We start from the raw sequence: 130,120 nt of genomic DNA on the forward strand, positions 1-130,120 counted from the left end.
AGGGATAGTATACCTCGTCTTCACTCTAGGGTAACTCCACAAGTTGGCTCCCACGCATAACAAGTTCAACAAGATTTACTGGATTAAAATTTGATGGCAAATATTTTAAAGGGTATAAATCCCACTGAAAATATCTTAGCTCATCGGAAACATATTCAATACTTTTAGAAGGAAGATACATTTTATTGTAAGGAGTTCATCCTAATTTCTCCCTTAATTTGACTTCAAATGCTAATTGATCATTAAAACATCTAAGAAACCATAGATGGTCCATGTTTGAGAATGCTTTAGGCCTCACTTTAACATCCTTTTGAAGTTCAGACAGGTCCAATGACATGCCTTCCATTTTACTGCTTCTTGAAAATCAAACCAACATGATAGATTAATTATCAGGATACAATATATATATATATATATATAAATGAAATGTAGTAACTAGCTAGTATACATACACAAATAAATGTATTAATTAATTTTCACTTACCGTTTTTCTCTCTAATACATGGCAAACATCCTTAGCCTTTCATAGCCTACTACATTTTCCAAGTTCTTTGTTTTCATCGTAAACAATTACCTTGCCCATCTGCCATATTAAAGCATGCATGAACAATCTATTTCTATCTTCAATTATCAAGCACTTATCAATGAGATCACTTATTTTTTTCGTTGCACCACTGTGATGTATTTTACTTTCTACAGATTTTCTATTTACTCCATCAGATGAAAGCATGCAATGTTAAGAAATACATCCTGGATGGGTGTGTAGCCTTTTTTTTTTTTTTTTTTTTTGCCTAATTAGTTAAAGCTTATTCTTAGCACTTTTTCAATTTTTGGGTTTGGCTCTATTTGCAACTCATCCAATGCACTTTTCCATTCTTTTACACTTTTGGAGCGAAATGAAGAACCCAAAACTTCAAGACCTAATGGATTGCCATGTGCATAATTGGCCACACTTTTTGATATAGCTGTGTATCCTTTAAGATCACAATTATTTTCAAAAGCATGTAAGCAGAAGAGCTTAAGAGCTTCAACATCATTTAACCTCTTAACCTCATAAACTTTATCTGTACTTGATTTAACCAACTGTGCATCCCTAGTTGTGACAATGATTTTGCTTCCAGCACCAAACCTGTACCCTTTAGGTAACAATTCATTTAATTGGGATATTGCACCATCCAAATCATCTAAAACTACAAGGACCTTTGTGCAGCAGAGTCTCTCCTGAAGTTGAGTTGATTCCAAGCTTGGAATAGTTCTATCATGATAGAACAGTTGGAATAGAAGTTGCTTTCTCAATTCCATTATGCCATGCTTTTCATATTCTTCTCTAACATTGCGAAGAAAGCAATGACTTTCGAAATGACGAGATAACTTTTGAAATACAGCAAGAGCAAGGGTGGTTTCCAATACCGCCCATGCCATAAAGACCAATGGTGAGAACATCCATTAAGTCAATGCATAATAATCATTCAATTTCCTCGTTACGATTTTCAATTCCAATTAGGCCCTGCTTGAAATGATCACAGGTTTACGGGTATATAGTCAACTTCAACAAAATATCTTCAACAATTTTATCTATAAACTTGTATTCGGGCCTAGATAATTAAGAAATCGTCAAATACAAATTGTTAGAAATAGAAGAATATTAGGTGTATAATATTTAAAAGAAATAACTATAAATATAAATGGTTTTAATTTTAATGTTATTTATTACTTATATATCCAGATTGTAACAGCCAAGACCACCCGCATGAGATATTGTCCTCTTTGGGCCTAGGGAATCCTCTTACAACCCAGCTGTCAAGGTTTTAAAAGGCCTCTCAAGGGAAAGGTATCCACACCCACTTATAAGGAGTGTTGCGTTTTCCTTTTCAACCAATGTGGGACTTCACAATCCTACCCCCTTGCAAAAATTTCATCCTCGAAATTTCCTACGTCGCTAAAACGTATAAGAATATTGGTTACGGATCTACGCCTCGGGCTCCCACGTCACTTCCTTGAGTAGGTGGATCTGTCACAAGACTTTGGCTTGAGAAATAATCTTATCGACCAGTACACATTCCTCGTGATTTAAGATTTGTATTGGTTGCTCCACGTATGATGGATATTCTCTTAATCCAATGTCGGGAGTCTCGAACATGTGCAATACATCTCCAATGTCTTTTCGTAGCAGCGATGTGTGAAATACGTTACATACCCATGTTAACTCTACCGAAAATGCTAACTTGTACGCCATAAAATCAATTTTCTCAGTAACCTCGTAGTGACCAATACAACGAGAACTTATCTTCTCTCATCAGCCAAAGCATACTACTCTCGTCCATGAAGACAAGTTTAAGAAAATCTAATCTCCATTATATAATATTATAAAAATTTATCGATTTTCGATGCACCATACAGTACTAGTGTACTGTGGTTGTGGATGTGAGTAGCGCACTGGTGGAGTGTGATTAGCTCACAGGTTTATACTCTCCCGTGGTTGCCATCGGACCGAGGGCAGGCAAGTTTGATATTGCCTACAGTCGCCCCCCTCCGTGGCCGGGATTGAGTTTTTAGCATTGGCGCTGCTTGGACGCCAGAGCGGCCTGGATGCCGATTTTCTCTCTATAACCTCCCCGTCAGATGGTGCTTTGGGATGCTGGGCATCGTAGGACACTAATGGTATATATTATGTGCATCAAGTATCCTTTGTATATATATATATATAAATTATTTATATTTGTATGTATCATACCGTACGGGGACAGCGATCCGATATGGTCCATGAAGAGCTAGCCTCGTAACTATGTTGCCTACGAGACCAGGGGATTGGAAGGCCAATCTAGGCAACCACCCAAGACTGTATTGGTAGCAGTGTGCCCATGACAGCTGGAATCATGGATTGCACAGCATGTTGGAGGGTATCGTTTGTACCCCTGATACGAGCGTATATTCAATAATATATTTTGAATTTTAAAATATTATTTGACCTCATACTATTCTATCTATTCATAACCTGAGTTTCTAACATTATGTTATCAATTTTGATTTCACTTTTTCGTAAGCAGAGAAAAAAAAAACTGAAATGAGAAAATATCTTCAAATATGGTTAAATAAAATTGATGGATTTCCAATATTTGCGCTTGATTTGATAAGTATTAAACTCCGCTCCTTCGTCTTTTACAGCTAGCAGATATGTGATAGTTTATAATATACATATAAAATCAATATTAAGATACAAAAAGCTACCTTGTATTCTTTGAATCATAACCGCTAAGAGCAGCCACTTCACTAAGAGCATCCCTCCAATGCTGCATCTTGTCCATGTTGTCCTTAAAATGTTGTTCATGTTTACCTAATGATTCTGCATAACTTTGCTCCTGTTTCCATACAATGGATGGTTCTATGCCATAAAAAATGGGTATCATATCACTTCCACCTCTCTAGCATTCCAGTATGCAAATCACTTGTCAGGAAATTAAGATATAAAACTCACAATTGCAGCTGAAGTAGAAATGATAAAAATGAGAATTTGTGTGCAAAATATTCAAATAAATACACACAAATAATTGGCAATTGTAGAAGGATTGTATTAAAGCAAAAGAATAAAATAATTTCTCTCTAAAATAAAGAGAGCACAAATAACAATACCTTCTCTCTTATAATAGGAGAAAACCTACACACTCTCTTATAAAGGAAAGATACGAATATTTAGGAAAAATCTTTTCTTAATTTTCTCTCTAATACTCTCCTTCTCTCTCTTTGTTTCTATGTGTATTTCTCACACCAAAATGAAATCACACTTTGAAAGGAAGGGAAATACATATATATAGATGAATATGGTGGTAGAAAGAGGCGGTAGAGCTTGCAAAATTCAAATTGAATTCCTTTTGCTAGCTGCAGAGAGCTTGCTACTGTGTTAGGACCCGTCCAAGACCCTTTACCAAAATCCTAGACAAGCCCTGATCCCATGGAAACACCATCGAACCTTCCAAGAAAAATCCGGCAGCATCTTCCCTAAGGGTTGGACTTATCATAAAATTTTCTGTACAGAAAATACATTTCTATATAGTATCACCTTATCCCTCCCACCTTATTACGAATAAATTCCACAAATGGTAGCACTTCGATAACAAATTAGATATAAAATATATATAAGCAATCAAAATATATCATCATAGGTTCATAACCGCCCACATCACCCACTTAGTGCTGCAAATCTAAAATACATTTCGCACATCGTTTTAAAAATATACCACTGCGTAATATAGAAAGAAAGATAAATCAACCGCTATATCAACAATAATAATAATAACAACCATTTGATGCTAATAATGATATTAATATAACTCGTCCAAGGCTATCAACAGTCATCCCACATGCCCAAAGGCTATTGTATAACCATACCTGTCCAAGGATTGTCACATAATAATTATAATATCAGTACCAATAACACAATAACAGGCCTGTAGGCCTCCACACCCGCTCGAAAGTTTACACATTAAATCGAAGGCTTTTACACTAATATGAAGGCCCCTGTATGATAATAATAATAATAATAATAATACTTGGTGGAAATGACAATAAAATAATATACATCACGATGGTAATGATAGTATTAATATAACTTGCCTGAAGACTACCACACAATCATATCTGTCCAAGGGCTCTCATACTCGCCTGATGGCTGTCACTTGCCCAAGGACTATCATACTTGCCCGATGGCCATATTTCTCACCCATTGGTTGTGATACTTGTTCAACGTTACAGTATGATAATCACAATAATAATAATAATATAAAAATAAATAATGACGATAATAAAAATAATAATAATAATGATGATGATAATATTAGTAATAATGAAAATAATTGTAAACATAATTCTGATAAATAATAATTGTACTATTAATAACGAGAATAATATTAATAATAAATAATGACAATAAAAGCAATTAAGTATAATGTTAGAAAATTAGGTTATGAATAGATAGAGTAGTACGAGGTCAAATAATATTTTAAATTCAAAATATATTATGAAATATACAGTCATATCAGGGATACAAACGATACCCTCCAACATGCTTTGCAATCCATGCTTCCAGCTGCAGTCGGCACCCTGCTACCAATACAGTCCAGGATAGTTGCCTAGATTGGCCGTCCAATCCCCTGGACTTGTAGGCAACACAGTTACGAGGCTAGCTCTTCATGGACCACATCGGATTGCTGTTCTCGTACGGTGTGATACATACAAATATAATATATATATATATATATATATATATATATATATATTTTATATATACAAAATATACTTGATGCACATACTATATACCAATGGTGTCCTACGATACCCAGCGTCCCAAAGCACCATCTGACGGGGAGGTTATAAAGAGAAAACCGGCATCCAAGCCGCTCTGGCGTCCCAGTAGCGCCGATGCTAAGAGCTCAATCTTGACCACGGAGGGGGGCGGCTATGGCCAATATCAAACTTGCCTGCCCTTGGTCTGATGGCAACCACGGGAGAGTATAAACCTGCGTGCTTATCACACTCCACCAGCGCACTAATCATATCCACAACTACAGAACACCGGTACTGTATGGTGCATCGAAAATCAATAAAATTTATAATATTATATTTTTATAATAATATTAGATAATATTATAAAATTTGAATTTTTTATAAAATACATTTAAATTTATACACTTTTATCAAATTCATAAAATTTCATATTTCCTTTTAAACAATCATATTGCCAAGCCATATAATGAATATTATATAACATTATGTTTAAATCAATTAAATAGCATAACAAATTAGACAATAATTTCTTTAATTTTCTAATTAATCATAGTACTTTTCAGAATACATATATATAATTACATATATCCACACGCACACAACCACACGTAACATGATATAATTATATACATTTTCATATAGAATCACACATCTCCATAAATATATATATATATACCCAAAGCTTTAACTGTGTATATATATATACATATACATATGTGCATCATATGTTCACAATATATGTGTGTATGTATTTATATATATATAAATATATATCAATCAATCCATACACATATTAACTCTAATTTTTCATACCATAATTCAAATCAAACATAATAGATAAATTTACAGATTCTGTAAAGGTTTTATTTCACCTTCTAGCTTAGTATTAGATAATTAAAATATTACGAAACTATTGGTTAGGCCTCAATAAAGAAAATGAAAATACTATTAGGATTCTAAACTCCCAATTTCACTCCACGACTCAATAATTATCAATATTGTCCACCCAATTGGATAAAATACAAGGTGAGCCGATTGGCCTAAACTCAAATTTTGGAGTTTTTCAACATCTTGACAAATAATTTAAATTAACCATTCCTTTAGCCTCTAACAATCATTAAGAACCCAAATGTAATGGCAATTGGCTAAAGACTTGTCCAACCTCTATCCAATTTCAACATAAACACAACCTAGCTCCATCAATGGCAACTTCCTAATTACTTAATTATAATTCACATTCTAGCTACCAATTTGAAGCATACAATGAGAGCACCAAGAATATACCTTCAATTGGTCTAATAGCTATTGGAGATCGTCGGAATCTTACTGGGAAGTTGCTGCAGAAATGATTCTGTAATTCCTCATGAATGAGCAATATTTGAGCCAATCCGAGCTTGGAAACAGACTCAGGGGGCCCAAATTCATGGGAAAGGACTAGTCATGCCACCAATAGCGGTTGAAAAACCAGACAACAGGAAGGACGCTTGTTGCCAATGTTGGGCGTCGATCCCAGCACGTCCGTCGGCCAACCGGCTGGAGATTCGATGATCGGACTCACCTAGCCGTGGCCCATCCAATCGCCTAGCGTGTGTGGTCGTCCGATGGCCGGAAAAGATGTAGACAGAGAGAGAGGGGGACCAACGGGAGGAAGAAGAAGAAGAAGAAGCAAGGAAGGAGAAAGTCCCATGCGTCTCTTTCCACGTGGGGGAGAAGAAAAGAAAAAGAAAAAGAAAATAAATAATTAAATATATAAAATAATAATATAATAAAATAAAATAAAATAATGTAATATTTAATTGTCTGAAATATGGCATTTCCTTGTCGTGACACATGGCACCCTTTATAATGTTACACGTGGTGTCACTGTTCATTCACATTCACAGATCGATGAATAGTAATAGCTGTCTCGGAAAAACTTCACAAGTCTCTAACTTTCCAACCATATGTCCAAATCGGGCGTGCCGCTAGTCTACGAGCTCGTATCGATGAGTACTTCACAACCATACATAAGTTAAAGCTAAATTTTACGAGAATAAAAAGTCAACTTTGGCACCCTCGGACAATTCGGACCTCAACTTGTTTTACTTATAACTTTCAAACCGTAGCTCCTTTTTCAACGTACTACTAGTCTATGGACTCAAGTCGATGTGTACTTCATAATGGTGTCTTGGTCAACCTAAAATTCTTGCTGAGTCAAAAAGTCAAAGTTTGACCCTTCTCTATCAACGACGGCCAAACCCGATCAACCTTTGTCAACATGAGAAAATTCCGGCGTTCTTCGGGACGGGGTGTTACATGCCATGCCACCTATATTCCTTGCATTAATTGCTCTTTTTGGTCAAACAAAATGGCTTAAGGATAAGAAGAGTTGCTACCACCTTAGTAAAAGTATGAAGAAGTTTGAAGAAGTAAGAAGAAGCTTGCAATAATTACACCACCTCCTTTGACCGGTCAAGTTTCTGAATTGATAAGCAAATGTGGCTTTACTTGCCACCACAACACTTCATCTAAACACCATGCGGAAGATGCAAAATCTTTGGAGAAAACTATTATGCAAATCTTAGATTCCTTAATCGCATCCATAATTTCTAATATCTTATGCCCACTTTCAAGGTTTTCATCATCCTTGTATGTGTTGATATGCTTTTGACACAGAGCATTATAAAGATATCTAGTAAAACCTTCGCGGGTGTCCTCACCCCTGAAACTAAGAAACACCTCATACTTCTCTTGAAAAGAAGATGATGACGCAACCATGTTTATAACCTGCAGCAAATCTTAATCCACAAGCAAAAGTAATTATAAATTAGTAACAAATTGAATGGAGGCTTGGTAACTACATGTACCTTTGCCCGTCACACGCTTGCCCTCCGACGACGTTGCTGCAGCTAGGTTCTCTGAGGCCGTTTTGCTCTCTCTACTGTTTCTTCGACAGTCACCTACCCACAACAGTACAAAAACGCCTTCGTTGCTTGCCCAAAACAGTGTTTCTCTCACTCTGTTTTGGAGGAAAGCAGGGGAAAAAGGAGTTGGAAACCGCGTTAATTTTATCAGTCAACATGAATAACAATAAAAAAAAGACTTTTTTTTTTTAAATAGAAAAATAAATAATAAAAAAGACCTTATTAGTCAATATCCATCGTCACACTACGTTCGTATTAGAATTTCATTAGAAAAATGTTAATTTTTAATTATTTGAAAGATTCTGTATCATTGCATTGCACCTTCCAACAAATAAAAATAACTTTTTTTTTCTTTTTTTTTTTCCACCGAAATGAAAAGAGCACCAAGTTGCATTGTTATTTTTATCTTTTTCTACTTTATTAATTGTGTGTCATTTGTTTGCTTTAAATGTTAATAGTGTTAAAGTTTATTAATCATCTCAATTAACTTCAATTTTAAATGAAAGCAAAAAAATCTACACTAAAATTATTTTGAAATAGTTTTCAATTTAATGTTTTATGTTTTTCATTTTCTATTAAATTTATAATTTTTTAAAGTGAAAAATTTATAGTTATTTAAAATATATATTAAAAAAAATTACAAACAACTAGCTAAAAAAAACTAAAAACCAGAAATAAACAACATACGCGTTATTAAAAGATACATAAAAATTATAAAAATTATAACATGCAACCTGTTATAATGCTACGTATGCGTTATTATTGAAATTGAAATTGCTTGTAAGCTAACGAGGCTTCTAGATTATTGAAAAAGTAAAACACGTAGTGCAAGCATAGATGGGCCACGATACCTTCTACAATCTTCAAAATCTGCGTGGTCACTTCCAAACCTCAAAGTCTCCTTGCAACTTTTTTTCACTAGGTTTGCCGTTTACATTTAATATAAATTCCTTCTGATTTGATTGTTTAAAACATAAGTGTTAGATTAAATTGCATATAGAAATATTTTTCTTTTAATGCTTTGCTGAGTATAAAAACCAAAGAAAAAACAAAAAGTTGTAGTTAAAGTTTCTAAGTCGTCAGCCTTAAATTAGAAGGCAAAGAGGCCCAGACGGTATTAAGTTTGTAGTAATGGTTAAAATGCTCGTATGATCCAAGAGAGGATTTTAGAGAATCCATGGTGGAAATGACACTGGCAAATTGAATTTAAGAGCCCTCTTAAAGTTTTATGTTTCAATGAATTTGGTGGAGTATTACGGTATTATATTGGAGGTCTTCCATAAAGTCTGTGCTGATTTATTTTTATGTTGTAAATGCAATTTGATTTATTATGAGAATACCTTTTGTCGGATCTCTTGTTATATATATGGTGTTCATACATTATTTCTCAATTCTTCACGGATTAATTAGCAACTAAACATATACATATTGCTAAACAATACTGGACATTTTTTTTTGGTTTTTCAAAATTCAATACTATTTTATGAGAAAAAAATAAATAAACAAATCAGAGGTGAAGCACCTCTCATGATTTAATGATAGTTTTAAAACATCCAAATATATATATATATATATATATATATTACATAGTTTGTGATGGTTCACAAACAGCCCTGCTTTAACTCTTAAGCCTGCATTTGGTTGATGGGATCGGCCAGGATAGGATGGGATCGTGTCCCAAGTGTGGTGTTTGGTTTGCAATTTTGAGTTTGGGACAAATTAACCCAAACAGTGATTTAATACCAAATAACTGGGACTCAATTGACCCGTCCCCCCCCCCCCCCCCCCGGGTCATATTTGTCCCAAGCTCATCGAAGGTCTCTCTCCCTGGTGTCTCCCGCTGGTGTCTCTGGCTAGATCAATTTTGTCGGACTGTTCACGTCTATCGTAGGAGTGGAAACTCCCGGTGAGTACAGTTCTTCTTCTGCATTCCGTTCTTTTTACTTCTTCTTCTTCTTCTTCTTCTCAGTCTTCAATCTAATAGTCTTCGATCTATTCTTCTTTGATCTTCCATCCCCTTCTTCTGCGTTTTTCTTTGATCTTCCATCTTCTGCTTTCTTCTTCTTCTTCTGTATTTTTCTTCTTCTTCTTCTTCTGCTTCTTCAATCTTCCATCATCATCTTCTTCTTCGTTTTTTCAAATAATTTTTTTACCTGCAAAATTAGGGCTTATATTTTGTTTTCATGTCATTTGTTGATCTGCAAAATTAGGGCTTGATATTCATGAGGAAGAAGGCTTAATTTTGGAGGCTTAAACTAGAGCTAAAGCATCAAATTTGGAAGGTAAGTGTTCTGTTTTTGCCTATTGTTGATGTGTTGCTTATGATGTGTTGGCTAGATTAATATAAACCATTTTTTACTTGCTTGTGTCTATTTCAGATGATACTTTGTGAATTAGCATATCTAATTCTGTTTGTGATGGTGGTTTGAGAATTATATCTAATTTGGTTAATGTCTTTGTGCAAAGTATTAGATCTTCAATCTGTTTGTGATAATACTTTGAAAATATGTATTGCTAGTAGCAGTGGCAATATATCTGTATGAAAATATGCATAAACTGGTGTTGGTGTTCTAGCTACTAAGTATATGGCTATTTGGAGGCAACCAAATTTTGGATTTCAAGGCCAGCAGTGCTAACATATTTGTTTTGTTCTTCGTTTAGAGAAAGAAGAAGAAAATGATGAACCAATTGATGCACATGATTGGAATATGAAAATATGTTTTGTTAGTAGCAGTTTAATAACAACACAGATTTCCATTCTTCGTTGTGTCTATGTTTTAGGCTTCTAATAGATAGATCAGCATATGGTGTTAAAGACACTGGTACTAAGCTTTCACAAATTTATATCCAGTATCATGGAATAGTCATGCTGTTATTATTATTAAATGTAAATGTACTCCAACAATGTCTAACATGTCAAAAAGCCGTGTGGAAAACAATTTTGTGCCATTAGATATATATATATATATATATAGTTGCGGATTGAGGAAATTTTTGCAGGGGCACCATCATGTAGTATCACTTGGAGTGTAAAAATGATTCCATTTGTTGTATATTTGGGTCACATGAGGTTGAGTATGTGAATTTTGAAAAAGCATAATTGCAATATCTGTCTGTTGTAGCTATTCAGAACTCAATTACATTTTTTGTGAATTTTAATTCATTTGCATTGCAGTTTCATTTATAGATAATAAAATAATGTATCTGATACTGAATCTTTTTTTTTTTTTTTGTATGTGTTGTACTCGATAGATTTCACACAGATGCTATATCAATATCTATTCATATAAATTACCGTATTCATGACACATTGTAGCACAATATCATGTCTTTCATTTATGCGCCTTCAAATCATATTAATATTATAGTGTTAACATTTAAAATATATTCCCAAAAAAAAAGTAGTGATAACGCTTGCCAAAAAAAAAGGGGAGAAAGAAACATTTTTATTAATCATGGCCCCCAAAAATATAATTATTAGCTAATGGTTGTATAATCAGCTATTTGTTTGGATTATTATCAATGGGTGTTTTTATTTATTTCGCATATAATTAGTTATCGGTGTAAACTCAAATATATACATTTGTATGCAAACAAGTATGTGAAATTGTAGTTATTAACAAGTTCTTAATTAAATATGATAGTTATTAACAAGTTCTTAATTAAATATGATATTATGTTTTTTTATTTTTACATATGATTTAATATATTATAATATCAATTTAATTGGTTTTTAAAACCATATATTAAAAGTAATTTGTGGGTATAAAAAAAAATTACAATTTAATTCTAATGTAAATAAAAAATTACAATTACAAAATTTCATTAATTATCTTTATTTTTTATTAATTATTATTTATAAAATATTATGTTATAATTTAATTATAATTTATTTTTAAAATTATAAATTAATATAGTTTGTGGATGTAATAAAAATTGAAAATTTATATGTAAATACAAATATATCAATTTACAATATTAATTAAATATATTATTTTTTATTATAATTATAAATCGAATTTTATAAATTTTCATTAAAAAAAATTATAAAATAGTCAAATCCAGTCTAATCCTGCACCAAACATGGAACAACCAGTCCACCGTCCGGAACTATACCAAACATAGGACTGCACTATTCTATCCTGTCCGATCCGAACCTGTCCTGCCTACCAAACGCATCCGCCGTAGGTAAAATTTTTGTAAGGCTTTTATCAAATAATGTTAATAATTTTTTAAATTAAATTAAATTTTTTATTTTAAATATACATTTTTTCTTAACTTTTTGAGATAAATTTTAATAGTAAATATTGTTTTGATTGATAATAAATTATGCAAGTGGCAGGTTCTAATATTTTTTAAAAAAATAAATTAAAAAATGCACATTAAAACACATATGTAATTTATTTTTATTTATATGATAAACAATAATATAATTGAAAAATTGATAACTACGAATACAAATTCGTAAAAAACAAATATATATATATATATATATACATGTATATATATAATGAGAATAAAGAATATAAAATCATTAAATAAATTACAAGTGATAGATAATATGAGGGGAAAAAAACTAATAACTAATAAGATTTACTTGTTCTAAGAGCCATTTGAATAAAAATTTTATAGATTATAGAAAAATTAAATAACTTATATAAAAGTTCAATTGATGAAAAGAAAAATATAAGAGTAAGTTGAGACTCATGACATGAGAGATTTTTAACCTATCTTTTACTTTTTAACTATTAAGACTTTATACAAATATAAAAAAATAAAGAATTTAATTTTTGATAAAATGGAATGAATAGTTGATTGATGCCACTTTTCAAAATAAAATATATGTATATATATATAAAAATAATAAATTGAAGTGGGTGTAGAATTAAAAAAAAAGTCCATTTATAAATTTTCTAAAAAATATATTCTATCCTACTTATTAAATAAAGACTAAAAGTATACAAAACAATATATAATATTTTTAACATAATTTTTTTTTTGGACCACTTCATAATGGGCCCTAGATATAGGCCTTACTCACTAATACTTAAGCCGGGCCTGCCCTGCTTTGTGAAGTTCCATTATTTGACCAAATTTAGAGTTGAAAAAGCTCTAAATCAAACCACCTGCACAATAGCATACCACAAACACACCCTAGTCAAGGTTGTAGTTGGGCTTTTACGTGCGTAAAAATAAATAAATAATGATGAATAATAAAAAAAAAAGAATTGTATATATTCGGGTAATTATATCATTAATAATCACCCTGTGTCAGTACAGCTTTAGTATATTTTGTTGAAAATAAATCTAAATCGAATCCTTTGTGCACCTTTTGCCGCATGCCAAGTGTTTGTTTCAGTTAATTAATACTACTAGTGTCACAGCCTTGTGATTCAAGTTTCTTAACCAATCAAATAAAAAGAAAAGAATAAATGAACAGAAATTATGTAATTAACACATGACTAATACTAATCGAATAATTCAAATTTAACTTAAGTTGAAACCAAACAATTTGTTAACAAAGGCAGTTCACATTCAGTGCTATAGCCATATCTATACACATATCATTAAACAGACTTCACTACTGATTCATGTTTACCCACCCAAAAGAAGGAAAAAAAAAGAAAAAAAAAAAAACAAGAAAAAAACTTCAGTATTGAATCTTGCAAAACAACGGCCTTAGAAAATTCCAAGGAAGAGCCTTCTTCATGATGCCCAAGGAGTACTTCACGGTGCCCATAAACGCTACGTAGAGAGGGAATTGCAAGAGTGCGAAAACCGTCACGGGAACAAAAGCCACGCCATAGACAATAGTGGTGGTCCACCGCTTCTTCATATGAACGATCAGAATTACAGTGGCCGAGAAAGCCAGCATGGTCACCGCCACAGCAAAAAAAAGGAAGGTAAAGGCCAGCGTAAGCTTTCAAGGGAGAGACTGCCGGAAATCTTGAAGCCTGAAGGGAGAGGTGAGGATGGAGATGAACATTACCACCGATGTGAGAGAGCTGACGAGGGACAGAACGTCCATGACGGTGAAAACCACAAAGAAGGGGTCGTGAAGTAATATCGGAACGCCCGTGGACTGATTGGAACCTCCTGGAACGGTATACGCCGCTGTGAAGGCTACGGTAGCGATAAGCACTGCGATTACTGAGCAGGATTCTGATGTTCGCTTTAGCCAGTTTTGTGCCTCTTTGAGAAGATCTGCATGAGACTTTTCGAAAAACTCTTGGGCAGTTTGACCACCTTTGCTGTGGTTCATCGCGTAATGGGATGGAATTAATTTCCGAACGCACTACACAAACGTTTCACAGTATATTTATATCAAGAATGGACCATTCATGCTATAGGTACCAAATAATTTTGCAATATATTAATAGTTTACAAATTGATGACCTTCTATAATCATGAAGGGTAAATCTATAAATTTGTACCAAAAATTTAGTTAATAAATTTAGTGTGTCTAGAGTTATTGTTTTATGATTTAAGTTCTACATACATTAATAGAACCAAAAAGAAAAAAAAATATCTTTCTATATTATAAATCTAAACAACATTCACCAACATAAAAAAAAAAAAATTGGAGTTTATTTGAATATACACAAAAAGTTTCTAAAGGAGAAAATAATAATAAAAAAAAATGTTTAGTTGTAAAGTAAATTCTCTTGTATTAGTTCATGAACAGCATATATACATTTAAAAACAAATTTGATATATTTAGCAAACCATGACGAATTCCGTGATACATAATTAATGATAAAAAAACATAAAACAGAATAAAGCAAGTTAACTAAATTTTATAAAATTTATCTATAAAAATGCATAATTGGACTTAATTAACATTAAGGTAATATATATGACAATGTGAGGATAACTATTATTATTCTTGTTAATTTAAAGTATAAGCGTCAAATATACTATAGTGTTGGGAGTAAAATGTAATTGGCCATAAATTAATATAAATATACCTCAAACCATTTCAATTCATCTTGCAACTGAAGAGCAGGATTAGGCAAAATTCCAGCAGAACAATGGGTCATATCAGAAACATGGTGCAATAAGGTATAGCCATTGTTATCAATTCTCCTAACCAATCTTGTCATCGGAATCTTCATCTTCCTTACATGTTCAAAAATATCCCTTTGGCGGTACCTATTCGCGACATGCATAATGCTAAGTCCCTGGTCACTAACATGCTCCACTGCCTGAGGATACTCTTCAAGTATCCCATTAACGATTTCAACTATACCAGTGCTAGTTGCTATAAGCAATGGTGTTGTACTTGTAGAAATTAATGGTGGAGGATTATTATCATCTTTTTCCTCTTTATCTTCTTTCTTTCCTAATATAGCTGTTTTCTCCGATCCACTTCCTTCCGCTTCTCCAAATGAAATGATTCCTATATCTGGTTTTATATCAGTTTTTTCCCATGATTTGTCAATCTTTATGAGTAGCTTTGCAAGTTTCCAAGATGATTCGTGCTTCTTCTTCTCGTTTTGAATGTTGCCAATAATTGGCCATCCTATTCAAGATGATAGCAATTTGTTAAAAAAGATTTAATTAATAGTTAGATAAAAATGCACTTCAACTTTCAATTTAAAGGCTGTTTAAGGCCTTTCACGAAGTAATTTATAAGTCATTAACACATAATATATTCAAAATTAATTAAAATGATAATTAACTTCCAAGTTTCAAATAAAATGACTATAATAAATGGATAAATTTTCCTATCTTTTTTATTAGTTTTTAAATCATATTAAAAATTAGAATTTAAAATTAATTAGTGGTTAAATATGAGTTTAATAACATAAAAATCTTATCTAGGTTAGGACTTGATAAATAATAAATACATTTTTAAAAAATCTGTTTTTGACATGATTCGAATGTTGAAAAAGGAAGCTATAATAGTTTTACCATCAACACTAACTAATGTAAGCATATACATGTAGGTGAAATTAAAGAGAAGTTAGCACAAATACCAGCAGGTAAGAACGTCCACAAGCCAGAGTACATCCTTGTGATTGCTGCAGTTATGGGCAACACGATCAGTTAGGTAGGTGCAATTTGTCTGTTTATATGTAAAATAATTTTGATGTATAGGAGCGTACACTTCACCTTAAAAATAAAACAAAAAATTTAAAAAAAGATTTGTCTGAGGAAGAGGTAAGAAAATAAATAAATAAAAGAAAAAAAAAAGTTAAAGAGAGAGGAATAAAAATAATAACCAATCGTGTATGGCTATACATGCTTTCCATGTATTACCTCTACTGAACCTTAAAAAGCAAGATTGACGGTGGTGATGTCTACTCCATCCACTCTCCAAACCGTCATGTTGCCTAAAATTCATTTGATCACCTTTGTCATCATCATGTTCATTATTTGGAAGACCTGTTATATATAAATGTTAAACATGGAAAATTTTACATTGTTTATTATTATTATTATTTTAAAAAATTTCAATGTGTAACTAAAATATTAAGAAAAAAGAGGAATTATTATAAGCTTTAGACTTACAGAAATAGATAAATGATGCAAATTTGCCCATGGGGTATCCACTCTTGAAAGCCGATGGCATGTATGCTAGTAGCTGAAGACACGTCATGCCTTTATTATCCATAAGATCTCCCAGTATTTCATCATTTCTAAATAACCACAATGCTGTCTCTGTTTTTGAAACACATAAATTATCTATTATTAGTTCAACATATATTACAATATATACATATTACTTTCCAAACATTATTATTAGTTCAACATATATTACAATATATACATACTACTTTCTAAACATTAAACCAGCGTGGTAGCTCCATTGGTTTGAATATCAGCACCCATACCAAGCAAGCATGGGTTCAAGTCTACCGGATGGGGGCTTAGGGTTTAGCCCCCAAAAAAAAAAAAAAAAAAATTACTATAATAGTTATTGTTTTGGGTAAGATCAGTTTTTTAAAAATTCCTAAATAAAAAAGAAAGTACAACTTTGTTATCAGTATAGAAATTAAAAAAGCTTTTTGTTTATCTGGACTTTGACAAGAAAGCAAAGAAGGGGCCGAAGAGACCTAATTAAAAATTTGATTATAGAAAGGCTTTACAGTAATATTTAGTTATGCAAATATAGCTAGAGAGGTTGGTTCAATGGTCGGTCCTTCACACCCGTAGGAGATGCTGGCTTCGAGTCAAGGAAATTCTGGGACTATGTCTAACACACACCATGGAGTTAAAGAGATTGCTCTAAAAATCAAACAAGAAAACTCAAAGAAAGAAACACAAATTAGGAAGATCATGTAGTTAATTAGCATATCATATATATATATATATATATATATATTTTAGAAGGTTGAAATTAAAGGAAGCATTTCGCTCTTAACAGAAGACTAGAATCGTTGTGACAGGGTATTAAAAAAATTTATGATTATTCCTATTACTTTTGGACCAACACACAGGGGAAAAAAACACTTATTTCAGTTTGGGTTCAAAAGCTACTTTGAAAGAAAGATAGAGAGAGACCGAAGTGTTGGCCATTGATGGCACTATGAAGAATGGAGGTATTATCATCTCTGATGCGCTGAATCTGCATATCGCAGTGACGGCTTCGGACTTCGGAAGCCAAATACTTGACCATTTCTCTCATACCAAATGCAGCAGCTCTAAACATTGGAGTTTCTCCTAAAGCATTTCTAGCCTCAAGCTGCTCTGGAGACCAATGCATCAACACTTGAGCTGCTTCAATATTTCCAATAGCGCCAGCCTCATGAAGAGGTGTGTTTTTCTTATCATCGGCTTTCGCAATTGGCGGGTTTGGCACAATCTGAATCAATTCTTCAAGCGGGCTTTTAGTTTTACTGTAAACAGCTATATGAAATGGGGTATCATTAGTGACTGTGAGAGGATAAAACACTGCTTCTCTGTTTTCTTCATAGAACCTCTTCATTCTTTCCCAATCTCCTTCTAAGGCTGCTCGGTATGGCTCTGTAACTAGTCCTGGAACACTTCCCATCTCTAATCTCTCCACCTCTAGATCTTTGGCTTAGCTTGCTTTGATCACGGAAAATTGACGATTTTGTTATATAAGGGAAGGACTCCACTTTAAATTATATTCTTATTTCTAAAGCGTATATAAACATCAATGCACAGTTAAAGAGAACAAAGGGTTTAGAAAAACCGGGCAAGAATTTGATGCTTTTATCTTGTGCACTGCTTTATAATATCAGTTTAATTGTTATATTTCGTTGCTCATTTAGAGAGACTTGGTTATGATTCTTAAAGTCTGATGCTTTGAATGTATGTTAATTCTGATTTAGATTAATTAATTGAAAAAACCATTATTTCTATTCGCATATATTCCTACAGATTGATGATTATATTAGATATAAATACAGAGAGATTAGTGATGGGAATATGAGGCAAATCACATCTACTTTATAATTTTCCGAATGCATAAAGTAGCTAGAAAGACCAACACTATACTCTTTTATTCCTATAATATCGAAACAAATCAGAGGGGATCAAAATATTTTCCATCAATAGTTGCTATACTGCTTCCATGGTGCTGAAAAATGTGGATATATGCGGGAAAAAAGTTAGATGCTATATTCTGTTACATGAAAAACGAAATACCTTTGCTAAACCTCAACCGGTACTCAACATGTGGAAAATACCGACAAAAATCTTTTGCTTCCTGAACAAGTAACATGAATAGAACTTATGACCTGTTGCTTTGGTACTAGTTAAACCACAATTAGTTACCATTCTCAAAATCTCATATTTATGAGAGATAAACAGGAATTGGAAGATTCTAAAGCATCTATATTTTTAGTTTTCTTTTAGAAATTTTATTTTGTTTTCCCAGAAGGTGCTCACCATCCTAGACTACTTTTGCATAAGTTCACTTAATTTTGAAGGTTTTCAAATCCTGTTTTGAAAATGTTCCAGCTTTATGAGAGTATCATTACATTTTAACCATTTCCATACTACACCGGATGATGTGGAATCAAACACCAGATGTCCCTTCAATCTCTCTTCTATCTACCCATACTGGTTATTATACTACCTTTGCAGGGATTAATTATGATGTTAAATTTGTTCATTTCGAGCCTAGTTAAGTATAGTACATAATATAAGTTGACGATTATATACGAAACATAGGAACCCAACAAGGGAGCAGAATAAAGTTCGTAGAAAGAAACAAAGAAAGAAGTGTGTTGACACTAATTTGTGGCACCATCTCTCTGCCTTCTCGAAATCCAACTTCAATACAGAGCACCTGCAAAAAGGCCCTTACTCAAGATACAGGAGGTGTGACGGATAAGGCCCCTTTGATGCCTAAGTTAGATTTGGGAAAATGATTATGCATTTAGCAGAAATTTAGTGAATAGAACTGTGTCTTACCCGCATTGCTAGCTGCTTGACCTCTTACGTATACCAAGGGAGAACCTTTTTCTCTAAATTACATTTAGGAAGATGATTTACCAGAGAGATTAAGTGAATAGAATTGTGTCTCAACCCCTTTGGTACCTACTTGACCTCTTCTTATACATCATGGGACCAGCTTTCTCTCCAAGCCATTAACTACTCTCCGGTACCGTTTTACCATTCTTCTATCTGGTATTTCCTTCCTACAACCACCGCTTCAATTGCTTCTTATTTCACATGGAGGTTTTCTACAACTACTCCATTAAACGCAAGGGTCTTGTTACTTGGTCCATAAGCAATCCGTTCACCAACCTCTTCCTTTTTTTTTTTTTTTTTTTAAAGCGAAATTAAAGAGTTATTGGGCTTTGATTGGGGCCTGTGAGCTTTGGGACTATAATTATTCTTAGGACTGTTCTTTTCACACGTCTACTTTTGCTTCTCTCACTGCATGTTATGGTTGTTCTATTTTTAGGATTGTTCTTTTTACATATCTATTTTGCAGAGTGTTAAATAGTCCAAAACATATCAATCAAACAATATTAACTTTTCTTAGTATATATCGACAGCATAATATTAAATTGTTCAACTAACTATAACTAAACATATATATATTTTTTTTAATCAAAAACTGAATTATGTTCTTTGAAGTAGAAGAAATTTATTTAATTTATTCAAGTCGAGTATAATTTATTCATAATTTAGTTAAATTCTTTTAAATATAATTATATCTGAAGGAAAATGTTTAATCTACGAAATATTCAAACCTTAAAAACATTTATTAAACAAGATTATATAAAAATAAAATTATATTTAAAACAATTAAATCATTTATATGTATAAATTATATTACATATGAATGAATCAAAATTACAGTTTTATATATACATATATATATATATATATGTATTTATCTGAACATATATCTATATTGTAACATTAATATATGTACTGAACAATTTAATATTATTTAGTTAATATATATCGAATAACATTATTTAACCTGAGTCTATTGAATATTTAATAAAGATGCATATTTTAAGAAATTTACATAAAATATAATTGGGGAAGCAACAATGATTGGGTGAAAAGAACTATCCATAATTTTAACATTCGCCCCCGGCTTCTTTAGGTACGCAAAGTATGTATAGTTGGCCTTTACAGCAGGGCCGGCTCAAGCTTATATGGGGCCTTGGCTGGAAAGGAAGATAGGGCCTCATAGGCATTTGCTTTTTTGTTTTTTTTTTTCAAATTATTATATATATATATATATATATAGGAATTTGCTTTTTTTTTAATTATTATATATATATATATATATATAGAAAGTTTATTTTTATACTCGATGTTGTTTTAGTGTTTAACACTAAAATACTTATTAAAAAAAAACAATTATATACTACATATATGATAAACTATATAAAATATAATAATAAATCTATTTCGAAAATTGAAAGGAAAAATAAAAAAGACTACCATGCAATATATTAAATTCTCAATTTATTTTGAATATAATATTTTTTGTTGATTTTTTTTATTGATTTTTTAGTGTTTAAAAATATATTAATTTTTATTGTTTAGTAATTAAATTGTTTAATGAATGCTCAAGCTTACACGGGCCCTTGGCAAGAAAGGAAGATAGGGCCTCATAGGAATTTGCCTTTTTTTTTTAAATTATTATATATATATATATATATAATTTATTTTTATACTCAATGTTGTTTAGTGTTTAACACTAAAATATTTATTAGAAAAATAATTATACATTAAATATATTATAAAATATATAAAATAAAATTATAATTCCATTTCAGAAGAAGTTGAGACAAAAAAAACTATAATACATTAAATTCTCAATTTATTTTGAATATAATGTTTTTTTTTTAAAAAAAAAACCTTTGAATATAATGAAGGTTTTTTTTTTTTTTAGAATTATTTGTCATGTTAAATAAAAATAAAAAAAATAAAAAAAGAGATACCAATTTGTTTTTTTTTTTAATGAAAATATATACTCTTAACTATTAAAGGAAAAACTGAAAAATGCATTAAACTAATAAACAATTATTTGCTCACAAATTAGGTTGGTCAAATCATTAATGTATTTATTACAATTTTATTTTTTCAAGACTTGTTGAAATTAACCCACCAATTTATCATCTATAAATCTATTTCATCAACTCATATAAATACTAATCTTATTAAAAAAAGATCAAAAAATAAATTAATATTAAAAAAACTAGCATAAATATTATTACTTTCATTTCTTTATTATAAAATACTTGTAATAATCATTTGTGAACCTTTTAAATGGGAGCCTTGGTTTTATATATATATATATATATATAGATATATTATAAAATTAAGGGCCCTAATAATTTGGCAGCCTAAGGCAATGGCCTTGGTGGCCTTATCCTAAAGATGGGCCTATTAATGAAAATGTAGAAAGTGGATAAAAGTACAGAAATTGTTTATTGTTTCCATCTAATGTTTATGGATTTTTAAAGTATTAATTGAATAGTATATCGAAAGAAAAAAAAAAATTGAATGAAATTAGAATAAAAAAGTAATAGTAAATATTATCAAATATTGAGAATCTTATATTTGAGTATTTTTTGTATCTTAGTATTATCTGTTAAATTATTCTATATTTTGGTATTAAATAACATTATAATTTATTCACTTATAATAATTTATAATATTTATGGACTATTTTATTATTATTGTATTATAATTATTGTCTTTTTATATTATTTTACTATATTAATTATTTTATATGTCAAAATTTGTATTCTAAATTAAAAATTTACAGTTTCAGTAATCTTATCAATATTTATATCGATATCAACATTTCTATCGATACTTTCGTAAATTTATACCTTCAATTTTTTCATCGACATCGATATTTTCTTTACTGTTTACAACTACGAAGTTTATAAGCGTGTATTCTAGCAAAAAAATAAAATAAAATAAAAATAAAATTAAGATTAAAAAAATAAAATAAAATAAAATAACCTTATAAATGTGTAAGCCAACTTTGTTTTCAAACATTGTTGGAAGGAAAGTTGAATAGATCATTTAAATTATGATTTTTTTTAAATAAATATTTAAATTATGATTTAAATAATAAGAAGAAGAGCCACGTAGATGAGTATATTAATTATGAAAATCATCCTCTTTTGGAATTGTACCGATCAATCTATATCCAGCTCGTCCTTTATTTGCAACAAGACCTTTTGAAATACATTTTTGACTTTGCCCCAGTGAACCAACAATGAAGTTGTTTTCGTATTCCACATCCACGATGTGCATGGAAAATTATTATTGCTGATCAACTGTAAAATGACAATTTTGTCCGTTAGGCCCCGTGATGCCCCGGTGCTAACGGGGCGGGGATTCCCCATTAAATCACATGTCCCGGAGTGGACCGGGGCAGAGCAGGGAATAGGATCCCCGTCCCGAACCCGCTTTGATATATAAGCTTTATTATTATTTTTATTTATATTATTTTATTTATAAACTAGTTTAAAATATATCATTTAATTAATTTATTATATTTAAACGGATAAAGCTTGCAACAAAAATAACTAGAGGGAAGAAATGGATATCATTGATCCATCCATGGATCTCTTCCATTGTTCACCTCCACTACACCAGATATTGATCAAACGGGTGATTTTACCTCTCTTCTTCGCATCAATGTAAGCATTTTTTTTTTTTTTAACTGTTGTATCAATTTTTTATTTTTTATTTTTTCAAACTTTAACCTCAACAATTCATTGAGCGTTGCTTTGTAACTTAGTATAAAACTATAAATGTTTGTAGGTGCAAAATAGTATAATAAGAAGATTAAATTTCGTGCTTCCCCCTTCTATGATTTTATATGTTAGTTCTTTCATAGGCATGCTCGGGTGGCCAGCAACACATCTCAGCATGTAGAGTTAATGCTGCAAGAGAGTTGCACTGATCAATCAGGCAGCCTAGTAGTTTACACCACCACCAACGTCGATAGGGTACTCATGCATTTAGTTGGGAAAAAAAGGGGACTTCTCTATCTTTCTCATTTCTTTTTGGTTAGTGGTTTTTCCTTTTTTTTTTTTTTTTTTTTGGGGAAGGAGCGGAGAAAAACAAAAAGAAATAATTATGATGGTTAGGTTACTAGGGTATGGAATGTTTAGATGATATTGGGAGATTTAGTGTTTGTTGTATTGGTAAATAAGAGAAAATAAGGTGTTGTAACCATTGGGAGGGGTTGGTTTTAGTTGATAGGGTGGTTGTTAGGTGGATGGTAAGTTTGTGTGGTATCGTGTGATAAAGACATAAAGCATAATTGGTGTTATTATTTTGATAGAAACCAGGAGGGAGTGGAAGTGGGATCCTGGTTTTGTGTGGAAAATTAAGAGGGAGTCAAGAACGCACCAGATAAGACCCTCTGGTTTATGTGGTTTTAGGCTCCAAAACAAAGTGTTTGGAAAAAGTTGGAAAAAGATGGATTCTGGGGCCTCACCAATGTGAACTAGTGTGGTGGGTCGCGAGCATTGACTCCTGCTTGTCCTTTTGCGTTTATAATGAAGTTCAATGCTTCTGATATTTCTTTAATAACAATTGGTCTTGCTTTCTTATATATATGCACCTCTCTCCCCTGTTTCTATATGTACTCTCGGTCCATGAAATATGTGTACGATGAATTTACTCATATGTTTTTTTTTTCTTTTCTTTTCTTTTCTTTTTTTTTTTTAAAGAAAAAACTTTAATATATAAATTATATTTAAATATAATATAAATATCATTAATATTTGGATTACATATTTAATTTTTAAATAGAAAGATTTTAAAAACCTGAAACAAACTCTTTTCTCAGCCATCTAACAATGTAATGGCCAAAAAAATAAATAAATAAAATAAAAAATGAAAGACTTTTGAAGCAACAATTCGCAAGTTTTACTTCCATTTGAAGTAATCTATTGCATGAGCATAACCATCAGCTAAAACTAGAACAAAAGTATATTAGGCCATCGTCATTACTTAATTTGACAATATAAAAAAATATAAAATAAAATAAAAAGCATTAAAAAGGAAATATTTGTTCTCCCAACTCCATTACTGAAATAGCCGAACAAAAATATTAATGACACCAAAAGCAGCACAATTTTCTACATTATGGTATTGGTACAGTTGCATATTTACTGAAATTTTGCATTTTTAAATCCTTGAGAATCCTGAAGTAGAGCCATCAATGTGCCTAGTGAACATTTGCTCTGCTTTTCACACAATCTGTTGGATCACAGCAAGCAAAACAACATCATACCAATGTACGGATCAAGCTCTAACACCAGAAACAGAGAAAGAGACTAGCTTGACAAGTGCATGACTAACCGGCTTGCTTTTTGTAACAGCCCAGTCCATCCGCATGCGATACTATCCGCTTTGGGCCCATCCGCAAGCGATATTATCTGCTTTGGGCCCAGCTTGCGACGCGTTTTGAGGCTTGCTTTTTGTAACAGCCCAATCCATCCGCATGCGATATTATCCGCTTTGGGCCCAGTCCGCACGGTTTTGTCAAAACGTGTTGCAAGGGAAATGTATCCACACCCTCTTTTAAGGCATACTTCGTTTCCTTTTTCCAACCGATGTGGGATCTCATAATCCTTCTCCCTTGGAGCCCAACATTCTCGCTGGCACAGCAATCCGGATATTAGCTCTGATACCATCTGTAATAGCCCAGTCCATCCGCATGCGATATTGTCGGCTTTGGGTCCAGTCCACACGGTTTTGTCAAAACGCATCGCAAGAGAAAGGTATCCACACCCTTTTTTAACACATGCTTCATTCTCCTTTCCAATCGATATGGGATCTCACATATCACTAACTTTTTCTCCAGTTGTATAATGCTTTTAAGCTGAAGAATAATATGCTGAGACCCAATAGAGAGTAGAAGCAAGCCAGTTAGTCATGCACTTGTCAAGATAGTCTCTTTCTTTGTTTCTGGTGGTAAAGCTTTATCATTACATTGGTATGATCGTGTTTTTCTTGCTATGATCCAACAAATTATGTGAAATGCAGAGCAAATGTTCACTAGGCACATTGATGGCTCTACTTCAGGATTCTCAAGGATATAGAAATGCAAAATTTCAATAAATTTGCAACTGTACCAATACAATAATGTAGAAAATTGTGCTGCTTTTGGTGTCATTAATATTTTTGTTTGGCTATTTTAATGATGGATTTGGGAGAACAAATATTGCTTCTTAATGCCTTTTTTATATCATCAAATTAAGTAATGACAATGGCCTTACATACTTTTGTTCTAGTTTTAGCTGGGGGTTGTACTCATGCTGTTGCATTTTTCATTATAGATTACTTCAAAGGGAAGTAAAACGTGCGAGTTGTTGCTTCAAAAGTCTTTCAGTTTGTCTTTTTTTATGGCTGAGAAAAGAGTTTGTTTGTTTTTAAAAACTTTTTACTTAAAAATTATATATGTAATCCAATAATTGATGATTTCTAGGTAGTTTATTTATATCAAATTTAAATATCATTTATATGTTAAAGTTTTTTTCTTGGAAAAAAAAAAGAAAAGAAATAAAAACATATGACTAAATTTATTGTACACGTATTTGAAGGACCAATAGTACATATAGAAATAGGGAGAGAGCGGTGCATATATATAAGAAAGGAAGACAAGTTGTTATTAAAGAAATATCAGAAGCATTGAATTCTATCACAAACACAAAAGGACAAGCAGGAGTCAATGCCCGAACCACCACCTTGGTCAAATTGGTGAGGCCACAAAATCCATGTTTTCCCAACGTTTTTTCAAACACCTTTTTTGGAGCCTTAAACCACATAAAACAAACGGTCTTATATGGTACGTTCTAGACTCCCTCTTACTTTTCCACACAAAACCAGGACCCAACTTTCACTTTTCCTCCTGTTTTCTATCAAAAATATTAACACCAATTATACTTTATGTCTTTCTGACATGATACAACACAAACTTTCCAACCACCTAACAGCCAACCAATCAACCAAATCAACCCTTCCCCAATAGGTACAACACCTTACTTTCTCTTATTTGCCAATATGAAAAACACTAAATATCCCTATTTCATCTAAACATTCCAACCCCTAGTGCCCTAACCAACATAATTAGCTCTTTTGATTTTCTCTGCTCCTTTAAAAAAAAAAAAATTGGAAAAACCCATAACCAAAAAGAATGGAAAAAGATAAGAGTCCCCTTTTTAACCCAACTAAATGCATGAGTACCGTAATTTAGAATGAATGCATACTAAAATGGTATTTGGGTCTAATGATTTATACTCGGCTTTAATGGGGAATCTCCGCCCTCTTGGCATCGGGCCATCATGTGGCTTGACGGACAAAATTGTCATTTTACATTTAATCAGCAATAATTATTTTCCATGTGCAATATGGATGTGGAATACAAAAACAACTTTATCGTTGTTCACTGGGGCCGAGTCATTAAAGTATTTCAGAAGGTCTTGTTGTTGCAAATAAGGACGACTTGGATATATAGATTGATGGGTACAATTCCAAGAGAGGATGATTTTCATAATTAATATACCCATCTACGTGGTTTTTTTTTTTTTAATTATTATTATTCAAATCATAATTTAAATATTTATAAGAAGAAAATCATAATTTAAATGATCTATTCACTTTTCTTCCACCAATGTTTGAAAAAAAAGGTTCGCTTACACATTTTTAAGTTTTTCTATTTTGCTTTTTTTTTTTTTTTTTGGGTAGATTACGCATTTATAAGCTTCTTAGCTCTAAAGGCCCACTATATATACTGTGCGTTCCTAAAGAAGCTGGAGGTGAATGTTAAAAAATAAAGGTAGTTCTTTTCACTATCATTGTCACTTCCCCCATTATATATTGTAAGTAAATTTCTTCAAATATGCTTCTTTATTAACTGTTCAATTAAATAATATTAAATTATATATATATATATATCAATTGAATAATATTAAATTTTCACTACATATCAACATGACAATATAAATATATGTTCAGATATATATATATATATATACACATAACATGCAGTGAGAGAAGCAAAAGTAGGTGTGTAAAAAGAACAATCCTAAAAATAATTATAGTCCCAAAGCTCACAGGTCCAAATCAAAGCCCCATAACCCTTTAATTACGCATTAAAAAAAGAAAAGAACAAGGGAGAGGTTGGTGAACGGATTGCTTATGGACCAAGTAATGAGACCCTCGCATTTAATGGAGTAGTTGTAGAAAACTTCTATGTGAAGTAAGAAGCAATTGAAGCGGTAGTTGTAGGAAGGAAATACCGGATAGAAGAATAGTAAAACGGTACGGGAGAGTAGTTAATGGCTTGGAGAGAAAGCTCATCTCATGGTGTATAAGAAGAGGTCAAGCAGCTACCAAAGGGGGTAAGACACAACTCTATTCACTTAATCTCTCTGCTAAATCCTCTTCCTAAATCTAATTTAGAGAAAAAGGTTCTCCCACGTTATATATAAGAGGTCAAGCAGCTAGCAAGGCTGGTAAGACACAGTTCTATTCACTAAATTTGTGCTAAATACTTAATCCTTTTCCCAACTCTAACTTAGGCATTGGAGGGGCCATATCCGTCACACCTCCAGTGTCTTGAGTAAGGGCTTTTTTGCAGGTGCTCTGGATTGAAGTTGGATTTCGAGAAGGCAGAAAGATAGTGCCCCAAATTAGTGTCAACACGCTTCTTTATTTGTTTCTTTCTACGTACTTTACTCTGATCCCTTGTTGGGTTCCGATGTTTCATACATATTTAACTAGGCTCAAAATGAACAAATTAAATATCATAATTCATCCCCTACAAAGGTAATTGACAAACTAAACCTGGTGTCCAATCTCATCTCGTCTAGATGTGGTATAGGAACGGTTAAAATGTAATGAAAATCATTTTCATAATATTGAGGCTTTTTAAAATTGGTTGGCTTCAGATTTGAAAGACTTTGAAGTTAAGCTTATTTATATGGGAGTAGTCCAGGATGGTTGACCACCTCCTGGGAAAGCAAAATAAAATTTCTCAAAGAAAACAAAAAATATAGATGCTTTACGATTGTTAAATTATATAACCCAATTCTTGTTCATCTCTCATAAATATGAGTTTTTGAGAATGGTAACTAATTGTAGTTTAACATAGTACCAAAGCAACGGGTCATAAGTTCAATTCCTGATACTTGTTCAGGAGGCAAAAGATTTTTGTCAGTGTTTTCCACATGTTGAGTACTGATTGAGGTTTAACAAAGAGATTTCTTTTTTCATGTAATAGAATATAGCATCTAAGTTTTTTTTCCCATAATAAAAAGATTCCAAACGCATATATCCACCTTTTTCAGCGCCATGAAAGCAGTATAGCAACTATTGGTGGACAATATTTTGGTCGCTTCTGATTTGTTTCGACATTATAGGATAAAAAAGTATATAGTTGGCCTCTCTAGCTACTTTATGCATTTGGCAAATTATAAAGCAGATGTGATTTGCCTCATATTCTCATCACCAATCTCTCTGTACTTGTATTTAATAATAATCATCAATCTGTAGGAATATATGCGAGTTGAAATAAAGGTTCTTGCAATTAACTAATCTAAACCAGAATTGATGAGAAGAAGCATATTTAACCAAGTCTCACTAAATTACCAACAAAATATAACAATTAAACTGATATTATAAAGCAGTGCACAAGATAAAGCATCAAATTCTTGCCTCGTTTTTCTATAACACTTTATTCTCTTTATCTGTGCATTGATGTTTATATATGCTTTGGAAATGAGAATACAATTTAAAGTAGAATCCTTCCTTTATATAACAAAGTCATCAATTTTCCGTGATAGCCAGAGACCTAGGGGTGGAGAGATTGGAGATGGGAAGCTCTCCAGGACTATTCACAGAGCCATACCAAGCAGCCTTAGAAGGAGATTGGGAAAGAATGAAGAGGTTCTATGAAGAAAACAGAGAAGCAGTGTCTCACCCTCTCACAGTCACTAATGATACCGCATTTCATATAGCTGTTTACAGTGGAACTAAGAGCCCGCTTGAAGAATTGATTCAGATTGTGCCAAACCCGCCAATTGCTAAAGCCGATGATAAGAAAAACACACCTCTTCATGAGGCTGGCGCTATTGGAAATATTGAAACAGCTCAAGTGTTGATGCGCTGCTCTCCAGAGCAGCTTGAGGCTAGAAATGCTTTAGGAGAAACTCCAATGTTTAGAGCTGCTGCATTTGGTATGACAGAAATGGTCAAGTATTTGGCTTTCGAAGTCCGAAGCCGCCAATGCGATATGGAGATCCAGCGCATCAGAGATGACGAGACCTCCATTCTTCATAGTGCCATCCACGGCCAACACTTCGGTCTCTCTCTCTCTCTCTCTCTCTCAAACTAGCTTTTAAATTCAAACTGAAAAAAAGTGTTTCTTTCTTTTTCTTTTTTTTTTTTTTTTTTTTTTTTCTTTTTCTTGTGTGTTGGTCCAAAAGTAAATAGGAATAATCATAAAACTTTTTAATCCTCTGCCACAACGATACTACTCCGTTCTGAGCGATATGCTTCTTTTAATTTCAATCTTCTAAAAAAAAATATATATATATATATCTATATATATATATATAGATGAATGATATGCTAATTAACTACGTGATCTTCCTAACTTGTGTTCCTTTCTTTGCCTTTTCTTGTTTGTTTTCTAGAGCAATCTCTTGAACTCCATGATGTGTGCTAGACATAGTCCCAGAATTTCCTTGACTCAGAAGCCAGCATCTCCTATGAGTGTGAAGGACAAACCGTTGAACCAACCTCTCTAGCTATGTTTGCATAACTAAATATTACAGTAAAACCTTTTTCATAATCACATTATTAGAATCAAACTAATTTTATAGTTATAAAAAGGTTAGAATCAAACTAATTTTATAATTATAAAAATGTTATAACTTAGTGAAGTTATAGTTAAAAATATTTTGGCTTCAACAAAAAGATGTCTATATCGGTGAGTTCTTAGATATCCCAAAATTTATAGATGTTGTAATAATTTTAAAGAATAAATCATCGTCCTAAACAATTTTAATATTTTATACTATTTTAAACCTTTAATATAATGTATCATATATTTTTTACAAAATATAAACCGGATATTAAAAAAAAAAAAAAAAAAAAAAACCATGACTTATTATAATATAGAATTTATTCTTATTTGTAATTGGTTGAATTTTGAACACTGGATGGAAGTTATTCTAATACAGGATATTATTATAAAGAAGTTTTACAGTACTTGGTAAGGCTTTAACATACACAATTGTGTTGCACGAATTAAAAGCATCCAACTTCCTACCAAAGCCGGAGGTCAAGATTCCACTCATTTCCACTAATATCACTTTTCCTGCTTACACATAGTGAAAGATATGCATACGCAATGCCATTCAGAATCAGCTAGGCCTTCAAAACTCCAACTTTTAACTAGGTCTTGTGTCTATTTCCCTGCTTTCTCTATCAAAGTCCAGATAAGCGAAAAGCTTTTTAATTTCTATACTGATAACAAAGTTTTTTTGGAATTTTTATAAAACTGATCTTACCCAAAATGATAACTATTATGGTAGGGATCTTCTCTTCCAATTATATATATATGTATGTGTGTGTGTGTGTGTGTTAATGTTTGGAAAGCAATATGTATGTACTGTAATATATGTTGAATTAATAATGAATAATTCATTGGTTTTGAAAACAGAGACAGCATTGTGGTTATTTAGAAATGATGAAGGACTAGGAGATCTTATGGATAATAAAGGCATGACATGTCTTCAGCTATTGGCATACATGCCATCGGTTTTCAAGAGTGGATACCCCATGGGCAAATTTGCATCATTTATCTATTTTTGTGAGTTCAAAAATTATAATAATACCCCTTTTTCTAAATTTTTTAGTTACTCATTGGATATTTTAAAATAATAATAATTAATGTACAATTTTTCATATTTTGATATTTATATATAACAGGTCTTCAAAGCAATGAACACGATGATGACAAATGTGAATGTGATGATTTGGAGAGTGGATGGGGTAGAAATCACCTCCGTCAATCTTGCTCTTGCTTTTTAAGGATCAATAGAGGTAATTCATGGAAAGCATGTATAGCCACACGCGATTGGTTATTACTTTTATTCCTCTCTCTTTAAGTCTTTTCCCTTTTTTAATTTAATTTTTTTTTTCCTATCCTCTTCCTCGGACAATTCTTTTTTTTTCAAATCATTTTTTTAATTTTTTTGTTTTATTTTTAAGGTGAAACTGTAGGCTTCTATACATCAAAATTATTTTACATATCAACAGACATATTGTAACTAGCTAACTGATCGTGTTGCCCATAACTACAGCAATCATAAGGATGTACTTGATAAATATCAATGCCGACTTAGCTCCCTAGAAGAATCTAGAGTTATCTTGTTTTCTCTTCCGACTTAGCTCCCTAGAAGAATCTATAGTTATCTTGTTTTCTCTTTAAAAATGGAGAACAACTAGTGCCTTGGAAGTGGTGAGAAAAATATCTATAATTAAATATTTCTAGAAGTATCTACAACCTACTTTCTCTTCTATAAATAGGTGATGATGTATGAGTTAGATGTCATGTCCAAAAGCAATAGAAAAAAGAGAGAGTGCTTATGTGTGAGTGTGAGTGTGAGTGTGAGTCCTTTGAGTGAGAAGAGTGTGAAAAGGTGTTTTGTGTCCTAGTGTAAGTCAAAAATCAAGTGAGTGTGAGTGTGTTAGTGTGTGTTGCTCATTTGTGTGAGTGAGTGTGTTGCTCTCTTTATACGTGAGAGTGTACCAATTGTTTTATATTAATAAAAATCAATTTTCTTGGTTTCTCCTTTAGTCCTCTGTCTCCAACATTTTTGGTATCAGAGCTTGGTTGGTCCAAGTTCAACTTTGTGGGAGCTTCTTGTTCGTGATCACGCAGTCAAGACTAAGTTTACGTAGTGCTGCGGGAATTTCCAGCAACCATAATGGGAGACCTTCAAGTTGGTGGAGGTATTAAGAAGCTCAACAGTCAGAATTACGGCACGTGGTCAACGTGCATGAAGTCATATTTGAAGGGCCAAGATCTCTGGGAGATCATAGCTGGCAGTGAAGTCGAGCAACCACAGGATGCTGAGGCTTTGAAGAAGTGGAATATTAAAGCTGGTAAGGCAATGTTTGCCCTTAAATCTACAGTTGAAGAAGAGATGTTGGAGTACATACGGGACATTGAAGTTCCAAAAGAGGCCTGGGACACGTTTGCAAGACTCTTCTCAAGGAAGAACGACACAAGGTTGCAGCTTCTCGAGAGTGAATTGCTGTCAACAACACAGCACGACATGACAATCCAGAAATATTTCAACAAGGTAAAATCTCTTAGTCGCGAAATTACTGAGTTAGATCCTAGTTCTCCTATTACAGAATCTAGAATGAGGAGAATAATTTTACATGGGTTGAGACCCGAATTTAAAGGATTTATTTCAGCCATTCAAGGTTGGCCAGTCCAACCTTCATTGATTGAATTAGAAAATTTACTTATTGATCAAGAAAATATGATCAAACAAATGGCTGGGGTCTCACTAAAGAGCGATGAAGAAGCGCTCTTTAGCGGCAGAAGAAAAGGTCGACCCAAACAACAAAAATTTAATAAGGTAAATCAACATGGAGAAGATTTTAGAGGAGAACAAAGGAATAATAAAAATAGACAACAATTTTTAGAAAATAAAAGAAATAATGGACGATTTTTTGAAAATAAAAGAGATGATGGAAGATGCTTCAACTGTGGAAGAAAAGGACATTATATTAAAAACTGTAGACTAAGGAAGAAATTTACAGAAAGTAATATAGTTATCCCAGAGCCTCAAAATAATATAAGTGAAGATGAATGGGATGTTGAAGCATCTTTAGCTACTGCTGAGCTCATGGATGGCTCAAGTTCAATGCAAGAAAGGGAAACGGCACTCGCAGTGGTTATCCCTAGACGCATTGATTATAAAAATGATTGGATTATAGACTCTGGAAGTTCAAATCATATGACGGGAGATAAAGAGAAGCTGCAAAGCATGACAGAGTATAAAGGAGGGCGTATGGTGGTGACGGCAAATGACTCAAGATTGCCGATAGCTCACGTTGGTAAGGCAGCAATCATGCCTCGTTTTAGTTGCCATCAAGTTCAACTGCAAGATGTCTATCATGTGCCAGGAATGAAGAAGAATTTGCTGTCAGTAGCTCAACTAACATCTTCAGGAAATTATGTATTGTTTGGACCTGAGGATGTTAAGGTGTATCGAGACCTTAAAATCTCTGGTACACCAACAATGAAGGGGCGGCGATTGGAATCTATCTATGTGATGTCAGCAGAGTCTGCCTACGTAAACAAGACAAGAAGGAACGAGACATCAGACCTTTGGCACGCACGGTTAGGACATGTCAGCTACAAAAAGTTGAAAGTGATGATGAAAAAGTCAATGCTCAAGGGTCTTCCCCAACTCGATGTCGGTGTCGACACAATCTGTGCAGGGTGTCAATACGGCAAAGCACATCAACTACCATTTGAAGATTCAAAGTTCCAAGCAAAAGAGCCTCTGCAACTCATTCACTCTGATATCTTCGGGCGTATCAAGCAGTCATCAGTTGGAGGCATGCATTATATGGTGACATTCATTGACGATTTTTCAAGGTACGTCTGGGTTTTCTTTATGAAAGAAAAATCTGAGACCTTTTCAAAATTTAAGCAATTTAAGGAAAAGGTAGAAAAAGAATTAGGCAAAAGGATACAATGCCTACGCACAGATAATGGGGGAGAATATACCTCAAGAGAATTTATACAATATTTAAGAGAATACAAAATACGACATCAATTGACGTGTCCAAATACTCCGCAACAAAATGGTATTGCGGAAAGAAAGAACCGACATCTTGCAGAAACATGTCGGAGCATGCTACATGCAAAAAATGTTCCAGGAAGATTTTGGGCTGAGTGCATGAATACAGCAGCTCATGTGATTAATAGGCTCCCTCAAGCAAAGTTAGAATTCCTCTCACCCTTTGAAAAACTGTGGAACATAAAACCCACAGTAAGCCACTTTCGAATCTTTGGCTGTGTTTGCTATGTGTTTGTGCCTTCTCACTTACGCATGAAGTTTGATAAGAAGGCAATAAGATGCATTTTTGTCGGATATGATAGCCAAAGAAAAGGGTGGAGATGTTGTGACCCTAATACTGGGCGATGTTATACTTCACGAAATGTGGTGTTCGATGAAGCATCTTCTTGGTGGGCACCTCAAAATACAGAGTTGCCAAATTCAAAGGAGATTGAGGTCAAGCTGCAACAAAATATGGGGGAGCAAAAATATGAAGCATGCCAGCCAACAAATGAAGGAGAAGACGAGCCGACTGTAGCAGACGAGCCTACGATATCATCTCAAAGTCCCTGGCGGTCTGGTGTACATCAAGGAATACCAGAGAACATCGGGTCGAATCTTCAACAAAATGACGAAGAGAGAACTCCACAACCAAGAAGATCTAGCAGACAACGAAGACCAAATCCCAGGTACGCTAATGTAGTAATAACAGAAATGGAGGATATAAAAGAACCTACATCATATGAAGAAGCATCTAAATATCATGAATGGAGAAAGGCTATGGAAGAAGAAATTTCTGCATTAAATCAAAATCAAACTTGGGATTTGGTGCCTAAACCTAAAACTGTAAAACCCATATCCTGTAAATGGGTTTACAAGATAAAAACTCATCATGATGGATCAATTGAAAGATATAAAGCTCGTTTAGTCGCACGAGGATTCTCACAGCAATATGGACTAGACTACGATGAGACGTTCAGTCCAGTAGCAAAGATCACTACTGTACGTGTTCTACTAGCACTTGCAGCAAGTAAAGACTGGAAGCTGTGGCAGATGGACGTGAAGAATGCCTTCTTGAATGGAGATCTAGACAGAGAAATTTATATGATACAGCCAAAGGGTTTTGAAAGCAAAACTAATCCAGAGTACGTGTGCAAGCTAAGGAAGGCACTTTATGGTCTAAAACAAGCTCCGCGGGCATGGTACGGTAAGATTGCAGAGTTCCTTCTTCAAAGTGGATATATAGTATCTTCTGCAGATTCTAGTTTATTTGTGAAGACTGAAGGAACAAAACTAGCAGTAGTGCTAGTATATGTAGATGATTTAATTATCACAGGAGATCATGAAGATGAAATCTCTCAAACAAAGAGAAATTTATCAGTTCGCTTCCAGATGAAGGAACTTGGGGAGCTCAAGCACTTCCTTGGACTCGAAGTTGACCGAACAGAGAAAGGTTTATTTCTTGGTCAACAAAAGTATGCAAAGAATCTATTACAAAAATTTGGAATGTTGGACTGCAAGCCAATATCAACTCCAATGGAGGTGAATGCTAAGCTATCTGCATATGAAGGAAAAGACTTGGAGGATGCTACTATGTACCAACAATTGGTAGGAAGTCTTATCTATTTAACACTGACGCGGCCAGATATTTCATTTGCAGTTGGAGTTGTAAGTCGGTATATGCAAAGTCCAAAGAAACCTCACTTGGAAGCAGTCCGACGAATATTAACGTACGTTAAAGGCACTATAAACTTGGGGCTTCTATATAAAAGAGGAGAGGAATGCAAGTTGGTTGGTTACTGTGATGCCGACTATGCTGGAGATCATGATACACGACGATCGACTACTGGATATATATTCAGCCTTGGTTCAGGAGCAGTATCTTGGTGCAGTAAAAGACAACCAACTGTGTCTCTGTCAACTACAGAAGCAGAATATAGAGCAGCTGCTATGGCAGGCCAAGAAGGTATGTGGTTAAGACAACTACTTAAAGATTTACATCAACAAGTTGACTATGCAGTTTCTCTCCATTGTGATAACCAATCAGCAATACAATTGGCGGAGAATCCGGTGTTTCATGCAAGGACAAAACATGTGGAGATACATTATCATTTTATCAGAGAAAAAGTACTGCTAGAAGAAATTAAAATGCAACACGTTAAAACAGAAGATCAAGCGGCAGACTTATTCACTAAAGCACTCAATATTACCAAGCTTACAAAGTTAAGAGAAATGCTCAACATGGTGAATAGAGAATCAATCAAGAGAGTCGACATTGAGGGGGAGTATTGATAAATATCAATGCCGACTTAGCTCCCTAGAAGAATCTAGAGTTATCTTGTTTTCTCTTCCGACTTAGCTCCCTAGAAGAATCTATAGTTATCTTGTTTTCTCTTTAAAAATGGAGAACAACTAGTGCCTTGGAAGTGGTGAGAAAAATATCTATAATTAAATATTTCTAGAAGTATCTACAACCTACTTTCTCTTCTATAAATAGGTGATGATGTATGAGTTAGATGTCATGTCCAAAAGCAATAGAAAAAAGAGAGAGTGCTTATGTGTGAGTGTGAGTGTGAGTCCTTTGAGTGAGAAGAGTGTGAAAAGGTGTTTTGTGTCCTAGTGTAAGTCAAAAATCAAGTGAGTGTGAGTGTGTTAGTGTGTGTTGCTCATTTGTGTGAGTGAGTGTGTTGCTCTCTTTATACGTGAGAGTGTACCAATTGTTTTATATTAATAAAAATCAATTTTCTTGGTTTCTCCTTTAGTCCTCTGTCTCCAACAGTACTCTGGCTTGTGGACGTTCCTACCTGCTGGTATATGTGCTGACTTCTCTTTATTTTCATCTACATGTATATGCTTACATTATTAGGTAGTTATTAGGTAGTGTTGATGATAAAACTATTATAACTTTCCTTTTTAACATTCAAATTATATCAAAAACTGATATTTAAAAATTTATTTATTATTTGCTGAGTCCTAATAGGATTAATTTTTTTTTTTCTATAAAGATAAAGTTTTGTATGTTATTAATTCATATTTAACTTATTAATTTTCTTTAATGTGGTTAAAAGCTAATAAAGAAATAGCAAAATTTATCCATTTGGTATAATCATTTTATTTGGAATTTAGAAGTTGATATTAGTTTTAATTAATTTTGAATACATTATGTGTTAACTAATTATAAACTACTTCTTAAAAGGCCTTAATAAACAGCCCTTAATTGGAAAGGTAAAGTGCATTTTTATTTAACTATTAATTAAATCTTTGTTAACAAATTGCTATCACCTTGAATAGGATGGCCAATGATAGGCAACATTCAAAATGAGAAAAAGAAGCACGAATCATCTTGGAAACTTGCAAAGCTGCTCATAAAGAAAGACGAATCATGGAAGAAAACCGATATAAAACCAGATAAAAGAACCATTTCTTTGGGAGTAACAAAAGAAAATGGATCGAAGAAAGCAGTTGTATCGGGAAAGAAAGAAGATAAAGAGGAAAAAGATGATAATAATAATCCTCCACCATTAATTCCTACAAGTTCAACACCATTGCTTATAGCAACTAGCACAGGTATAGTTGAGATCGTCAATAGGATACTAGAAGAGTATCCTCAGGCAGTAGAGCATGTTAGTGACCAAGGACTCAGCATTATGCATGTCGCGATTAGGTACCGTCAAAGAGATATTTTTAAATGTGTTAAGAAGATGAAGATTCCGATGACAAGGCTGGTTCGTAGAATTGACAACAATGGCTATACCTTATTGCACCATGTTTCTGATATGACCCATCGTTCTGCTGGAACTTTGCCTAACCCTGCTCTTCAATTGCAAGATGAATTGAAATGGTTTGAGGTATATTTATATTAATTTATGGCTAATTACATTTCACTCGCAATACTATAGTATATTTGACGTTTATAGTTTAAACTAAAAAGAGCAATAATAGTTATCCTTACATTGTTCTATATATTACTTTAATGTTAATTAAGTCTAATTATGCATTTTTATAGATAACTTTGATAAAATTTAATTAATTATATACATACAATTTATGTAACTTTTTCAGAAATTGTTTTATTCTATTTTATTTACCTTTTTTTTTTTATCATAAATTGTGTACCACGAATTTTGTCATGATTTCTCAAATACATCACATTTGTTTGTAAATGTATATATGCTGGTCATGAACTAATAAAAGAGAATTTTATTTTACGGCTAACATTATTATTTTTTATTATTTTCTACTTTAAAAACTTTTGTGTATAATCAAATATACTCTACTTCTTTTCTATGTTGGTGAATATTGTTTAGATTTATTATATAGAAAGAATTTTTTTTTCTCTAAATTAATGTGTATAGAACTTAAATCATAAAACAATAATTCTAGACACATCAAATTTATTAACTAAATTTTTAATATAAAATAATAGATTTTCCTTTCATAATTGCCATCAATTTGCAAACTATTAATATATTGTTACATTATTTGGTACCCATAGCACGCATGGTCCAATCTTAATATAATTATACTGTGAAATGTTCGTGCAGCGCGTACAGAAATTAATTCCATCCCATTACGCGATGAACCACAGCAGAGGTGGTCAAACTGCCCAAGAGTTTTTTGAAAAGTCTCATGCAGAGCTTCTCAAAGAGGCACAAAACTGGCTAAAGCGGACATCAGAATCCTGCTCAGTAATCGCAGTGCTCATCGCCACCGTAGCCTTCACGGCGGCGTATACCGTTCCGGGAGGTTCCGATCAGTCCACGGGCCTTCCGATATTGCGTCACGACCCTTTCTTTGTGGTTTTCACGGTCATGGACGTTCTGTCCCTCGTCAGCTCTCTCACATCGGTGGTGATGTTCATCTCCATCCTCACCTCTTCCTTCAGGCTTCAAGATTTCCGCAAGTCTCTCCCCCGAAAGCTTACGGTGGCCTTCACCTTCCTGTTCCTTGCAGTGGCGGTGACCATGCTGGCTTTCTCGGCCACTGTAATTCTGATAGTTCATATGAAGAAGCGGTGGACCACCACTATTGTCTATGGCGTGGCTTTTGTTCCGGTGACCGTGTTTGCACTCTTGCAATTCCCTCTCTACGTAGCGTTTATGGGCACCGTGAAGTACTCTCTAAGCATCATCAAGAAGGCTCTTCCTTGGAATTTTCTGAGGCCGTTGTTTTGCAAGAGTCAGTACTGAAGGTTTTTTTTTTTTTTTTTTTTTTTTTTTGGGTAAACATGAATCAGTAGTGAAGTCTGTTTAACAATATGTGTACAGATATAGCTATAGCACTGAAGCTGAACTGCCTTTATTAACAAACTGGTTGGTTTGAATTTAGGTTAAATTTTAATTATTCGAGTAGTATTAATTATGTGTTAATCACATAGTTTCAATTCATTTATTTTCTTTTTATTTGATTAGTCGCGAAACTTTAATCACAAGGCTGTAACACTAGTACGAATTAAATTAAACAAACACTTGGCATGCGGCAAAAATTGGACAAAGCATTCGGTGACACGGGGTGATTATTTATTTATTTTTACGTTCGTGAAAGCCCAACTACAACCTAGACCAGGGTGGGTTTGTGGTATGCTTTTGTGCTGGTGGTTGGATTTAGAGCCAGCTACAACCTACAACCTACAACCACTATTTTTTCACTTCTAAATTTGGTCAAATATTTAATAAATAAGAGAGAATAATTCTTTTAGAAAATTTATAAATGGATTTTTTTTTTAATTCTACATCAACTACAATTTATTATTTATATATATATATACATATATTTTATTTTTGAAAAGTAGCAAATCAACTATTCATTTCATTTTATCAAAAAATTAAATTCTTTATTTTTTTATATTTGTATCAAGTCTTTAATAGTCAAAAAGTAAAGATAAGTTAAAAACCTTTCAATTCATGAGTTTTCTCAACTTAGTCTTATATTTTTCTTTTCATCCATCGAAATTTTATATAAGTAGTTTAATTTTTCTATAATCTATAAATTTTTTTCTCAACTTAAAAGATAAGTTAAAAACCTTCCCCTTTTTCTCTCTCTTTCTCTATCCTCTTTCTCTCTCCTCCCTCCCCTTCTCAACCAGTCAAAACGCCCATGGGTGCCACTGTGCACTCACGGGTGGGTCCACTTTTTGTAACACTTGGCATCACTGTTCACACACATATAGATCCATGAATAGTAAACGCTGTCTCCAAAAAATCTCACAGATTCGTAAGTTTCAAACCACATGTCAAATCGGACGTGCCGTTAGTCTATGAACTCGTATCGATGAGTACTTCACAATTATGTATGAGTCAAAACTCAAATTTACACGAACAAAAAGTCAACTCCGGCACTCCTTAGACAGTTTGGACCTCAACTTGTTTTGCTCATAACCTTCAAATTGTAGCTCCGACTTCGACGTGCTACTAGTCTATGAACTCGGGATGACACGTACTTGCAATGGTGCCTCGCTTAATGCGAAATTCCACCCGAAACAAAAAATAAAAATTTTTGACCCACTCGGTCAACGGTCAACGGTCAACCTCGATCAACGTGCAAAAATTCCGGTATAATTTGAGACGGGGTGTTACAATGTCCCAATCAAATGAATTGTTACCTAGATGGTACACATTTGGTGCTAGAAGTAGAACATTGTCATAACTAAGGATGCACAGTTGGTTAAATCAAGGACAGATAAAGTTTACGAGGTTAAGAGGTTAAATGATGTTGAAGCTCTTAAGCTCCTCTGCTTACATGCTTTTAAAAATAATCGTGATCTTAAAGGATACGTAGCTTTATCAAAAAGTTTGGCCAATTATGCACATGGCAATCCATTAGGTTTTGAAGTCTTGGCTTCTTTATTTCACTCCAAAAGTGTAGAAGAATGGAAAAGTGCATTGGATGAGTTACAAATAGAACCAAACCCAAAAAACGAAAAAGTGTGAGAATAAGTTTTCACCAACCAGGGAAAAAAGACAAAAAAAGCTGCATACCCATCCAGGATGTATTTTTTGACATTGCATGCTTTCATGATGATAGAGTAAATAGAAAATCTATAGAAAGCAAAATAAATCACAGTGGTGCAACCAAAAATATATGTGATCTCATTGATAAGTGCTTAATAATTGAAGATAGAAATAGACAGATGGGCAAGGCAATTGTTTATGATAAAAACAAAGAACCCTGTAAAATGTAGTTGGCTATGGAAGGCTAAGGATGTTTGCCATGAATTGGATAGAGATACGGTAAGTGAAAATTAATTAATACATTTATTTGTGTATATATACTAGTTAATACATTTCCTTTTATATATTTATATCCTTATAGTTAATCTATCATGTTGGTTTGGTTTTTAAGAAAGCTGTACAATGGAAGGCATGTTACAGGACCTATCTGACTTCGAAAGGATTTTAAAGAGAGTTCTACAACATTCTTAAGCATGTACCATCTACGATTTCTTAGATATTCTCATGATGGATTTGAATTTGAATTGAGGAAGAAGTTAGGATGCGTAACTTACAATAAAATGCATCTTCCTTCTGAAAGTATGGAATATATTTCGGATGAGCTAAGATATTTTCAGTGAGATTTATACACTTTAAAATATTTGCCATCAAAGTTTAATCCAACAAATCTTGTTGAACTCGTTATGCGTGGGAGCCAACTAGCGGAATTACCTTGGAGTAAAGATGAGATATACTATCCCTAGCCCAAACCTGGCATTTGGAAGCTCATCATTTGGGGTGTATTTTGAATCTTGAATATTTAAGTTTGGGCCATTGTAAGAATCTGAAAGATGGCATAGAAAATCTTCCATTGAGTCTTCAAACTTTATATTTCAATGAGTGCAGAAATCTGGAAAATATATAAAATATTTCAACTTCACTGGATATAACTGAATTAAAGTTGGACGGGACAGAAATTAAAACTCTACCGGAAAGCATTTGGAAGATGAGATGTCTAAAATATCTGCATCTCACTGATTGCCTAAACCTGGAAAAGCTTCAAGAAATCTTGGATGATTGTATGAGTTCATCTCTTGAAAAGTTGGGCATAAATGGTTGTACGAGATTGAAATCAATAACGGAAAGCATTTGGAAGATGAGTAGTCTGAAATGGTTGACTCTTAATGATTGCCTAAACCTGAAAAAGCTTCAAGAAATCTTGGATGATTTTATGAGATCTCTTAAAGAGTTGGTTGTTGGGACTTGGGAGAAAAATAAATAACTTTATTATATTAATGACATTTATGACGTAGATACAACATAAAAGATTTCTAACACCTAAGGGGATGGATCAGTGGTAGGAAACCGGCTCACCCATCACACCTGTTGGTAGGAGTTACGAGTTCGAATGTTAACAGGAAAAAGCGATAAAGACAATCGACCGATGATGGACTAGACAATTTGTAAATTCCTACATGATTACAAAAGCTATAAGTACTGATGGCCTACAATTCTCTCAAACCTAGACCAATGATACTCACCAAAAGACCTATTTCTTTATTCATTAAAAAATAAAAAAATAAAACATTTCTATATTCAGTGGGACCCACACATCCAATAGCATATGAGACTCACAACACCTAAACACCTAGCCTTACATACTGTCTCTAACATGAGAGCTCTCTCTCTCTCTCTCCCTAGGAGCCTACTTTTGTCAGGACCCATCCAGAATTTCTCCCCGGAACCCTAGACAAGCCCTGATCCCAGGGAAACCCTACCGGACCCTCCAATGGAAAATCCGGCAGAACCTCCCCTAAGGGATGGACTTACCACAAATTACCTGCACTGAAAACACACTTCTATACTCATCCCCTTATTCCTCCCGCAAACTACAAATTGTTTCACAAATTTCAGCACTTCTAAAAAATAACAACAGTCCAGTGCATACATAAAACATAAGTGTCCCAATAGTATACAGAGCTTTAAGAAGTGCTAATCAACAGAAATACAACAAGGATGAAAGAAATAATACACTGAAATGAAAGAGTACAGAAGTACTTCTCGAAACACAACAGCAGCGGAAAAATTGGTTCGCTCCGTAAGAACGTCTACCACCACTTGCACCTAAGGGAACGGAACTTAAAAACGTGAGATGCTAATCATCTCAATGAGTGACCCTAACTACTGAACACTTTTAATGATAATAAAATAATAATAATAACAACTAAGGGCTCACAATCCATTTGTCATATAGTTGCCAAGTATCGATGAAAATGATAATGAGGATGAATGTGAAAGTAGCTATGTTTGTAATGACTGTAAGAGGATATGAATAAACAAAATCTTCTAAATAAATTGGTGTGTATATTTATTAACTTATATTTTAAGTAATATTTATGACATTTATTATTATTCATTTAATTTTTTTTTGATCTGCTTCATTCTATATTTTCCACTTTTAATTAGAAGAAATGTGCCTCGCAAAATCTTAAGAACAATGGTAATATTCTTTAAATTTTCATTTACTAAATTACAAATTTAACAATAATCAATATTTTATTTATTTTGCATAAGTGATAATAATTGTTTTAATTTTTCCATATGCAGTATGAGGATGTAATATCGTCAACAAGAGAATGTTAACTTCCATCTCAATGAATATGCATTCATTGAAGTTTAATTAATATTAAATTTGTTATGAAAAAATTCAATAGTTTACAAATTATGTAAAAATATGTCAATGAGATAATATTTAATTTATTTGATAATTAATTTGTTATGAAAAAATATTTATTTTAAATTTTTATATTCTAATTATTTTGGATGAAGCTAGTTTTAGTTTTTTTGTATTTTAATTATTTTTATATTTTTACTATTTTAATCACTTTTCACAAAATTAAAAAAAAATTAAAATTAAAAAAAAAGAGGCGACGCATTAACACATTCGTTGCTAAATAGGAGATTCATTAGCGACGAATATATTTAGTGATGCTATACGAAACAGTTACTAATATATTTTTAGCAACATTGTGGTGAAACATCGCTAAATAATGCATCGCTATAAGTGGATTGATAGAATGCGTCACTAAAAGTCAATAGGCATCTCTAAAAACTCAAAGATAGGCAACTCTCATACTGCGTCGCTTATTGTCTTATGGCTTTAGTGGCAGAACGTTAGGTGATGCTGTGCGATATGTCGTTGTTTATTTTGTGCGACGCATTTATAGCGTCATTTATCAATGCGATTTTAATAGTGGAGATTGAAATCAATAACGGAAAGCATTTGGAGTAGCTTGAAAAGTCTGACTCTTCATGATAGCCCAAATTAGTGAGAATGAAAGGATAAAGAAAGAAAGAAAAGGGAATGAGAGGATTAAAATATATGTATTTTAATGAGTCTAGCTTTGCATTCAAATTTGACAGAAAAGGAAAACAAATTAAGGAAGTGTCAGGACCCGTCCAAAGTTCCCCACCGGAACCCTAGACAAGCCCTGATCCCAGGGAAACCCTACCGGACCCTTCTGTGGAAGATCCGGCAGAACCTCCCCTAAGGGATGGACTTACCACAAAATTTCCTGCACTGAAAACACACTTCTATAATTGTTCCCTTATTCCTCCCACAGTACGACGAACTGGTTCCACAAATTTCAGCACTCCAAAATAAAAATACAGTAATCCAGTGCAATACAAATACATAAGTGTCCCATACAGTATACAGAGCTTTATGAAGTACTACAAAATATAGAATACAGCAAAAGTGAAAGAAATATTACAACTGCAGTAAAAGAAGAACAAGGTACTGCGCGAACAAATACAGCGAGGAAGATCAAGTCCGCTCCGAGTGAACACCGACAACCTGGTACCTAGAGGAACGGAATTTAAGAGTGTGAGATGCTAATCATCTCAGTGAGCGACCCTACTACTCTACACTATCATACCACGGTAATAGGTATATAAATAAGAATTATTTGGAAATAATAATGTCTCTCAAAACCCTTACAATTCTCTCAGTTGGAAAGGTTCCCCTTTTAAAACATTTTCACAAAACCCTTTATTCATATTTCCCGAAAACCAAGACATCAATTAAATACCAGAAGCGGTAACAATTATATTTTTAATTCTAATTCAGTTTCCAAACATTTTATTTTTAAAACACAGTTCTGAAAATCATTTGATGCACCCACTATATACCAGTGGCGCCAACAGTACCCAGCGTCCCAAGGTACCGCCAGACAGGAGGTTATAGAAAGAAACCGGCATACGGTCGCGTGGCGTCCCACTGCGCCGCTGCTAACCTGGTGTCCCGGCCAATGGGGGGTGGCCGCCCTCTCCGATGGCATGCACAGGACACCCTCATAATATCAACCGCGCGCTACTCACACCCACCTGCGCGCTAATCACAACCGTGTGCACACTAACCATATCACATATACCATATCACATAATCAGAACACCAGTACGTGCACGGTGCATCTAAAAATTATAAAATCCACAATTTAAATTATAAAACAAATTTCACATTTTTCATAAACATAGCGGGCATAATCCATCTGCTTGAACCGGGAAATTCTCCACAATTTCCTTATAATTAATACCATAAATTCCATGATTTTCAAATCCACCAACTCCCAAATCCATCAATTCAAATATCCACATTTTTTCCAAGCATAAATAATTTCTCGAAATATCATAATCAAATCCCATAATATTTTATGGGCATATTTCATAAAAATTGAAATCACCAACATAACCAAATATTTTCCTTGAAATATTTGAAAATCGAATCGTGCCCAATTTACCATTAAAACCACACCAATTTCAAAATCCTCAAAACCATAAAATAATTCCACATGGCATAAATTGTAGAATTCATATTTTCTTAAATCCAATAAATTCATAAATAATTCTACAATAAATCCAATAAATATTTGGCACATAGAAATTAAATTCCAAATATTTAATTCACACATAATATATTCATCAATTAAATTCCCCAAAATTAATTTGAAGGTGGGTCACTCACCTTGTGCACGTATCTCAATCAAGATCCTCCGCAGGATCGACTCCGCTACTTGCACGTGCACCTAAAACATCCACAGTACCAAAACCACAAATATTAATATTTTATTCGGGTAATCCCCAAATGGGTACCCGAGGAGCGAACACCAAACGATAACTAAAATTTACGAATGATATACCGAATCGAAGCTCGAGTGATGCTAATCACAGATCCGGTCTTAATTTCTGATGATCGTACCCGACGGGGTCGGAATTTTATCGGGAAGCTTTTCGGGTTTCGGCTCCGCAATTCTCCCAAACCGTCGCGAATTGGTGGAAACGGAAGTCGGATTTGGGTTCAGGAGGTCGAACACTGCGGACTGGAGCTGGCCGGAATTTTCGGGGTACTCGCCGGAACAGTACTTTCCGGCGGCCGCCACGTCACCGGCAACCGTCGCCGGAACAGTAATTTCCGACGGTGGCCGTTTGCTGTGAAATTTTGCAGATTTGTAGATCGTGAGGAGAGCAATCCAACGGGACCGACGGTGAGCAAAATGGAGGTCGGACGGCGGAGAAATCACCGTTTGAAGATTTTCGACCCCTCGCCGGAAAACGCTCCGATCCCGGCGCGTCGGTGGTCCGATGGTCGTGATTTTTGGTGGGTAGGCCGGACTTGAGGAGAGGATCAAGGCTGTCAGGCGCGTGTACTGTTTATAGGCCGGAATAGTGCCGATTCGCGGTGGCCGGCGGTGGAGGGGAAAAATCGCCGCCAAACTTCGGACGTCCGATCCGGGCGCGTCCGGCGGCCGTTCGCCGTGAAATTTGGAGGTTTTGCCGGAAATGAGGTGGGCAAGCTTTCTGTCCGGCGCGTGTACAGTAACTCGGCCGGAACAGTGACAAAATCCGGTGGCCGGCGGTGGCTCTTTCTCTCTCCTCTCTCTCTTTCTCTCTCTTCTCTCTCTTTCTCTCTCTTCCCCGAGTGTTTTAACAAATAAAACCCCTGCATGACACTGTTCATGCCACGTGGACCAATCAGAAACTGACACGTGGCATTTCACTGTTCACCGACCCAAAAAAAATATTAAAATAATACGGTATCCGGTAAACTTCAAACGTCCATAACTTTTTAACCGGATGTCCGTTTTGAGCGTGCCGCTAGTCTGTGAACTCGTATCGACGAGCACTTCACAACCATGCATGAGTCAAAGCTCAATTCCCCATAAACAAAAAGTCAACTCCGGCACCCCTTGGACAGTTTGGACCGCAACTTGTTTCGTCCATAACTTTCAAACCGTAGCTCCGTTTTCGACGTGCTACTAGTCTACGAACTCAGGGCGTCATGCACTTCGCCACGGTGCCCTAGTCATCTCGAAATTCCCACCGAGTCAAAAAGTCAACTTTGACCCCTTCGGTCAACGGTCAACGGTCAACCTCGGTCAACGTGCACGGATTCCGGTGCGAATCGGGACGGGGTGTTACAGCCTTCCCCCCTTACAAAAATTTCGTCCTCGAAATTTCCGCACGTCACTGGAACAGATACGGGTACTGCTCACGCATCTGTGCTTCGGGTTCCCACGTTGCTTCCTCGACCAAGTGGTTCCGCCATAAGACCTTAACTAGAGGAATAGTCTTGTTGCGTAGCGTGCGTTCCTCGCGATCCAAAATCTGTACTGGCTGCTCCACATACGAAAGATCTTCCCTTATCTCTATATCCGGACTCTCGAGTACGTGCGAAGGGTCTGCAATATACTTCCGTAGCATCGACACATGAAACACGTTGTGTACTCGAGCTAGCTCTTCCGGTAACACCAACCTATACGCCACCGGGCCAATCCTCTCCGTAACCTCGTAAGGCCCAATATAACGAGGACCCAACTTACCTCGTCGTCCAAAACGTACTACTCCTTTCCATGGAGATAGTTTTAGGAATACCCAATCTCCTACCTCGAATTCCAAATCCTTTCTACGCACATCGGCGTAACTCTTCTGTCTATCTTGGGCAACCTTCAATCGATCCCTAATGATCTTCACCTTGTCCAAGGTCATCCTTAAATACTCAGATCCGACCGCATTAGTTGTTGCAAGGAGCCTCTCTTCTCCTACCTCACTCCAACACAAAGGTGTCCGACACTGCCTCCCATATAAAGCTTCATACGGGGACATTCCAGTACTCGCTTGATAACTGTTATTGTAGACAAACTCTATCAGTGGCAGTTGTTCATCCCAGCTACCGCTAAATTGCATAATGCAAGACCTTAGCATGTCTTCTAATGTCTGGATTGTGCGCTCTGCTTGTCCATCAGATTGTGGGTGAAAAGCGGTGCTGTAGTTAAGTCTTGCTCCTAGTGCATCAGCCAACTTCCGCCATAGTCGTGAAGTAAAGCGCGGATCTCGATCGGAGACGATGGCTAACGGTACTCCATGAAGACTTACAATGCGTTGCACGAACAACTGGGCTAACTTCTCGGGCGAAAAACGTTCTCGTACCGGTAGGAAGTGTGCCGACTTGGTGAGACGATCAATGATTACCCAAATGCCGTCATACCTTCTAGGTGTGGAAGGAAGCTTGAATACGAAGTCCATGTTGAGTTCTTCCCACTTCCACACGGGAATCGGTAAAGGTTGGAGTAGTCCCGAAGGCTTCTGTCTTTCTGCTTTCACTTGTTGACAAATCAAACATTTTGATACAAAGTCTGCCACTTCTCTCTTCATACCAATCCACCAATAATACTTAACAAGCGTCCGATACATCTTGGTACTCCCAGGATGCATCGCATACATCGAGCTATGCGCCTCCTCCAAAATCTCCTTTTTGAGTCCTGGGATATCCGGAACGCAAAGTCGTCCTTTATACACGAGGGCTCCATCCCTCCTTATGGAAAATTCCGGATCAAGACCTTCTTGTACCTTGCCCTTAATTGTCCTCAACTTAGGATCTTCCATTTGGGTCTCTACTATACGATCCACCAACACCGGTCGTACCTGGAAGCTAGCCATGAGAACTCCTGAAGGATGCATATGCATTAACACCCCCATCTTCTTCAACTCCACCATGAGAGGTAGTTGGATGACTTGGATGTGAGCAAGGGATCCAGTAGCCTTCCTACTCAAAGCATCTGCCACTACATTCGCCTTACCCGGGTGATAGTCAATCACACAGTCATAATCCTTTAACAACTCCATCCATCGCCTTTGCCTCATATTTAACTCCTTATGAGTGAAAATATACTTGAGGCTCTTGTGGTCGGTATAGATTTGGCACGTGGCCCCATACAAGTAGTGCCTCCACTTCTTTAGAGCAAAGACTACCGCCGCCAATTCTAAGTCGTGCGTAGGGTAATTCTGTTCGTGCTGCTTCAATTTCCGAGATGCATACGCTACCACCCTTTGATTCTGCATTAGCACGCAACCCAACCCTTGATGGGATGCATCACAATAAACTTCAAAACCTTCATTCCCATCAGGTAAAGTTAAAACAGGTGCGGATGTCAACTTTTGCTTCAACTCCTGAAAACTCTGTTCACACCTGTCCGTCCAACTAAATTCAACATTCTTTCGGGTCAATCTATGAAGCGGCCCGGCAATCCTTGAAAACCCTTCAATAAAACGACGGTAGTAACCCGCTAATCCAAGAAAACTTCGTACCTCCCTCACAGTGGTAGGGCGCTCCCAACTCAACACTGCCTTTACCTTATCAGGGTCCACATAGATACCTTCTGCCGACACGATATGTCCGAGAAAACCCACTTGATTCAACCAGAATTCACACTTGTCGAATTTAGCATATAGCTGATGCTGCCTTAGAGTTTGGAGCACTCTCTTCAAATGCCTCACGTGCTCTTCTTGGCTCCTTGAATAGATCAGAATGTCATCGATAAATACAATGACAAAATGATCCAAGTACGGACGAAACACCCTATTCATCAAGTCCATGAAAGCTGCTGGGGCATTGGTGAGTCCGAACGACATCACTAGGAATTCATAATGTCCGTACCTCGTCCTAAAGGCAGTCTTAGGAATGTCCGACTCTCGGATCCTTAACTGATGGTATCCCGACCTCAAGTCGATCTTGGAGAACACCTTGGCACCTTGGAGTTGGTCGAATAGATCATCTATCCTTGGCAACGGATAGCGATTAGGAATGGTGACCTTATTAAGTTGTCGGTAGTCTATACACAGCCTTAGACTACCATCCTTTTTCTTTACAAACAAAACTGGGGCTCCCCACGGCGATATACTTGGTCTAATAAACCCCTTATCTACCAAATCTTGCAACTGGACCTTTAGCTCCCTTAACTCCGCTGGAGCCATCCGATACGGTGGTAGAGAAATAGGCACGGTGCCTGGAATCAATTCAATGGGAAAGTCAACTTCCCTTTCCGGAGGCAATCCTGGTAACTCCTCAGGAAACACGTCCGGGAAATCCCTCACAACGGGCATGTCTTCCAACCTGACCCCACTTACTCGGGTATCTATCACATGAGCCAAATACCCCTGGCAACCTTTATTCAGTAGCTTCTTGGCGGTAAGGGTAGATATCAACCTCGGTAAGGGCCTTCCAACTCCTCCACGGAATACTACTTCTGGCAACCCTGGCCTCCTGAATGTAACTTCCTTGCTGAAACAATCTACAGATGCATGGTTCCTTGCCAACCAATCCATGCCCAAAATTACATCAAGTCCGGACAGATCCAACAGGATCAAGTCCGCCTCCATCACTTGATCTTCGATGCAGAAGAAACATTCCTTGATTAACTGGCTAGGCCACAAGGATTCTCCTGCAGGAGTGGCTATCTCTACTAGACATTCTAAAGAAGTAGGGGTCATACCGACCCGAGTGACGAATTCCTTGGAGATAAATGAATGTGTTGCTCCCGGGTCTATAAGTACTAATGCATCATTACCAAGTATATTCAACGTACCTGCCACGACGTCCGGTGTAGCTAGGGCCTCCTGCTGCGTCATCGCAAACACTCGACCCTGCCCTGTCTGCTGGGGCCTCCGTCCTCTACCCCTGCTCGGTCCAACAGGCTGTGGGACTGATCCCGATGAACCTCCTACTGCATAACTCCCTCGGGAACTCTGACCCCGCGATCCACTGGCCTGATGTGATGGTGGGCTCACCCCTAACACTCCCGCCTCTCCATAAGGGCAATTTCTCTTAATATGTCCCGCCTGTCCACACTGAAAGCACACACCCTCAAACTGGCAAATCCCATGGTGTGCTCTATTGCAACGTCTGCAGAATGGCTTGGGGCTAAACCCAGAGTGCTGATATGAGCTCGTGCCGCCGCTGATGGAATGGCGCGCTGGTTGGGGCATACGATAGCCGCCTCTCCTCTGAAATCTGCCTCGAGGGCTGAACCCACCACTGTCTGAGCCTGAACTATGACTCTTCTTAGATGCCCCCTGTCGAGGTACCCCGCTATACGAACCTTCGAACGGTCTGCGCCTCGAGGGTCTGTGTATCTCCGCCTGTCTCTCTAGCTCGAGCGCTGCATCCCTGGCGGACTGATAGGTGGGGTGTACTGACCCAGAAAGAGTGTAGCCGATGCTCTCGTTCAACCCGTCTATGAACCTCACCTTCTTCGCGTGATCGTCGGGAATCAAGTGCATGCAGAACTCTGACAGCTCCCGGAACCTCCTCTCGTACTCTGTCACCGTCATGTTTCCCTGGCGCAGTCCCTCGAACTCTCTCCTTCTCGCCTCACGGTAGGCAGGAGGACAGAACTCAGTAGAGAAGGCAATCTTGAACTGGTCCCACGTATGCCTTCTGCGGGTCTTCTCCATTTGCCACCACTTCCGGGCGTCTCCCTCTAACATGAACCCAGAAATCCTCACCATATCCTCATCGGGGCACTGCATCCCCTCTTCCAAGATTTTCTCCATGCTGGATAGCCACTTCAAGGCTGCAGCTGGGCCTTGGCTTCCATCGAACTCCACGGCTCCTAAACGTCGAGCCTGATCCACGGATCGGTTACTAGAGCTTGAACCTCCTAAGGCTCTAGTTAGCTGAGAGACCAGATCTCTAAGGCTTGATCGACTCCCGGAACTCTCAGCCGAGCGTTCCCGAGTTCTACGTGTGTCCCGCCGACTCATCGTAGTCGATTAAACTGAAGAAACAAACAAGAGTTTAGAAACAGGGACACTTAAGCACGATTACAAAAGGAAGGAATTTACGGATGGGCTGTACAGCAATGCACAGTCCCTAAGGATTACAAGAACCTATGCTCTGATACCAACTGTCAGGACCCGTCCAAAGTTCCCCACCGGAACCCTAGACAAGCCCTGATCCCAGGGAAACCCTACCGGACCCTTCTGTGGAAGATCCGGCAGAACCTCCCCTAAGGGATGGACTTACCACAAAATTTCCTGCACTGAAAACACACTTCTATAATTGTTCCCTTATTCCTCCCACAGTACGACGAACTGGTTCCACAAATTTCAGCACTCCAAAATAAAAATACAGTAATCCAGTGCAATACAAATACATAAGTGTCCCATACAGTATACAGAGCTTTATGAAGTACTACAAAATATAGAATACAGCAAAAGTGAAAGAAATATTACAACTGCAGTAAAAGAAGAACAAGGTACTGCGCGAACAAATACAGCGAGGAAGATCAAGTCCGCTCCGAGTGAACACCGACAACCTGGTACCTAGAGGAACGGAATTTAAGAGTGTGAGATGCTAATCATCTCAGTGAGCGACCCTACTACTCTACACTATCATACCACGGTAATAGGTATATAAATAAGAATTATTTGGAAATAATAATGTCTCTCAAAACCCTTACAATTCTCTCAGTTGGAAAGGTTCCCCTTTTAAAACATTTTCACAAAACCCTTTATTCATATTTCCCGAAAACCAAGACATCAATTAAATACCAGAAGCGATAACAATTATATTTTTAATTCTAATTCAGTTTCCAAACATTTTATTTTTAAAACACAGTTCTGAAAATCATTTGATGCACCCACTATATACCAGTGGCGCCAACAGTACCCAGCGTCCCAAGGTACCGCCAGACAGGAGGTTATAGAAAGAAACCGGCATACGGTCGCGTGGCGTCCCACTGCGCCGCTGCTAACCTGGTGTCCCGGCCAATGGGGGGTGGCCGCCCTCTCCGATGGCATGCACAGGACACCCTCATAATATCAACCGCGCGCTACTCACACCCACCTGCGCGCTAATCACAACCGTGTGCACACTAACCATATCACATATACCATATCACATAATCAGAACACCAGTACGTGCACGGTGCATCTAAAAATTATAAAATCCACAATTTAAATTATAAAACAAATTTCACATTTTTCATAAACATAGCGGGCATAATCCATCTGCTTGAACCGGGAAATTCTCCACAATTTCCTTATAATTAATACCATAAATTCCATGATTTTCAAATCCACCAACTCCCAAATCCATCAATTCAAATATCCACATTTTTTCCAAGCATAAATAATTTCTCGAAATATCATAATCAAATCCCATAATATTTTATGGGCATATTTCATAAAAATTGAAATCACCAACATAACCAAATATTTTCCTTGAAATATTTGAAAATCGAATCGTGCCCAATTTACCATTAAAACCACACCAATTTCAAAATCCTCAAAACCATAAAATAATTCCACATGGCATAAATTGTAGAATTCATATTTTCTTAAATCCAATAAATTCATAAATAATTCTACAATAAATCCAATAAATATTTGGCACATAGAAATTAAATTCCAAATATTTAATTCACACATAATATATTCATCAATTAAATTCCCCAAAATTAATTTGAAGGTGGGTCACTCACCTTGTGCACGTATCTCAATCAAGATCCTCCGCAGGATCGACTCCGCTACTTGCACGTGCACCTAAAACATCCACAGTACCAAAACCACAAATATTAATATTTTATTCGGGTAATCCCCAAATGGGTACCCGAGGAGCGAACACCAAACGATAACTAAAATTTACGAATGATATACCGAATCGAAGCTCGAGTGATGCTAATCACAGATCCGGTCTTAATTTCTGATGATCGTACCCGACGGGGTCGGAATTTTATCGGGAAGCTTTTCGGGTTTCGGCTCCGCAATTCTCCCAAACCGTCGCGAATTGGTGGAAACGGAAGTCGGATTTGGGTTCAGGAGGTCGAACACTGCGGACTGGAGCTGGCCGGAATTTTCAGGGTACTCGCCGGAACAGTACTTTCCGGCGGCCGCCACGTCACCGGCAACCGTCGCCGGAACAGTAATTTCCGACGGTGGCCGTTTGCTGTGAAATTTTGCAGATTTGTAGATCGTGAGGAGAGCAATCCAACGGGACCGACGGTGAGCAAAACGGAGGTCGGACGGCGGAGAAATCACCGTTTGAAGATTTTCGACCCCTCGCCGGAAAACGCTCCGATCCCGGCGCGTCGGTGGTCCGATGGTCGTGATTTTTGGTGGGTAGGCCGGACTTGAGGAGAGGATCAAGGCTGTCAGGCGCGTGTACTGTTTATAGGCCGGAATAGTGCCGATTCGCGGTGGCCGGCGGTGGAGGGGAAAAATCGCCGCCAAACTTCGGACGTCCGATCCGGGCGCGTCCGGCGGCCGTTCGCCGTGAAATTTGGAGGTTTTGCCGGAAATGAGGTGGGCAAGCTTTCTGTCCGGCGCGTGTACAGTAACTCGGCCGGAACAGTGACAAAATCCGGTGGCCGGCGGTGGCTCTTTCTCTCTCCTCTCTCTCTTTCTCTCTCTTCTCTCTCTTTCTCTCTCTTCCCCGAGTGTTTTAACAAATAAAACCCCTGCATGACACTGTTCATGCCACGTGGACCAATCAGAAACTGACACGTGGCATTTCACTGTTCACCGACCCAAAAAAAATATTAAAATAATACGGTATCCGGTAAACTTCAAACGTCCATAACTTTTTAACCGGATGTCCGTTTTGAGCGTGCCGCTAGTCTGTGAACTCGTATCGACGAGCACTTCACAACCATGCATGAGTCAAAGCTCAATTCCCCATAAACAAAAAGTCAACTCCGGCACCCCTTGGACAGTTTGGACCGCAACTTGTTTCGTCCATAACTTTCAAACCGTAGCTCCGTTTTCGACGTGCTACTAGTCTACGAACTCAGGGCGTCATGCACTTCGCCACGGTGCCCTAGTCATCTCGAAATTCCCACCGAGTCAAAAAGTCAACTTTGACCCCTTCGGTCAACGGTCAACGGTCAACCTCGGTCAACGTGCACGGATTCCGGTGCGAATCGGGACGGGGTGTTACAGAAGTCTTTTGATATTCCAAAATTAATCTTATTTTGTTAAAAAAAAAGTAGATTGAGATATTTTGTATATTGAATATTTTTGTAAGAAACATAAATTGCATTAATTATTTTTTCCTTCTCCTTTTATTTTCATTAAACAAAAATTATTATTAATATTTTTTGTTTCATTCCTTTACATTTATTAATCATCCAAACAATAATTGTTAATAAATATTTCTCTTCCTTTTCTTTCCTTTATTTTCCTCATCAAGCTTATCCTCTCTTTTTCTTTCCTCCCTTTAATCCAAATATGGTCAAATATAGTGTTGCTATATGTTTCCTGTTCCCGTACACATTTATTTATATATTTAGGAAATAAGGATTGCATTAAGCCAAAAGAAACTTCAAATGGAGGATTACAAATCACAGACTCATCCGATAGCCTTTATAATTTATATTGGTTACCTGATTGTTAAAACGTGTATCATATCGTGTATCGTTTTCACAAAAAAAAATGTATCGTATATCTTAAGATATGATTTAAAATTTAATTTTTATTAAGACATAATATATATATATATATATACACTAAAAGTTTTTAACATACCATATAAATATATATATATATATATATATATATATATATATATATATATATATAAAAGGTAATAATTTAAATGATATAATCATATAAGCAAGAAAAGAGACAATAAGTAAGGCCAAGGAAATTTAAGAATAAAAACTACCAAGGGAACATAAGAATATTATAATGATACCCCATCCCAGACCTACATCGCCACATCCCAAATTTAAAAGGTAGTAAATATAGAACAGTAAATAGGCATTGACGAAGAAAACGAGGTTGCATAATTCTTCTCATCTTTACGAAAGTGGAAAATAAAGGAAATAGAAGATAATAGGTAGGTGCGGGTGTCCAAAACAAATAGAAACCCCTGGAAAATACATGAAAGTGGGAAAATGAAGAAGAAACAAAGAAAGACAGAACAGAAATTAAAAGATGGAGAACCAAGAACTAAACTTATCATTGTTGCTGTTGGGAGTGATTTTCCGGTGATTCAGTGATTTCTGTGTTTGATTGTCTCCTACTTTGTATCGGTAGTATAAAAAATGTAACGCTTCTATATCGTTCAGATACAGTGAAATTTCCTATAAGGCATATGGTGTGTACCAATTTTGCTTCGAGACAATAAGTATAATATGTATTGTATCGTGATTGGCTATATATTTTTTTTTTAAATAAAGGAAAAAAAAAAAAAGGTCATTTAAGAGAGTTTTCACGTTCGTTGCATCCACCATCAAGTCAGCAAGTCTTGTTTGTCAATAAGGCATTCTAATGGATGGTCTAGCTCTCTAGAAGCTTCAAACCTAGAAGGATTTGAAAAACGTGGTGCCGTGTGCTCTGTCTACTTGGTTGGATGGACCATAAAGTGACAGCCAATCAAGATGGGGTAGTAGAATTTCTTTTTCTTTGATGCCATCTTTATTCCATCCATCATATTTCTAAATAAATTAAAATTTTTTTTTGTTAATTGCAGATAATATTAGTTCGTTTTTATTCGAAAAAGAAAATAAAATTTTTTTTTTCTTAGAAGGTGCAATGATAAAGCATTTTTCAAATAATTTCAAATAAATTAAGATATTTTTTTTAGTGACAGATTCGTCAATATAGATAGAATGTTATAATTTCTATATTTTCGATCAGCGTTTTTATTTCATCTATCATAATTCCAAATAAATTAAAATTTTTTTTGGTCAATTGGAGATAATATTAGTTTATTTTTGTTTGGAAAAGAAAATAAAGGTCTTCTTATCTTGGAAGGTGCAATGCAATGACAAAATATCTTTCAAATAATTCCAAATAAATTAAGACCTTTTTTTTTTCCCCCAATTGGAGTTAATGTCGGTTTGTTTTTGTTTGCCATTTAAATGTTTTTTCATAACCAAAAAAAAGACAGAGCCATAAAGGGTTACATATATGTGGTCTCACTGCTGAACTTAACAATTCTATATTAGTTTAACAGTTTCTTTTGTAGTTTCGTTTTGGGACATATTTTGAATATAATTTGTGACCCAGAAATTTCCAAATATTGATGAGGACACATTTTTGTTGTTACTTTCAGCCAACTTTCATTCTTCTCAAGAGGACCATTACTTTCCATTCCAATACGCTCTCCTTTAACTACTAGCAGCTAATTAAATTAACTAAGCAAATTAAAGAACACGCAAATAAATAGAAAAGTACATAATTTATTTTTTTTATTAACATCCAATTAAGTTCTCTTTTTATTTATTTGCCCAAAAAAACAAGGAGAAAGAGAGTAAAAAAAAAGAAAAAAAAGGGGTCTTTCTTTTTTATTTCTTGGAAGGTGCAATGCAACAATAAAAGCTGTTTCCAAATAAATTAAAAAAATAATTTTTTTCTTGAGAAATTTTAATATGAACGTCAAATTCATAGTGCATTAGCTCGGCCTAAAGAGTCTTTTACATTTTTTTTTTTTGTTTTTTCAAAAAAAGTCATTTTCGTTATAACTAGTATATGTGCACTTTTCATTGTTACCGCTATATGTTGACTAAAATTAAAAATAAATAAAAATAACGTTGACGTGGCTTGACTTTTCATTATTACAAGAATATGTTGACTAAAAGTAAAAATAAAGTTAACGCGGTTAAACCCCTTTGTAAGTCTCTTGCTCTCCTCCAACCAGGAAACACATCGTTTTGGGTATTGGTGAGTCATGATCAGCTGGCTGTCGGAGAAACAACAGAAGAGTGCGATACGGCATCTGAGAACCTACCTGCAGCAACGTCGTTGGGGAGGGCAGAGGTATGGGGAGCAGAGGCACATGTAGTTACTAGTTAGCCCCAAGACCAAGCCTCCATTCAATTTGTTACTAATTTGCTTGTGGATATGCAGGTTGTAAACATGAATGCTTCTTATTCCTCTTCTTTTTCTCAAGAAAAGAATGAAGCGTTTCTGAGTTTCAGAGGTAAGGAAACCCACAATTGTTTTACTGGATATCTTTATAATGTTTTATGTCAAAAGCATATTCTCACCTGCAAGGATGATGAGAACAAGCTAAGGTAGAGGATGTAGAGGTGGAGAGATTAGAGATGGGAAGCGTTCAAGGATTAGTTACAGAGCCATACCGAGCAGCCTTAGAAGGAGATTGGGAAAGAATGAAAAGGTTCTATGAAGAAAACAGAGAAGCAGTGTTTTATCCTCTCACAGTCACTAATGACACCGCATTTCATATAGCTGTTTACAGTAGCACTAAGAGCCCGCTTAAAGAATTGATTCACATTGTGCCAAACCCGCCAATTGCTAGAGCCGACGATAAGAAAAACACACCTCTTCATGAGGCTGGCGCTATTGGAAATATTGAAGCAGCTCAAGTGTTGATGCGTTGGTCTCCAGAGCAGCTTGAGGCTAGAAATGCTTTAGGAGAAACTCCAATGTTTAGAGCTGCTGCATTTGCAATATGCATATTCAGCGCATCAGAGATGATAATACCTCCATTCTTCAAAGTGCCATCCATGGCCAACACTTCGGTCTCTCTCTCTTTCAAACTAGCTTTTAATCTCAAACTGAAGATTTTTTTTTTTTTTTTTTTTTCCTTGTGTGTTGGTCCAAAGGTAAATAGGAAGTATCATAAAATTTTTTATTACTCTGCCACAATGATCATAGTACGCTGCATGTTAAGATCGAAATGCTTCTTTTAATTTCTATCTTCTAAAGTATATGCATTAACTACATGATCTTCTTAATCTGAGCTTTTTTATTTGCCTTTTCTCTTGTATTTCTTTAGGGCCATCTCTTGAACCCCATGGTGTGTTCTAGATATAGTCCCAGAATTTCTTGACTCGAAGCCAGGATCTCATGTGGGTGTGAAGGGTCCACCATTGAACCAAACTCTCTAGTTATTTCTTATGAGTTGGATAACTGTATATTTACTTGATAAGGCTAAGTGTATATGTAGTTGTGTAGCACAAATTAATAGCATCCAAATTTCTACCAAAACCAAAGGTCAAGATTCCATTATGTGGCTACAGCTATTCGAAACCCCATTGAGTTTTTCCATCATCGATGGGTTGTGCTTCAGGCATGGGAAAGTATGGATGCCAATTCTCCTCATTTCCACTAATATCACTTTTCCTACGCAATGCCTTTCAGCATTAGCTAGGCCTTAAAAACTCCAAAGTTTAATTAGGTCTCTCTGCCCCCTTCTTTGCTTTCTCTATTAAAGTCTAGATAAACAAAAAACTTTTTAATTTCTATCTTCATAACAAAGTTGTTCTTTCTTTTCTGTATAGGAATTTCTATTTTCATTTTAAAAGAAAATGCTCTTACCCAAAATAACTTTTGTGGTAGGGATGCTTCCCTTCAAATTCTATATTCTACATTCTACGTATATGTTAATGTTTAGAAATTAATATGTATGTATTGTAGTATATGTTGAATTAATAAAATAAATAATATATAGGATTTGAAAACGGAAACAGCATTATGGTTATTTAAAAATGATGAAATATTGAAAGATCTCTCGGACAATAAAGGTAGATCATGTCTTCAGCTATTGACAAACATGCCATCGGCTTTCAAAAGTGGATACCCCATGGACAAATTTGAATTATTTATCTATTCCTGTAAGTATAAAGCTTATAATAATTCTTTTTTTATGTTTTAATATTTTAGTTATACATTGCATTTTTTAAAAAATAATAATAATTAATCTAAATTTTTCTGATCTTTTATATTTATATATAATAGGTTTTCCAAATAATGAATACAATGATGATAAATGTGATCAAATGAATTTGGGTCACCGCAACGACTTGGAAAGTGGATGGGGTAAAATTCACCTGCATCCATCTTGCTCTTTAAGCTTCAATAGAGGTAATTACTGAAAAGCAGGCATATTGCCACACATGGTTATTATTTTTAATAAAAAATTTATTTATACTTTTTTTATTTTTTATTTGTTATTATTCTACTTAAACTTCATACTTTTAAAAAATTATTTTTTTTAATTTTTTAAATTTATAAAAATAGATTCATCTGTCAGGACCCGTCCAAGATTCCTCCCCGGAACCCTAGACAAACCCTGATCCCAGGGAAATACCACCGAACCTTCCAACGGAAAATCCAGCAGCACCTCCCCTAAGGGTAGGACTAACCAAAAATTACCTGCACTGAAAACACACTTCTATGTTCATCCCCTTGATTCCACAAATTTACAGCACTTTAAAGAATAACAGCAACCCAGTGCATAAATAATAACTACATGTCCAATACAGTATACAGAGCATTATACAAATAAATGTGCAATTTATACAATGACCGATAAAGAAGTAATACAGGATGGAGAGGAAAAGGGAAGAAATACTTCTTGGACTTTCGGCAACAAACTGAGACGTCGGGCTCGCCTCGGACGATCAACATCTCCCAACCTGGACCTAGGGGAACGGAATTTAAAAATATGAGATGCTAATCATCTCAGTGAGTGACCCTATCTACTGTACACCTTTAATATTAATAGTATACCAAATAAAGGGATTTAATTAATCAATACCGAACAATTAAATAAATAAATAAATAAACAATTGAGGTAACAATTTCTCTCAAAACCCTCACTATTCACTCCGTTGGAAATGTTCCCCTTTTAAAACATTTTCACAAAACCCAATATTCGTACCTCCCGAAAACCCAGGGATCAAATAATTTAATAAACAACAAATAAATAAATACCCCAAATATAAATAAAATGTAATAAATTATAATAAATAACTTTTGAACACTTTTGGGATTTGAAACTTTATCTGAAAATTTACACTTGACGCACCACACCATATACCGGTGATGCCCTCCGATACCCAGCGTCCTGAGCACCGACTGGCAGGGAGATTAAAGAGAGAAACTTGCAAACGGCACTTCGGCGTCCCGACACTACCGCTGCTGAAACCGTCATCCCGGCCAAGGAGGGGGGCGGCTGTGTGCACTATATAAGACTTGCCTGTCCACGGTCCAATGGCAACTCACGGGAGACATAATACTTGCGCGCTAAACCACATATATATATACCAGAACACCAATACTGTATGAATGCGTCAAAAAAATAATTATTTAATCAACCGTACCGTTCTTTCCAAAATTACCGTGGAAAATATATTAAATCTTCACGCTTACCATCCCACATATTTTCATTTAAGAAACCGGTACGAAACATCGATAACAAGTAAAATAATAATTTTTCTCGTAATACGAGGTTCAACAACTAAAATACCAAGGGCATAATTATAAAAATTAAACTACCACTTTAAACAAATATTTTCACAAAATATTCAAACCAATTATGCCCAAAAATAATATAAAATCCAGACACAATTAATTACTGAAAATATTTGCTCATGTGTAATAAATACCATTTAATCACAATAAAATAATAATCAAGAATTCCTTAATGACCCCAAAATTCCATTTAGCACCAATGGGTAAATATATATAAAATAATATTTTTCCCGATTATATTTAAAGTACACCACATGAGCATAACTACAGATATCAAATTAACACGACATAAATATAATTAATTACCCCAAAAATATTTTCAAAGGTGGGTCACTCACCTAGAGCACGCAATTAATCCAAGATCCACCATGGGATTAATTCCATGACTCACCCGTGCTCCTAGAACAAAATTCACACACAGTCAAATAAATTAATATTTTATTCGGGTAAATAATATCCTGTACCCGGGGGATTAAACACAAACGTTAACCAAAATGGTCGAATAATATACTGAATCGAAGCTTGTGGAACGATGATCGCATTACCGGTCTCCATCGACCCCAATTCCGCCGGAGGTGGCCGGAATTTGGCCGGAAAGCTTCGGCCGGGATTCAATTCCTCGTATCTCGCAAACCACTTCGAATTTTGGAGATTGGAGGCAATATTTGGACTCAGTGGATCCAAAATAGGGGGAGAGGGTGGCAATTTGGACTGGGCTGGCCGGAATACACAAGAAAAGAGGAAAGAGAAATTTTTCCCGCCGGCGGCTTCTCCGGCCCGATCGGGGCGCGTCTGGCGGCCGGTGACCGTGAAACTTTGCGGCCGAGCTCACTTGCTCCCTCCGCTCATCACTGGTCGGGGCGTGTGGGCAATGGGTGGCCGGAATTAAAAATACGGTGAGGCCGAGAGGGAGAAAGGAAAGGAAAGGAGGAAGAAAAGAAGAAGAAGGAAGAAGAAGAAGAAGAAGGAGAAGAAGAACAGGAACGGCCCCGTGGCCTTTTTTCCCACACGGGGAAAAGAAAAAAAAGAAAAAAAAAGAAAAGAAAAAGAAATAAAGGAAATAAAATAAAATAAAAATAATTAAATAATATTTAAAATAATATTATACATAAAATAACAATAAAATAATTTGGTATTAAACATGGTTGACATGTGGCATCTCAACATGGTGACACATGGTCACATTCATTAAGTCACACGTGGCACATCGTTACACGTTTAAAAATAATATTAAAATAATACAGTATTTGAAAAACTCTACAGGTCCATAACTTCCAAACCACATGTCCAAATCGGACGTGCAGCTAGTCTACGGACTCGTATTGGCAAACACTTTACAACCATGCATGAGTCAAAGCTCAACTTTGCATGAATAAAAAGTCAACTCCGGCACCCATTGGACAGTTTGGACCTCAACTTGTTTTGCTCATAACTTTCAAACCGTAGCTCCGTTTTCAATGTGCTACTAGTCTACGAACTCGTGACAACGTGTACTTTGTAACGGTACCTCAGTCAATCTAGAATTCCAACCGGAATAAAAAGTCAACTTTTGACCCCTTTCGGTCAACGGTCAAAGTCAAAGTCAAAGTCAAAGTCAACGGTCAACCTCCGTCAACGTGCAAAAATTCTGACATGGTTCGGGACGGGGTGTTACACATCTATCTATTTTTATCAATTTTTACTAAATAAATTTTAACATTTAAACAACAAAATTATTTATGTATAATATTATACAATTATAAAATATTAATTTTAAAAAAATAAATAAATCTGTTTTGATAAATAAAAAATTAATAATATTTTTTTAAAAAACTAATAACAAAATTAAAAAGATATAAATGAAATTTGTTTTTATTCTTTTATATATCAAAGGGTCAACTTACATTTACAACCCTTAAGTGTGCTTACTTATTGCTCCGATGATTTTAAAAATTCATCCAAAAAGAAAAAAAAAAGACCCAAGCCGTTAATTCTGATCCGTTACTTCTAACAGTATTTACACATATTATTATAATTAGAAAGACAAAAAGAAGGAAAAAAAATATATATATATATCCTTTAGTTTATACTATAAGCGAGAAGGGCTCCCAAGTTTTGGTCATATTTTACTGTTCAAAATGGTTCCAAAACGACTACTTTTCGTGCGTTTTGGCTTTTCTTTTCTCTGTTTTTTACTTTTTTTTTTTTTTTTTTTACAATTTCATTTATCCAAATCTATTCTTTTTTTGTTTCATTTTACAATAGTATGCCAAGGATAAAAACATCGTTAAAAACCTATACATAATAGTTTTCTTTTCTTTGTTTTTTACTTTTTTTTTTTTTTTTTTTACAATTTCATTTATCCAAATCTATCCTTTTTTTGTTTCATTTTACAATAGTATGCCAAGGATAAAAACATCGTTAAAAACCTATACATAATAGCCGATGATTTTACATAAAAAAGTCAGATTTTTTCCTTTTTCAACGACTGAATTCCAAAAACCATCGCTAAAAATTTATTTTTTATTTTTTATTTTTTTATTTTTAGTTCTTGCTGCCAAAACGAGAACAAATTGAAGATCTAAGAAGAGAAAAAGAGTCAGCAGTGGACAAATGAAAGAAAGGGATAGGATATGATTATTTTCAGGTAAATTATCACATTTAGTTATTTATTTATTTTGATATCTATTTGCAAATATTATGGATTTTTCCTTTAGTCTATACTATAAGCGAGAAGGGCTCCCAAGTTTTGGTCATGTTTTACTGTTCAAAATGGTTCCAAAACGACTACTTTTCGTGCGTTTTGGCTTTTCTTTTCTCTGTTTTTTACTTTTTTTTTTTTTTTACAATTTCATTTATCCAAATCTATTCTTTTTTTGTTTCATTTTACAATAGTATGCCAAGGATAAAAACATCGTTAAAAACCTATACATAATAGTTTTCTTTTCTTTGTTTTTTACTTTTTTTTTTTTTTTTACAATTTCATTTATCTAAATCTATCCTTTTTTTGTTTCATTTTACAATAGTATGCCAAGGATAAAAACATTGTTAAAAACCTATACATAATAGCCGATGATTTTACATAAAAAAGTCAGATTTTTTCCTTTTTCAACGACTGAATTCCAAAAACCATCGCTAAAAATTTATTTATTTTTTTATTTTTTTATTTTTAGTTCTTGCTGCCAAAACGAGAACAAATTGAAGATCTAAGAAGAGAAAAAGAGTCAGCAGTGGACAAATGAAAGAAAGGGATAGGATATGATTATTTCAGGTAAATTATCACATTTAGTTATTTATTTATTTTGATATCTATTTGCAAATATTATGGATTTTTATTATAAATTATCTATTTTGAAAATAATAATTATAATAATTAGTATAAAACAATCTATGATTAATAACACTAACATTATTACATATCAATACACGTGCAAAGCACGTGGGATACTGATTTGATCCAATATGTATAAAAAAATAAATGTAAAATGAAGAAATAATTTATGTTTTGATGTGTATATAAATATGTGCATACAATATATATATATATATATATAAATATGATTTTCAAAGTAAATTAAAAAAAATAAATTTATTAAATAAATTTCTGTTAGTTCGGCCAGACACAACTTAGCTCGGCCAGAAATATTAAATAAATTTCTGTTAAATAGGCTGGACTATTTTATTAATAAATAATGGATTGGACTTACTCCAACTATTGATTTGCATTAGCCTTTTATCTTTTATCTATTACGTTAATTAAAATCCTTGAATGTTCCATCACATATTGATCTTCAACAGTTGCCATACTGGTGAGATCCACATTTTATGCTTCTTTTTTTATTTTGCCATACAGGTGTCAGAGGTTGTGGTATGGCATGCATTATGGTTATGATGACTTATAGTATGGTAAGGATAGAGTTGGTGTACTTTATACAAAATTTTGGACTTCATTATTGTACTTCAGAAAAGACTTTGCCTTACCATGTAAGTAAAGATTTTGATTTATAATATTTTAAAGCCTATTTCCTTGGTTTTCAGTATTTAAATGCCATTGGCTTTTTTTCTTTTCTATTTTTTTTTTTGTTTTCAGCTTTTCTCTCCCCCTACTCTCTTTATCAGTAACCTGAGGATTGTGTTATTCACTACAAAATTGGTAACTTTAATTTGTTCCATTCCTTTGTCTTATTACTTAATTTCCTCATGCATTTCAATTCTTTTGTGAGTTCATGAATTTCATTGTCCATGGATCTTTACATTTTTCATTGCTTTTGTGTGCACATGCATATGATTTATATTTCAGTTCTTCACCCAATATCACATAGTGATATATGAAAAACCAACATGTATTTATGTTGGGGAAAAAAAAAAACAGTAAAAAAAAAAAACAGAAAAAAGAAAAAGTAGTAGGAGAGCATGCAATCCCACAAGAGATCGTGATGGTCATTGTTTTTTTTCTCTCAGTCTAAAAAATAAATAAATAGTCAATGACTATGTCATCTATAATTTGGTTTATTTGATTCATAGTGATTTCATTTTATGTTTTTCTAAAATATAATATAGTAAAATGGTTAGAGAAGTAAAGCTAATCAAGGATATTCAAGCTCAACAAAGAGGTTGGACAGTAAAAGTGGTGGTTATTGAGAAAGCAATGCCACGAGTTTCTAAATCAAGTCCAAACAAATATCAAAGGTTAATCTTAGCTGATGAAGAAGTAAGTTTGTTTTGATAATATATTTATTTTGTATAATTTGTTTCATATATAACTCAATTTTAAGTCTCTTGTTTTTCTTATACAGGGTAATAAGATCCAAGCCACAATATATGGTGGAGACATCCACATCTTCTGAGACACACTCATAATTGGGAAAAATTATTATATTTCTAATGCTTGGGTTAAAGAAATTGGTGCACAATATCAGATTGTTCAAAATAATTTGCAATGGACTATAAATGGTCGAACCATTGTGGAAGAAGTGACTGGAGATTCAGAGATAATTGTGCCTGCTGTTTACAACTTTGTTCCGTTCTCACGACTACACACTTATATTGATTCTCTATCCCACGTCGGTATGTTTGTCTATATAGTCAATTTGTTCAGCTATATTTTATAACTTTTCATTTATATTTAATTCATCATGTGGACAAATTTCTAATGATCTATAACATTTTAATTAACTTTTGAATTTGTTTATCATCAGATGTGATTGGAATAGCGATTGAAATCAAGCCAAAAAAGGAGATAATCACGAATGATGGCTTAGAGATTGTCCAAGAGATGACTTTGATGAATGATAAGTAAGTACTCCAAAAAAATAAAAATAATTATTAATTATTAAATAAGTTAATAAACATTTTTCTGAATTTTGATTTTAATTTTATGGACAGTATGGATACTGTGATGCTCACCATGTGGAACCAATTTGTGAACAATGAATGTACTCAAATTTTGAATATTATGAATAGAAAACCAATCATAATTGGATGTCGACTAAAAGTTAGCTCATATAATGGTATGTTTCCTTAATGACTACACTACAATTGATGTTATTTTTGAACAATTTTTATGTAATTAAAATAGTCAGCAATTTTCTAAATTAGTTTTTATTAATTCAATTTTTTACATGCATATTTGTATTATTTATATCATCATACAGGTATCTCGCTTTCAACCAAATCCTCCAGTTCATTTGTTATTGAACTGGAGATACCACAAGCAGCTGCTTTATCAATTTGGTAAACTAATATTGGAGTTTAAATTTAGAACAATTTTTCTTGTATAAAAAATAAAAATAGCAATAATTAATTTGAGCAATTACAGGTATAATGCTAATGCTGAAAAAGCCATGGACATAATATGTGGAAGGATTGGTCTTGAGACAAAGTCACTGTCTACACTTCCTTCTGCTGAGGACATCATTACCATTAAGATGATAGATAATCAACTTAATACGGTAAATTTCTTGACTATTATTTTGTTTATAATTATTAACAACTATAATATTAAGATATGTTTGTACTTTTCATTATGTAAACAGAGGAGAAGCTTTTGGATTAATGGTCACATCAAAGTGACAAATTTGATTCAACCTTTTTGGTACTTAAGCTGTGAAAAATGCATAAAAGCAACTGGATATGAATTTGAACAGAGGTTTAACTGCTTGTATTGCAGACATGATCAAGTTAAAGCTATGCCAAGGTATGCATACAAATATTTGTTGTTATTATTATTATTATTATTGTTATTATCGTCCAATTATGCAATCATCATTATATGATTGTAACTTACAACTACTGGGTTTTTTTCCCCATTAAAAACACACTAATTAATTATGCATGAAAAATTTATAATCAATGATATTATATTTTTCATCTCACGTGTGAAACATAAGATAAAGCTTTGATCTAAATGAATAGGACAAGAATAGAACAGAAAAAAGATATGATTATACCTTGCACTGATCGATTTGTACATTTGTTGAGCCCCATAGCAATCACCCCATTCTACAACTTTTGCTCATTTATCAATATGCTGCATTTAAAAGTAAAAACAAGCTACATTATGATTGAGGATCGTGCTTGCTAGTCAAAATAATAAGATTTGTTGCAAGAAAAACTCCACTGTCTTTTGAGTATTTTCGGATATTTAGTTGCCATAATAATTGAGATCCACAAAAATTAATAATTGAAATTAATCATCATTATTTGAAACTCAAAAATCAAACTCAAACAGAGATCGTGTTTAAGGATTGCAACACAAAACAAAGAAAAATAAGAAAATGAGCCATCTTTTATGTTAAGCATGTTCATTAGGAATTTTTATTTATAGTTTAGTAAGCAAAATATAGAACTCCATAAATTTTTGTTCTCTAAATACTTAGCTTATCTTTGTCATATAGATTATTACTTCATCTACATTATTACTTCATCAACTTTTGTTGTAATCCATTAGGTTAATGCCTCAATCTTTGCCTCTACTCTCTCCATCCAGTGCCACTTCAATTTTGTATAATATGAAATACTTTATTCAATTATTGTATAAGACATTTCATATTATTTATTTTATGATTAATTATAACCTCTAATTGGTAATTCTTCTTTTATTCAGGTGCCGAGTCATTGTTGATTTGATAGATGAGTCTTCATCATTGAGTGCTACATTCTTCGGAAATCAAGCTGAAAAATTTCTTGGTTGCACTGCATATGAGTTGATGAATAAATCTAATGGGGTAACATAATTCTTTTCATATGTGTTTGTGGAAATGACTGGTTAGTTTTAACTTGTTCTTTGAAAAAACATATATAAATGATGTAAATGCTTATGTGAGTACTAACTGTGAATCTTTCTTTTTTTTAGGATTCTGTTAAAGATATTGAAAAAATTGCCACATTATCTAGTAGTCATAAGCTTCTAATTCAAGTTAAAGCATCTAAACATGAATATCCTGATATTACAAGATGGAAATACACAATCCTTTCTGTTTGTGATACTATTTCAAAAGAAATCAACACATTAACACAAACAGATACTTCAAATGATGCTGAAGTTAGTCAAGTTTTAGAAATTGTTGAAGAGAAAAGTGGAAAATCATTAGGCATAACTGAATTGAGAGGTATGAACATGTTTGATACATTATATCCTAAGTGAAATTACATGAGCTTTTATTTAATGTTCTAATGCATATATATTGCAACTTTCAAAATCAGATATATCTGGAAGTGTTGACAATGCTAAGATAGAGCAAATGAGCAATGAAGATAAAGTCCTAGCTGATTTGGTTTCAAAGCCTACTGCAAGAAACAATACAATAAAGAAACTAAAGCTGATGATTTCCAAAAGTGCAGGTGAGGCAGATCCAATAGCGCTGAATCTTGAAAGTTCTCATTTACAATTTGGTGAAGGGAGTAGGAAGCAGTTTGCCGAGCTTAAAGACAATGCTTAATTCGTTATCATGGGAACCATCTTTTTGTTAATGTGGACATGATAGATTACTATCAGTTCATAAGTAGATTATTATCAGTCTTTTGTGAATTTATAGCATATTTAGACTATACTGTGATAGTTACACTAATATTATTATTTTGTACATTGCAAAATGTAATAGAAATTGATTTAGGTATAACCTAATACATTTCTATTAAATCTTGAAATTTATCTTAGGAAGATAGCAATGATGCTAAGATAGATTCATCTATGACACAAGTATTTTATGACAATTTTTCGTTTAAGGAAAGTAAAATAGTAATTATGAGTTTTTATGATTGTACTTATATTTCCTATGATCATTTTTTATTTTTTGTGTTTCTTTTAGTTAATATATAAATCCATGAATAAATTAAATTTCATGATAATGGACTAGAATCAAAATAAATTTTTTATGTTTTCATTAGTTTTAAAATTAATTTATTCTCACTAAATATCTAAAACATCTCAATATTGATATGTGTATAAAAAACAAATAAAATTGAAAGGATGAAGCTAGAATCTATTTATGAACAATAATGGTTTTTGCTTTTTCAGATTTTTTGCTTTTCTAGATTTTCTGTTCATCTAAGAGTTGGTGATGCAACCTTGCTGCCTTTATCTAGAAAGTAATTCATTCTCAAAAGGGCGTGTCCATACCTGAAGATAAAAGACTTGTTTTAAGTGTTCAAGTGGTGGAGGCTGATACATCGGACACCCATACATTGGATATTTTATATCAGACACCCATGTCTCGGACACAACTTAGCTCGGACAGACATCGGTTAGCTCGGCCAGACACAACTTAGCTCGGACAGACATCAGTTAGCTCAGCCAAACACAACTTAGCTCGGCCAGACATAAGTTAGCTCGGCCAGAAACAACTTAGCTCGGACAGACATCAGTTAGCTCGGCCAGACATCAGTTAGCTCGGCCAGACATCAGTTAGCTTGGCCAGACACAAATTAGCTTGGCCAAACACAACTTAGCTCGGCCAGACATCAGTTAGCTCGGCCAGACATCAGTTAGCTCGGCCAGACATAACTTAGCTCGGCCAGACACAACTTAGCTCGGCCAGACATCAGTTAGCTCGGCCAGACACAACTTAGCTCAGCCAGACATCAGTTAGCTCGGCCAGACACAACTTAGCTCGGCCAGACACAACTTAGCTCGGACAGACATCAGTTAGCTCGGCCAGACACAACTTAGCTCAGCCAGACATCAGTTAGCTCGGCCAGAGAGTTAGCTCGGTCAGACACAACTTAGCTCAGACAGACATCAATTAGCTCGGCCAGACATTAGTTAGCTCGGCCAGACACAACTTAGCTCGGCCAGACATAAGTTAGCTCGGCCAGACATCAGTTAGCTTGGCCAGACACAACTTAGCTCGGCCAGACATCAGTTAGCTCGGCCAGACACAACTTAGCTCGGCCAAACATCAGTTAGCTCGGCCAGACACAACTTAGCTAGGCCAGACATCAGTGAGCTAGGCCAGACATCAGTTAGCTCGGCCAGACACAACTTAGATCGGCCAGACATCAGTTAGCTCGGCCAGACACAACTTATCTCGGACAGACATCAGTTAGCTCGGCCAGACACAACTTAGCTCGGCCAGACATCAGTTAGCTCGGCCAGACACAACTTAGCTCGGATAGACATCAGTTAGCTCGGCCAGACACAACTTAACTCGGCCAGACACAACTTAGCTCGGACAGACATCAGTTAGTTCGGCCAGACACAACTTAGCTCGGTCAGACACAACTTAGCTCGGATAGACATCAGTTAGTTTTGATCCAATATGTATAAAAAAATAAATGTAAAATGAAGAAATAATTTATGTTTTGATTTGTATATAAATATGTGCATACAATATATATATATATATATATATATATATGATTTTCAAAGTAAATTAAAAAAAATAAATATTTTTGTTGAATATTTTATCATATGTGAGATGTAGTAAATTTTTTCACTTTAAATATTAAATAAATTTCTGTTAAATGGACTGGACTTTTTTGTAAATAAATAATGGATTGGACTTACTCCAACTATTGCTTTGCATTAGCCTTTTATCTTTTATCTATTACGTTAATTAAAATCCTTGAATGTTCCATCACATATTTGATCTTCAACAGTTGCCATACTGGTGAGATCCACATTTTATGCTGCTTTTTTTATTTTGCCATACAGGTGTCAGGGGTTGTGGTATGGCATGCATTATGGTTATGATGACTTACAGTATGGTAAGGATAGAGTTGGTGTATTTTATACAAAATTCTGGACTTCATTATTGTACTTCAGAAAGGACTTTGACTTACCATGTAAGTAAAGATTTTGATTTATAATATTTTAAAGCCTATTTCCTTGGTTTTCAGTATTTAAATGCCATTGGCTTTTTTTCTTTTCTATTTTTTTTTTGTTTTCAGCTTTTCTCTCCTCCTACTCTCTTTATCAGTGACGACAAAGAACCTGAGAATTGTGTTATTCAGGTATTTATACATTTGGCCTCACTTTTTAGGTGTTTTTTTTTTTAAATAAAGAATTAGCAAGTGTGGTTTTCTTTAAATAAAAAATAGAAATTTTTTTTCTTTGCTGATGTCTCTATAAACATTTTGTTTTTTAGGTGTTCGTTGTTGCTATAGCTTAAATTTGGCCTCACTTTTGTTTATTAGAGAGTTTGGTAAGCTTGTATATATTTTCAGTTCTAATTTATCATTGATAGGTGAGAGTATGGAAAAACAAAAACAAGATCAACAAAAATATGATAGTATGTCAAATGCTAAAAGAGAAGAAAAAAATAAAAAACGAAGAGAGAAAAGGCTATTACATAATGAATTACTAAACATAAATGTTAGACGAGACCATTTATTTTTGAAAACTTCATTTGTTGAATGGCACAGTAATAACATTGGAAATACATCTGAAGCAATGATAGGTGTTGATGAAGGAAGAAGAAAAGAAGATAATTTAGGAATAGAAAACACCTATTCTAAAAAGAGCAAGATAAATGGTATGCATATAAAAGATAATGATAATTTAGTAATAGTTAATAAGAAGGAAGAACAATTAAGAAAAAGAAGAGAAAGATATGCAAAAAAATCGAAAGGGAAAAAAAACTAATTAATAAGCAACAAACCAAAGAAGGAAATGCACATAATGAAGTGTTAAAAATTATATATTTAGGATCTTCATCAAATCAGGTTGGTATTAATGATGCAGAAAATTTACCCATTGGATATGTAACTAAGAGTGGCATAGTTAATGCACATTTGAAAAATCAAATTGAAAATGAGTCATTAATATCTAATAAAGGAACAAGTGTTTGTAAGAAAATAAAGCAACGAAAAAACATTTTGAAAGAAATAGTTAGTAGTGTGCATGTTCTATCAAATCCTACATTTTGTAATCATTGCAATGCTAAAATATTACAATATGAACCCAAGGGATTTTGTTGTTCAAATGGAGAAGTTTTATTGGTTCATAATAAAATGCCTATTGAGTTGTATGAATTATTTACTTTAGATGCTAAAGAAGCAAAAGAATTTAGAAAATATGTTAGAACCTACAATAATACATTTGCTTTCACTTCTTTTGGTGTCAAATATGATAAACAACTTTGTATGAGAAATAAAGGTATTTACACTTTTCGTGTACAAGGACAGGTCTATCATTACATAAATGAATTGTTACCTATGGATAAGTAACCATCATATCTACAATTATATTTTTACGACACTGAACATGAGTTAGAAAATCATCTTCGCTGTTCTAATTCAATGAATTTAATGTTGCCACAAAAAATAACCAAAATTCTTTCTGTGAATCCTTATGTAAAGTTTTTTCGAAGCTTGAAAGATATTGAAAATTTACAAAATTATTCTATTCATATCAAATCTGATGTCGGATTAGATCAGAGAGTGTATAATCTTCCCACTGCATCTCAAGTAACTGCTATATGGATAGAAGATATGAATTCTGAAAATAGAAATCGTGAAATTGTTGTGTATAATCAAGCTGGATATAGTCATAAAATAGAATACTATTTTGGTTGTTATGATGCATTACAATATCCTTTGATATTTCCTTTTGGAGATGCTGGTTGGCATCAAGGAATAAAAAAAATTAACAAAAAAAAAAGACAATCATATTGTGAAGGTCAATTTTTGACCAATGTGACTGAAATGGATTCTATTGTAGACATGCTTGATAAGGAAACAGAAGGTGTATTTTTTTTTTTTTTAAACAACAGAATTTATGTATGTATATATATTTTCAATAGTCCTGCTAACTTATCTTCTTTGCAATTTTTCTATAGTGATGGGAATGAAGAAGAAAAGAAATAGCGTTTCATGTCGTGAGTATTATTCTTATAAGTTGCAAATTATATCACTAAATGATTCGATGATTTTGCATATAGGACGTCTTTTGCAACAATTTGTTGTAGATATGTATGTAAAATTAGAAACTTATAGGCTTGATTATTTTAGAAAAAATCAAACTGAGATTCGTGCTGAATTGTATCAAGGAATTATGGATAGTGTTGATGTTGGAGAACCTAGGGGCATAAAAGTTGGTCGAAGAATTATATTGCCTTCTACTTTTATCGGTGGTCCTAGAGATATGCGTAGAAGGTATATGGATGCAATGACTTTAGTTCAAATATTTGGAAAGCCAGATATTTTCCTTACTATGACATGCAATCCAAATTGGATAGAAATTAAACAAGAATTGATAAAAAATGAGGAAGCACAAAATAGACCAGATTTAGTTTCACGTGTGTTTAGAGCTAAATTAGAAGAGTTGAAGAAAGATCTTTTTAAAGATGAAATTTTTGGTCCAGTAGCTGCACATGTACATGTAATTGAATTTTAAAAAAGAGGTTTACCACATGCTCATATATTAATCATTTTAAAATCTAATTCAAAGTTACTATGTCCCGATATATTTGATAAGATTGTATGTGCTGAAATACCAAATAAGAATGATAATTTACATTTATTTTCTGCTGTAAAAAAACACATGATGCATGGACCTTGTGGAAAATTTAATCCTAAAAACATATGTATGAAAAAAGATGGTACTTGTAAAAATAAATTTCCTATGTCATTTACATCAAAAACTGTTTTAGGGAAAAATTCTTTTCCATTGTATAGAAGACGTGATGATGGTTGTAAAGTTAAGGTTAGAGGATCTGTTCTAGATAATCGATGGGTGGTTCCTTACAATCCTTATCTGCTTGCAAAGTTTGACTGCCACATAAATGTTGAAATATGTTCTACAATAAAGGCTGTTAAATATTTATATAAATATATATACAAAGGACATGATAAAGTTGCAATGAATATAAAGTCATTTAAAAATGATGAAGATATTGATGAAATACATAGTTTTCAGTCTGCTAGATGGATATCACCGCCTGAAGCGATGTGGAGAATTTATGGCTTTTCTTTAAATGAAATGCATCCACATGTAATGACATTACAAATTCATTTGGAAAATAAGCAAATGATGAGTTTCAAGAATTCTGTTAATTTACAATCTGTTGTGAATAATGATTTCTTTGCAAAAACTATGCTTACTGAATATTTTGTTATGAATCGTGTAAATGTAAACAGTAGACAATTATTATATAGGGAGTTTCCTACACATTATGTTTGGTCCTCCCAATTTAAAACTTGGAATATACGCAAACGGTGTGATGTTGTTGGTAGAATTGTAAATATGAATCCATTTGATCATGAGAGGTATTATCTAAGATTATTATTAAATCATGTTAGGGGAGCCACATCTTTTGATGATCTTAAATGTGTAAATGGTGTTCAATGCTTATCATATCATGATGCAGCTTTGTTGCATGGTCTATTAGAATCTGATAATAGTTTTGAGTTATGCTTGGAGGAAGCATCTTTGTACCAAATGCCTTATAGTTTACGAAGGTTGTTTGCTATTTTATTAGTATATTGTAGTCCAAGTAATCAGAGAGATTTATGGATTAAATATGAGAAAGCATTATCTGATGATTTTAAATATTTAAATTATAGTGATAGAGTTAAAAGATCAAAACTTTTAGGACATATTAACATTATCCTGGAATCAATGGGAAAAACTTTAGCTGATTATGATCTTTTGGAATTTGACATTGATGACAATGATATTCATGATGATAATAGAGAAATTAGTGAGGAATTATCGATTGTTATAAATGATGATGATATTGCATGTGCACAATCTTTAAATATTGAACAAAAATATGCATACGAACAAATATTAGATAAAGTGTTCTCTAAAGTACCTGGTTTGTTTTTCATTGATGGCCCTGGTGGAAGTGGAAAAACTTTCTTATATAAAACAATTCTTGCTGCTGTTAGATCAAAAGGTTTAATTGCCCTTGCTACAGCATCTTCAGGAGTTGCAGCTTCCATTTTACCTGGTGGAAGAACAGCTCATTCCAGGTTTAAAATACCTTTAGTGATGGAAGAACATAATACATGTCATGTTAGTAAACAATCAGGATTAGCGAAACTTATGAAAGATGCAAGTTTAATAGTATGGGATGAAGCTCCGATGGTAAAAAAGGAAGCAATTGAATCATTAGATAAGATGTTACAAGATATAAATGAATGTGATTTGTTATTTGGTGGTAAAGTAGTTGTTTTTGGTGGGGATTTTAGACAAGTTCTTCCTGTAGTTCCAAAAGGTACTAGAGAAGAAGTTATAAATTCATCTTTAGTTAATTCATATTTATGGCCAAAATTACATAAAATAAAATTAAGTCAAAATATGCGAGCTCAATTTGATCCTTTATTTAGTCAATATTTGTTACGCATTGGTGATGGAGTTGAAGAATATATTCATGATGATTATATTAAATTGCCATGTCAAATGATTGTTCCAAATGTTGATAAAGAAGATGCATTGGATAACTTAATTAAACATGTATTTCTTGAAATTGAAAAGTATGCTGAAAACTTAGATTTTATGATAAATAGAGCTATTTTAACACCTAAAAATGATTATGTGGATCAAATTAATAATGTCTTAATAAATAGATTTGTAGGTGATACAATAACATATTATAGTTATGATGAATGTTTAGATAAAAGTCAACAAGATATTCATGAAGATTTCTTGAATATGTTAGTGCCTAATGGATTTCCTCCACATGAATTAAGATTAAAAGTAAATTGTCCAGTTATACTATTAAGGAATATTAATCCTTCTGAAGGGCTATGCAATGGAACAAGATTAATTTGTCGTAGATTTGATCAAATGTGATAGATGCAGAAATTAGTGTTGGAGAATATCGAGGAAAAAGAGTTTTCTTACCTAGAATTCCATTTATGCCAATAGAGAATGTAAAAGATGTCGTACATTTTAAACGTAAACAATTTCCAATACGATTATGTTTTGCAATGACAATTAATAAAGCTCAAGGACAAACATTAGACTATGTTGGTGTATATTTATCGGAACCAGTTTTTTCTCATGGTCAGTTATATGTGGCTTTGTCTAGAGCAAAGATGGGACAATGTATAAAAATTTTGAATATTATGCCTTCAATAGATGAATTAGATTATACATTGACCAAAAATGTTGTATTTCATGAATTGTTGAGTTTAGTAAATTCTTCAAATAGGTAAGCTCAATGTATGTTACTTATATTATTGATGTTATTTTTATTTATTTATTTATTTTAAATTTTCTGGTCATTTTTTATATATTTGAAATCATGCTTTTGAACATATATGATTGTTTTGTTTTTTTAGGGATTGAGGTCAATTCCATTAGAACATATATGATACATCGGACATCCATACACCGGATATTTTATGATGCGATTTGGATATTAAATTTATGAAAAACTTGGGATAAAATGATTAATTTCTTTATGTTTGTTAATAATTTAATATTAAATCCTTCTAAACAAATTGAAAAATGTTAATTAAAAAAACTAATTTAACAATTTTTTATTCAAACTTTTCCATATTACTTAAAAGCTATTAAACATTCAAATTTTAATCCAAACCACGTGCATCGCACGTGGCCATACCTAGTATATATATATCAGGTGTTTTGGGTGATTGGGGAAGGGTGGTCTTCTTCAACCCCGTGCAGTTCCTTGGTCCTTCCTCTTTCTGCAAATTCACCAAAACCAGCCACCATCTTCTTCTACGGTAGTACTCACCACGACCATCCTCGGACCAAGCATATGGCCAACCAATTGGCAGCCGCCGCGTGGTTCCACCCCTTTTTCAAACTTGGGTATACATGATGGTCCAAGGGAGCATCAGAATGCCTTCTTCAACATAATAAGGGCCTTCTCCCTTGGCCTTCTTCCCACCCAAATCAGTCAGTGAACATCCTTATCTGGGGAAGCCAGATGGCAAAATCGTGTTCATTTAATTTGACCATATTTTCTATAGATATTAATAATTAAATTTATCTTTCTTTAATATATCTAGAATTTTCATTTTTCTTTAATATACCTAGAATTTATATTTCTTTAATGTACATATATTAATAATTAAATTTATATTTCTTTAATATATCACATAAGAGAGGGGTACTTTGGTCCATTAAATATTAAATTGACTTTTACTAAGGATAAAATTGACACTTCCATGGTCAAACCACTCGAAGGCAATTTGATAAGTTTTTCAAAATAAATGATGGCGAAATGTATCCAAAATTATTTTACATATAGACAGATAAATTGTACCTACTGATTGTGCTGCCCATAATTGCAGCAATAACCAGCTTGTACTCTGGCTTATGGATGTTCCTATGTGCTGGTATGTGTCTTAACTTATCTTTAATTTCACCTCTCTATGTATATAGATATACACAGAACTAGATTCAAATTAAGAAGGTAATGTTTTTTACTATTTTTGGATTACACTAAGAAGTTCAAATAGGCTTTCTTTTTCTGTAAATAAAATTTTAATAAATTATTAAATTTATATTTGACCATTAATTAAATTTTAAATTCTTTTCATATTATTTAAAATTTAATAAAAAAATTTTATGTTAAAACGAGGTATATCAATTTGCATAGGTGTATATATTTGCATTTCTCATTAGCATTTCTTTCCTACTTTTTTTACAACATTTATTTCATATTTAATTCCACCCTATAAAGTGAAGACAATAAATATTTTTGGATACTTGTTATCCCTTAGTGTATAGTCATTTATTTGGCAGTTGATAATCATTGTAATTAATTTTGAACCCATTATGTGTTAATTAATTATAGATTACTTTTTGAAAGGCCTTAAACAACCCTTAATTGGAAAGTTGAAGTGCATTTCTATCTAACTATTAATTAAATTCTTTATGAACAAATTGCTATTAATATGGATCGGATGGCCAATGGCAGGCAACATTCAAGTTACTCATAAAAAAAGACAAGTCATGGGAGAAAACTGATATAAAACCAGATATAGGAATCATTTCCTTTGGAAAAATAGAAGAAAGTGAATCAGAGAAACCCCTTGTATTAGGAAAGAAAGAAGATGAAGAGGAAAAAGATGATTATATTCCTTCACCATTAATTCTTATAAATACAACACCATTGCTTATAGCAACTAGCACGGGTATAGAAAAGATCGTTAATGGGATACTGGATGAGTATCCACAGGCAGTAAAGCATGATAGCGACCAAGGACTTAGTATTATGCATGTTGCCATTAGGCACCGCCAGAGGAATATCTTTGAACGTGTGAGGAAGATGAAGATTCCGATGGCAAGACTAGTTCGGAGAATTGATGACAATGGCTATACCTTATTGCACCATGTTGCTGATATGACCCATTATTCTGGTCGAAGTTTGCCTAATCCTACTCTTCTGTTGCAAGATGAATTGAAATGGTTTGAGGTATAGTTATATTTATGGCTAATTACATTTTACTCCCAATACTTATCCTTTAAATAAAAAGGAATAACAATAGTTATCCTATCCTATTACTTTATTAATGTTAATTAAGTCCAATTATACATTTTTAACATATAATTTGATAAAATTAATCATATATATACATACATACATACATATTATATAACTAGTTTAGAAATTGTTTTATTCTATTGTATTTAATTTTTTATCATTATTTCATGGTTTGTTAAGTACATCAAATCTATTTGGAAATGAATGCATGTGATCATGAACTAACAAACATATTATGTATTTTTATCCTTTTATTAAGAGATAATTTTATTTTACAACTAAAGATTACTTTAAATAATTTTTTGATATCAAACAACTTGGCTTTAATCTAGATTTATCTTTCATGATTTTAGGAGGTTATCAATTTGTCAACTATTAGTATTATACAGCCACCATATATTATTTGTTACATGTAGCAAGCATTGTCCAATGTTTAGCTAATATATTGTGAAATGATGGTGTGCAGCACGTACGGTGATACGAACCTAGGACGACCTGCTCCTAAACCCGTATTATATTAGCCCGGATCTTAATTACGTTCAAGTTCTAATGGAATTGACCTCAACCCCTAACCAACCTGAGGTTATAAACCGTGATATAATGTAGACGTAACAATAGGGGATGGAAAACCTATTGATAAGTCAAGCTAAAATAACCAATTCTCTAATGGTGTTTTAGGTGTTCTCAAAGAACAAAGAGATAGCTAATCTTACAAGTATTTTCTCAATCAAATCAAAGTTGTATTCTTATTGAAAATAAGCCTTTAAATAGGCTTTGAAAGAAACAAAATAAACCCTCAAAACCCTAGGAAAAACCGGCCACCCAATGAAGAGTTCTAGCTTGACTGAATCTTTCTTTTTCCTAACCTAATTAATTAATTCCCTTATTTTCAATTAGGAATTAATTAATTTACAAACAAAATAATAAAATAAAAACTTTCCTAAACTTATTTGTTCAATAAGTAAATAAATACAAATCCAAAATTAAAGATAATTTTCTAAAACAAAAAGTAAAAACAAATTAGGAAACTAAATATGGTAATTTTCGGCTAGGTTGATAATGACCTTTTTTTGACCTAATTGGACTCCAAATCAGTTTCAATAGTCTTTGTGGAATGCCAAATAAGCTTATTATGAAGTTCCTCATGTTGCCCTTGCTTAGAAATATGAGAAAAGGCTAATACAGTAAAATATAGTAAAGCCAGCAAGGAATACAGCAAATTTTGGCCTTTCTTCCCCTTGTGCGCAAACCACTATGCTGTTCGGCTTTGAAGCTGCTTTGGCTGGTTTCTATGACTCATCCACCATATGAATTGAACCCATAAGAATGGGGATCCAATTCATACAACCCGACCTCCATATTGGCACTAAAAACGTCATCCGGGCCCGTTTTGGCTTTTATTGCTTGTATGAGTAAAACAGGCCTTGGTTCTTTAGATATGGACAACCCCTCTTGATTATGACTTATTCCTTGGATAAATACAGCAAGATTGTCCTTGAACTTCTTGGCTCTAGTGATCGGTCCCACCTTCATCTGTATTGGATCAACACCCCAGCGGGTTGTCGGTTGACGGTCTCGGGCGGATTCACATTATACGGAAATTAATTCCATCCCATTACGTCATGAACCACAGCAAAGGTGGTCAAACCGCCCCAGACTTTTTTGAAAAGTCTCATGCATATCTTCTCCAAGAGGCATAAAATTGGCTAAAGCGGACATCAGAATCCTGCTTAGTAATCGCAGTGCTGATCGCCAACGTAGCCTTCACAGTACTGTATACCGTTCCGGGAGGTTCAGATCAGTCCACGGGCCTTCTGATATTGCGTCACCACCTTTGTTTTGCAATTTTCACCATCACGGACATTCTATCCCTCATCAGCGCTCTCACATCGATGGTGATGTTCATCTCCATCCTCACCTCCCCCTTCAGGCTTCAAGATTTCCACAAGTCTCTTCCCCAAAAGCTTACGCTGGCATTCACCTTCTTGTTCCTCGCAGTGGCAGTGACCATGATGGCTTTCTCCGCCACTGTAATTCTAATCGTTCGTATGAAGAAGCGGTGGACCACCACTCTTGTCTACGGTGTGGCTTTTGTTCCGGTGACAGTGTTAGCACTCTTACAATTCCCTCTCTACGTTGCGTTTATGGGCACCGTGAAGCACACTCTAAGATTCATGAAGAAGGCTCTTCCTTGGATTAGGCAGTTGGTTTGCAAGAATCAGTGAAGTTTAGTAATTGAACAAGAATGAGCATTGAATTCTATTAAATAATGTGTATATATAGATACCAATAGCACTGAAGCTTAACCCCTTCTACCTGCAACGCTAGTACTAAATTAAACAAACACTTAGCTCTTGAAAGGGGTTAAAAAAAAAAGTTTATTTTAAAATATTTTGAAAATATTTTTTTCTTCAATTTTATAGTTAATTGAAAAAAAAAATAAAAAAAAAATAAAAGCATTCTGATTAATGCAATGATAGAGCATTTTACAAGGAGAAATTCTGATATGATCGTTAAAGTGTTGTGATAGGCTATTGACTAATAGAGTCTTTTTACTAGATGATGACCAATAAAGTAAACGCGGCTACCAATGCGTTTTTCCCCTGTTCTTCTCCACAATACAGAGTGACAGAAACGCAGCGTTTTGGGCAACTTACGAAGAGGGTTTCCGTGTCGTGGATAGGCAACCTGTCGGAGAACAATAAAAGATGGCAAAACGGCGTCGGAGAACCTAGCTGCAGCAACTTCATTGGAGAGCCAAGGTGTGATGTTGGAAACAGAGGCATGTAGTAGTTAGAATCTGTATTATTTATTTATTTCTATAATGTTTTATGATTCTGAACTTATAGCACCTGGCCATGGCCAGAAATCGTATCTATAAACGGCCATTAGATATGTAAAGAGAAATTAAAGAGAACGATGCTGGGTTGGGGTTGTGAGCCTTTATGGAGGAGCAGAGCAGAGGGATAAAATGACGGAGCTTTTTAATTATATTTATATTATATATGTGTAATTAGGATAGTTCTAATTTTCACTAATTTTAAACTTTGCTTGTGGATTTTTTAGGTTATAAACATATGGTTGCTTCTTCTTCTTCTTCTTCTTCGTCTCGTGAAAAGTATGAGGTGTTTCTCAGCTTCAGAGGAGAGGACACCCGGGATGGTTTTATTGGACACCTTTATAATGCTCTTTGTCAAAAGCATATACTGATCTACAAGGATGATGAATACCTTGAAGGTGGGCTTGACATATCAGAAATTATGGAGGCGATTAGGGGATCTAAAATTTGCATAACAGTCTTCTCCAAAGACTTTGCATCTTCCACATGGTGTTTGGATGAAGTGATTCGCATACACGAATGCGAGAGAAATGGGAATGATGTCATATCCATTTTTTATGGCATAGAACCATTCATGGTACGAAAACAGGAGGAAAATTATGCTGCATCATTTAATAAATATGAACAATGTTTCGAGGACAATATGGACAAGGTGCAGCAGTGGAGAGATGCTCTCAGTAAAGTGGCTGGTATCATTGGTTATGATTCAAAGAAAGGAAGGTAACTTTCTATCTTATCAATTTATAATATGTGTATAAAATAAATAAATAATGACATATTGCTAAAGAGAGTAATAGTGTTTACTAATTAATTTCAGGGTGTCAAGTCCAGGGTCTAAGTGATGAGTTTTTAAGCTTAGAAGGTCTTTTTGTCAAACCTCCAAGAGGTTGATGACATTTCCCCTTTCATATATTTCCTAAAAAGTCAAAACAGTAAATAAAGTACGATTCCCTTTCTTATAACCTACAATTTGTATTTGATTTCTTCATTTGCTAGGCCAGAGTACAAGTTAATTGAAAAAATTGTTGAAGATGTTTTATGGAAATTGTCTAAGTATGGATCAACAAATGATCATTTCAAGAGGCACTTGATTGGAACTGAAAAGCCTGTGAAGGAAATTAAAGGATTGTTATGCATTGGCTCAGCGAATATTCGCATCATAGGTCTTTATGGTGTGGCAGGATTGGAAAGACCACTCTTCCTCAAGCTATATTTCAAAGTGTATTTGGGGCAGGGTGGTCCTCTGTTTGAAGCAATGTCATCGAGGCTTCTTGCCGTGTGTTTGTAGAGGGAGAAGGAGTCAACAAGTGGGATATCAAAAAGTGTGGGTTGGACTAGTTAAATAAGACAATTTAGTGAACGTTGTGGTCAATCCTCACATCAATTCCAAGAGAATCAATGCCCAATCAAATGAGTAAATGGTTTTTACATTATTCTCCTTATTGATTAACACTATAGTTTATTGACCCAAAAAAAGAAGAAAGGAACGCCATCGTTTGAATATACACAAATAAAACCTAATTAATTGTAAGGAAAGGAAAAGCGTTCATTCTATTAATATTTAATTGGTTTTATTTTTTTACCATTAGCATGAATTTTTCCATATTATTATTGCTTTTTTGCTTTTTTATTTTCTTGTACAAAAAGCCTTAGTATGTTTAGATTGATGAAGTAAGAGAATTCTAGGAAGGAAAATATTTAAATCTTTTATTTTGATAGTTAAAATGAGATTGAAAGGAAAGGAAAAAGTAGCAAAGGGAAGAAATTGATTATTTTATTTATCATGCTAATTGCTTTGTTTTTCTTTTAAAATTGGCAAGAAATAAATGGAAAAGAAAAGCTTTTAATAAATTTTTTAAATATTCCAAAATTATTTTTAGTATTATTGTTATATGAAAATATTTATTATCTTTCATAATTTTACTTTTCCTTTACGTTTACTAATTATGCAACCAAAATTTTTAATAAAAAATATTCATCTTTTTCCTCTTTAAACTTATCCTTTCTTTTACTTTCCTCCTTTCAATTCAAACATAGTGTTTTTTTTTTTTTTTTTTTGGTTGCTTAAGCACAACTGGTTAAGAACCCAAACAACCCAAAGGCAAAAAGGCTACAATTCAAACATCGTGTTATTCTTAATTTTTGTTTGACTAATCAGAAAATTATACAACAAAAGAGTATATATATCGATGATATTTTGGATTATTTATATGGTTTTACATATGTACATCTTGTTGAGCATCATTGTCAGAACCCATCCAGAATTCCTTCCCGGAACCCTAGACAAGCCCTGATCCCAGGGAAATACCACTGAACCTTCCAACGGAAAATCCGGCAGCACCTTCCCTAAGGGTAGGACTAATAAAAAATTTCCTGTACTGAAAACGCACTTCTATGCTCATCCCCTTATTCCTCCCACAATACTACAAATTGATTCCACAAATTTCAGCACTTCAAAATAAATAACAGTAACTCAGTGCATAATTAACAACTACACGTCCAATACAGTATACAGAGTATTATACAATAAATGTGGAATTTATACAATGACAGATAAATAAGTAATACAAGATATAGAGGAAAAAGGGAAGAAATACTTCGTGGACTTCCGGCAACGAACTGAGACGTTGGGCTCGCCCCGGACAATCAACGTCTCCCAACCTGAACCTAGGGGAACGGAATTTAAACGTGAGATGCTAATCATCTCAGTGAGTGACCCTATCTACTGAACACCTTTAATATTAATAGTATAACAAATAAAGGGATTTGATTAATACCAGCAATTAAATAGATAAATAAATAATAAACAATTGAAGTAATATTCTCTCTCAAAACCCTCACTATTCACTCCGTTGGAAATGTTCCCCTTTTAAAACATTTTCACAAAACTCGATATTCGTACTTCCCAAAAACCAAGGGATCAACCATTTGATAAACAATAAATAAATAAATAAATAAATAAATACCCCAATATATAATTAAAATGTAATAAATTATAATAAATAATTTTTGAACACCTTTGGGGTTTGAAGCTTTATCTGAAAATTACACTTGATGCACCACACCATATACCAGTGATGCCCTCCGATACCCAGCGTCCCGAGCACCGACTTGCAGGGAGATTAAAGAGAGAAACTTGCAAACGGCACTTCGGCGTCCCGACAGTACCACTGCTGAAACCGTCATCCCGGCCAAGGGAGGGGCGGTTGTGGCCAATAACAAACTTGTCTGCCCACGGTCCAATGACAACCACGAGAGACATAATACTTGCGCGCTAAACCACATAATACTTGCGCGCTAATGTAACACCCCGTCCCGAACCATGTCGGAATTTTTGCACGTTGACCGAGGTTGACTGTTGACTTTGACCGTTGACCAAGGGGTCAAAAGTTGACTTTTTGACCCGGATGGAATTCTAGGTTGACTGAGGTACCGTTACGAAGTACACATTGGCACGAGTTCGTAGACTAGTAGCACGTTGAAAACGGAACTACGGTTTGAAAGTTATGAGCAAAACAAGTTGAGGTTCAAACTGTCCAAGGGATGCCGGAGTAGACTTTTTATTCATGCAAAGTCGAGCTTTGACTCATGCATGGTTGTAAAGTGTTCGTCGATACAAGTCCGTAGACTAGTGGCACGTCCGATTTGGACATGTGGTTTGAAAGTTATGGACCTGTAGAGTTTTTCAAATACTGTATTATTTTAATATTATTTTTGAACGTGTAACGATGTGCCACGTGCGACTTAATGAAGGTGACCATGTGTCACCATGTTGAGAAGCCACATGTCAACCATGTGTAATATCATATTTTTTTATTATTATTTTAAAATAATAATATTATTATTATTATTATTTAATTAATTTTAATTTATTTATTTATTTTTTCCTTTTTCTTTTCTTTTTCTTTTTCTTTTTCTTTTTCTTTTCTTTTCCCCACGTGGGAAAACACCTCCTTCTCCTTTCTTTTCCTTTCCTTCCCTTCTTCTTCCCCGAGCCATCAAAAAAACTAGCAGGAATTTTTCCCTCTCTCTCTCTCCTTTGACTCTCTCCCCCTCTCTCTTTGACCGACCGCTTGGGCGGATTTCAGTCGCCGGAAAGCCACACGCGCTGGCCACCGGTGAAGCCCAGCTCGCCGCGACCTCAGCCTCCAATTTTCTCGGCCAGTCGCCGCCGGACGTGCCCAAATCGGGCCGGTGAAGTCCACGGCGGCGACTTGAAATTTTTCGGCGATTCTCGCCGTTTCCGACCAACCAAGCCCGATCCATACCTCTATTCCACCATTTTCGACCCCTCTGAGTCCATTTCCGGGGTTAGATTGTCCAAAATCCCCACCGTTTGAGAGATCCCTCAAGTTTAAATTTGGCCAAATCTTTCCGACCAAATTCTGGCCACCGCCGGTCGAATTAAACTCAATGGAGGTCGGTAATGTGATCCTCATCTCATAAGCTTTCCATAGACATATAATTTGTCAATTTTGGATAACGTTTGTGTTTGAGCCCCCGGGTACCGGGTATTATTTACCCGAATAAAATATTAATTTATTTGATTGTGTGTGAATTGTGTTCTAGGAGCACCGGTGAGTCGTGGAATTGATCCCATGGTGGATCTTGGTTTAATTGCGTGCTCCAGGTGAGTGACCCACCTTCAATAAATATTTTGGGATAATTAATTATATTTAATTGCTGTTAAATTGGTATCTGAAATTATGCTCATGTGGTGGAATTTTAAAAATAGTCCGGAAAAAATATTATTTTATATATATAATTTTACCCATTGATACTAAACGGAATTTAGGGTTACTAAGAATTTCCCGAGTATTATTTTATTGTGGTTTAATTTATTTATTGTGCATGAGCAAAGTATATTTCAGTAATAATCGTACGTGGTTTTAAGTGTTATTTTTCGGGCATAATTGGGTTAAATATTTTATGAAAATATTTGTTTAAGTTGGTGGTTTAATTTTATAAATTATGCCCGCGGTATTTCAATTGTTGAATCTCGTATTACGAGAAAAGGTATGGTTTTATTTGTTATCGATGTTTCGTACCGATTTGTTAAATAAAAATATGTGGGATGGTAAGTGTGAAAATTTAATATATTTCCCACGGTAATTTTGGAAAACGGTACGGTTGGTTAATAATAATTATTTTAGACGTACTCATATAGTATTGGTGTTCTAGTGTATAGACACGTGGTAGCGCGCAAGTATTATGTGGTTTAGCACTCAAGTATTATTTCTCCCGTAGTTGCCATTGGACCATGGGCAGGCAAGTTTGTTATTGGCCACAGCCGCCCCCCTCCTTGGCCGGGATGATGGTTTCAGCAGCGGTACTGTCGGGACGCTGAAGTGCCGTTTGCAAGTTTCTCTCTTTAATCTCCCCGCCAGTCGGTGCTCAGGACGCTGGGTATCGAAGGGCATCACTGGTATATGGTGTGGTGCGTCAAGTACAAATTTTTCGGATAGAAATTTCAAACCCCAAAGAGTACAAAATTATTTATTATAATTTATTGCAGTTTATTTATATTTGGGGTATTTATTTATTTATTTGTTGTTTATTAAATTATTTGTCCCTTGGTTTTCGGAAAGTACAAATATCGGGTTTTGTGAAATTGTTTTAAAAGGGGAACATTTCCAACGGAGTGAATAGTGAGGATTTTGAGAGAAAGTATTACTTCAAATGTTTACTTATTTATTTATTTAATTGTTCGGTATTGATTTATTAAATCCCTTTATTTGGTATACTATTAATATTAAAGGTGTACAGTAGATAGGGTCACTCACTGAGATAATTAGCATCTCACGCTCTTAAATTGCGTTCCCCTAGGTCCAGGTTGGAGATGTTGATTGTCCGGGGCGAGCCCAACGTCTCAGTTCCTTGCTGAAGTTCAAGAAGTATTTCTTCCATTTTTCCTCTCCATCCTGTATTACTTCTTATCTGTCATTGTATAAATTCTATATTTATCTGTATAATGCTCTGTATACTGTATTGGACGTGTAGTTATTATTTATGCACTGGGTTGTTGTTGTTATTATTTTGAAGTGCTGAAAAATTGTGGAATCAATTTGTAGTATCGTGGGAGGAATAAGGGGATGAATATAGAAGTGTGTTTTTAGTGCAGGAAATTTTTGATTAGTTCTACCCTTAGGGGAGGTGCTGCCGGATTTTCCATTGGAAGGTTCGGTGGTATTTCCCTGGGATCAGGGCTTGTCTAGGGTTCCGGGGAGAAATTCTGGACGGGTCCTGACAACTAAACCACGTGTACATTCACCAGAACACCAATACTATATGAGTGCGTCTAAAATAATTATTAAACCAACCGTACTGTTTTCCAAAATTACCGTGGAAAATATATTAACTTTTCACACTTACGATCCCACATATTTTTATTTAACAAACCGGTACGAAAACATTGATAACAAATAAACCATAATTTTCTCGTAATACGAGGTTCAACAGATAAAATACCGTGGGCATAATTATAAAATTAAACCACCAATTTAACAAATATTTTCATAAAATATTTAAACCAATTATGCGCAAAATAATACTTAAAACCACGTATGACTATTACCGAAATATATTTTGCTCATGCATAATAAATAAATTAAATCACAATAAAACCATAACTAAATTGTACCATATGAGCATAATTTAAATACCAATTAAACATAATTAATTGCCCAAAATATTTTTAAAGGTGGGTCACTCACCTGGAGCACACAATTAAACCATGATCCACCATGGGATCAATTCCACGACTCACCTGTGCTCCTAGAACACAGTTCACACACAGTCAAATAAATTAATATTTTATTCGGATAAATAATACCTGATACCCGGGGGGTTAAACACAAACGTTAACCAAAATGGTCGAATAATATACCGAATCGAAGCTCGTGGAACAAGGATCACGGATTCGGTCTTACTTTCCGAAGATCGGACCTGAGGGGGTCGGAATATCGCCGGAAAGCTTTCGGGATTCGACTCTGCAATTCTCCCAAACCATCGTGAATTGGCAAAAAAGGAGGCCGGATTTGGATTCAGGAGGTCGGAAACAGTGGACAAGGACTAGCGGTGCAACTGGGCACTCACCGGAACAGTAACTTCCGGCGAGCCGCCGTGGTCACCGGCAACCGTCGCCGGCGGTGGCCGTTGGCTGAGATTTTTGGCAGTTTTGTAGATTGAGGGGAGAGGGTTCCAACGGGACCGATGGTGAGGCAAATGAAGGCCGGACGGCGGAGAAATCGGGGTTTGAAGATTTTCGGCCCCTCGCCGGAAAACGCTCCGATCCCGGCCTGTCGGAGGTTCGGTGTAACACCCCGTCCCGAATCGCACCGGAATCCGTGCACGTTGACCGAGGTTGACCGTTGACCGAAGGGGTCAAAAGTTGACTTTTTGACTCGGTGGGAATTTCGAGATGACTAGGGCACCGTGGCGAAGTGCACGATGCCACGAGTTCGTAGACTGGTAGCACGTCGAAAACGGAGCTACGGTTTGAAAGTTATGGACGAAACAAGTTGCGGTCCAAACTGTCCAAGGGGTGCCGGAGTTGACTTTTTGTTTATGGGGAATTGAGCTTTGACTCATGCATGGTTGTGAAGTGCTCGTCGATACGAGTTCACAGACTAGCGGCACGCTCAAAACGGACATCCGGTTAAAAAGTTATGGATGTTTGAAGTTTACCGGATACCGTATTATTTTAATATTTTTTTTTGGGTCGGTGAACAGTGAAACGCCACGTGTCAGTTTCTGATTGGTCCACGTGGCATGAACAGTGTCATGCAGGGGTTTTATTTGTTAAAACACTCGGGGAAGAGAGAGAAAGAGAGAGAAGAGAGAGAAAGAGAGAGAGGAGAGAGAAAGAGAGAGCCACCGCCGGCCACCGGATTTTGTCACTATTCCGGCCGAGTTACTGTACACGCGCCGGACAGAAAGCTTGCCCACCTCATTTCCGGCAAAACCTCCAAATTTCACGGCGAACGGCCGCCGGACGCGCCCGGATCGGACGTCCGAAGTTTGGCGGCGCTTTTTCCCCTCCACCGCCGGCCACCGCGAATCGGCACTATTCCGGCCGATAAACAGTACACGCGCCATACACCCAGCATCCTCTCCTCAAGTCCGGCCTACCCACCAAAAATCACGGCCATCGGACCACCGACGCGCCGGGATCGGAGCGTTTTCCGGCGAGGGGTCGAAAATCTTCAAACGGTGATTTCTCCGCCGTCCGACCTCCATTTTGCTCACCGTCGGTCCCGTTGGATTGCTCTCCTCACGATCTACAAATCTGCAAAATTTCACAGCAAACGGCCACCGTCGGAAATTACTGTTCCGGCGACGGTTGCCGGTGACGTGGCGGCCCGCCGGAAAGTACTGTTCCGGCAAGTACCCCGAAAATTCCGGCCAGCTCCAGTCCGCAGTGTTCGACCTCCTGAACCCAAATCCGACTTCCGTTTCCACCAATTCGCGACGGTTTGGGAGAATTGCGGAGCCGAAACCCGAAAAGCGTCCCGATAAAATTCCGACCCCGTCGGGTACGATCATCGGAAATTAAGACCGGATCTGTGATTAGCATCACTCGAGCTTCGATTCGGTATATAATTCGTAAATTTTAGTTATCGTTTGGTGTTCGCTCCTCGGGTACCCATTTGGGGATTACCCGAATAAAATATTAATATTTGTGGTTTTGGTACTGTGGATGTTTTAGGTGCACGTGCAAGTAGCGGAGTCGATCCTGCGGAGGATCTTGATTGAGATACGTGCACAAGGTGAGTGACCCACCTTCAAATTAATTTTGGGGAATTTAATTGATGAATATATTATGTGTGAATTAAATATTTGGAATTTAATTTCTATGTGCCAAATATTTATTGAATTTATTGTAGAATTATTTATGAATTTATTGGATTTAAGAAAATGCGAATTCTACAATTTATGCCATGTGGAATTATTTTATGGTTTTGAGGATTTTGAAATTGGTGTGGTTTTAATGGTAAATTGGGCACGATTTGATTTTCAAATATTTCAAGGAAAATATTTGGTTATGTTGGTGATTTCAATTTTTATAAAATATGCCCATGAAATATTATGAGATTTGATTATGAGATTTTGAGAATTATTTATGCTTGGAAAAAATGTGGATATTTGAATTGATGGATTTGGGAGTTGGTGGATTTGAAAATCATGGGATTTATGGTATTAATTATAAGGAAATTGTGGAGAATTTCCCGGTTCAAGCGGATGGATTATGCCCGCTATGTTTATGAAAAATGTGAAATTTGTTTTATAATTTAAATTGTGGATTTTATGATTTTTAGATGCACCGTGCACGTACTGGTGTTCTGATTATGTGATATGGTATATGTGATATGGATATTGTGCACACGGATATGATTAGCGCGCAGGTGGGTGTGAGTAGCGCGCAGGTGATATTATGAGGGTGTCCTGTGGATGCCATCGGAGAGGGTGGCCACCCCCCATTGGCCGGGACACCAGGTTAGCAGCGGCGCAGTGGGACGCCACGCGACCGTATGCCGGTTTCTTTCTATAACCTCCTGTCTGGCGGTACCTTGGGACGCTGGGTACTGTTGGCGCCACTGGTATATAGTGGGTGCATCAAATGATTTTCAGAACTGTGTTTTAAAAATAAAATGTTTGGAAACTGTATTGGAATTAAAAATATAATATTACTGTTCTGGTATTTAATTGATGTCTTGGTTTTCGGGAAATATGAATAAAGGGTTTTGTGAAAATGTTTTAAAAGGGGAACCTTTCCAACTGAGAGAATTGTAAGGGTTTTGAGAGACATTATTATTTCCAAATAATTATTATTTATATACCTATTACCGTGGTATGATAGTGTAGAGTAGTAGGGTCGCTCACTGAGATGATTAGCATCTCACACTCTTAAATTTCGTTCCTCTAGGTACCAGGTAGTCGGTGTTCACTCGGAGCGGACTCGATCTTCCTCGCTGTTTTAGTTCGGCAGTACCCTGTTATTCTTTTATTGCAGTTGTAATATTTCTTTCACTCTTGTTGTATTTATTTTGCACTGGATTACTGTATTTATTTTTTTTAAGTACTGCAATTTGTGGAACCAATTTGTAGTTTGTGGGAGGAATAAGGGGATATTTTTGAAGTGTGTTTTCAGTGCAGGTAAATTTGTGGTAAGTAAATCCCTTAGGGGAGGTGCTGCCGGATCTTCCACAGAAGGGTCCGGTAGGGTTTCCCTGGGATCAGGGCTTGTCTAGGGTTCCGGTGGGGAACTTTGGACGGGTCCTGACAGTTGGTATCAGAGCATAGGTTCTTGTAATCCTAAGGGACTGTGCATTGCTGTACAGCCCATCCGTAAATTCCTTCCTTTTGTAATCGTGCTTAAGTGTCCCTGTTTCTAAACTCTTGTTTGTTTCTTCAGTAATCGACTACGATGAGTCGGCGGGACACACGTAGAACTCGGGAACGCTCGGCTGAGAGTTCCGGGAGTCGATCAAGCCTTAGAGATCTGGTCTCTCAGCTAACTAGAGCCTTAGGAGGTTCAAGCTCTAGTAACCGATCCGTGGATCAGGCTCGACGTTTAGGAGCCGTGGAGTTCGATGGAAGCCAAGGCCCAGCTGCAGCCTTGAAGTGGCTATCCAGCATGGAGAAAATCTTGGAAGAGGGGATGCAGTGCCCCGATGAGGATATGGTGAGGATTTCTGGGTTCATGTTAGAGGGAGACGCCCGGAAGTGGTGGCAAATGGAGAAGACCCGCAGAAGGCATACGTGGGACCAGTTCAAGATTGCCTTCTCTACTGAGTTCTGTCCTCCTGCCTACCGTGAGGCGAGAAGGAGAGAGTTCGAGGGACTGCGCCAGGGAAACATGACGGTGACAGAGTACGAGAGGAGGTTCCGGGAGCTGTCAGAGTTCTGCATGCACTTGATTCCCGACGATCACGCGAAGAAGGTGAGGTTCATAGACGGGTTGAACGAGAGCATCGGCTACACCCTTTCTGGGTCAGTACACCCCACCTATCAGTCCGCGAGGGATGCAGCGCTCGAGCTAGAGAGACAGGCGGAGATACACAGACCCTCGAGGCGCAGACCGTTCGAAGGTTCGTACAGCGGGGTACCTCGACAGGGGGCATCTAAGAAGAGTCATAGTTCAGGCTCAGACAGTGGTGGGTTCAGCCCTCGAGGCAGATTTCAGAGGAGAGGCGGCTATCGTATGCCCCAACCAGCGCGCCATTCCATCAGCGGCGGCACGAGCTCATATCAGCACTCTGGGTTTAGCCCCAAGCCATTCTGCAGACGTTGCAATAGAGCACACCATGGGATTTGCCAGTTTGAGGGTGTGTGCTTTCAGTGTGGACAGGCGGGACATATTAAGAGAAATTGCCCTTATGGAGAGGCGGGAGTGTTAGGGGCGAGCCCACCATCACATCAGGCCAGTGGGTCGCGGGGTCAGAGTTCCCGAGGGAGTTATGCAGTAGGAGGTTCATCGGGATCAGTCCCACAGCCTGTTGGACCGAGCAGGGGTAGAGGACGGAGGCCCCAGCAGACAGGGCAGGGTCGAGTGTTTGCGATGACGCAGCAGGAGGCCCTAGCTACACCGGACGTCGTGGCAGGTACGTTGAATATATTTGGTAATGATGCATTAGTACTTATAGACCCGGGAGCAACACATTCATTCATCTCCAAGGAATTCGTCACTCGGGTCGGTATGACCCCTACTCCTTTAGAATGTCTAGTAGAGATAGCCACTCCTGCAGGAGAATCCTTGTGGCCTAGCCAGTTAATCAAGGAATGTTTCTTCTGCATCGAAGATCAAGTGATGGAGGCGGACTTGATCCTGTTGGATCTGTCCGGACTTGATGTAATTTTGGGCATGGATTGGTTGGCAAGGAACCATGCATCTGTAGATTGTTTCAGCAAGGAAGTTACATTCAGGAGGCCAGGGTTGCCAGAAGTAGTATTCCATGGAGGAGTTGGAAGGCCCTTACCGAGGTTGATATCTACCCTTACCGCCAAGAAGCTACTGAATAAAGGTTGCCAGGGGTATTTGGCTCATGTGATAGATACCCGAGTAAGTGGGGTCAGGTTGGAAGACATGCCCGTTGTGAGGGATTTCCCGGACGTGTTTCCTGAGGAGTTACCAGGATTGCCTCCGGAAAGGGAAGTTGACTTTCCCATTGAATTGATTCCAGGCACCGTGCCTATTTCTCTACCACCGTATCGGATGGCTCCAGCGGAGTTAAGGGAGCTAAAGGTCCAGTTGCAAGATTTGGTAGATAAGGGGTTTATTAGACCAAGTATATCGCCGTGGGGAGCCCCAGTTTTGTTTGTAAAGAAAAAGGATGGTAGTCTAAGGCTGTGTATAGACTACCGACAACTTAATAAGGTCACCATTCCTAATCGCTATCCGTTGCCAAGGATAGATGATCTATTCGACCAACTCCAAGGTGCCAAGGTGTTCTCCAAGATCGACTTGAGGTCGGGATACCATCAGTTAAGGATCCGAGAGTCGGACATTCCTAAGACTGCCTTTAGGACGAGGTACGGACATTATGAATTCCTAGTGATGTCGTTCGGACTCACCAATGCCCCAGCAGCTTTCATGGACTTGATGAATCGGGTGTTTCGTCCGGACTTGGATCATTTTGTCATTGTATTTATCGATGACATTCTGATCTATTCAAGGAGCCAAGAAGAGCACGTGAGGCATTTGAAGAGAGTGCTCCAAACTCTAAGGCAGCATCAGCTATATGCTAAATTCGACAAGTGTGAATTCTGGTTGAATCAAGTGGGTTTTCTCGGACATATCGTGTCGGCAGAAGGTATCTATGTGGACCCTGATAAGGTAAAGGCAGTGTTGAGTTGGGAGCGCCCTACCACTGTGAGGGAGGTACGAAGTTTTCTTGGATTAGCGGGTTACTACCGTCGTTTTATTGAAGGGTTTTCAAGGACTGCCGGGCCGCTTCATAGATTGACCCGAAAGAATGTTGAATTTAGTTGGACGGACAGGTGTGAACAGAGTTTTCAGGAGTTGAAGCAAAAGTTGACATCCGCACCTGTTTTAACTTTACCTGATGGGAATGAAGGTTTTGAGGTTTATTGTGATGCATCCCATCAAGGGTTGGGTTGCGTGCTAATGCAGAATCAAAGGGTGGTAGCGTATGCATCTCGGCAATTGAAGCAGCACGAACAGAATTACCCTACGCACGACTTAGAATTGGCGGCGGTAGTCTTTGCTCTAAAGAAGTGGAGGCACTACTTGTATGGGGCCACGTGCCAAATCTATACCGACCACAAGAGCCTCAAGTATATTTTCACTCAGAAGGAGTTAAATATGAGGCAAAGGCGATGGATGGAGTTGTTAAAGGATTATGACTGTGTGATTGACTATCACCCGGGTAAGGCGAATGTAGTGGCAGATGCTTTGAGTAGGAAGGCTACTGGATCCCTTGCTCACATCCAAGTCATCCAACTACCTCTCATGGTGGAGTTGAAGAAGATGGGGGTGTTAATGCATATGCATCCTTCAGGAGTTCTCATGGCTAGCTTCCAGGTACGACCGGTGTTGGTGGATCGTATAGTAGAGACCCAAATGGAAGATCCTAAGTTGAGGACAATTAAGGGCAAGGTACAAGAAGGTCTTGATCCGGAATTTTCCATAAGGAGGGATGGAGCCCTCGTGTATAAAGGACGACTTTGCGTTCCGGATATCCCAGGACTCAAGAAGGAGATTTTGGAGGAGGCGCATAGCTCGATGTATGCGATGCATCCTGGGAGTACCAAGATGTATCGGACGCTTGTTAAGTATTATTGGTGGATTGGTATGAAGAGAGAAGTGGCAGACTTTGTATCAAAGTGTTTGATTTGTCAACAAGTGAAAGCAGAAAGACAGAAGCCTTCGGGACTACTCCAACCTTTACCGATTCCCGTGTGGAAGTGGGAAGAACTCAACATGGACTTCGTATTCAAGCTTCCTTCCACACCTAGAAGGTACGACGGCATTTGGGTAATCATTGATCGTCTCACCAAGTCGGCACACTTCCTACCGGTACGAGAACGTTTTTCGCCCGAGAAGTTAGCCCAGTTGTTCGTGCAACGCATTGTAAGTCTTCACGGAGTACCGTTAGCCATCGTCTCCGATCGAGATCCGCGCTTTACTTCACGACTATGGCGGAAGTTGGCTGATGCACTAGGAGCAAGACTTAACTACAGCACCGCTTTTCACCCACAATCTGATGGACAAGCAGAGCGCACAATCCAGACATTAGAAGACATGCTAAGGTCTTGCATTATGCAATTTAGCGGTAGCTGGGATGAACAACTGCCACTGATAGAGTTTGTCTACAACAACAGTTATCAAGCGAGTACTGGAATGTCCCCGTATGAAGCTTTATATGGGAGGCAGTGTCGGACACCTTTGTGTTGGAGTGAGGTAGGAGAAGAGAGGTTCCTTGCAACAACTAATGCGGTCGGATCTGAGTATTTAAGGATGACCTTGGACAAGGTGAAGATCATTAGGGATCGATTGAAGGTTGCCCAAGATAGACAGAAGAGTTACGCCGATGTGCGTAGAAAGGATTTGGAATTCGAGGTAGGAGATTGGGTATTCCTAAAACTATCTCCATGGAAAGGAGTAGTACGTTTTGGACGACGAGGTAAGTTGGGTCCTCGTTATATTGGGCCTTACGAGGTTACGGAGAGGATTGGCCCGGTGGCGTATAGGTTGGCGTTACCGGAAGAGCTAGCTCGAGTACACAACGTGTTTCATGTGTCGATGCTACGGAAGTATATTGCAGACCCTTCGCACGTACTCGAGAGTCCGGATATAGAGATAAGGGAAGATCTTTCGTATGTGGAGCAGCCAGTACAGATTTTGGATCGCGAGGAACGCACGCTACGCAACAAGACTATTCCTCTAGTTAAGGTCTTATGGCGGAACCACTTGGTCGAGGAAGCAACGTGGGAACCCGAAGCACGGATGCGTGAGCAGTACCCGTATCTGTTCCAGTGACGTGCAGAAATTTCGAGGACGAAATTTTTGTAAGGGGGGAAGGCTGTAACACCCCGTCCCGAATCGCACCGGAATCCGTGCACGTTGACCGAGGTTGACCGTTGACCGAAGGGGTCAAAAGTTGACTTTTTGACTCGGTGGGAATTTCGAGATGACTAGGGCACCGTGGCGAAGTGCACGATGCCACGAGTTCGTAGACTGGTAGCACGTCGAAAACGGAGCTACGGTTTGAAAGTTATGGACGAAACAAGTTGCGGTCCAAACTGTCCAAGGGGTGCCGGAGTTGACTTTTTGTTTATGGGGAATTGAGCTTTGACTCATGCATGGTTGTGAAGTGCTCGTCGATACGAGTTCACAGACTAGCGGCACGCTCAAAACGGACATCCGGTTAAAAAGTTATGGACGTTTGAAGTTTACCGGATACCGTATTATTTTAATATTTTTTTTTGGGTCGGTGAACAGTGAAACGCCACGTGTCAGTTTCTGATTGGTCCACGTGGCATGAACAGTGTCATGCAGGGGTTTTATTTGTTAAAACACTCGGGGAAGAGAGAGAAAGAGAGAGAAGAGAGAGAAAGAGAGAGAGGAGAGAGAAAGAGAGAGCCACCGCCGGCCACCGGATTTTGTCACTATTCCGGCCGAGTTACTGTACACGCGCCGGACAGAAAGCTTGCCCACCTCATTTCCGGCAAAACCTCCAAATTTCACGGCGAACGGCCGCCGGACGCGCCCGGATCGGACGTCCGAAGTTTGGCGGCGCTTTTTCCCCTCCACCGCCGGCCACCGCGAATCGGCACTATTCCGGCCGATAAACAGTACACGCGCCATACACCCAGCATCCTCTCCTCAAGTCCGGCCTACCCACCAAAAATCACGGCCATCGGACCACCGACGCGCCGGGATCGGAGCGTTTTCCGGCGAGGGGTCGAAAATCTTCAAACGGTGATTTCTCCGCCGTCCGACCTCCATTTTGCTCACCGTCGGTCCCGTTGGATTGCTCTCCTCACGATCTACAAATCTGCAAAATTTCACAGCAAACGGCCACCGTCGGAAATTACTGTTCCGGCGACGGTTGCCGGTGACGTGGCGGCCCGCCGGAAAGTACTGTTCCGGCAAGTACCCCGAAAATTCCGGCCAGCTCCAGTCCGCAGTGTTCGACCTCCTGAACCCAAATCCGACTTCCGTTTCCACCAATTCGCGACGGTTTGGGAGAATTGCGGAGCCGAAACCCGAAAAGCGTCCCGATAAAATTCCGACCCCGTCGGGTACGATCATCGGAAATTAAGACCGGATCTGTGATTAGCATCACTCGAGCTTCGATTCGGTATATAATTCGTAAATTTTAGTTATCGTTTGGTGTTCGCTCCTCGGGTACCCATTTGGGGATTACCCGAATAAAATATTAATATTTGTGGTTTTGGTACTGTGGATGTTTTAGGTGCACGTGCAAGTAGCGGAGTCGATCCTGCGGAGGATCTTGATTGAGATACGTGCACAAGGTGAGTGACCCACCTTCAAATTAATTTTGGGGAATTTAATTGATGAATATATTATGTGTGAATTAAATATTTGGAATTTAATTTCTATGTGCCAAATATTTATTGAATTTATTGTAGAATTATTTATGAATTTATTGGATTTAAGAAAATGCGAATTCTACAATTTATGCCATGTGGAATTATTTTATGGTTTTGAGGATTTTGAAATTGGTGTGGTTTTAATGGTAAATTGGGCACGATTTGATTTTCAAATATTTCAAGGAAAATATTTGGTTATGTTGGTGATTTCAATTTTTATAAAATATGCCCATGAAATATTATGAGATTTGATTATGAGATTTTGAGAATTATTTATGCTTGGAAAAAATGTGGATATTTGAATTGATGGATTTGGGAGTTGGTGGATTTGAAAATCATGGGATTTATGGTATTAATTATAAGGAAATTGTGGAGAATTTCCCGGTTCAAGCGGATGGATTATGCCCGCTATGTTTATGAAAAATGTGAAATTTGTTTTATAATTTAAATTGTGGATTTTATGATTTTTAGATGCACCGTGCACGTACTGGTGTTCTGATTATGTGATATGGTATATGTGATATGGATATTGTGCACACGGATATGATTAGCGCGCAGGTGGGTGTGAGTAGCGCGCAGGTGATATTATGAGGGTGTCCTGTGGATGCCATCGGAGAGGGTGGCCACCCCCCATTGGCCGGGACACCAGGTTAGCAGCGGCGCAGTGGGACGCCACGCGACCGTATGCCGGTTTCTTTCTATAACCTCCTGTCTGGCGGTACCTTGGGACGCTGGGTACTGTTGGCGCCACTGGTATATAGTGGGTGCATCAAATGATTTTCAGAACTGTGTTTTAAAAATAAAATGTTTGGAAACTGTATTGGAATTAAAAATATAATATTACTGTTCTGGTATTTAATTGATGTCTTGGTTTTCGGGAAATATGAATAAAGGGTTTTGTGAAAATGTTTTAAAAGGGGAACCTTTCCAACTGAGAGAATTGTAAGGGTTTTGAGAGACATTATTATTTCCAAATAATTATTATTTATATACCTATTACCGTGGTATGATAGTGTAGAGTAGTAGGGTCGCTCACTGAGATGATTAGCATCTCACACTCTTAAATTTCGTTCCTCTAGGTACCAGGTAGTCGGTGTTCACTCGGAGCGGACTCGATCTTCCTCGCTGTTTTAGTTCGGCAGTACCCTGTTATTCTTTTATTGCAGTTGTAATATTTCTTTCACTCTTGTTGTATTTATTTTGCACTGGATTACTGTATTTATTTTTTTTAAGTACTGCAATTTGTGGAACCAATTTGTAGTTTGTGGGAGGAATAAGGGGATATTTTTGAAGTGTGTTTTCAGTGCAGGTAAATTTGTGGTAAGTAAATCCCTTAGGGGAGGTGCTGCCGGATTTTCCGTTGGAAGGTTCGGTGGTATTTCCCTGGGATCAGGGCTGTCTAGGGTTCCGGAGGAGGAATTCTGGACGGGTCCTGACATTCGGTGGCCGTGAAATTTGGTGGGCTGGCCGGAAATGAGGAGGTGGTGAGGGGTGGCTGGTGCGTGTGGCCAGAAAATGGCCGGAAAGGGGTCAAACGGCGGTGGAGGGAAAAATCACCGCCGAGCTTCGGCGCCTCGATTCGGACGCGTCCGGTGGCCGGCGGTCGTGAGATTTTGGGGTTTAGCCGGAAATGAGAAGAGGCTTCCGTCTGTCCAGGGCGTGTAACGAGAATCGGCCGGAAAATTGGTCGGAATTCGGCGGTCGGTCGGTTTCTCTCTCTCTCTCTTCCCCGAGATTTTTGTCAAATAAAAGCCACAGTGGTGATACTGTTCATCCACATGGACCAATCAGGTGATGACACATGGCATTTCACTGTTCATCAACTCAAAAACATTAAAATATTACGGTATCCGGCAAACTTCACGCATCCATAACTTTCAAACTGTAGCTCCGTTTTCAACGTGCTACTAGTCTACAAACTCGTGCCAACGTGTACTTCGTAACGGTACCTCTGTCAACCTAGAATTCCATCCGGGTCAAAAAGTCAACTTTTGACCCCTTCTGTCAACGGTCAACGGTCAAAGTCAACAGTCAATAGTCAACCTCGGTCAACATGCAAAAATTCCGCCATGCTTCGGGATGGGGTGTTACAATCATTGGTTGTCTTGCTAACTAAAATCTCTCAAACATTTGTGTATTTATTTCAAAAGTTTTTTTTCTTAGTTGCTAGGAGCATAAACTATATAGAATACGTTTAATATATGTTAATTTTTTTGTTTTTATGTTATTATCTGCAAGTGTTTGATAAAATACAAATATAATTGAATGAATATGATAATAAAAGAATACCGATTTACTTTATTAACAAGACTATAATGTTGATTTTATAAATTTATATACATAAATTAAAAATGTTCTTCCAGACACTTTAAGCACTGATGTTAAAAAGGGCTATCACAAAAAATCAAAAGTTTACATGTGTTACACCATATTTAGCAAAAGTTTTGGTTCCTTTTGCCTTTGATTTTTTTTCCATTGAAGATTTTTTTTATGTAAATCTATGTATATTTTATTTTTATTCTCATTCTTTTATTGTTATTGTTCTTGTCATACTTTCGTAACAACATGCACATGGTGTCCTTGCTCGACTTCAAAATTCTATATGGTTTTCATCATGCTAGCTGTTTCTATTGTAGTTTTGTTTTGTGAATTCATTTTTGCACATTATTTATACCCGACAAATTTCTAAATATTGGTGCTTTCTTGATGCTGCTTTCTGCCACGTTTGATTTGAACTTCTCATTTGGACCACTATCCTTTGGGGTATACTCTCCTTTTCCTACTAGCAGCAAAGTGCAACAAATGTTGAGAATAATCCCATATGAAGCCTTTGTCCCTGCAAATTAACAAATTCGCATTAGTTGTTAATCTGCATTAAGTTGTTGTTGATAGCTCTGTTCTTGGCGTTTAGTAGTTGGAAAATTATCAAATGAATTAGAATTTAACAGAGGACAAAATTATAGGAAGTTTAATAGCTGATGTGTTTGTTAGTGTAGCAATTAGATGGTCTTAAATAGAAATATTCAGCAATGAATATGATTTAGAACTTAGAAGTGCAGAAGATACATTATCCAAGGTAGAATACCTCTGTTCCATCTGATTTCTAACTCTAGCATGGAAAAAGAAGTGGATATGTGTTTCCATGTACGTGTCAAATAGAGTTTTGAACATTAAATATAAATAGGAGTAAACTCTTTCCATTGAATAAACTACTATCCTTTTTCTTCTCGGAATAAATTATTATAAAATGAACTCTGTTTTTGATGTCATAAATATCATTTTTTTAGTGAATAAAAGGTCTGTTTTTCAGAATTGTCATTTTGTTTTAAAATAGAATGGTAATTTTAATAAACAAAGCACAAATGAACTATCGCTGCCTTTTTCTCTATTTGTATAATGATCTTAGGCTGAAGAATAATATCATGGGAGCCCAACAAAGAATAGAAGCAAGCCGGTTAGTCATGCTCTTGTCAAGCTAGTCTCTTTCTATGTTTTTGGTGGTAAAGCTTTATCAGTACATTGTTATGAACTTGTTTTGCTTGCTGTGATCGAACAGACATTGTGAAATGCAGAGATGTCCTAACCACAATAATCAACTATTTAGAAATAAGAATAAGCAAATAAATGTAAAAAAGTGAGAGTAAAAAAAAAAATTACACCAAAAATATACATGGTTGGACCGTTGTGGTCAAAGATTACAGCACAAGCAAGGAAAAGGTTCTCATTTACATTTTGAAGATATACAAGCTGCTTTGGTCTCTAATAATTGCTTCCGAAGATATATAAAATATGGAGAACACTTTTTCTCTCTCTAAACTGGGTTTCTCTCACTTCATATAACCCCAGCTCGAGTTCCAATAAAAAAAAGATTTTTTCGAAAACTAGCCACTTCGTAAATTGTTTTTTGAAGAATAGCAAATTTTTAAAAAAAAAAAAAAACTAGTTATCGTGGGACAAAAATACCCTTGACCAAATTGAAAATTACGCAATATGTTTTTTCTTACCCTTTCCTTCTTCCTCTACACACCCGTTCATGTTTTGTACAAGACATTATTTAACAAGCTACAAACACTCTTTGCATCTATCTATTCTCCCTCTCTTTTTCTTGTATTTTCTCATTTTTGAAACTAAACTCAGGTAAAGTTTTTCTTTATTTTTCTCTTTTTGTATCTAAGGAAATATGGGTATGTAGTTTTTTCTCTTTTTTCTTGTATTTTTTGTTAGTTTTGTATTTTTTAAGATTGTTATTTAATATGGGTCTGTAAGAAATTAATTTGTGAGGTGTTTAATGTGAGTTTAAAGATACTTAGGTAACATATTGTTTGAAAATGGGGAAAAATTTGTATAAAACTGAAAAATGGCAAAAAACAATAAAAACGGAGGAAATTTGGCGAAAAAGATGAACTTCCACCATTTTCCTCCAGTTTGTCAATTTTAGCAAGTTTTCCGCCATTTTTCTCCACTTTGTCAGTTTTTGCAAGTTTTCTGCCAGTAGAAAAACGCTATATTTGGCCCAAAAAAAAAAAATAGAATCGATGTTTTTAATACCGTTAATATGTTTGTTTGGTATTCTTTAAAATTTTATATATTTATTAATTTAGTTTAACGTTAAACATTTAATTTTGTAGTAAAATGGAAGATGATGATATTGTAATTGTGGTTTTAATTTAGTGCTATGGTTTAATATCTTTTGATAATTATTTCATACCTTAGATGTAACACCCCGTCCCAAAGTACAACGGAAAATTTACAACTTTGACCAAGTTTGACCATTGACCATTGACTTTGACCGTTGACCGAAGGGGTCAAAAGTTGACTTTTTGACTCGGATGGAATTTTAGATTGACTGAGGTACTGTTACGAAGTACACGTTGGCACGATTTTGTAGACTAGTAGCACATCAAAAACGGAGCTACGGTTTGAAAGTTATGAGCAAGACAAGTTGAGGTCCAAACTGTCCCAGGGGTGCCCGAGTTGACTTTTTATTCATGCAAAGTTGAGTTTTGACTCACGCATGGTTGTAAAGTAGTCGTCGACACGAGTTCATAGACTTGCGGCACGCTTAAATTGGACATCTGGTTAAAAAGTTATGGGCATGCAAAGTTTTTCGAATACAGTATTATTTTAATATATTTGGCATGAGTGAACAGTATGTGCCACGTGTTGCAATTTCAGCCAATCCCATGAGTGAATAGTGTCACCCACAGGTGGCTTTCATTTTGGCAAAACGCATGAGCCGGCAGGGAAAGGAGAGAGAAAGAGAGGAGGAGAGAGAGAGAGAGAGAGCTAGAGAGAGAAACCAACCGGTCACCACCGTTCACCCATTTCTGGCCACCGGAATAGTACACGCACCACCCCACCTTGAAGCCCACCTAAAAACCGGCTGGCCAGCCAAAAATCACGGCCAACCGACCTTCTAATGCACCTGGATCGAGGCTTTTTCCGGCAGCAGCACCGATTCCTTCAAACCCTAATTTCTCCCTATTCCAACCACCGTTTGCCTCACCGCCAGTCCCATTGTGTTACCCATCACCAGATCTATCTTCCCACTAAAAATCATGACCAGTGGCCACCGGACGCGCTGCCAGCGGTGGCGGATTTCGGTGACCATGGCAGCTCACTGGGAAATTGACTTTCCGACGAGTTTCCGGCTGCACCGCCCCTCCTTTCCCACTAATTCCAACCCTCTAAACCCAAATCCGGTGTCCCCTTTCATCAAATCTCAACGGATTGAGAGAATCAAGGAGTTGAATCTTGAAAGCTTTCCGGCGAGATTCCGACCACCACGGGTCCGATCTCCGGGAGGTAAGCCTCAATTTGCGATCCTCGTTCTATAAGCTTCGATTATGTATATTACTCATCAATTTTGGTTAACGTTTGTGTTAGTCCCCCCGGGTACCGGGTATTATTTACCCGAATAAAATATTAATTTATTTGATATGTGTAATATTGTTGTTCTAGGAGCACGTGTACGTCGTGGAATTGATCCCATGGAGGATCTTGGATTAATTCCGTGCTCGAAGTGAGTGACCCACCTTCAAAATTATTTTGGGATGTTAAAATATATATATTTTGTGTTAATTGGTTATTTGAAAATATGTTTGATGTGTTGAATATTAAGTAAATTTATATTTGGAATTTTTGATGCCAAAAGTGAATGGAATTAAATATTTGGGCATCATAAAATATGTTAGTTCTAAGGAATTTGAGATTTTGGTAAATTTTATCAAATTTCATTGTTGAAATATCTCATAATTAAATATTTGATAAATATGTTTTATGTATTTGATATTAAGAGAATTTCCAGATAAATGGTATTGCTAATTTATAATATTTTTAATATATATTTTGGTGCCAAAAGAATATATTTGGAAATTTAAAGAAATTGTGGTTTGATTTATTTTAATTATTGCTATGGTTATTAGTTTTAAAAATTGTTTTGGGGTATAATATAATATATATGTGTTCGAATAATTTGGCTTATATACCATTTGATTGAATGTTTGGATTATGCATATAAAAATATTTGTCTTATTAAATATGAGTTGTCATTTTACGTAAGGTTTGGACTATGTATTAAATGGTTTTATATTCTAATGGGTTCATAAGTGAACTTGGAGTAGTTAAATATTTTGGTATTTAAATTGAGATTTTAAATCATTTTGGAAACTATTTGGTTTGAGAAACTAGATTGAAAATCATATAATTTTCAACACGATCAAATATTTTATAATTTTATGTGCTTAAAATTGGTTAATGGTGAATATATTTCACTGTGGTATTTCTGGTTTTCGTATGAAATGATGTTTTGAGATTTTGAAATATTTGAACAAGCGGTTGAACTTGACAATTAAATTATGATTATGATACAGTAGGATACTGTATTGGTCATTTTAAATTGATGTACCATGTAATGCCAATACCTTTGATCAGTATTATATTATATTATATTACCGCGTGCTGGGTTTACCACGGTGCCGTGAGGTTGGTTTCATCCAACGGTTATTTATCATTACCACGGTGCCGTGAGGTTGGTATTATCCAACGGTTTATTATTGCTACGGACCGTGAGGTTAGGTACGTCCCGACGGTTATTTATTATTTTCACGACACCTTTCATATATTGAGGTCGTGATGTGGGTGTATCCCACGGTTTACAGATTGGTACATCGTATGGTATATTGTATATGTTGTATAAATTGTTGTTTTTATTATTTATTTAAATTTAAAGCTTCACACAAATTTTATAGAATTGTTATCGTAATTTTATTACCTATTCTCATTAATGTTTAAGAGTTATTTGTCTTGATTTTATCATTTAAATCGATTGATATTTTAAAATAAATTCTATTATATTTTTTGATCAATTGTTTTATATAGATGTTTAAATTGATTTAAAATATTCCTTTGGTTATTTCCTTGATTTAAACAATAAAGTTTATAATTTATATATTGGATTTTTTTTTGTTCTTATGCCATATTTCTTCAATATAAGTATTATTTATGTTTTATTTATGGTATCCAATGATGTCTTATTTTTTATTTCCATTATAAATTTGGATCCTTAAATTCTTGTATTTCATTCGAAATTTATTGACTAATTGTTTTCCTTGATTTTTGGGGTATAAAAGATTGGATTTTGCGAAAATGTTTTAAAAGGGGAACCTTTTCAACGGAGTGAATGGTAAGGGTTTTGAGAGTAATTATTATTTTCCAATTAATTATTAATTATTTATTTATTTATTCTTAATTAATCAAGTGTACTATAATTATCATGGTTTTATAATTGTACAGTAGTTAGGGTCACTCACTAAGATGATTAGCATCTCATATTTTTAAATTCCGTTCCTCTAGGTCAAGGATTGAGAGACTTTGATCGTCCGGGGTGAGCCCGACGTCTCAGTTCATTGCCGAAATTCCAAGAAGCATTTCTTCCCTTTTTCCTCTCCATCTTGTATTGCTTCTTTATCTGACATTGTATTAATTCTACATTTATTTGTATAATGCTCTGTATACTATATTGGACATTTAATTATTAATTATGCACTAATTTCCTGTTATTCATTTGGAGTGCTGCAAATTTGTAAAATTAAATTGTAGTAATGCACTGATTTCCTTTGACGATCATATCAGAATTTCCCAAACAAAAGAGAGAAGAAAAAAAGAAAAAGAAAAAGAAAGAAAACTTAATTTATTAATTTATTTGTAATTACTTGGAAAATGCTTTAGCTTTGCATTGTACCTTCCAAGAAGTAAAAAGAAGATCTTAATTTTTGGAAGCCAAAAACAAAAGAAGAAGACTTTTATTTTCTCTTTTATAAACTTAAGGGGGGAAAAATATTTTGAAAATATTTTTAAATAGTTTTTTTTTTTAACAGCCTAGTGTTCGTTTAGTATAGCACTAGTGTTGCAGCCTTGTGATTGTCGGAAACCGTAAAACGTGTTAGGTTTTGAGTACGATACTCTATTCATAAATCAAAGTCACGTAACAGTACTCCTTGTGTGAAATAAAAGAGAAACTAACCTTGTGATTTTTTTTGTTTTTTTTGTTTTTAGTCGGTTGCGGTCAAAATTTAAGTTTCAAAGTGAGAATTATGTTTTTTTTTTTTTTGGGGATAAATTAATTCATATTACATAACGATCAAATTATATCCTCAGCACGATATTATATATGTTTGGATATATTAATTAATTACAAAAAAGAGAATAAAAAAAATCAAACATTTTATTTTTTTATTTGATTCGAAGAAATAAAAACAATGTATAAAAAGAAATAAAGAATTCAAGTTTTGTAGCTAATCAAATAAAAAGAAAGAAAAAATTAACAGGAATATAATTTAATTAACACATAACTAATAATACTCGCATAATTAAAATTTAAAATTCTTCCCCCAAATTGAAATTAGAAACCAACCAATTCGTTAAATATCCAATTAATGAAGGCAGGCAGAGGCAATCCAGCTTCAGAGGTATTGCTATCTATATATACACATTATTTAATAGAATTCAAACTCATTCTTGTTTACTAAACTTCATTGATTCTTGCAAACCAACAGCCTAAGAAAATTCCAAGGAATAACCTTTTTCATGATGCTTAGAGTGTGCTTCACGATGCCCATAAATGCAGCATAGAGAGGGAATTGCAAGAGTGCCAACACTGTCACCGAAACAAAAGCCACACCGTAGACAAGAGTGGTGGTCCACCGCTTCTTCATACGGACGATAAGAATTACAGTGGCGGAGAAAGCCATCATGGTCACCACCACTGTAAGGAACAAGAAGGTGAATGCCAGTGCAAGCTTTCAAGGAAGAGACTTGCGAAAATCTTGAAGCCTGAAAGGAGAGGTGAGGATGGAGATGAACATCACCACCGATGTGAGAGAGCTGACGAGGGACAGAATGTCCGTGAATGTGAAAACCACAAAGAAAAGGTGGTGACGCAATATCAGAAGGCCCGTGGACTGATCGGAACCTTCCGGAACAGTATACGCCATCGTGACGGCTACAGTGGCGATCAACACTGCAATTACTGAGCAGGATTCTGATGTCCGCTTTAGCCAGATTTGTGCCTCTCTGAGAAGATCTACATGAGACCTTTCGAAAAAGTCTGAGGTGGTTTGACCACCTTTGCTATGGTTCATGATGTAATGGGATGGAATTAATTTCCGCATGCGCTGCACACCATCATTTCACAATATATTAACTAAACATTGGACAATGCTTGCTACACGTAACAAATAATATTTTGTATCAGTATATTAATAGTTGACAAATTGATAACCTCCTAAAATCATGAAAGATAAATGTAGATTAAGGCCAAGTTTGATGTCAAAAAGTTAGTTAAAATAATCTTTAGTTGTAAAATAAAATTATGTTTTAAAAGGATAAAAATAAATAATATGTGCGTTAGATAGCAAACATTTGCAAACAAATTTGATGTATTTAACAAACCACGAAATAATGATAAAATATTAAATACAATAAAATAAAACAATTTCTAAACAAGTTACATAAGTTGTATGTATGCATGTATATGATTAATTTTATCAAATTTATATGTTAAAAATGTATAATTGGACTTAATTAACATTAATAAAGTAATAGGACAGGATAACCATTATTATTCCTTTTAATTTAAAACGTAAGTGTCAAATATACTATACAATATAGGGAGTAAAATGTAATTAGTCATAAATATAACTATACCTCAAACCATTTCAATTCATCTTGCAACTGAAGAGCAAGGTTAGCCAAACTTTAACCAGAATAATGGTTCATATCAGCAACATGGTGCAATAAGGTATAGCCATTGTCATCAATTCTCCGAGCTAGCCTCACCATCGGAATCTTCATCTTCCTCACAAGTTCAAATATATTCCTCTGGCGGTGCCTAATGGCAACATGCATAATGCTAAGTCCTTGATCACTGACATGCTCTGTGAGATCCCATGTAACATCCCGTCTCGAAGTACATCGGAAATTTCTCAAATTTGACCGAGGTTGACCAGGTTTGACCATCATTTACCGAGAAGGGATCAAATGTTGACTTTTTGCTTCTGGTGGAATTTCACATTGACTGAGGTACCATTAAAAAGTACACATTGTCACGAGTCCATAGACTAGTAGCACGTCGAAAACGGAACTACGGTTTCAAAGTTATGAGCAAAACAAGTTGAGGTCCAAACTGTCCAAGGGTTGCCCGAGTTGACTTTTTGTTCATGCAAAGTTGAGCTTTGACTCATGCATGGTTGTGAAGTACTTGCCGATACGAGTTCATCGACTAGCGGCACGCTTAAATTGGTCATCTGGTTAAAAAGTTATGGACATGCAAAGTTTTCCGAATACCGTAATATTTTAATATATTTTTACTTGAGTGAACAGTGTGTGCCACATGTCGTATTTTCATCCAATCCCATGAGTGAACAGTGTCACTCATAGGTGGCTTTTATTTTGGCAAAACACATGAGCCGGGGGAGGAGAGAGAAAGGGTGGAGGAGGAGAGAGAGAAAGAGAGAGAAACCCAACCGGCCAACCGCCGTTCACCCATTTTCGGCCACTAGAACAGTACATGAACCACCCTAGCTTGACACCCATTTGAAAATCGGCCGGCCAGACAAAAATCACGGCCAACCGACCTCCGACGCGCCCGGATCGAGACTTTTTCCGGCAGCGGTGCCGATTACTTCAAACCCAGATTTCTCTCCACTCCTACCTCCGTTTGCCTCACCACCTGTCCCGTTGAGTCACCCATTCCCTGATCTACCTTCCTACCAAAAATCACGACCAGTGGCCACCGGACGCGCCGCCGGCTGTGGCGGATTTCGGTGACCATGGCGGCTTATCGGGATATCGACTTTTCGGCGAGTTTCTAGTTGCACCGCCCATCCTTTCCCACTAATTCTGACCCTCTGAACACAAATCCGGTGTCCACTTTCCTCAATTCTTAATGGATTGTGAGAATCGAAGGCCTAAAATCCGGAAGCTTTTCGACGAGATTCCGACCACCTTGGGTCCGATCTCCGGGAATTAAGACCAGATTCGTAATCCTCATTCCATAAGCTTCATTTCGGTATATTACTCACAAATTTTGGTTAAAGTTTGTGTTAAACCCCTCGGGTATCAGGTATTATTTACCGGAATAAAATATTAATTTATTTGATTTGTGTAATATTGTTTTTCTAGGAGTACGTGTGCGTCATGGAATTGATCCCATGAAGGATCTTGGGTTAATTATGTGCTCGAGATGGGTGACCCATCTTCAAAAATTAATTTTGGGTGTCAAATTAATTATATTTCGTTATATTTTAATATTTGGAGGTATATATTATATTAATTATGTGATAAATTGCAAATTAAATTTTGATGCTAATATTTGGACAATTTGAAATGTGTATATGTGTGTGCACCGAAGCATATTTTGATTTTGATAAATTATGGAAATTCATTTTATGAAAATTTGATATTTAAAGAAATTATGATTTTTAACATTATTGATTTATTGTTGAAATTATTATGAGTTTTTTTCAAGCAATAAAAATGCATTTATATGGATTTATGAATTTTGGAAATTTTATGGGATTTTAATGAAAATATGCCTATTTTGAATTTTAAGGATTTAAGGATATTATTTTAAAAATTATGCTTACGCATTTGAATATTGTGGATTGGGAAATTGATGCATTTGAAAGTTGATGGATTTGAAATTGATGGAAATTGTGCGATGGATTTATGACGATAATTTATAAAGAAATTGTGAAAAATTTACGGGTTTAATTGGATGGAATAAACCCGGTAGTATTTATAAGATTTTGAGATTTGAAAATAAATACATTGATTTTATGATTTTTAGATACACCATGCACGTACTGGTGTTCTTGATATATGGATATGATTAGCGCGTAGGTGGATGTGATGAGTGCGCAGGTAGGTGTGAGTAGCGCATAGATGATTATGGGGTTGTCCTGTGGTTGCCATCGGATGAGGATAGGCCACCCCTCCATGTCTGGGATGCCTGTTTGCAGCGGGGCGGTGGGACGCCACACCACCGTATGCTGGTTTCTCTCTTTAACATCCTGTCTGGCAGTGCTCAGGACGCTGGGTACCGTTGGCGCCGCTGGTGTATAGTGGGTGCATCAAGTGGTTTTCGGAACATGATTTTCAAAATAAATATTTTGAAATTTTTATTTAAATTAAAAATATGTTTAGTGTTGTTTTTATTAATTATTTCAAATGGAGGTTTTAATTTGATTTAAATTTTTCTTTGCCTAATTATTCAATAAATTGATTTATTTTAATTATTTAATTAATTCATGAATTGTTTTAATGTGAGTTTTATTAATAGTTCGGTATTAATTGTTATGATATGGATTAATTATTTAGTAATTGTTATAAGTTATTTTTATTTCAATTTATTTCATTATAAATTTAGATTCTTGAATTATCGTATTTTATTAAAAAACTATTGACTAATTGTTTTCCTTGGTTTTCGGGGCATACAAATCGTGAGTTTTGTAAAACGTTTTAAAAAAAGGGAACTTTTCCAACTGAGTGAATCGTGAGGGTTTTGAGGGAAAATATTATTTTTAACTACCTATTATTTATTTACTTATTTCTTATTAATCAATTAACTAAGTTATTTACCCTCTTATTATTATTATTGTTGTATAGTAGATTGGGTTACTCACTGAGATGATTAGCATTTCATATTTTTAAATTCTGTTCCTTTAGGTCCAGGTTAGTCGACGTTGATTGTCCGGGGGCGAACTCGACGTCTCAGTTCATTGCCGAAAGTCCAAGAAGCACTTCCTCCACTTTTTCTCTCCATCTTGTATTGCTTCATCTGTTATTGTATTAATTTCATAATTATTTGTATAATGCTCTGTATACTGATTGGACACATATTTATTCCTTATTATTATTTTGGAGTGCTGTAAATTTGTGGAAACAAATTGTAGTAATGTGGGAGGAATAAGGTGGTGTATATAGAAATGTGTTTTCAGTGCAGGGAATTTGTGGTAAGTCCAACCCTTGGGGGAGGTTCTGGCGGATTTTCCATTGGAAGGTCCGGTACGGTTTCCCTGGGATCAGGGCTTGTCTAAGGTTCTGGTGAGGGATCTTGGACGGGTCTTGACATCCCACATCGATTGGAAAGGAGAACAATGTATGCCTTATAAGAGGGTGTGGATACATTTCTCTTGAGAGGCCTTTTAAAACCATGCGGGCTGGACCCAAAGTGGACAATATCTCATACGGGTGGTCTGGACTGTTACAATTGGTATTAGAGCTAGTACCCGAATCGGTGTGCCAGCGAGGATACTGCGCCTCAAGGGAAGTGAATTGTGAGATCTCACATGAGTTGGAAAAGGGAAAGAAGCATGCTTTTTAAAAAAGGTGTGGATACATTTCCCTTAATAGGCCTTTTAAAACTGTACGGGTTGGGTTCAAAGTGGACAATATCTCATATGGGTGATCTAGGATGTTACATGCTTTACTGCTTGAGGAAATTCATCGAGTATCCCATTAACGATCTCTGCTATACTTGTGCTAGTTGCTATAAGCAATGGTGCCGTATTCGTAAGAATTAATGGTGGAGGAATATTATCATCTTGTTCCTCTTTATCTTCTTTCTTTCCTATTATAATTGCTTTCTCCAGTCCACTTCCTTCTTTTTCTCCAAACAAAATGATTCTTATATCTGGTTTTATATCAGTTTTCTCCCATGATTTGTCTTTTTTTATGAGCCGCTTAGCAAGTTTCTAGATTATTCATGATTCTTCTTCTCAATTTGAATGTTGCTGATCATTGGCCATCCTATCCATAATAATAGCAATTTGTTCAAAAAGATTTAATTAATAGTTAGATAGAAATGCCCTTCAACTTTCCAATCATGGGCTGTTTAAGGCCTTTCAAGAAGTAATTTATAAATAATTAACGCATAATATATTCAAAATTAATTACAATGATTATCAACTTCCAAATAAATGATAATACACTAGGGGATAACAAGTATCCAAAAGTATATATTGTATTCACTTAATAGGCTAGGATTAAGTATGAAATAAATGTTGTAAAAAAAGTATGAAAGAAATGTTAATGAGAAATGCAAATATATACACCTATGCGAGTTGATATATATATATATATATATAAGGATATGCTATTGTAACACCCTGTCCCAAACCACATCGGAATTCTCGCACGTTGACCGAGTGGGTCAAAAGTTGACTTTTTCTTCCAGTTGAAATTTCTAGTTGACCGTGGTACCGTGGTAAAGTACACGATGCCCCGAGTTCATAGACTAGTAGTATGTCGAAAACGAAGCTACGGTTTGAAAGTTATGGGCAAAACAAGTCGAGGTGCAAACTGTCCAAAAGTACCGGAAGTTGACTTTTTATCGTGGTAGAATTTTGTTTTGACTTTCATATGGTTGTAAAGTACTCTTCGATACGAGTTCATAGACTAGCGGCACGCTTAAATTGGACATCTGGTTAAAAAGCTATGGACATGTGAAATTTTCCGAATACCGTAATATTTTATTATATCTGACTTAAGTGCACAGGGATGCCACGTGTCGACATCTGAGAGGTCCATGTGGGTGACCAGTGTCACCCACGGTGGCTTTTATTTGGCAAAACGGCGAGGGAGGAGAGAGAAAGAGAGAGAGAGGAGAGAGAGAGGGAGAGAGAAAACCACCGGCCACCGGAGTTGCAAAATTTTCCGGTCGATTCTTGCCACACGCGCTGGCCAGACAGGAGCGTCTCCCCATTCCCGGCCAATCCCCAAAATTTCACGGCCAACCGACCTGCGACGCGTCCAGATCGGGGCTTTTTCCGGCGGCGGTGCCGATTTCTTCAACCACCGAGATCTCTATATTCCGGCCTCTATTCTTGTCACCGCCGGTACCGTTGAGACCCTCTCCCTTCGATCTACAAAACCCCTAAAAATCTCAGCCACCAGCCACCGCATGCGTCGGCGAAGGCGACGGCGACGGTTGCCGGTGACCGCGACGACTCGTTGGAGAAATCACTATTCCGGCGAGAACCCAGTTACACCGCCGGTCCCTCTCCACTAATTCCGACCCCCTGAATCCCAATCCAATGTCCTTTTCCTCTAATTCGTGACGGTTTGAGAGAATCGAAGAGTTGAATCCCGAAAGCTTTCCAGCGAGATTCTGGCCACCTCGGGTCCGATCTCCGGGATGTAAGACCGGATTCGTAATCCTCGTCCCTCAAGCTTCGATTCGGTCTATTACTTGTCAATTTTGGTTGTCGTTTGTGTTCGCTCCCGGGTACCCATTTGGGAGTTACCCGATTAAAATATTAATATCATTGGTTTGGTGTATTGTGGATGTTTTAGGTGCACGTGTGGGTAGTGGAGTTGATCCTGCGGAGGATCTTGATTGATATACGTGCTTAAGGTGAGTGACCCACCTTTAAAACTGTTTTAGGATGATTAATTATAATTATTTTGTGTTAATTTGATATCTAGGATTATGCTCATGTGGTGGAATTTAAATATAATTGGGGAAAAATATTATTTTATATATATATATATATACCCATTGATGCTAAACGGAATTTTGGATTATTAAGAAATTCCTGATTATTATTTTATTGTGATTTAATTGTATTTATTACGCATGAGCAAGGTGGTTTCATTTAATTAATTATATTTGGATTTTAATATTATTTTGGGCATGATTGGTTTATATTAGTGGTTTCAATTTTTATAATTATGCCCGTGGAACATTATTTGTTGGACTTGGTGTTACGAGAAAATTATTTGTATATTGTTTTCGGTGGTTTTGTACCGTAATTGTTAAAGAAAAATGTGGGAGGTTGAGTTCGAAAAATTGTATAATTTCCACGGTAAATTTTTGGAAAATTGGGTTATTATTTTAGACGCACTCATACAGTATTGGTGTTCTTGCTGTATATTTGGATTACCGCGCAAGTTATTATGTCTCCCGTGAGTTGCCATTGGACCGAGGGCAGGCAAGTTTCATATTGGTCATAGCCGCCCCTCTCCGTGGCCGTGATGACGGTTTCAGCAGCGGCGCTGTCGGGACGCCGAAGCGTCGTATGCAAGTTTTTCTCTTTAACCTCCCCGCCAGTCGGTGCTCGGGACGCTGAATATCGGAGGGCATCACTGGTATATGGTGTGGTGCGTCAAGTATAAATTAAGTGTTCTAAAATTATTTATTATATTTTATTATATTTTATTTATATTTGGGTTATTTAATTATTATTTATTAAATTAATTGATTCCTTGATTTCGGGAAATACGAATAACGGGTTTTGTGAAAATGTTTTAAAAGGGAAACTTTTCCAATGGAGTGAATAGTGAGGGTTTTGAGAGAAAATATTACTTTCAAATGTTATTATTTATTTATTTATTTATTTGTTGGTATTAATTAAATCCCTTTATTTGTTATATTATTAATATTAAAAGTGTACAGTAGATAGGGTCACTCACTAAAATGACTAGCATTTCATATTTTTAAATTTCGTTCCCTTAGGTGTAAGGGGTGGTAGACGTTCTTCTGGAGCAAACTAAATCTCCGTCGCTGTCGTAGTTCAAGAAGTTACCTTTGTCTTCGTTTATTTCAATTGTAATATTTCTTTCATCCCTGTTGTATAATTTCTATACTTAATAGTACTTCATGAAGCTCTGTATACTGTCCTGGACATTTATGTATTAATTATACACTGGATTACTGTTATTCATTTGGAGTGCTGTAAATTTGTGGAATCAATTTGTAGTATTGTGGGAGGAATAAGGGGATGAATATAGAAGTGTATTTTCAGTGCAGGAAATTTGTGATAAGTCCAACCCTTAGGGGAGGTTCTGCTGAATTTTCCATTGGAGGGTCCGATAGGGTTTCCTGGAATCAGGACTTGTCTAGGGTTCCGGTGAGAAATTTTGGATGGGTCCTGACACTATGATGTGGACAGTCCACATGCGGACAGCAAGTATTGACAATAGTTTTTGAAAAAATCATCGTCAATACTCTCTTTGTATTAGTATTGATGATAATTTTTTTCAAAAACTATCGTCAATACCTACGGTTCGCATGTAGACCATCCACACTGTAGTCTTACTATGTATATATGTGTATATATATATATATATATAAAAGACTCGTTTTAACATAAATTTTTTTATTAGATCTTAAAAAAAATTAATTTAATTAATAATTAAACATAAATTTAATAATATATTAAAATTCTATTTTTTAAAAAATAAATCTATCTTGACTTTTCCATGGAATCCAAAAATAGCAAAAGGAAGTCACCTTAATTTAAAGCTATTTTTATGTGTGTGTGTGTGTGTGTGTATATCTATATATATATCTAGAGAGAGAGAGAGAGAGAGAGAGAGAGAGAGAGAGAGAGAGAGAGAGAGAGAGAGAGAGATGTGAAATTAAAGAAAAGTTAGGACATATACCAGCACATAGGAACGTCCATAAGCCAAGAGTACAGCCTGGTTATTGCTGCAATTACGGTCAACACGATCAGTACGGACAATTTGTCCTGTTGATATATAAAATAATTTTGATGTAGGGCAAATTCATTGGATACCCTTTACGTCCTTTAGGTCTGACTTACTTACATTTTGCCATCAATGTTTTGAAAAACTTGTCAAATTGCCTTTGAGTGGTTTGATCATCAAAGTGTCAATTTTGCTTTTAGAAATACTCAATTTAATATTTAAAGGACCAAACTATCCCTCTCTTTTGTGACAGTACCAAAATTAGAAAAACCTGTAAAAATTAAAAAAAAATTTACGGAGAAATAAAAAATTATTTTATAATAATTTTTTAGGAATTACCACTATATAAAGGGAAAATAATTTTTTTTTTTAAATAAAGATTAAAATAATATAATAATACATTTATACATACTTCTTGTACTGAAAATCTAAATATGCTTTTTTTTTTCAGAAAAAATCTAGATACCTTAAGTAAATATAAATTTAATTATTAATATCTAAAGAAAAATATGGTCAAATTACATGAGCACGGTTTTGCATCCGGCTTTTCCAAATAAGGATGTTCACTGACTAATTTGGGTGGGAAGGAGGCCAAGGGTTTTGGTAGTGAGGCCCTTATTATGTTGAAGAAGGCATTATTAAGCTCACAATGTGTGCTTAGTAGGACCAAAACCAAACCTACAGAAGATTGAAGAACCTTGCTGTGCACGTATTTTGTGAGCTCCAAACTTTTGTAGTTAAAATTACGGGGATACAAAAGATGGTGCGGATCTTATACTCCCTTGGACCATCAATTAGACCCAAGGTTGGAAAGGGGGCGGAACTATGCCGCTGCCGCCAATTGGTTCGCCATCTGCTCGCTCCGCGGATGGTGGTGGTGAGTGCTACCCAGTGAAGAAAATATCAATGTCGATGAAAATATCGAAAGTATGAATTTACAGAAATATCGATGGAAATATCGATAAGGTTACTGAAACTGTAAATTTTTAATTTAGAATACAAATTTTGAGATATAAAATAATTAATATAAAAATTAAATAATTAGAATATAATAATAATAAAATATAAAATACTCATCCAATTAAGCATATATACTAAAATTTTATATAATATATAACAAAAAAATTAATAATGTTATTTATTTATTTTTAAATAGATAAAATCAAATTTATTAAAAAAATAAATAAAATTAAATTAAACACTAAGATAAAAAAATAAAAATAAATAAAGAGATGTGTATTAAAATACTACATATAAAAAAATAATGTATTATCCTTTATATAATATAATATTATCATATTATTATTTTATATTATTTTATTATAAAATATTATCATATTTTATTTATTTATTTATTTTTTCTTTCTCTTTCCTTCCCCCGACATGGAAATTTCTTTCTTATCTTTTCTTCTTCTTCCTCTCTTCCCTTCGTCTTCTTCCTCCCTCTCTTCTCTGCCAGATCACAACTAACCCACATCACAGCTGCCGACATCTCCCCAAAAAATCCACCGAAATCCGACGACTTCTCGCCGACTTCTCCACAGGAATTTCCACCATATCCACCCAAAGAACGAAATCCCGACCGACTCCTACGTTTCTAGGTGAAACCCATTGAATCCGACGACATTCCAGCGACACCCATGACAGAAACTCTTCCCCCCCCCCCCCCTCCTCTTTCGGTGTCAGAGGTGGTTGACAACCAACAGAAGCAGCGACTTTTCGCCGGTGTCGTCCACATTTGCTTCATTGGTGCTACCATAGTAGAAGATGGTGGCTAGTGTTGGTGAATTTGCAAAAAGAGGGAGGACCGAGGAATTGCATGGGTTCAAGAAGACCTGCCCTTCCCCAACCACCCACAAACATCTGATATTTTTTCTTTGTTATTATTTTATTTACATCTGATATTTTTTAAAAAAATATTATTAAATTTTTTTATTTATAAAAATAGATTTGTTTGTTAATTTTAATTAGTTTTTATCAAATATATTAAAATTAAAATTTTATAATTGTACAATATTATAAAAATAAAATTTTAACATTTAACTACTAAAATTAATGAGTAAAAACGGATTAAAACCAATATAAACATGTAGATAAATCTGTTTTTATAAATTTAGAAAACTAAAAATAAATGATAATTTTTTAAATCTATAAAGTTTAAGCACAATAATAACAAAACTAAAATGGTGTAGATCAAATTTTATTAAGAATAATAACCACGTGTGTGGCAATATATATGCTTTCCATTAATTACCTCTATTGAAGCTTAAAAAGCAAGATAGATGGAGGTGATTTCTATCCCCTCCAGTCTCCAAATCGTTGCGTTGCCTCAAATTGATTTGATCTCCTTTGTCATCATCGTGTTCAACTTGGAAGACCTGTTATATATAAATACAAAAGCATGGAAAAATTTAGATTAATTATTATTTAAGAAAAAATCCAATGTGTAACTAAAATATTAAAAAAAAAAAGGGGAATTATTATAAGCTTTAAACTTACAAAAATAGATAAATGATTCAAATTTGCCCATGGAGTATCCACTCTTGAAAGCCGATGGTATGTTTGCCAATAGCTGAAGACATAATCTGCCTTTATTGTCCAAGAGATCTCTCAGTATTTCATCACTTTTGAGTAACCACAATGCTATTTCTGTTTTCGAAACCCATACATTATCTATTTTATTAATTCAACATATACTACAATTACATACATATTACTTTCCAAACATTACTAGAACCATAGAATATATATATAATTTGAAGTGAAGCATCCCTACCATAATAGTTATTTTAGGTAAGATCATTTTTTTTTTTTATAAATCAAAACAAAAATTCCCAAAGAGAAAAGAAAGTACAACTTGTCATAAGGATATAAATTAAATTTTTTTTTGTTTATCTGAACTTTGACAGAGAGAGCAGGGAAGGGGACAGGATGCTATTAATTTGTGCTACACAAGTACATTTACTCTTAGCCTTATCAAGTAAATATATAGTTATGCAACTCATAGGAAATAACTAAGTTTGATTTTTAAGCTGGCATAAAAAAAAAAAAAAAAAAAAAAACTAAGGGAAAGCTAGAGTTTGGTTCAATGGTGGACCCTTCATACCCACATGAGATCCTGGCTTCGAGTCAAGAAATTTTGGGCTTCAAGGGATGGCTCTAAAAAACAAACAAGAGAAAAGGCAAATAAAAAAACTCAAATTAAGAAGATCATGTAGTTAATGCATGTAGTTTAGAAGATTGAAATTAAAAGAAGCACTTCGATCTTAACATGCAGTGTACTATGATCATTGTGGCAGAGTATTAAAAATTTTGTGATACTTCCTATTTACTTTTGGACCAACACAAGAAAAGAAAAGTAAAGAAAAAAAAAAAGGCATCTTTTCGTTTTGAGATTAAAAGGTAGTTTGAAAGAGAAAGACAGACCGAAATGTTGGCCATGGATGGCACTTTGAAGAATGGATGTATTATCATATCTGATGCGCTGAATATGCATATCGAAGTTGTGGCTTTGGACTTCGGAAGCCAAATACTTGACCACTTCTATCATACCAAATGTAGCAGCTCTATACATTGGAGTTTCTCCGACAGCATTTCTAGCGTCAAGCCGCTTCGCAGAGCAACGCACCAACACTTGAGCTGCTTCCACATTTCTAATAGCACCAGCCCCATGAAGAGGTGTGCATTTCTTATCATCGGCTTTCTCAATTAGCGGGTTTGGCACCATCTGAATCAATTCTTCAATCGGGCTCTTAGTTCTACTATAAATAGCTATATTAAATGGGGTGTCATTAGTGACTGTGAGAGGATAAAACAATGCTTCTCTGTTTTTTTCGTAGTGTCTCTTCATTCTTTCCCAATCTCCTTCTAAGGCTGCTAGATATGGCTCTGGAACTAGTTCTGGAGCACTTCCCATCTCTAATTGTTGTGAAAACAGCAAGAATAATAAATAAAAGCAATGAAACACACACACATAGTTTAACGAGGTTCGGCCAAAACTTATTGCCTACGTCCTAGTGCTCAGGTTCTGAGCTTCTGCTATTATTGATAAAATGAGGAAAAACAAGAGCTTAACAGGTTCTTCAATGGTGGCTCACTCAAAATAACACCCAACCCAACCCGTAAGCCCACATACACCCTCTCTCAATCTGTCTTAACCAATTTCACAAAGAAATTGCTCTTACACCTACAGATTATCTTGATGAGTTTGTACAAAACACACAAAGAACTCAACTCCCTCTCTCAATCACTAAAACAGACTCAACCCTTAGCTCTGCAATCTGTAAAACCAGAAAAGTAAGTCTGAAAAAGGACGAAGACCGTTATTTATATCCAGCATTGCTGTTGCTGATGTGGTAATCCAGATGACGTGGACCAATGATACTTAGCCCTTCATATAACCACCATAACTAATTCACATGGTCTGCACGTGATTCTGTTATCCAGATAAAACCACCATTGAGCCAAGACAACGCCGTCCTACTTAAATCATTAAACCAGATGCAAAACGTTGTCGTTCTTCTCCTCAAAACGATATAAATGTATTATATCCAAAACGGCATCGTTTCTTACTTCCTTTATGCACAAGCTTAAACAGATGCACATCAGTTCTCAAACTCCTCAACTCTTGAGGATTATTTCTTTACATTTCTCCACCTAATCCTCAAGAGTGTAATTATAGCAGAAACTCTGTGAACCCTCCTTGCAATCTTCCTTTAAATTAACATTAGCCTACCCCAATATTGAGCAAGGTTTTACATGAATTAAACCTGCTCAGGGGTAAAACTTTAGTACCCATATCAATAGGATTAAGTTCTGTAGGTACCTTTTCTAACTTGATTTCCTTCCTTTCCACCATATCCCGTATGAAATGATATTTAATCTGAATATGTTTTGATCTCTCATGAAATACAGGATTCTTAGAAAGATGTATTGCACTTTGACTATCTGAATAGAGTATGACAGCCTTGTGCAACATATTAAGTTCTGACAGTAAACCTTTAATCCATATTGCTTCCTTTGCAGCATCTGTGATTGCCATATATTCTGCTTCTGTAGTAGACAAAGCTACTATGGCTTGTAAATGTGACTTCCAACTTACACAATTCCCACAAACAGTGAATGCATATGCTGAGATTGACTTTCTCTTATCTCGATCTCCAGCATAATCTGCATCTGTGTAGCCAAGCAATTATATCCCATCTTTGCTGCTTTTAAACACCAATCCTTCATTTGCAGTGAGTTTTAAATACCTTAAGAGCCACTTTACTGCATCCCAATGACTCCTTCCAGGATTTGACATAAACCTGCTGAGCATACTTACTGCATAAGCCAAATCTGGCCTTGTACTGATCATAAGATACATAACTGAACCTATTGCACTTGAATATGGTACAGTGATCATATCTTCTCTTTCTTGTTCATTACTAGGACACTGTTCCATTGACAACTTGTAATGACCACCTAGAGGCACAGATACAGGTTTAGCTTCACTCATATTGAACTTAGACAGTATCTTTTGAACATATGAAGTCTGATGCAGTTTCATTTTTCTATTTCTTCTGTCCTTCTCGATTGTCATGCCCAAAATCCTTTTTGCCTGACCAAGCTCTTTCATATCAAACTCTGAACTTAGTAACCTTTTAACTGAATCAATTACTTTTGCATTTGGTCCTGACAACAGCATATCATCCACATACAAAAGCAGAAATACAGCATTTGAGCTTGCTGTCTCCTTGAAGTACAAACAACTATAAAAGTTGCTCCTCATAAAACTAGCCTTCACCACAAAGGTATCAAACCTTTTATACCACTGCCTTGGTGACTGTTTTAGACCATAGAGAGACTTCCTTAGCATGCATACTAACTCTCCACCCTTTCTAGTCACTTCATACCCCTCTGGTTGTTTCATGTAAATAGTTTCTTCCAAATCCCCATGAAGAAAAGCAGTCTTTACATCCAATTGTTCTAGTTCCCAATCAAAATGTGTAACTAAAGAGAGAATGATTCGAATAGTGGTATATTTGACTACAGGTGAGAAGATTTCATTATAATCCACACCTTCAACCTGAGTAAAACCCTTTGCTACCAACCTAGCCTTGAATCTCACTGGATCTGACTTGGTCAACCCTTCCTTAACTTTATAAATCCATTTACAGTCAACAACTCTTTGTTTTGCAGGTGCCAACACCAGATCCCATGTATGGTTATCATGAAGTGACTGCATTTCCTCATCCATTGCTTGCTTCCATTTTGCTGCTTCTGAAGACTTCATAGCTTCTTTATAATTCTGAGGTTCATTATCAGAAAATTCTTGAAATCCAACTAAAGCATATGCAATAAAATCTGCATAGCTGTATCTCTTATTTGGAATAATCCTCCTTCTGGCTCTATCTCGAGTCAATAGATATCCTGGTGATGCAACAGTTCTTGAAGGTGAAGAAAGCTGTTGTCCTTGCATTTCTTCATCTGATTCTGATTCTGAGTGCTCAGGAGTTCCATGGACTTCAGCTTCTGATGATGATTCCTTTGATGCATTTCCCCCATTGTCTTGAAAATCAATCTCAGGCATCACTAAGTCCATTTTCCTTGACATGTGTTGTGGTTGTTCACTTTCAGTACCTGCACTGTTAGTATTCTTGCAAGGCATAATATTTTCATTGAAAATGACATCTCTACTGATAATGACTTTAAAACCATTTCTGTCCTTAATCCACAACCTATAGCCTTTGACACCTTGAGGATATCCTAGAAAGACACATTTAATGCCTCTAGGTTCAAGCTTACCTTCTGACTGATGTGCATATGTTGCACATCCAAACACTCTCAAATTATCATAATTTGGCAACTTTCCAGACCAGACATACTCAGGTGTTTCAAAATTTAAAGCAGTTGATGGTGACAAATTAACAAGATGCATAGCAGTCATAACTGCTTCACCCCAAAACAACTTTGGCAAGCCTGATGACACTAACATACACCTTACCTTATCGAGCAAGGTCCTATTCATCCTCTCAGCAACACCATTTTGCTGAGGGGTATGCTTAACAGTTCTGTGTCTCACCATTCCTTGAGTCTTACAGAAATTATCAAACTCCCTATTACAGAACTCAAGACCATTATTTGTCTTAAAGCCTTTACTGTCCTATTTGCTTGTTTTTCAACGAGTAGTTTCCACTCTTTAAACTTATTGAAGGCCTCATCTTTAGACTTCAATAAGATGGCCCACACTTTCCTAGAATGGTCATCTATGATAGACATAAAGTACCTGTTTCCACTTTTAGTGGAGACTTTAGCAGGACCCCAAAAATCAGCATGAACATAATCAAGCACAGCTTTAGCTTTATTTGAATCCAAATTAAAACTGAGCCTATGTTGCTTACCTAAAATGCAATTTTCACAAAAATCTAATTTGCTTATCTGATCCTTACCAAAAACTTGTTGCTTATTCAGATAATACATGCCTTTTTTCACTTATATGGCCTAATCTATTAGCAGAGTTTTATCTGCAGAAGTCTGAATTGAAGAATTGCAAGAATTAGACACAGCCTCACCAAGCAAAACATACAAACCATTTTTCTTAATGCCTTTAAAAGCAACAAAAGAGCCCTTTGAAATCCTCATTTTTCCATTCTCAGTTTTAGTGGTATAACCAACCTCATCAAGCATTCCAAGAGAAATTAAATTTCTCCTTAAACCAGGCACATATCTAACTGAGTTTAGAGTCTTAACAGTACCATCATCTAGTTTAAATTGAACATTACCTATACCAACAACTTTACAGGAATGATCATCACCAAGGAGAACTTGTCCTCCTTCATATTCCTTATAAGACTGAAAAATATCAAGTATAGGACTCATATGGAATGAACACCCTGAGTCTAGAACCCATTCAGTCTTATTTTGTTCAGTATCAGCCACAAAAACCTCACCAGACTCTTCACTCGAGGTGACAGCAGCAAGATCACTACTCACCTGAGTTTTACTTTTGTCATCTCTCTTCTTCTTGTAGCAAAATCTCATTATATGACCTTCCCTCTTACAGTAATAACATTTTCGACCTCTAGTTCTAGACTTGGATCTGGAGTGATCTCTACTCTTGGCTTTAAACTCAGAATTACCAAAAGTCCTTGTCTGACTTCTTCCTCGAACATTAAGTCCTTCACCCTTAGACTTAGATTTCATTTCAATGTCCCTAGATTTTGAAAAACTTATCACCATATCTAAGGACAAGAAATCACGGCCATACTTTATGGCATTTTTGACCTCTCTATAAGACTCAGGTAAAGAGTTTAACAAAATCACAGCATTGTGTTCATCACTAAAAGTGACTTTACAATTTGCAAGATCAAGTATTAAACGATTAAACATGTCAATATTAGAGTCTAAATCTTTATTGGTGTCCATCTTAAAGCCAAAGAACTGCTAAACCAGAAGAATACGATCAGGTAAAGACCTTACCAGATACAGTTGTTCTAGTTTATGCCACATTTCAGAAGTGGTAGTTACATCATCTACCTTTCTCAGCACATTATCTGACAAGTGAAGAATGATCGTACTTAGAGCAATCTCATCCATCTCCAATTTCTTGTCTTCTGAGAGATCTGCAGAGAATGTTCCATCTATGGCTCTTGCTACTTTCATCTGGACAAGAACAGCCTTCATTTTCTTCCTCCAAAGCAGGAAGTCCCCTTTGCCATTGAAGATCTCCACCTCAATCTTTGATGCCATTATTGATCATATGACATTACCTAGTTCTTGATAAAGAATCTCCACCACCTTTCCTAACCTTGATCTGATACCACTTGTTGTGAAAACAGCAAGAACAAGAAATAAAAGCAATGAAACACACACACACACAGTTTAACGAGGTTTGGCCAAAACTTATTGCCTACGTCCTAGTGCTCAGGTTCTGAGCTTCTGCTATTATTGATAAAATGAGGAAAAACAAGAGCTTAACAGGTTCTTCAATGGTGGCTCACTCAGAACAACACCCAACCCAACCCGTAAGCCCACATACACCCTCTCTCAATCTGTCTTAACCAATTTCACAAAGAAATTGTTTTCTTACACCTACAGATTATCTTGATGAGTTTGTACAAAACACACAAAGAACTCAACTCCCTCTCTCAATCACTAAAACAGACTCAACCCTTAGCTCTGCAATCTGTAAAACCAGAAAAGTAAGTCTGAAAAAGGACGAAGACCGTTATTTATATCCAGCATTGCTGTTGCTGATGTGGCAATCCAGATGACGTGGACCAATGATACTTAGCCCTTCATATAACCACCATAACTAATTCACATGGCCTGCACGTGATTCTGTTATCCAGATAAAACCACCATTGAGCCAAGACGATGCCGTCCTACTTAAATCATTAAACCAGATGCAAAACGCTATCGTTCTTCTCCTCAAAACGATATAAATGTATTATATCCAAAACGGCATCGTTTCTTACTTCCTTTATGCACAAGCTTAAACAGATGCACATCAGTTCTCAAAACTCCTCAACTCTTGAGGATTATTTCTTTACACTAATCTCTCCACCTCTAGATCCACTACCTTAGCTTGCTCATCATCCTTGTACGTGAGAATATGCTTTTGACACGAAGCATTGTAAAGATATCCAGTAAAATCATCGTTGGTTTCCTTACCTCTAAAAGCCAGAAATACCTCATTATTTTCTTGAGAAGAAGAAGAAGAAGAAGAAGAAGAAGAAGAGGAAGAAGCATTCATGTTTATAACCTGCAAATCCACAAGCAAAATTAGTAACAAAGTGAATGGAAGCTTGGCCTTGGGGCAAACTAGTAAGCCTCTATTCCCGATACCTCTGCCCTCCCCAACGACGTTGCTGCAGCTAGATTCTCCGATGCTATTTCGCTCTCTCCTGTTGTTTCTTCGACTGGTCGTCTACTCACTACACCAAAACCGTCTTCCTGATCAGTTGCCCAAAACGCTGTGTTTCTCACTCTTTATTATGGAGGAGAACAAGGAAGAAGGACTTGGACGGGGCGTTAGCTTTATTAGTCAACTCATAGTGACAAAGACTTTATTAGTCAATAGCGTATCACGACACTTTGACTTTTGCTCAAAATTTTCCAAAACAAATTAATTTATTAATTTATTAATTTATTTGGAATTACTTGGAAAATGCTCTATCATTTTTTATGTTATAACGCTGAAGGAACAATATGTGGATGGAATTAATTCTTTTTGGAGTTAATTCCAAATAAATGATGTGATAACTTTTAAAATACAGCACGAGCCAAGGTGCTCTTTCCAATGCCCACCATGCCATAAAGGTCTATGCTGCGAACATCCATGAAGTCAATGCTTAATAGTCCAACTTCTTCTATACGATTTTCAATTCCAATCAAGCTCCTTTAGACATTATCATAGGTTGATGGGTATTTAGACAATTTCGACAAAACATCTTCAACAATTTTATCAATAAAAACGTATTCAGGCCTAGCAAATTATAAGAAATCGTCAAATAAAATTGTTGTTTGGAAACAGAGGATTGTTGATATAAATATAATTAATTTAGGTATATATGTAAAAGTAATAAATAAAAATATAGATCATTTTACTTTAAGACTCAATATATTAGTTATATATCCAGATAATTTAAATTTCTTTTCAATATATTATAGTTGCACTTACCGATCAATTAAAAAGGAAATAATGCTATTAATCAGTGGTGGATCCAAAACTTTTCTTCAGGAGGGGCACCTTGTTATATAATATAAGACTTATGTTTCATTTAAATTTATGATATAGAGAGATAGAAAGATAAGCAAAAATAAAAGTTCTGCTATGTTGTAATCCAAGTAATTATATTATATTATATACTAACTGTTAATTTTTTAAAGGTATGTAATTTAATTTTACTAAGAGTATACAAGTAATTAAACTCCCTCCAAGCCGTGTAGATGACATATTTAAAGCCTAAAAGATGCTTTTGTATTTACCCCAAATTTCAGTATTGTAAATAAAATATTCCCTTTTTACATTAAATTTTTGTAATTTCATGTTCTCTTTAATTAATTTAGCTGTGAAAAACTACAACAATAATCCTTTCAATTTAAACCTTTTGATTTTAATTGAAAACATGAGATTTCTTTCCTCAACACTGTTTGGATTGAGGGAATAGAAAGGAATAGAAAGGACTCGAAATGAATTTCCTCTAGCTCCCGAAAAGGGTATTATATGGACTGGATTAAAAGAGTCAATCATCCTAAAATTAGGATTCATTTTTTGTCGTAAATAATCACTTGTAGCATACCATATCCCAATAGAATTGTACATTCCCATAATGATGGTGTTTTTCCAAAATCAAACCTTGTTGTTCAGCATTTTGGACTAGTATGTCTGTGTCACACATGACCTTTTATTGTGTCTTGACAAAAATCCATTGTGAATAAAGTATAAGAGCCGCTTCCGCTGTTTCATCAAGATTATTAGTATTTTTGGTATTAGTACGAATAGTTTGTTGGTTATTAATAAAAATCACTATATGTTTGGCTTTTTTTGAATGTCCATGTATTTTATTAACAACTTGATGAATTAGTTTCAAAATATAAGGCATTTCTTTTATAACAGATTGTTCAAATAGATCCCCCGATCTTTCATCAACTTCTACAAGGAAAGATATAGGAAGGAAAACAGGGGGAATTAGTTCTTTTATGTTAACAAATCTGTTTTCCATCTAAAATTCGGAAAAAAAATGAAGGGGAAAAAAAAGACTTTAATGAACTTTTATGCTGTTCTGTCTGTGCACTCATCCAATTTTACTTTTTTAAAAACAATAAAAAAATACTTTTTTTCTACATCTAGTAAATAATAATAAAAAAACCTTTTTTTATTGAAGAAATAAATAAATAATTAAAAAAGAATATTGATGACCACGCTTTGACGTTCATATTAGAAATTCGTTAAAAAAAAAACAATTATTTTAAATTATTTGAAAGATTCTTTATCATTGCATTGGACCTCTTACAATAAGAAAAGACCTTTTTTTTTTTTTTTCCAGCTGAAATGAAAAGAAGACTAAATTGCAAGTTAATCAAAAAAAAAAATTGAATTAACAAGGTTTCGTTTAATTTGGTGACGCATTATAGGTTGTTGCTTTTTTTTTTTTTTTCCTTAATTATGTGTATGTTTTTCTTTTTCTTTTATATTTATAGTTATTTGAAATATATAAAATAAAAAAAAAAAAACCCAGAAATAAACAACCTATACGCTATTAAACGATTCATAAATTATGTAGTAAAACGTCTATCCTTTTATAATATTATTGAGATTGAAATTGCTTGTAAGTTAACGCGGCTTCTAGGGATTACGAAAATGTAAAACGCGTAGGGAATAGATCCGCCACAATATCTTTCGTAATCTTCTAGAGGGTTTGTAGTAGGAACGAGCATTATGTTCAAATGGTAGCCACTTCCAAACCTCAAAATCTCCTTGCAGCTGTTTTTACTAGTTTTCCGTTCACATTTACTTTTAATATAGGTACTAGACCCTTCTAATTTGATTGTTTAACACATAAGTTTTAGATTAAATGACATACAAAAGTAAAATTAGATATGTCGGTGGTCCTACAAGATACAAAACCATATATAGCTTTCGTGATAAGCTAGCTTATGTGCTTTGATTAGATTTGGGCAGAAAAAGAACCAAGCTTATTTACTTATTTATTTATTTGCCTTTTTCTTTTAGCTAGCTGCTTAATTTCTCTAGCTATCTCACTTTTTTTCTTTTTATTTGTTTATTTATTTTGGATATTAATTTCTCTAGCTATCTTCGATCACCCCACCTTTATTCCATCCATAATAATTATAACAAAAATTGGTAAAGCAC

At 35.6% G+C, this 130,120-nt stretch overlaps 5 protein-coding genes and 1 pseudogene across 14 annotated transcripts; 3 read left to right on the forward strand and 3 right to left on the reverse strand.

Annotated features, from left to right (window-relative positions):
* Nucleotides 1–795: 795 nt before the first annotated feature.
* On the reverse strand, nt 796–1,422 carry LOC107431159 (disease resistance protein Roq1-like). The gene has a single exon (XM_016042038.3). The coding sequence runs from the start codon at nt 1,420–1,422 to the stop codon at nt 796–798; it is 627 nt and encodes a 208-aa protein (XP_015897524.3).
* Nucleotides 1,423–13,768: 12,346 nt separating this feature from the next.
* Nucleotides 13,769–18,239, reverse strand: LOC107431160 (uncharacterized). The gene is made up of 6 exons (XM_048463620.2): nt 17,691–18,239; nt 16,698–16,847; nt 16,446–16,571; nt 16,163–16,207; nt 15,152–15,705; nt 13,769–14,478 (listed from the first exon to the last, which is right to left on the reverse strand). The coding sequence occupies exons 1-6, from the start codon at nt 18,178–18,180 to the stop codon at nt 14,107–14,109; spliced, it is 1,737 nt and encodes a 578-aa protein (XP_048319577.2). The 5' UTR covers nt 18,181–18,239; the 3' UTR covers nt 13,769–14,106.
* Nucleotides 18,240–27,884: 9,645 nt separating this feature from the next.
* LOC125418827 (uncharacterized) lies at nt 27,885–39,881 on the forward strand. Of its 10 annotated transcripts, none has more exons than XM_060818611.1 (7): nt 27,885–28,009; nt 28,190–28,436; nt 29,457–29,971; nt 31,336–31,485; nt 31,605–31,718; nt 37,772–38,328; nt 39,025–39,881. In XM_060818611.1, the coding sequence occupies exons 2-7, from the start codon at nt 28,369–28,371 to the stop codon at nt 39,667–39,669; spliced, it is 2,049 nt and encodes a 682-aa protein (XP_060674594.1). In that variant the 5' UTR covers nt 27,885–28,009; nt 28,190–28,368; the 3' UTR covers nt 39,670–39,881. The 10 variants fall into 10 exon arrangements, with proteins under 10 accessions (XP_060674594.1, XP_060674595.1, XP_060674593.1 ...); XM_060818612.1 differs by having other exon boundaries at nt 27,886–28,123; XM_060818610.1 differs by having other exon boundaries at nt 27,886–28,123; nt 28,199–28,436.
* Nucleotides 39,882–66,516: 26,635 nt separating this feature from the next.
* Nucleotides 66,517–69,182, forward strand: LOC132803973 (replication protein A 70 kDa DNA-binding subunit D-like). Its single transcript, XM_060817843.1, has 6 exons — nt 66,517–67,014; nt 67,146–67,242; nt 67,333–67,457; nt 67,602–67,680; nt 67,766–68,143; nt 69,053–69,182. The coding sequence occupies exons 2-6, from the start codon at nt 67,223–67,225 to the stop codon at nt 69,180–69,182; spliced, it is 732 nt and encodes a 243-aa protein (XP_060673826.1). The 5' UTR covers nt 66,517–67,014; nt 67,146–67,222.
* Nucleotides 69,183–82,415: 13,233 nt separating this feature from the next.
* Nucleotides 82,416–83,980, forward strand: LOC132803974 (disease resistance protein Roq1-like). The gene is made up of 3 exons (XM_060817844.1): nt 82,416–82,635; nt 82,920–83,412; nt 83,689–83,980. Exons 1-3 carry the CDS (start codon nt 82,416–82,418, stop codon nt 83,978–83,980), a joined length of 1,005 nt encoding a protein of 334 aa, XP_060673827.1.
* A 24,322-nt stretch (nt 83,981–108,302) lies between these two features.
* On the reverse strand, nt 108,303–121,177 carry LOC112492223 (ankyrin repeat-containing protein ITN1-like; annotated as a pseudogene).
* Nucleotides 121,178–130,120: the final 8,943 nt, after the last annotated feature.

The sequence above is a fragment of the Ziziphus jujuba genome, chromosome 6, assembly GCF_031755915.1.
Source record: "Ziziphus jujuba cultivar Dongzao chromosome 6, ASM3175591v1".
In the NCBI taxonomy this organism is placed as follows: domain Eukaryota; kingdom Viridiplantae; phylum Streptophyta; class Magnoliopsida; order Rosales; family Rhamnaceae; genus Ziziphus; species Ziziphus jujuba.

Excerpts from the sequence above, each read along its gene's own strand:
- LOC107431159 (XM_016042038.3), bottom strand. The coding sequence starts at position 1,422 with ATGGCATGGGCGGTATTGGAAACCACCCTTGCTCTTGCTGTATTTCAA.
- LOC125418827 (XM_060818611.1), top strand. The coding sequence starts at position 28,369 with ATGTTTCATACATATTTAACTAGGCTCAAAATGAACAAATTAAATATC. Across the intron at positions 29,972-31,335 it reads CATCCACGGCCAACACTTCG|AGACAGCATTGTGGTTATTT; the intron begins GTCTCTCTCTCT and ends TTTTGAAAACAG. Across the intron at positions 31,486-31,604 it reads TGCATCATTTATCTATTTTT|GTCTTCAAAGCAATGAACAC; the intron begins GTGAGTTCAAAA and ends TATATATAACAG.
- LOC107431160 (XM_048463620.2), bottom strand. The coding sequence starts at position 18,180 with ATGGGAAGTGTTCCAGGACTAGTTACAGAGCCATACCGAGCAGCCTTA. Across the intron at positions 16,572-16,697 it reads TGCATCATTTATCTATTTCT|GTCTTCCAAATAATGAACAT; the intron begins GTAAGTCTAAAG and ends TATATATAACAG. Across the intron at positions 16,208-16,445 it reads CTTTTTAAGGTTCAGTAGAG|CAATCACAAGGATGTACTCT; the intron begins GTAATACATGGA and ends CCATAACTGCAG.
- LOC132803974 (XM_060817844.1), top strand. The coding sequence starts at position 82,416 with ATGACCAATAAAGTAAACGCGGCTACCAATGCGTTTTTCCCCTGTTCT. Across the intron at positions 82,636-82,919 it reads GTGTGATGTTGGAAACAGAG|GTTATAAACATATGGTTGCT; the intron begins GCATGTAGTAGT and ends TGGATTTTTTAG. Across the intron at positions 83,413-83,688 it reads TATGATTCAAAGAAAGGAAG|GCCAGAGTACAAGTTAATTG; the intron begins GTAACTTTCTAT and ends TTCATTTGCTAG.
- LOC132803973 (XM_060817843.1), top strand. The coding sequence starts at position 67,223 with ATGACTTTGATGAATGATAA. Across the intron at positions 67,458-67,601 it reads AAAAGTTAGCTCATATAATG|GTATCTCGCTTTCAACCAAA; the intron begins GTATGTTTCCTT and ends ATCATCATACAG. Across the intron at positions 68,144-69,052 it reads CAAGTTAAAGCTATGCCAAG|GTGCCGAGTCATTGTTGATT; the intron begins GTATGCATACAA and ends TCTTTTATTCAG.